Source organism: Jaculus jaculus, chromosome 3, assembly GCF_020740685.1.
Source record: "Jaculus jaculus isolate mJacJac1 chromosome 3, mJacJac1.mat.Y.cur, whole genome shotgun sequence".
In the NCBI taxonomy this organism is placed as follows: domain Eukaryota; kingdom Metazoa; phylum Chordata; class Mammalia; order Rodentia; family Dipodidae; genus Jaculus; species Jaculus jaculus.
The window spans coordinates 96,423,504-96,564,389 of NC_059104.1; the positions used below are offsets into that span (position 1 = coordinate 96,423,504).

Here is a 140,886-nt window from a genome sequence, read left to right on the forward strand (position 1 = left end):
TTTTGTTTATTTATTTCTGGTTTTTCAAGGTAGAGTCTCACTCTGGCCCAGGCTGACCTGGAATTCACTATGTAGTCTTAGGGTGGCCTCGAACCCATGGTGATCCTCCTACCTCTGCCTCCCGAGTGCTGGGATTAAAGGTGTGCACCAACATGCCTGGCTTCCTGGTTTTCATTTTTAATGGCTTTGGGAAATATCAAAGTAATTCTACCCTTGAGAGACTCTTCACACACACACACACACCACTCCTACTAGTTTATTATAAAGATTGCTATGAAAATGCAGAGATGCATAGGGCTTGTGGGTGGGAAGGTCTGGGGAGTTTTTCCACCTTCTGTGGGTGTGCCACCATGTTATGTATTATCCACTTTCACCTGGAACATTTGTGAGGACCAAGTCCACACTCCCTGTATGGGCAGTGACGACATGGCTCAAGCGTCCCAGCCTTTTGGCCTGCTGTTCCTTCCAGTGCTATAAGTCTGAGGGTTTACTGCTGATTTCTGTAGCTGCCACAAACCCATCCATTTTTTCCAATAGGAAAGCTCCATGTCTCCTCTCTCCTTCCAGAATTCCTAGTTCTCATCTAAGGGTCATATTGAATGCCATAAATCTTTCTTTATCTATTCTCGAGACTGTGAATTCCTCCCAGGTAGAAATGCCTTATTCAACTTTGCATGGCTAGCTTAACATATATGAATCATTTAATAGTTTATTTTTTTCCTAGTAGGACATAGCGACAGCAACGTACATAACTTTTGTTTGAGGTAGAGTCTTACTCTAGTCCAGGATGACCTGGTACTCACTCTGTAGTTCCAGGACACACAGTGATCCTCTTACATCTGCCTCCCGAGTTCTGGAATTAAATGTGTGCATTACCATGCCCAGCAATTTCTATAACTTAAAAAAATTATTTACTTTCTTTCAGTTTTTTATTTTGTTTTTGTTTTTCAAGGTAGGGTCTCACTCTGGCCCAGGCTGACCTGGAATTCACTATGTAGTCTCAGGGTGACCTTGAACTCACAGTGATCCTCCTACCTCTGCCTCCTGAGTGCTGGGATTAAAGGCGTGCAGCACCACACCCAGCAATTTTTTTAATATTAAAAAATTTGTTTATTTTGGGCTGGAGAGATGGCTTAGCGGTTAAGCGCTTGCCTGTGAAGCCTAAGGACCCCAGTTCGAGGCTCGGTTCTCCAGGTCCCACGTTAGCCAGATGCACAAGGGGGCGCACGCGTCCGGAGATCGTTTGCAGAGGCTGGAAGCCCTGGCGCGCCCATTCTCTCTCTCTCTCCCTCTATCTGTCTTTCTCTCTCTGTCTGTCACTCTCAAATAAATAAATAAAAAATAAAAAAATTGTTTATTTTTATTTATTAGAGTGCACTAGACAGAGAAAGAAGCAGATAGAGAGAGAGAATGGGTGCACCAGGGCATCCAGCCACTGTAAGTGAACTCCAGAAGTCTGCACCCCCTGTGCATCTGTCTAACGTGGGTCCTGGGGAATTGAGCCTCAAACTGGGGTCATTAGGCTTCACAGGCAAACGTTTAACCTCTAAGCCATCTCTCCAGCCCACTTTTTTTTTTTTTTATTATTATAAGCAATGAGAGAGAGACAGAGTGTAAATAGGTGCACCAGCGCCTTCTGCTACTGCAAACAAACTTCAGATGCCTGCACCACTCTGTGCTTTAAGTGGGCTGTGGGAAATCAAACCGTGGGCCAGAAGGCTCTGCAAGCAAGCACCTCCAACCCCTGAGCCATCTCTCCAGCCCCTTATGTAACTTCTTTATTGACAACTTTCATATACGTACATGATGTATCTTGAGCTCTTCTCTCGTACTCCTTCCTCTAAACCTCTTCCTCTTTCCAACCAGCCCCTCCGCTAATTTGACATCTTTCTTTATTTTCGTTCTGCTTTCCTTCTTCATCTGCGAAGATACATTGATGGGCCCAATATTGTGCAGGACATGAATGTAATGGCCACCCTGTGTCCAGAATACAATGTCCCAAGCACTCCTCCCCACCCTCTCTGGTTCTTACATCCTTTCTGCCATCTCTTCTACAATGTTTCCAGAACCTTGGTGGGTATGATGGAGATATCGCATTTAATACCAAGCATTTAACTGTTGCTTCGTCTCAGCACTTTAAAGAGTTTGAGTCTCCCCAGTTGTCATAACTATCTGTGAAAAGAAGCTTATTTGGTCAAATGTGAGAGCAGTACTACTATATGAGCATCAACATAAGTGTTTAGAGGGCAATTTGATGGGCCAAGCATATTCATTCAGCAAAATAACAGTATTAGCATTCCTCTTAAAACCTATGGCCTTCCCAGCCACAGGCTTTTAAAAAATATTTATTTATTTGAGAGGGAAAATGGACATACCAGGGCCTCTAACCTCTGCAAACAAACTCCAGACACATGTGCCACCCAGTGCATCTGGCTTTATGTGGGTGCTGGGGAATCCAACCTGGGTCCTATGGCTATACCTTAACTGCTAAGCCATCTCTCCAGCCCCATAGGCTTTTGATTAGGTTTTTGGTACCAGGCATGAATTCTCCTCCTGTGGAGAGGGCTTCAAATCCAAATGGAGAGCAGTTGGTTAGCCTCATAACAGTCATGCCACTATTGCACCAGTGGCCACATCCTGCCTGGCTGGCCAGTTGTATAGCTCATAGGATGCCCTGTTTGGTAAGACTTTTGTTGATGTTTCTCCCCAGCAGCCTGCATAGCACATTCCAGCACCGTGGTAGTTAGCCATCAGGGAGGAGGCTTCCAGCTCAGTTCCAGCTTGATTTCTCAGTGTCTGGCAACAGATATAGTACCTGAGTGGTGAAGGACAGCCACTTTGAGTAAACAAATGCTTTATTTGAACTATCCCAAAAGCTAAATCATGCACTATCTTACTTCACAGAATGCTGATCTCATCAAGTGGTAGAAAGAGCCTGGGATGTTGAGCAAGACAAGTTTTACAAATATTGACACAGGGCTGGAGAGATAGCTTAGTGGTTAAGCTCTTGCCTGTGAAGCCTAAGGACCCCGGTTCAAGGCTCGATTCCCCAGGACCCACGTTAGCCAGATGCACAAGGGGGTGGGCGCATCTGGAATTCATCTGCAGTGGCTGGAAGCCCTGGCGCACCCATTCTCTCTCTCGCTCTCTCTCTGCCTCTTTCTCTGTCTGTTGCTCTCAAATAAATAAATAAAACTAAACCAAAAAAATAAAAATAAAAAAAATATTGATACAGGCAAGCTGCCTTTTATGTCTCCTGAGCTTTTCTGTTTGTGTCAGCTGAGAACTGGACAGCCACCAAGGTTATGAGTAGAGGATTGGGACCGACTGAGGTCCTTTCATAACTATGGGTATGTCACATTTTTTTTTTTTTTTCGAGGTAGGGTCTCACTCTGGCTCAGGCTGACCTGGAATTCACTATGCAGTCTCAGGGTGGCCTCGAACTCTCGGCGATCCTCCTACCTCTGCCTCCCGAGTGCTGGGATTAAAGGCATGCGCCACCACGCCTGGTTTATGTCACAATTTTTAATGACAATCTGGCTTTTTTCTCTGAAAGTTTAGAGAAAAAAAAGTGGTGTTTGTGAGAACTTCAGTTCCTTTTAATATTCGGAACTCTCTTTCTTTTTTTCCTCCCATCTGCCTAGACACCAAGCTGTTCCTCTTGGTTTTTTTTTTTTTTTTTTTTTTGAGGCGGGATCTCATTCTAGCCCAGGTTGATCTGGAACTCTTTCTGTATCTTTCTGTAGCCCAGGCTGACATGGAACTTACTCTGTAGCTCAGACTGTCTTTGAATTCATGGTATCTTCCCACCTCTGTCTCCTGAGTGCTGGGATTAAAGGCTTGAGCCATCACACCAGCAAGATGTCTCCAGTTTTGACAAAACTCCTGCTGACTGGCATCTCAGGCATCTTGGGAATTCTGAGTGGTGAAGGTCCTTTCAGTTGTCATTTTTTCATCACAGGTTCAGCCCTTGGCCTTCTTCCTAGCCCAGGGTGGGGAATAGTGAGTGACTCTCCTATTAACCGGAAGGAATGGGTGCTGCTGAACACAAAGCCACGAACTTGAATTGGGCTAAGACTGGGATCTAGGCGGCTGTGCCCCTCTGTGTGGGGCTGGCAGCCAGCTCTCAGGGCATCTGGTGCCTGGGGAGGGATTTTTCTGCTTCCACACAAGCGTTCTATTCTCTTCAGTACCTCCTGCCCTGATTCCTCACCTGCTGTATTTTACTAGGTCTCTCTTTAGCAACTCTACCTCTCACCAAACTTTTGCAATTTGCTATAGACTTCAAAACTCCTATCTCAGCCTCTCCTTTCTCTATAATTCCATTTCTCTGCAAAGTTGAAAGCCAACCAAGAATATCAAGTTTCCTTTAACTCGGTTTCTTCAAGATTCCTAGAGCTGACCTCTGACCTTCACACCAGAGAGGCTGTGTCTTACTTATCATCATTTTAAAAGTCCCTTATCACCCCAGCATTCGCAGTCTGGGTTGCTCAGAATGACCTAGAAGCTGACAATGGAGCCAGACACATTTTTTTTCCCCCCAGAAACACTCATTGCATTGATCCGCTGGTGCTGGCCCACACCTGATCTCCATGTGGGGCAGACTCTGGGCTCCTTGGCTCTCGTGGAGTGGGTTTGTGTTAGGGTGTTTCATGCCTACATCTTTCTCTGGTGTTTTTCTTCTTTCTTCCTTCCTGTTTTCCTTTAAATTTTTATTTATTTATTTATTTGAGAGTGACAGACAGAGAAAGAAAGAGGCAGATAGAGAGAGCATGGGCACGCCAGGGCCTCCAGCCACTGGAAAAGAACTCCAGATGTGTGCGCCCCCTTGTGCATCTGGCTAACGTGGGTCCTGGGGAATCAAGTGAGGAGCCCAGGTCCTAAGGCTTCACAGGCAAGTGCTTAACCGCTAAGCCATCTCTCCAGCCTTTTTTTTTTTTTTTCCCCCGAGGTAGGGTCTCACTCTAGCTCAGGCTGACCTGGAATTCACTATGTAGTCTCAGGGTGGCCTCAAAGTATGGCAATCGTCCTACCCCTGCTTCCGGAGTGTTGAGATTAAAGGTGAGTGTCACCACACCTGGCTTGAGTAGGGCCTCTTGCTGCTGCAAACGAACTCCAGACACAAGCACCATTTTGTGCATTTGGCTTTATGTGGGACCTGGGAAACTGAACTTTAAACCTGGGTCCAGCAGACTTCTCAAACAAGCCCCTTTAACCACTGAGCTATCTCCCTAAGTCTCTTATGTGCTTCCGTCTTCCTTCCTTCCTTCCTTCCTTCCTTCCTTCCTTCCTTCCTTCCTTCCTTCCTCCTTCCTTCCTTCCTTCCTTCCTCCCTCCCTCCCTCCTTCTCTCTCTCTCTTTCTTTTTTTCAAGGTAGGGTCTCACTCTAGCTCAGGCTGACCTGGAATTCACTATGTAGTCTCAGGGTGCCCTCAAACTGACTGCCATCCTCCTACCTCTGCCTCCCCAGTGCTGGGATTAAAGGCGAGCGCCATCACGCCCGGCTTTGCTTTCCTTTTTCTTCATTTCTGTAACTTGCCCCTCTTTGGGTGGAATTCTTCTCTCTTTGTAGTTTACTTTTTTCTCTGGGGACCCACTCATGTTGGGTCCATATGAGAGTTAGCCCTGAGCTGCACCTCAGCCTGGTGGTTTGTTTTTCTACTCAGCCAGCCTTTGCTGTCCCTCTTAGCACCCTTTGTTCCAGGGTTCACTAGAGCACTTTATGAATCATTGCAAGAGACCCAGACAGCTCATCTGGTGATAAAGGCAAGTCCACTGTGCTTTGGGCCTAGCTTACCTCCTAACTGCACACTCGTCCTTCCCAGCTACTGCCAGCTAGCTGCTGTGTCTCTTTCCAGATGACATCCCTTTTCTCATTTCAATCTCTCAACTTTTAGATTTCTCAGACAGATGGTTGTCCTAAAAATGGCAGATGAAAGCTGAGTCCCAGAAAAAGTATTATAAAACCTTGCCCATGAGAGTCTGTTGTCCCTAGCTCCTATGGCTGTTACTTTGTGCAAAGAGAACAACACGTGAGAGTCGGAAAGGTTCTGACATGGTTGAGGTTGTTCCCAGGCGGGGCATTGGCGTTGGCCCAGCAAGCACAAGTTCATGAGTTCAATCCCGAGTGCTGCCAAATCCAGATGTGGTGGCATTGTGAGTTCAAGGCCAGCCTGGGCTACAAGGTGAGACCCTGTCTCACAAAACAAAGCAAAAAAAGATTCTGCTTTCACCACCTACGGTTCTTGGGCAACCACTTGGCCTCCCTGGGATTTTACTGTCCTCATGACTGTGATGATGAAAAAAAAATGAGCAAGAAACTATTTGGAAACTGTCCCGAGATGAGGTGTGGTCCTGACTCTTCCTTAAATCCTCCAAAGCATTATTTGGTTTGTTTCGTGCTGAGTCTCAGAAGCTACAAGCTAGTGAAGGGACAGAAATCCTGGTCATTTGGCTAAGATGGGGTGGGGGTGGGGAGGTGGGACTGTGTCTAGACATGGTCCTAAGGAATTCCTATGCTTTTGCAGGCAGGGTTACAGAGCACAGTTCTGAGGCTCCAGTGGCCTGGGGGTAGGAATCACCGCAAGGCAGTTACAAGGTTCATATCCCAGGCCAGGGGAAAAGCCTGTTTTCAAAGGGTGTGTATGGGCTCAACCCAAAGCAGTCTGGGACTTGGCAGACTAGCACCACCTCTTCTGGCTGCTTCCGAGGGAGGCCGTCGGGAGGCCAGGACCCAGTCAGATGAACGGAAAAGTGGACAGGATTGCAGAGTCCGGGATCTTTGCGCCTAGGGCCGGGCTGGGCTGGGCAGGGCCGGGCTGGGCGGGCCGGGAGGAGGGCTCCGCGAACCGAGGCCCCACCTTTCATTCCAGCGCCCGCAGCGCGGGGCGTGAGTCACGGCTGGCTCGCTCTGCGCACCTTTCCGCAGGTGAGGGGCCCGGGACCGCCGTGCCCGCTCCTCGCAGCCTGCCCTCCATCCTCTAGGCGGGGTGCTGGAGCCCTGGGTCTGCCCGGTCTGGTCTCTGGGGCCAGGTCTGGCTTTCCCTCATGTATGGCCAGAGCCCTGCGCGTGTGGTGCCACTTCTCCTGGGCTTACAGCTCTCAGGTGAGTCTCCAAGATCGCTCTTGGCTTGAAGACATCGCCAGAGCTCCGAGGGCGCCCGAGACCCAGCCAGAGTTCGTTTTCGTTTGGGCTTGACCGAAACTGCAGTCGGTGGGTTGTTTTGGGGCAATCGCTTTGGACAAACAGGTTTAGGTGTGCTTGGCCGCCCGTGATGCGGGCACAGAGAGGGCTTTCTGATCTCAGGTTACGCACCATCTTTGTGTGGCTGCTCTCAGCCTCCGGCGCCTGGCAGGACTTGGCCCTTGGAATTCTGTGCGCAGGGCTTGTCTGGGACTCCCTGCTGCACCCCTGGGAACACCGATTGTTACCGAGACCTACTGTGGTTCTGAAACCGCTCCAACACACACACACACTGGGCTTGTAAATATGCCACGTGGTATGAAGATTCCAGGGGTGCAGGCAAGCGCTATTGCCTGGAGCTGATTAATACCGTTCCTACAAAAGACGAGTAGCAGTCTGAAATCGAGATAACTTGGTACCTTTCTGGAAAACAATCTGCTAGGACACCATTTTACATCTAAAACGTATTTAATCTCGACACGTCGTGCCTAACCAGTCTTACGTGTTTTGTTTCTGCTTTCAATTTTATTTGCTGAAACTTGTAGATTGCTGTAACAGTTCTGAAGTTGGTACCATGAAGGCTATAAAGAAAGAGAAGTAGGCGGTTTTCTGTGTGTTCATCTTTAGTTGGCCCTGGGGTTGGGAGAGTCAGGGTTACATAGGCAGGAGTATGCAGACTCCTGGCGAAGTAAGCTTGAGAGCTGGCATTTCCATTCTGCCCTATGGCCTACCCAGGCATTTATTTTGCAAGTGTCAGCAGCTGTCTCTGTTCTGCATACATCCCTGGTAACTCTTCCTCCTTCCTTTCATTGCAGCTCTTTGTCCTGTAGCCGTGGAAATTTACACCTCCAGGACGCTGGAGGCTGTTAACGGGACCGACGTGCGGTTAAAATGCACTTTTTCCAGCTTTGCCCCCGTGGGTGATGCGCTAACGGTGACTTGGAACTTCCGTCCTCGAGATGGGGGGCCGGAACAGTTTGTAAGTAGATTTCGTGTTATTTTCTAGGGGACCCTTGATCTGGAAAATATCAAGCCGGTGTGTTGCCCTTCCCTTATCAGCAACACTCACAGGGTTGAACCCCAGTTTTGGGGAGACTGATTGAGATTCTGAGTGAGCTGGCCTGCTGAGAAAGACCACCATTTCTCTTCCCTAGGTGTTCTACTACCACATGGACCCCTTCAAACCCATGAGCGGGCGGTTCAAGGACCGGGTGGCCTGGGATGGGAACCCTGAGCGGTATGATGTCTCTATACTCCTTTGGAAGCTGCAGTTTGACGACAATGGGACGTACACCTGCCAGGTGAAGAACCCACCTGATGTCGACGGACTGATAGGGACGATCCGGCTCAGTGTTGTGCACACGGGTAGGTTGAACAGGGGAATAGGGATTAGGGAACTGGGAGAGCTGGTAGAAAAATAAAAACAGACAGGGGTCATCTAGTGTAGTGGGAAGGGAAGAGAGAGGGCCTAGTACTTTGCCTGGGAACTTCTGAGACTGAAGAGTCCTTGAGTAAAAAGAGAAAGGCTTTGTTCGATTGTGAAAAGAAACAAAGTCAAGCAAAGGGATCCAGGGAGTCTGTAACAAAAAATCGCCTTGAGATTGTGAAGGAGAGAGGAAGCGGCTCTGATTAAAAGCTAACAATAGGTCTGTTCATTCTCTCATTTATTCAAGATGTTTACTGAGTACCTGCTCTGTGCCAGGCACTGTCCAAAGTGCTTCACACACACTGTCTCATTTAATCTGGACACCACCCTGGGCATAGCTATTTATAATAGTAGCTAATGTTTACTCAGTACTTACCACATGTCACGGGCTTCACACAATGCATTGCACTTATTATATTTGTTTCTCATTGGTTTGTTGTGTATTTAGTGCCCCCATTTAAATGTTATTATTTATTTATTTGGGAGAGCAAGAGCAAGAGAGTGAGTTTGAACACACCAGGGCCTCCCACCACTGCAAACAAACTCCAGATCCTCACGACACTATGCGTTTGGCTTTATGTGGGTCTGGGGGAATTGAACCCTGGCCATCAGGCTTTGCAAGCATCTTCATCTGCTGGGCCATCTCTCTGGCTCAGTGCCCCCAATTTTTATTAACAAGGAAATTGAGGCTCACAGAGATTAAGTCATATGGTTGGTGAGTGGAGTAACTTCAGAATCAAATCTAAGTGTGCCCTAAACTCAGTGCATTACATTGCCTACAAGGACAATCTAAGATGGGGAGGTAATATGATTGAGAATGGAATTTCAAAGGGGAAAGTGTGGAGGGGGAGGGAGGGTATTACCATGGGATATATTTTATTTAATTATTTTTGTTTATTTTTATTTATCTGAGAGTGACAGACAGAGAGAGAAAGAGGCAGTTAGAGAGAGAGAATGGGCATGCCAGCCACTGCAAACAAACTCCAGACGTGTGTGCCCCCTTGTGCATCTGGCTAACGTGGGTCCTTGGGAATCGAGCCTCTAACCGGGGTCCTTAGGCTTCACAGGCAAGCGCTTAAATGCCAAGCCATCTCTCCAGCCCTACCATGGGATATTTTTTTTATAATCATGGAAAATGTTAATAAAAATTGTGAAAGAAAAAAAAAAAAGGACAATCTAGTAACAATGCCAGACCGACAGGTGACAAAGAACGTAGGCCACAACACTTACAAGTTATAAATCTGAGTTTAAGTCCTGGCTACCATTTACCACTTCTGAAAATTATAATAGCCACCATGTATTGAGTACTTATTATGGGTTGGCACAGCATGGGGTAATTTATAGGGATCTTACCTTTTATAAAAATCTCAGGCTGGAGGTGTAGTTCAGTTGGGAGGATGCTTGCCTAGCCTGCGTGATGCCTTGGTTTTAATCCCCAGCACTGTATAAAATGGGTGTGATGGTGCATGTCTATAATCCCAGAGGTGAAAACAGGAGGATCAGAGACATTCAAGGTCATCTTTGGCTACATGGGAATTGGAGGCTATCCTGGGTTACCTGACACCTTGTCTCTCTCCAAAAAAGAAGAGCAAAGAAAAAAAAGAAATGGGCACTGTTAGCTTGTTGTCTTTGTTTTATATAAGAAGAAACTGAAAAAATTAAGTGCCTCAGGTACATTGATAGTGATAGAGTTGCTATTTTATTTTTTTAAAAATATGTTTAACTAATTTATTTATTTGAAACAGAGAGAAAGAAGCAGAGAGAAAGAGAGAGAGAATGGGCAAGCCAGAGCCCCCAGCCACTGCAAATGAACTCCAGAAGCATGAGCTCCCTTGTGCATCAGGCTTATGTGGGTCTTGGAGAGTTGAACCTGGATCCTTTGGCTTTGCAGGCAAACGCCTTAACCGCTAAGCCAGCTTTCCAGCCCCTAGAGTTGGTATTTTAACTTAGCTTTCTCTGGTGTGTGTGTGTGTTTGAGACAAGGTTTTGCTATTTTAGACAAGCTCTCATTACATAGCTCAGGCTGGACTCAAACTTGGGATCCTGCTCCAGCCTTCCAAAGCTGAGTGGTGTGTGCTTTTAATCAGCACATGATATTATTGTTCCAAATAGCTTATTCTGTGAAGTGGTAGATCCCTTCCTCTCACTCCTAGTACAGTTGACAGCCACCTCTGAAGATCCTACCAACAGTGCTGTGTGATGGCATGTCTTTTTAGTTTTATCCCCTTCCCTCTCTTTTTTCTTTCTTCCTTTTTCTTTTTTGTTAAACAGGTTCAACAAGTTCTCAGGTAGTCCAGGCTGCTCTGGAGCTCCCGATCCTCCTGTTTCTACCTCCCAAGTGCTGGAATTGTAGGTGTGCATGGCCATGCCAGACTTTTTGAGTAATGTAATGTAATGTAATGTCATGTCATGTCATGTCATGTCATGTCATGTCATGTCTTTGGACTTCTGTTTCTTCTGACAGGTTAGCCAAGAAACCTGTGGTTCTTTAACATTAAAATTGCTGTTTTTTTTTTTTTTTTTTTGAGGTAAGGTCTCGCTCTAGCCCAGGCTGACCTGGAGTTCACTATGTAGTCTCAGGCTGGCCTCGAACCCCCAATGATCCTCCTACCTCATCCTCCCGAGTGCTGGGACTAAAGATGTGCACTACCATGCCGGGCTGGCATTGCTACTTTATGAGAATATCAAAGCCATGGCCCCCATTTCACTTAAAAATCAAATCAAAACAAAACAAATTTGAGATATACTCAAGGCAACCTATCTATCTATCTGTATATGTATTTTATTTTATTTTTTTGTTTATTTATTTATTTGACAGCAACAGAGAGAGAGAGAGAGAGAGAGAGAGAGAGAGAGAGAGAGAGAGAGAGAGAGAGAGAATGGGCGCGCCAGGGCTTCCAGCCACTGCAAATGAACTCCAGACGTGTGCGCCCCCTTGTGCATCTGGCTAACGTGGGACCTGGGGACCCGAGCCTCGAACCGGGGTCCTTAGGCTTCACAGGCATGTCCTTAACCACTAAGCCATCTCTCCAGCCATGTATATGTATTTTGATCACTGCCCTAGTCTCCATCCTGGATGGATCCCAGGCTGGAAACTCCTGGGCTAGATATTCTCTAATGTCCTTTCTGACTCTATGGCTTATTGCAGTATGAATCAGAAATCAAGTTAAAGGACAGGAGAACTGGGTTTTACACAGCGACACACAGAGAGCCCTTCGTCAACGCAAGGGAATGCCTGAGTGAGTGGGAAGGGTGAGACAGTCAGGAGGGATGGGCTGGGCTCTAGCTCTGATTAGGTTAGCAGTAGCCTTGCCCTACCAGGCAGCTCAACTGACTCAGTGGTTCCCAGTGCTTGGTGTCATCGTAATGACCTGCACAACGTGTTAAAACACACATTGCTGGGCCTCACCCCTAGTGTGTCTTACTCAGTAGGTCTGGGGTGGGGCCTGAGAGCTTTCATTTCCAAGTCTTCAGGTGATTCTGTTCCTGCTACTCCTAGGATCACACATTGGGAACCACTACTATTGTCTGTGTGGCTTCCCTCCTGCTACTGGGGTCTATGGAATAATATGTATTTTTAATACACAGAGGTTGGAAAAAGGAAAATTTTATTTAATGATGAACTGCATTCTATTCTTCAGATATCATGATTGTTCTATTTTATTTATTTATTTATTTATTTATTTTTAAATTTTTATTAGCATTTTCCATGATTATAAAAAAAATCCCACGGAAATTCCCTCCCTCACCCCCTAAACTTTCCCCTTTGAAATTCCATTCTTCATCATATTACCTCCCCATCTCAATCATTGTACTTACATATATACAATATCAACCTATTAAGTACCATCCTCCCTTCCTTTCTCTTCCCTTTATGTCTCCTTTTTAACTTACTGGCCTCTGCTACTAAGTATTTTCCTTCTCACGCAGAAGCCCAGTCATCTGTAGCTAGGATCCACATATGAGAGAGAACATGTGGCACTTGGCTTTCTGGGCCTGGGTTACCTCACTTAGTATAATCCTTTCCAGGTCCATCCATTTTTCTGCAAATTTCATAACTTCATTTTTCTTTACCACTGAATAGAACTCCATTGTATAAATGTGCCACAGCTTCATTATCCACTCATCAGTTGAGGGACATCTAGGCTGGTTCCATTTCCCAGCTATTATAAATTGAGCAGCAATAAACATGGTTGAGCACGTACTTCTGATAGTTCTATTTTATAGTACTAACTTGATTGCTTGATCTTTTTCTCCTTATAGTACCCTTCTCTGAGATCTACTTCCTGGCCCTGGCCATTGGATGTGCTTGTGCACTGATGATCATAATAGTGATCGTGGTAGTCCTCTTCCAGCATTTCCGGAAGAAGCGATGGGCTGAAAGAGATCAGAAAGTGGTGGCAACAAAATCGTAAGGCTGGGCACTGGTGGGAAAAAGTTCTAACACTCTCAAATGGTGACTTTTGGTATTTTTCAGTGGGACCAAATAATTATTGAATAGATATTCTTCTCTGTGAACAAAATCCCATATAAAAGGTTGCTAATTCATAGAACAGATAAATTAGGTTGTGAATGGCAACTTGACGAAGGGTTTTCTTTCTTTCTTTTTTCTTTTCAAGGAAAGGTCTCACTCTAGCCTAGGCTGAACTGGAATTCACCGTGTAGTGTCAGGGTGGCCTTGAACTCAATTCAGTCCTCCTACCTCTGCCTCCTGAGTGCTGGGATTAAAAGTGTGCGACACCTTGCCTGGCTCTTTTCTTTTCTCCTTCTGGTTCTGGGGATTGAACCTAGGGTCTCACGCATACAAGGCAAGTCTTCTGCCACTGAGCTACATCCACAGCCCTATCAAAGGTTGCTTAATTTTACAAAAGGTTTCATCATAGAATTTCATTACTATATGGGATTTGATGCTATAAGAATCTGCTTATGTGACACATTTTAAAAATCTTCCCTAAAGTGAGGCACACCTCTTAGAGAGTCATTGGGCTAGGCAGTCAGCAGAATCACCATCAACCAGTATATTAGAAAGCTTAATGCACTCACAGTAAGCATTTGATAAACATTTCTTAAAATATTTTATGGGCTGGAGAGATGTCTTAGCGGATAAGGTACTTGCCTGCAAAGCCGTGTTCTACACTCCAGATCCCATGTAAGCCAGAAGCACAAAGGTGAGGCAAACACAAGGTTGTACATGCCCACTAGGTGGCATAAGTGTCTGGAGTTGATTGCAGTGGTTGAGGCCCTGACATGCCAATTCTCTCTTTGTCTTTCTCTAAAAATTTTTAAAAAAATGTTTTATTTATTTTAGAGAGTCAGAGAAGGAGAGAGGGGGAGAAAGAGATAGAATGCATGGGCCAGAGGCTCTTGCTGCTGCAAACGAATTCCAGATGCATGTGCCGTTTTGTGCATCTGGCTTTATGTGGGTTCTAAAGAATCAAACCTGGATCATCAGGCTTTGCAAGCAAGCACCTTTGACTGCTTGTTGAGACATGTCTTCAGCATCCAGTAAACTTTTTTTTTTTTTTTTTTAAGGTAGAGTCTCACTGTATCACTATAGCCCAGGCTAACCTGGAATTCACTGTGTAGTCTCAGGCTGGTCTTGAACTCCCAATGATCTTGCCTCCTGAGTGCTGGGATTAAAGGCATGCACTACCATGCCCAGCTACATTTTTTTAAATTTCAAACTTTTAATCTATTTATTTGAGGGAGAAAGAGACAGAGAGAAAGGGAGAATGGCTGTGCCAGGGCCTTCAGCTGCTGCAAACAAACTCCAGAAGCATGAGCCACTATGTGCATCTGGCTTATGTGGGTGCTGGGTAATAGAACCTGGGTCCTTTGACTTTGTAGGCAAGAGCCTTAACTGCTAAGCCATCCGTCCAGCCCCCTGGATACATTTTTACATTGAGATAACAGTCACAAAATTGTTCAGTAATCACCAATTCCAGAACCTTCTGAATATTTACCCCTGATGAGACTCCAAACCTTTGAACCAGAAATCCCAATTCTCCTCTCATGCCAACTCTTGGCACCTACACATCTACTTCTGTTGATGGATGTGTGCCTATCCTGGACATTTCCTGTAAATGAAATCATAAAGTATGTGGGTATTTTTTTCTTGTTTTTTTTTTTAATTTTTATTAACATTTTCCATGATTATAAAAAAATATCCCATGGTAATTCCCTCCCTCCCTCCCGATGCTTTCCCCTTTGAGATTCCATTCTCCATCATATTACCTCCCCATCTCAATCATTGTACTTACATATATACAATATTAACCTATTAAGTACCCTCCTCCCTTCCATTTTCTTCCCTTTATGTCTCCTTTTTAACTTACTGGCCTCTGCTACTAAGTATTTTCCTTCTCACGCAGAAGCCCAATCATCTGTAGCTAGGATCCACATATGAGAGAGAACATGTGGTGCTTGGCTTTCTGGCTGGTTTTTTTTTTTTTTTTTTTTTTTTTGAGTTAAGGTCTTGCTCTAGCTCAGGCTGACCTCAAATTCACTATATAGTCTCAGGCTGGCCTTGAACTCTCTGCCTCTTGAATGCTGGGATTAAAGGTGTGCACCCAGCAATTTATGGCCACTTTCTTTCACTGAATATCATGTTTTCAAAATTTATCAGTGTAGGCTGGAGAGATGGCTTAGAAGTGAAGGCACTTGCCTGCGAAGCCTATAGACCCAGGTTTGATTTCCCAGTACCCATGTAAAACAGATGCATAAGGTGGCACATGCATCAGGAGTTTGTTTCTAGTGGCCAGAGGCCCTGGCGCACCCATTCTCTGTCTGTGTTTCTGCCTCTCTCTCTCTCTCAAACAAATAATAAAAATATTTAAAAAATTATCAATGTTGTACCATATTTAGTACCCCATTTCCCTTCCTGGCTGTGCAATATTTGACTGTAATGGGCACACAACGTATTATTTATACATTCATCAACTGATGGACATTTAGTGTTTTTTCCTTACTTTTTGGTTATTATGATTAATACAGCTATGCACATTCATCTACAGAAGTCTTTGTGTATACATATTTTCAGTTCTCCTGTGAGTGAAGTGAACTTGCTGAGCTATATGATGACTGTTTATTTTTTGGAGGAATTGCTGGGCTGTTCTCCAAAACAGTTGTATTTTACATTCCTATCAGCAGTGTGTGAGGGTTCTGATATCTTGGCATCCTCACCAGCTCTTGTTCCTGCCCTTTCCATTATAGCCATCTAGTGGACATGAAGGATCTTGCTGAGCTTTTGATTTGCATTTTCAAAATGACTAATGGTGTTGATTATCTTTCTATATGTTTAATGGCCATTTATATTACTTATTTGGAGATATATCTATTCAGATAGTCTGTCTATCTTAAAATTGAGTTGGTTGAGTTTTTGTTATTAAGAGTTCTTTATATAGTGGGATGCAAATCCCTTATCAGTTGTATGGCCTGTAATTACTTTCCTCCATTCTGTGGGCTTTTGTTTTCTTTCTCTTTTCTTGGATATCTTTTCTTACTTTTTTTTTTTGTTTGTTTGTTTGTTTTTTCAAGGTAGGGTTTCTCTCTAGCTCAGGCTGACTTGGAATTCACTATGTAGTCTCAGGGTGGCCTCGAACTCATGGTGATTCTCTTACCTCTGCCTCCCAAGTGCTGGGATTAAAGGCGTGTGCCACCACACCCAGGTCTTTCTTGCATATCTTAAGACAAAGTTTTAAAGTTTGATGAAGTCCAACTCTTCTTTTATTGCTAGTGCTAAGAAATCACTGTCTAATACAAAATCATGAAGATTTATACTTCTATTTTCTTCCAAGTGTTTTGTATTTAGTTTATAGGTTTTTGATCTACTCTGAGTTAATTTTTATATATGGTTGAGGTAGGGGGTCCCAATTATTTAAAAAAGTATTTTATTTATTTATGAATGAGAGAGACAGAGAAACCTCCAGCCACTGCAAATGTATTCCAGACACATGTACCACCTTGTGTATCTGACTTAACGTGGGTATTTGGGAATCGAGCCAGGGCCCTTAGGCTTTGTAGGCAAGTGCCTTAATCACTGAACCATCTCTCAAGTCCCCAGTGAATTTCATTCATTCATTTATTTGTTTCTTAAAAACATTTTTAGAGGGCTGGAGAGATGTCTTAGCTGTTAAGCGCTTGCCTGTTAGGCCTAAGGACCCCGGTTTGAGGCTCGATTCCCCAGGACCCATGTTAGCCAGATGTACAAGGGGTGCACACGTCTGGAGTTCCTTTGCAGTGGCTAGAGGCTCTGGCATGCCCATTCTCTATCTATCTATCTGCCTCTTTCTCTCTCTGTCTGTCACTCTCAAATAAATAAATAAAAAACAAAAAATTAAAAAAAATTAGAAAATGTTATTTTTTATGTATTTACACTTGTGTGTGTGCGCGCATGCGCATGTTTGCATCAGGGTCTCTTGCTGCCAGATGCTTGCACGACTTTTTGCATCTAGCTTTTACATGGTGCTGGAGAATTGAACCTGGATCAGCCAGCTTTGTAAGTGAGAACCTTTAACCACGGAGCCATCTACCCAGCCCCTAATTTTTTTTTAAAGAATTTTGGCATGTGTAGTGTGCATATGAATGTCGTGTATATATGCAGGTTCATATTGGTGTGTATGGAGTTCAGAGGCTGATATTGGGTGTCTTCCTCAATCACTCTCACCTTATTTTCTTTTAATTTTCATTATTTATTTGAGAGCAACAGAAAGAGAGAGAAAGAGGCAGATAGAGGGGGGGGGGTCTCCAGCCACTGCAAACAAACTCCCAATGCATGCGCCACCTTGTGCATCTGGCTTACATGGGTCCTGGGGAATTGAGCCTCGAACCGGGGTCCTTAGGCTTCACAGGCAAGCGCTTAACTACTAAGCCATCTCTCCAGCCTACACTCACCTTATTTTATTTTATTTTATTTTTTTTTTTGAGATGAGATCTCTCACTGAACCTTGAGCTCACCAATTCAGCCAGTGAGCCCTAAGGATCTCCTTGTGCAATCCCCAGCTGTGGAATTAAAGGTGCTACGTGTTTGTGCCCTCTGAGCCATTCCCCCAGTCCCAATTTGTTCTTTTCCGTGTGGATTTATTGCTATTCCAGCACCATCATTCTCAGTAAATACTTTCTGAACTAATGTAATTAGTTTTTAAAGAGTTTAGAAAACCCACTGTTGACATTCTGGTGTGACTAGAATATAGCAATAAAGAAGACTTCTGAACCAACACAAATGTTTTCTTTTTTTTTTTTTGAACAAGAGTAGAAACCAGAAGTAGGATAATAATGGCAAAGTAAGGTGTGTGTGTTTTAAACTTCTGGAATTCCCTTACTTTCAGAAAAGTGTCCAAGCTCAGATTCACAGGATCACAATGAGGCATAGGCACTGAGGGTTTCCATCTCTATCATCTGAGTCTACTCCTGGGTACATGTAATTCTTCCCAATACATGGGGGAGAAAATATCTTACTTAACATTTCTGTAGGATTTTTTTATTGTCTTGTTCATCTGACATTTGGTTTGTTTCTTTGTTACAGAAAAGAAGAAGAAAAGCTACAACAAGAAAACAAGGTCTCTGTTTATCTCGAAGATACAGACTAACATTCCCAGATGGTAAGGTTCACAAGTATTATGGTGGTTAAAGCTGAGAGAATTCTAGGTTTTTGAGGCTTTAGAGTTATATTCACCACTACCAATAAACTTTTGACAGGTAAATAAATTATTATTTTTTTTGGTTTTTCGAGTTAGGGTCTCACTCTGGCTCAGGCTGACCTGGAATTCACTATGTAGTCTCAGGGTGGCCTCGAACTCTCAGCGATCCTCCTACCTCTGCCTCCCGAGTGCTGGGATTAAAGGCGTGCGCCACCACGCCCAGCTAATAAATTATTTTTAAAAATATTTTATTTTTATTTATTTATTTGACAGAGAGAGAGAGAGAGAGAGGGAGGGAGGGAGGGAGGGAATGAATGGGCACGTCAGGGCCTCCAGCCACTACAAACGAACATGTGCCCCCTTGTGCATCTGGCTAATGTGGGTCCTGGAGAATCGAACCTGGGTCCTTTGGCTTTGCAGGCAAGCACCTTAACCATTAAGCCATGCTTCCAGCCCAGTCATTTTTAATGGAAAGACTAAGATCTGATATATATATATATATTTTATAAACCAATTTATATATTTTATAAAAAATATATATATATTTTATAAACCAATCATGGAATGAAGAGAGGAACTTAAAAGATATACCTGACATTTTCAAAAGAGAACTTTTATAAGCTGGAACTTGATTTCAGCTCCTCCTCTCATCTAGTCATTGCACCATATATCAAGTTTTACAAGTATGAAGGTTTGTTTTTCCAGTTTTCATGTTTCTCAGGCTCACTTGTAGAATGATCTTGTATGCCTGAAGTCTCCTATACTCTTAAGTAGGTCCACAATTTGATTTGTATATGTTGTAAATCAACAAATGCAAAGTTATAAGAATATTCTTGGGCTGGGGAGATGACTCAGCAGTTAAAGACACTTGTTTTCAAAGCCTGCTGTCTTGGGTTTCATCCCCAGTACCCATATGTAAAGCCAGGCTCACAAAGTGACTCATGCATCTGGAATTCGCCTGCAGCAGCAAGAGGCCTTTGTGCACCCATGCATGCCCCTCTTCTCTGCTTGAAAATAAATTAATAAAAATATTTTAAAACATTCTTTTTATTTTATTTATTTGAGAGAGAGAGAGAGAGAGAGATAAAATGCCAGGGCATACAGCTGCTGCAAACGAACTCCAGAAGCATGTGCCACCTTGTGCATCTGGCTTATGTGGGTCCTGGGGAATCGAACGTAGGTCCTTTGGCTTTGTAGGTGAGCACCTTATCCGGTAAGCCATCTCTCCAGCCCTAAAATGTTCTTGACATTAATTATGTAATCTGTAAAACTGGTTCTTGTAAATGGAATATTTAAAAAATTTTTTTGTTTATTTTTATTTATTTGATAGTGACAGAGAAAGAGGCAGATAGAGAGAGAAGAGAGAGAATGGGCGCTCCAGGGCCTCCAGCCACTGCAAACAAACTCCAGACACTTGTGCCCTCTTGTGTATCTGGCTAATGTGGGACCTGGGGAATTGAGCCTCGAACCGGGATCCTTAGGCTTCACAGGCAAGCGCTTAACCACTAAGCCATCTCTCCAACCTGTAAATGGAATTTTGATAAATTATTATTTGTAAAGAACAGTAATTGTGCTGTAAAAATAGGAAACTAAATTTGGTATTACCAAAAATTGTTGTCTTTCCAAAAATCAAGCAGGTTCTTGGCTGGGTATAAAGATCAGCTGATAGAGTACTTGCCTAGAACTGCATGAAGATCTGTGTTTTGTCCATCCCTGGCACTGCATACACCAGGTGTGGCAGTGCACACCTGTAATATAAGCACTCAGGAGGTGGGGACAGGAGGATCAGTAGTTCAAGGTCATTCTCAGCTACATAAGGAATTCAAGACCAGCCTGGGCCAGGGAGCCTGTGGCAGAAAACAGAACGGAAGTAAAAACAAAATAAAAATCAAGAACAGCATCATGGAAAATAAAGATGGGACTGTTTAAGAGGAAACTTAAAAGGCTAATACAATCAAGCTCAATGTGTGATCCTTGAGTTTGTGGATACAAGTTTAAACAAACTAAACATAAAACATTGAATATGGATATTAGGGAGATATTGTTAAGTTTTGTTGGGTTATGATGGCTTTGTGGTTATAAAGGAAAAGGTCTTTAAAAAGTGCATAGTGGAGCTGGGCGTGGTGGCACACGCCTTTAATCCCAGCACTCAGGAGGCAGAGGTAGGAGGATCGCCGTGAGTTCGAGGCCACCCTGAGAATGCAGGGTGAATTCCAGGTCAGCCTGAGCTAGAGTGAGATTCTACCTTGAAAAACAAACAAACAAACAAAAATAAATAAATAAATAAATAAATAAATAAATAAAATAAATAAAAAGCATAGTGGGCCTGGAGAGGTGGCTTAGTGGTTAAGGCACTTGTCTGCAAAGCCTAACAATTGGAGTTTGAGTCCCCAGGACCCAGGTTAGTCTGATGCACGAGGTGGCACATGTGTCTAGAGTTCGCTTGCAGTGGCTGGAGGCCCTGGTGAACCCATTCTCTCTCTCCCACTCCTTGAAAACAAATATTTAAAAAAATAAAATAAAAATGCATAGTGGAGTATATAGGGCTAAATGCCAGTAATTTGCTTTAAAAACTACAGCCAGCCATGGGCTGGTGAGGTAGCTCAGTGGGTAAAGCCCTTGGCATTAAGCATGAGGACCTGAGTTCAGATCTTCAAGAGTCCATGTAAAAGCTGGATGCTGTAGTACCAGTGGCTGGTCATCTCAGCACTGCACGAGAAGGAAGGTGGAGACGGGAGGATCTACTGGAAGCTCATGGGCCAGCTGTTCCGACAACTGCAGTAGTGAACAAGAGACTGCTTCATTTGTGACAGGGTCTCTTGTTCCCGACTGTGTTCACCAGGCCAGCTGGCCTGTAAGCTTCCAGACAGTTCTCCTGTCTTTGCCTCCCTGCTTGCCATAGGCACACGGGGATTAAACATGGAAGAAACTTAAAAACAAAAACAAAAACAAAAAAAAAAGAAAAGTCAGGGCTGGAGAGATGGCTTAGTGGTTAAGCGCTTGTCTGTGAAGGCTAAGGACCCCGATTCGAGGCTCGATTCCCCAGGACCCACGTTAGCCAGATGCACAAGGGGGAGTTAGTTTGCAATGGCTGGAGGCCCTAGTGCACCCATTCTCTCTCTGTCTCTCTCTCTCTGCCTCTTTCTCCCTGTCTGTCACTCTCAAATAAATAAATAAAAATAAACAAAGTTTAAAAAAAAAAAAAGGAGCTGGGTGTGATGGCACACGCCTTTAATCCCAGCACTCGGGAGGCAGAGGTAGGAGGATTGCCATAAATTCAAGGCCACCCTGAGATGACAGAGTTAATTCCAGGTCAGCCTGGACCAGAGTGAGACCCTACCTTGAAAAACCAAAAAAAAAAAAAAAAAAAAAAAAAAAAAAAGGAGCCGGAGCCAGGCATGGTGCGGCATGCCTTTAATTCCAGCACTCAGGAGGCTGAGGTAGGAGGATCGCTGTGAGTTCAAGGATAGCCTGAGTAGTAGTCATAGTGAATTCCATCTAGGTCAACCTGTGCTACAGCAAGAGCCTACCTTGAAAAAAAAGTAGTGTTTTTGGCAATTTCATATATGTATTTAATGTATTTTGATCATATTCTCCACTCAATCATTACCTTTTCTTGTCTTATTCCCTCTCCTTCCTTCATTAGTCCCACTTCTACTTTGATGTCTTTTCTTGTTGTTTTGGTGACTCACTGAATTTAATTAAAGTTGCTTGCATGGGCATGGCTCTCAGTGGCTCTACTGCTGAAGAAATTTTCTTTGACCAACAACTATTATCTGCCAATGGCTCCTTGGGGCGGGTGGGGCCTCATGAGCCTGTTTCTCATGGGAATTTTTTTTTAAGGTTGGGTCTTGCTCTAGCCCAGGCCAATCTGGAATTTACTATGTAGTCTCAGGCTGGTCAGGAACTCACAGTGATCCTCCTACCTCTGCCTCCCAAGTTAAAAAAAGAAATAAAATAAAAAAATAAAGATATGTGTCTCCATGCTTGGCAGGAAATTTTTTTTTTAAATTTTTATTAACATTTTCCATGATTATAAAAAAATATCCCATGGTAATTTCCTCCTCCCCCCACCACACTTTTCCCTTTGAAATTCCATTCTCCATCATATTACCTCCCCATCTCAATCATTGTACTTACATATATACAATATCAACCTATTAAGTACCATCCTCCTTTCCTTTCTCTTCCCTTTATGTCTCCTTTCTAACTTACTGGCCTCTGCTACTAAGTATTTTCCTTCTCACGCAGAAGCCCAATCATCTGTAGCTAGGATCCACATATGAGAGAGAACATGTGGCGCTTGGCTTTCTAGGCCTGGGTTACCTCACTTAGTATAATCCTTTCCAGGTCCATCCATTTTTCTGCAAATTCCATAACTTCATTTTTCTTTACCGCTGAGTAGAACTCCATTGTATAAATGTGCCACATCTTCATTATCCACTCATCAGTTGAGGGACATCTAGGCTGGCTCCATTTCCCAGCTATTATAAATTGAGCAGCAATAAACATGGTTGAGCACATACTTCTAAGCAAATGAGATGAGTCTTTAGGATATGTGCCTAGCTGGGTCATATGGTAGATCAATCTTTAGCTGTTTTAGGAACCTCCACACTGATTTCCACAATGGCTGGACCAGATTGCATTCCCACCAGCATTGTAGAAGGGTTCCTCTTTTTCCACATCCCCACCAACATTTATGATCATTTGTTTTCATGATGGTGGCCAATCTGACAGGAGTGAGATGGAATCTCAATGTAGTTTTAATCTGCATTTCCCTGATGACTAGTGACGTAGAACATTTTTTTAGATGCTTATATGCCATTCGTATTTCTTCCTTTGAGAATGCTCTATTTAGCTCCAAAGCCCATTTTTTAAAAATTTATTTATTTATTTATTTGAGAGCAACAGACACAGAGAGAAAGACAGATAGAGGGAGAGAGATAATGGGCGTGCCAGGGCTTCCAGCCTCTGCAAACAAACTCCAGACGCGTGCGCCCCCTTGTGCGTCTGGCTAACGTGGGACCTGGGGAACTGAGCCTGGAACCGGGGTCCTTAGGCTTCACAGGCAAGCGCTTAACCGCTAAGCCATCTCTCCAGCCCCCAAAGCCCATTTTTTGATTGGCTTGTTTGATTCCTTTTTAGTTCTTTGTATATCCTAGATATTAATCCTCTATCAGATATATAGCTGGCGAAGATTTTTTTCCCATTCTGTAGGTTGCCTCTTTGCTTTTTTCACTGTGTCCTTTGCAGTGCAAAATCTTTGTAATTTCATGAGGTCCCAGTGATTAATCTGTGGTTTTATTGCCTGAGCAATTGGGGTTGTATTCAGAAAGTCTTTGCCAAGACCAATATGTTGAAGGGTTTCCCCTACTTTTTCCTTTAGCAGTTTCAGAGTCTCAGGTCTGATGTTAAGGTCTTTAATCCATTTGGACTTAATTCTTGTGCATGGCGAGAGAGAAGAATCTACTTTCATCCTTCTGCAGCTATATATCCAGTTTCCCCAGCACCATTTGCTGAAGAGGATGTCGTTTCTCCAATGAGTATTTTTGGCACTTTTATCAAATATCAGGTGGCTATAGCTACCTGGGCTTACATCTGAGTCCTCTATTTTTAAAATTTTTAAAAATTAACTTCAGGGACTGGAGAGATGACTTGAGTTAAAGGTGCTTGCTTGTAAAGCTTGACAGTCCAGGTTCGAGTTCCCAGTGCCCACATAAAGTCAGATGCACAAAGTGGCAAATGCATCTGGAGTTCATTTGCAATGGCAGAAGGCCCTGGGGCACCCATTCTCACTGTGTCTCAAATAAATAAATGAATTTAAAAAAATTAAATTAGGAAGAGAGTAAGTTCATGAGTTTCCTTTAGAGCTGGTCATGGTGGCACATGCCTTTAATTTTAACCCTTAGGAGGCTGAGGTAAGAGGATCACCATGACTTTGAGGCCAGCCTGGGACTACAGAGTGAGCTCCAGATCAGTCTGGGCTAGAGTGAGGCCCTAACTCAAAACCTCCCCCTCAAAACAACAACAACAACAAAAGAGCATTTTCCTTTAGAAATAGAGAACAGAGTAGGTAATATGTATGTGATTTGTAATGTGAGGTATTCTTATTGTATTCTTCCCAAGAATATTATCCATTTAAACTTTTGGGCTGGAGAGATGGCTTAGCGGTTAAGTGCTTGCCTGTGAAGCCTAAGGACCCTGGTTCGAGGCTCGGTTCCCCAGGTCCCACGTTAGCCAGATGCACAAGGGGGCGCACACGTCTGGAGTTCGTTTGCAGAGGCTGGAAGCCCTGGCGCGCCCATTCTCTCCCCCTCTATCTGTCTTTCTCTCTGTGTCTGTCGCTCTCAAATAAATAAATAAATAATTTAAAAAAAACATTTAAACTTTTGTATTTCAGGAAGCTGAAGATTTCCAAGGACAAGGACTCTAACATTGCTTGAAGACAATGGAAACTTTCTTTTGGCTTGTCCAGTTATAACCTGTCTTCCAGCAAGTTCTGCAGCACATACTCACTGAGATGAACAACGTCCTTCTGTGGGCAGAACAGGCTCTCCCTGAACAGATACCACCAGACTTACACACATTTTCATTATTAAGGTTTTATTTAGCCAGGTGTGGTGGCGCACACCTTTAATCCCAGCACTTGGGAGGCAGAGGTAGGAGGATCACCATGAGTTCAAGGCCAGTTTGAGACTACATAGTGAATTCGTGGTCAGCCTGGGCTAGAGCAAGACCCTACCTCAGGAATAAAAAAAAAGGAAGGAAAATGATTTTATTTAATTTCAGAGTATACATTAGCTTTTGTAAACTAAGAAGCCACATTTCACCCTCCAACATTCCTTATGAAATATGAGTTATAAATGCGTTTATTGGCATCAAAAGGGATAAAAGCCAGCTTGTCTGTTAGAATATTTCCTCTCATATTAGTTTCTTTAGGGAAACACTTTTTTGCTATTACAGTTAATGTTTACTCTCCTTCCTTCTCACACATTAATTAAAAGGTGAGCTAAGTTTCCCAGCCATTTTTGATTAATACTAAACCCCATGTTCTCACTGGTTGGCTTGATTTTTATGATTTGTAGTAAACCCTAAGTTCACATTGGCAGGTTTGATTTTTATGGCTTTCAAGTAATGGTCATATCTCATTTTAGTGAATTTCTTTCAGTATCCTAGGTGATAGGGTTTGTCATTCTTTTGTCAATGAATCCAAGGTTTACATGTGATAGCACAAGTCTCAATTGAACACTAACTATAAAAGGTTACAAAAATGCTAATACATTGCCACCTCAGGATGAACCATTCATCACCTTTTTTTCTGTATTGTGAAAATCATCAGTAGGGAAGGTATTTACTCAAAAGAGATTGAAGAGTTTACTGTGTTCTCACTCATTCTCACCCCTTCAGTTATCTAGAACAGAATGAAGTCTGTGCTCATTTGCAGACTCAAATTATTAAGCAGTTGAATTGAAGCAGTCTGAAATAGTACGTTACAATTAAAAAAAAAATTAAGGCTGGTAAAAAAGGTCAACCCTAAATGATAACAATTTTGTGCAGTATTATATAAAGCTCTGAGAACTGGAAGAAATTATTTAAATTGTTATTGTTTCTGGCTGTAATTAATCTTATTTTAAGAGAGTTTGGTATGGACCAAAGAAATTTAAAAAATACTTTAACTGAATGAAACCAACTTTATTCCCCTTCCCTCATATTTGGTAGAAAAGCAGGTTTTACAAGTGGGTTATGTAAAGAAGAATGCTTGTTAAAAAGTGTCTAGTTACTGGTATGTGTTCAAACTTAAGTCAGAGTACTATTTATTCAAAAGATAGAAAATGTAAAAAATTAGGCTAGAGGTAAATTTTTACAGCTTGATTTTTAGTTTTCATTGGCTAGGCATAAATAGGTATTATTTCTTTTAACAAGGTGGAATTTTCAATAGATTATACTTCAAGATGCTGGACCTTGATATTTTCCAACATTATTTTTTTTAAATTAGCATAATTTACAAGTTAAATCTTGATTCTGAAACTCATTCTATACCTGTCTTATTCTGCCTTTTGTAGTGTCTATGGAAGTCGTTTTAATACCCAGTTTTGAAGCTAAAAATCAGATTTAAAGTCTCTAGCACACATTTTACATTTTATTTATAACTTCTATAAATGTAACTGGATTTTCTTCATATAGTCCAGATGATGTTCTATAAGTGTAATGAAGTAGTTAAAAACTCATGGAGAATTTTTTCGAGTTATTTGTAGAATATGTCTTGTCTTAATTCTCAAGAGGTATTATAGCCTTATTGTTTAGTGTCTCCTTCCTAAAGAGCACTTTTGTATTGTAACTTATTTTTTATTATGCCTTAAACACTATGTAAATAAACCTTTAGTAATAAAGAATTTTAAGTTATACAGTTTGCTTGCATATAAATATGAAAAAATTTATATAGTAGTTAACACAAAGCATGTATATATTTTACCTTCAGTAAAAAGTTGTTTTAGGAGAGACAAGCTGAAAGTCAATAATGGATGGGATTAATTTCTACTAGTGTGGATTTCCATATTGCTTTAGATAGGTGGGAATTGGGCAAAACATTACTTAGTTGGAGGACTGTTAATACAAAGTCTCCTTATGCAGCTCAGGCTCATCTTGAACTTGTGATCCTTCTGCCTCAGTCTTCCAAATGCTGAGATTTCAGGCCTCTGCCATCCTGCTTGTACTAAATTTTAGGACTTTAAAACAGTATTTATTAAGAGAGAGAGAAAGAATGGGTGCACCGGGCCCTCTAGCCACTGGGAACTCCAGATACATAGGCCACATTGTGCATCTGGCTTTACGTGGGTACTGGGGAATCTAACTGGAGTCTTTACGCTTTGCAGGCAAGTGCCTTAACCGCTGAGCCATGTCTCCAGTTCTCATTTGAAGACTTTGAAGCAATGGTTTCAATTTTTCTACTTGGTACTGTTTACTATCTTAATAGAGAATACTACCTGTTTTCTGGTGTAGTAAAGGTATGCCAGTTGAAAAATGCAAGGTTAACAAACATTTCCTAAAGGTGGAGCTTTCCTTCCCCTCCAGCTTTCATTAACTATGGTGGTTCCAGACTGACTAGCCAAACAGGGCCCTGTACCATCTTTTCCAAAGGATGTGACACCATCTCATGTCACCTCAAATATTACACATTTCTTGTCTTTCCAGCCAAAAGATGCACAAGCTGTAGTTCCCCTTCGTTTCTAATAAATGCTGTAATGATTTAATCATCACTGTCATTGTCAACAGTGATTTAATAAGCATCCTATTCTGGATGATGCAATAGCTACATTAAAAGAGGCAGGAACCGCAGGACTTAACATTTGTCTTTCGACTGATCCTGTGTGCTCTCTGGGGTCTCTATGAACGCTTCTGAGAATTGAACTAAAATATCTCCGGGTTACGTCTGGATTGGTCCTGCAGGATTCCATAAAAATAAAATGGTGTCCCCCAAGTCTGTAGTTACTTCAGTTTCAAGCAAGACGGACCAATTAGCTTGCACCTGAGGGTCAAAGAACCGCCGCGCGGCGCCGGCTGGTGAGGTCTGGGGACGGGGCCAAGTCCCGAGGCAGCTCGCCGTCGCCATTCAACGCGCCTCCCGCCCGACGTCACTTCCGGTGGCCCCTGCGTGGGCGCCGAGAGCCGGGAGCCGGGCGCGCCGGGCTGTGCGGCGCCGTCGGGATGCGGCCGCGCCGAGCCGCCGGGGGCCGCGGCCGCGCTCTCCTGCCGCTGCTGGGCGTCCTGTTCGTGCGCGGTGAGTGTCCCGGCCGCGGCGCCCCACTTCCGGCCGGGGGCTTGGGGAAGATGGTCGCTTTTCCGGTTCCGGGTGGGGGCGTCTCAGGAGAGCCCCCGTCGGCGCTTGGGGCGGACGTCGTCTTTTGCGCGGGTCGGCGGCGTCCGCGGCCTCTTGCCCGTCCCTCCGGCCCCGGGGGCCGCCCGGCGTGGCTGCGGCCCGCGGCTGGTGCTGACGGCGGCTCCGGTTCGGGGGCGTCCGCCGCTCTCTAGAGCATCAGCCGGCTGTGGGTTTTGTGCGCTGTAGTTTGCCTTCCGAACTTTGGGAGACAGAATCATGCCTCGTAGTAATTTTACTTTTTGTGATTATCAGGGGCCATGAAATAAAATATTGACCAGACAAGGGCTATGATGTGATTTTTGTTAGACATAGTTTTGGGGGGGTGGAAGCAACTACCTTAGCACTTTTAAAACGTCGTAAAATATAGCAAAGGGCGTGTCGGTTCTTTTGAAGGTTTAACCTTTTAACTGGTATCAGAAGTATTGAGTCCATAACAGTGTACACTGCGGATAGGTTTTGCTTTCGTGCAGTTTTTGCCTAAATTTGCCTGAGATGGCCTAAATTTCAATCCAAACTACCTTTATTTTAGGGTGCAACTATTTCTTGGATTTTTTTTTTTTCTGTGTCTTCTTGGGAAACCAGATATTAGTGTAGCTGGCATTAGAATAAATTGTTATAACATTTTTCTATGAGTAATGGGGATTTCTGAAAAGGATTTTTAATATTATATAAATGTGAAGACGTCAGGTGCCCTAAATCTCATTAGGTAAGGCTGGGGAGGATTTTTTTTTTTTAATCTGGTGACTAATGTGCATGCTGCCAGCACCCTTCCTGATCCCTCCCAGCTCCCTGGGTCATCATATGTGTCCAGTTCTTCATCTTCATCTTAGTTCTTTTTGCAAGTATTTAGACTGGCTTACTGCTACTTAATAGAAACCCAGGTCTTCTCTCTCTCTCTCTTATACACATACTTTCAAATATTGTCCCAGTGAGAAAAAAATTCCAGAAATGGTGGATCTTTTCTTAAAGGTAATGTCATTTCACTTAGAAGAGTATTTCTCAAACCTAGCAGACCAAATAATTCAAATATTGAAAACTAGCTTATGCCTATAATCCCAGCAATGGGGAGGTGGAGGCAGGAGGATCAGAAATACAAGATCATCCTCAGTGACATAGTGAATTTGACATCAGAGCCCAGTCTCAAAAAAAGAAAAGAAAAGAAAAAGTCATCCTTAATTTTATAATCTCTATGTACTTGTTGAATATAGAGCTACATTACCCAGCCATTGCTCTAAGTCTTGCTAAATAGATTTATATTCTGCCCTTTAAAAAGGAACCAATTAATTTATATATTTATATGCTATAGTTACCCATTGAAATGTCCAATTCAATCTTTTTTTAAAACATATTTTATTTATGAGAGAGAGAGAGAATGGGCATGCTGGGGCCTCCAGCCACTCAAACGAACTCCAGATGCATGCAACCCCGTGTTCATCTGGCTTACATGGGTCCTGGAGAATCGAACCAGCATCCTTTGGCTTTGCAGGCAAACACCTTAATCGCTAAGCCATCTCTCCAGCCCAATTCAATCATTTTTAGTATTCAGAGTTATGCACTTATTATTACAACCAATTTTATATCATTTTCCCCCTCATACTAAAAAGAAGTCCCATACTCATTCCTAGCTTTTCCTAGGCCTTTGCAACCACCAATCAACTTTCTACATTTATGGGTATGCTTATTCTGTACATTTCACAGAAAAATAACTGTACAATATGGGCTTTTTGTGATTAGATTCTTTGATTTAGCATGTTTTCAGTGTTTTGTCCTTTTTTGGTCTGTGGCTATGTCACTTTGGAATGTTAGGGGTTAGGTTTTGGTTTCTTAACCAACATTTACTTGCCTTCCCTCTTCAAAGATAGAACCCTTTAAATTATTAGCTTGTTTGATTTTTGCCTTAAGTTATAAGTCTGGTCCTGCCATACCAGTTGTTTAAGTGTATAGAAATGATAGACTAGGGAGCCCAGCTTTGCACTTTTCTCTTTTTCATATAGCTATGCAATTATGTGAATTAAAGATTGGCAGATTAATATTTTGGAAAATTGTGTAAAATTGGGAGCTTTGCTTTGTCTTGTTTAATTCCTTCCAGGTATAAAATGATTTGTGCTAGAATATCATTTCTTGTTTTCTTTCCCATATTAAATGCTTTTTGCTAATTCTCTGTGGGTGTTAATATGATTGACTGTTTTTACTTGGCCAAAATGCTTTTTAAAAAGTAATTATTTTTATTTATTTATGAGAAAGAGAGAGAGAGAATGGACATGCCAATGCCTCTAGCCACTGCAAACAAACTCCAGACGCATGTGCTCCCATGTGCATCTGCTTATGTAGGGTCTGGGAAGTTGAACCTGGGGCCTTAGGCTTCACAGGCAAGCAGCTTAACTGCTAAGCCATCTCTCCAGCTCCAGAATACTTTCTGACTCAGGTGGAAAGATAACTACCAAGGCAAGCATGTTGATCCAAACTCTTAGGAACTCTTGAGAGATGGAGGCAAGAGGATTGGATGTTAGAGGCCAGCCTGGGCCACATAGCCATGATCTTGTCTTAAGAGACCAAGTAATAAAGTCAGATGTGATGTCATTATATTGAGATGGAAAGTACTGAGTGAACGTAACATTGGGTTAGAAAGGAAGATCTTGGGCTGGAGAGATGGCTTAGTGGTTAAGGCACATGCCTGGGAAACATAAGGATACAGGTTTAATTCTCCAGGTCACACATGAGCCAGAGGTACATAGTGGTGCCTACATCTGGAATTCTTTTGCAGTGGCTGGAAGCCCTGGCACCATTCTCTCTTTTTCTCTCTCTCTAATAAATAAATAAAAATAAATATTTTTTTTAAAAAAGACAAGCAACAAAACAAAAAAAGAATTGAATAAAAAAGAAAGGAAGATCTATAAGAAGAAAGGACTTGATAAAGACTGAATGCTGAGAGGGAAGGAAAGAAGGAGGGAGAGAGATGGAAAGCAGGAAGGAAGGAGGGAAGGGGAGAGAGAAATGTCAGTATGGAAAGCTGGTTGGAGGGAGACTACAGAGATTCCAACTTCCAACTAACCCAGTTTTTTGTTTTTTTTTTTTTTGTTCTACACCAGGTATTGACCTTTGCCCATAATGGAACAGAGAGTAAATGTTTTAGGCTTTGCAGGCACATGGTCTCTATTGCAGCTACTTAGCTCTGCCAAATGTGCAAAAACAGCCATAGGCATAAAGAAATGATTATGGCTGCATCCTCATAAAACTTCGTTTACATATAGTTGTTGAAATTTATTTAGTTGTTTATTAGGAGACCACTGGAAGTATTGATTGGTTTGGGCCAGCCTGGGTCACTCACAGAGCCATGGGTAAGGTTGGTTCCCATGAGAGCTGCTTGTTTCTACTTGACCCATGGGCCATAGATCTCTGAATCCTGACCATCTGGCTTTGACATTATCCCTTAGGTATCAAAGATAGCTAAACTTTCTTAGAATCAAACTTATATTTCTTCCAAACCTGGTGCATTCTAGTTTTCCTTTTCTCCATGAATGGCTTTATTAAGTTAGAAACCTGGAAGCCATTGTTGACACCTTCCTTCCCTTGATGTTAATTTCTTTTGGTAATTGTGCACTTGTGTGATTTTTCTCTTTTAGGGTATATTAGTCCAGTCTAGAAATGATGATCGAGAGCCAGGCTTTTCCTGAATGGGTGTAATGGAAAGACAGAAGCATAGGGGAATTCAGAGAATTGTAAATACTGTAATGGAGATGATAAGGAGAGAGTGGGTGACCAATGGCACCTTTTGTTCTTAAACTCGAAATTATGGTGACCAATACACCTCTTTCAGTATCTCTCTCCCTGTTCCTTCACAATTATTACTGTGAAGTTGCTTGCATTTCATGGAGGAAATAGCGTTTATAAACAAGGTGTAACTATGACATGAATTTTAGTAGTATTATGTACTAAGAATTATGAGAGAACATTGAAGAAAGAACAATGATCTTCATCAGGGAAACTGGGAAGGTATCACAAAGGAGGCTGATATTTGAATTGGGTTTTGAAGATATGTGAGGTTTGGGGATGTGGTTGTAGTGGGGAGCAACCAAGTCAGAATTGGTGGGGATGGGAAGCTCCTTCCAGACAAAGCCATAATCAGATAAAGACATCGTTAATAGCAGAGGGACTGGAAAGTGGCTGGAGGTTCTGGGCATTTTAAAAGGGGTACAATGAATAGATGGCAGAAGTTTGGGGCAGATTGTTGATTGTTTAGGTTTTATTCCATAGCCCAGCAGTGAATTCTTAAAGGTTTAATTTTTAAAAATTTATTTGCAAGCACTGAGAGAGAGAGAAGAGAGACAGACAGAGAATGAGCATACCAGGGCCTCTAGCTACTGCAAACAAACTTCAGACACATGTGTCCCTTGTGCATCTGGTTTATGTGGGTCCTAGGGACTCACACTTGGGTCCTTTGGCTTCACAGCCAAATGCCTTAACTGCTAAGCTATCTCTGCAGCCCTATTAAAGGTTTTTTTTTTTAAATTTTTTTTAAAAATTATTTATTTATTTGAGAGTGACAGACACAGAGAGAAAGACAGATAGAGGGAGAGAGAGAGAATGGGCGCGCCAGGGCTTCCAGCCTTTGCAAACGAACTCCAGATGCGTGCGCCCCCTTGTGCATCTGGCTAACGTGGGACCTGGGGAACCGAGCCTCGAACCGGGGTCCTTAGGCTTCAAAGGCAAGCGCTTAACCGCTAAGCCATTCTCCAGCCCTAAATTTTTATTAACATTTTCCATGATTATAAAATATATCCCATGGTAATTCCCTCCCTCCCCACCCCCAACTTTCCCATTTGAAATTCCATTCTCCATCATATTACCTCCCCATTACAATCATTGTAATTACATATATACAATATCAACCTATTAAGTATCCTTCTCCCTTCCTTTCTCTACTTAAAGGTTTTTTTAAATATGTGTGATACCCATTTTCATAATAATGGCTAATGTTTATTGAAAGTTTTTAGGTTAGATGCTATAGTACACAGTTCATGTTTGTTCATTCATTCATATTCATTCTGGTACTGGGGATAGACTGTAGAGTGCCCCCCCCCCCCACCCAGTCTACAGCTGAGCCAAGTCTCCAGCCCCTTTTTTTAAAAAAATTGTACTGGATCTGCACAGTGATCCAATGAAGGTTATTACTCTCATTTACCCAGTGAGGAAACTGAAGGTTAAATAAGCTCACTAACTGTGATCGAGGCTTCACAGCCAGATAACAGATGGGTTAGAACTTGGGTGCAGGTTGGACCAATTCCAAATCCATACTTTATACTTATGTTTTTGCTCAAAAGAATAGGATGAGAGTCCCATAAAGCTTATGCATTTGTTCTCACATTCCAGTTTTTAGGCCTGGATCATGAGTACTGATTAAAGTTTTTTTTTTTTTTTTTTTGCTTTTTTTCATATTGATAGGTCAAGAGTGGGGGTGTAACAGAGAATGGGTACTGAAGGATGAAGGCTTTTCAGGTGGAGTAAAGTGTTTTGTGAAGCACAGAAGGAAAGACAAATTTAGCAGCATAGTGTTGGAAAGGATGCTGTGGGCCAACCAGATGACCATCATGTTGGGATGGGCCAGATTCTTACTAAAGTTCTTATTAGCAAGCATTGTCTTGGTCTCCTCCTTTCAGGAGGAATGTGACCAGACAAGATTGTCTAGAGAAGCGCGAGAAAATGAATCAAAGCAGGCTGAGGTAAAGGCAGTGGGACTGATGACTCAACTGCCTGTGGTAAGAAAGGTCAGGAGAGTGTAGGTGAGGGAAGAGGTGATTAATGGTGCTGATGCTATCAGCATGCATTGGGCATTTGCTCAGGTTAGGTAGGCTTTTTAGTGTAGCATGTATTTTAACTCTTAATCTTCACAGTGACCTTCAGAGGTAAGTCCTGTTATCATTTCCACCATATGAACAAACTGAAGAAGTAACTTGCTAAAGTTGCACAGCTAAGCAAGTGATAAGATTGGAATTTATATTTATTAGAGAGAGAAAGAGGCAGATAAAGAGAATGGGCGCACCAGAGTCTCCAGACACAAGTGCCACCTTGTGCCTCTGGTTTACATGGGTCCTGGGGAATCGTACCTGGGTCCTTGGGCTTTATAGGCAAGCACCTTAACTGCTAAGCCATCTCTCCAGCCCAAGGCTGGGATTTATACAGATCCTTTAGCTTAGGGGCTTTGGTGTCCAATCATTATACCATCCTGCCTACGCCTGAAAGGCCACTGGTTTTGTGTGGGTTTGCTCTTTTCTGCAATCTTGTGGCTCTCTTTAGCTACCAGGAAAAAAAAAAAAAAAAAAAAAAAAATCATTGCTTATTGAGGTAGAAAAGGAAGCAGGAAAAACATAGTGACTTAATTTCCAAAAATAGGGGCTCTTTAATGGAAGATAAATTTCTTCTCAATGTTTTCCAATAGCAGAACTGGCTAGAAGGAAGTACTAGCTATTGGGAGTGGTGAAGTGTTAAAGTTGGAAATGAGTGGCTTGGGAAAGACCACTTTCTAGAGGGTTTAAAAATGCTATTTTATCTTTACACTCAATTCCTTTTTTCTCTCCATGATTTACTTTTAAAAAAAAAATTTAACTTTTTAAAAAAACTTACTTATTTGAGAGAGAGTGGCAGATAGAGAGAGATAGAGAATGGGCATGCAAGGCCTCCAGCCCCTGCACACAAACTCCAGACACATGTGCCACTTTGTGCATCTGTCTTACATGGGTCCTGGGGAAGTAAATCTGTGTCCTTTGGCTTTGCAGGCAAGCACCTTAGCTGCTAAGCCATCTCTCCAGCCTTATATATATATTTTAATATTTTATATTTTTTATTTATTTGAGAGAGAGAGTAAGAGCGAGAGAGAGAGCGAGAGCGAGAGAGCAAGCTAGAGAATGAATATGGGCATGCCAGGGCCACCAGCCACTGCAAATGAACTACAGATGCTACCTTGTGCGTCTGGCTAACGTGGGTCCTGGGAAACTGAACCTAGGTCCTCTGGCTTTGGAGGCAGGTGCCTTAACCATTAAGCCATCTCCCCAGCCCTACTTTCTTTTTTCTTTTTTCTTTTTTTGGTTTTTCAAGGTAGGGTCTCACTCTAGCTCAGGCTGACCTGTAATTCACTACATAGTCTCAGGGTGGCCTCAAACTCACATTGGTTCTCCTACTTCTTCCCCCCAAGTGCTGGGATTAAAGATGTGCATTACCATGCCCAGCTTTTTTGAAAGAATTTTTTTAAAGTTCTATATTTTATTTTTATTTATTAATTTGAGAGAGAGAGAGATACAGAAATAGGCAGGTAGGAAGAGAGAGATTGGGCATGCTAGGGCCTCTAGCTATTACAAATGAACTCCAGATGCATGTGCCCCCTTGTGCATCTGGTTTACGTGGGTCCTGGGGAGTCAAACCTGGGTCCTTTGGCTTTGCAGGCAAGCGCCTTAACCGCTAAGCCATCTCTCCAGCCCCCTCTTTTAATGCTGGGTTGAGAATCCAGGGCCTTCCAAGTACAGAAGAACTGCTTTACACCCAAGCCTTCTATAATATACTTTTAACGTATGTGTGACTTATGAACCTTTAAGAGAGGAATAAAAGCCAGATACGGTAGTAATCCCAGCACTTGGGAGGTTGAAGCAGATGGATTGTGAGTTTGAGGCCATCCTAGGCTACATGAAAAGTTTCAGTTTAGCCTTGGATACATACCAAGATACTGTCTCAAAAAAAAAGAAGGGCTGTAGGGATGGCTTAGTGGTTAAGGCATTTGCCTGCAAAGCCAAAGGACCCAGGTTTGAGTCCCCAGGATCTATGTAAGCCAGATGCACAAGGTGGTGGCGCATGTATCTGGAGTTCAGTTGCAGTGGCTGGAGGCCCTGGTCTGCTCATTCTCTCTATCTGTCTCTATCTCTGTGTGTGTGTCTCAAATAAAAAAAAGAAAAGAAAAACAAAAAGAGAAAGACAAGAAAAGGTCTAGATACAACTCTCTTGGGGGAGTTTGTTTTAAAATCCTGTATACACATTCCTATTTTGTTAGTGATTAAAGATCTGGTAGCGTCATGCTACAAATAAAACATACTTGGGTAATCCCTTATACCCCACCAGAACTGCTGCATTCCTGGAATTTGTGTGGGTGGGTCCATGGGTGGAGGAGGGAAGAGGAAGAGGTGGGTATTACAGCCTTTTGTATTTCAGTTAACCACAATCCTATGTTTGGAAAAATGCTAGTGTGACCAGGTTTTCAATTTTTATGTAAACATTCATTATGATTTAAAATTTCAATATGATCAATATGTTATTTGAGATGAATAAATATTCATGTCCTTTGTGGACTTGCCTGAGAAGATATTGATAGATTTTTGGTGGAGTCCTAAAAATGAACACTAGTATGTCTATATTGTTTACTCACATCTTCATATTCCAACAGAACATATACATTGTAAGTGTTTGGGCTTGCTTTGATTAGGTGTGCAGATTGTCCTGTCCTTGGAGATTCACGTAGATGCTCATGTACGAGGTTATGTTGGAGAAAAGATCAAGTTGAAATGCACCTTCAAGTCGACTTCAGATGTCACTGACAAACTGACCATAGACTGGACATACCGTCCTCCCAGCAGCAGCCGCACAGAATTTGTAAGTGTGGACTTTTTGTTTTTTTTTAAAGCAAGCCCAACAGACTGGCTTTAAATTTTTTTTTTTTTTTTATTAGAGAAAGTAAGAGTGAGAGCAAGAGAGCAAGTGAGAGAGAGAATTGGTGTGCCAGGGCCTCCGGATACTGTAATCAAACTCCAGACATGTGGGTCACCTTGTGTGCATGTGTCCCCTTGTGTGTCTGGCTTACATGGGATCTGGGGAGTTGAACATCTGCAGAGTCCTTAGGCTTTGCAGACAAGCACCTTAACCACTAAGCCATCTCTCCAGCCCAAGTATGGACTTTTAAAGAAAGTTTCTTTCTGTCATGGTGGCACACACCTGTCATCCCAACAGTCAGGTAGTAGAAGCAGAATAATCACGAGTTCAAGGCAATCTCAGCTACATAGTGGGTTTGGAGCTACACATATGTAGCTTAAACTCCATTTAAAAAAAAAAGAGAGAAAAGAAAGAGAAAAAATTAGTTTTTTGAGTCTTTGGAAGGAGATGGACTTCTGCCTTATATGACATTTGTTTGGTCACATAGGACCTTTCATTCTTCCACATATGAATTTTGCATAAAACCTGCAAGGAAAAAGTTATCAAAAACTCAGAGGAAGGGAATTTTAGTAATTTGAGGTAGGGTAGAGTAGAAGAAAGAATGAGCCCCCAAAAAAAAAAAAAAAAAAAAAACCCTCAGAGGAAGGAGGAAGCATGGTTTAATTTTGTTTCCTCCTTGTTTTTTCTTTTGTATGTTGTTATAGCTTCATTTTCAGATCTCATGTCAGAAAAGGGCCTCTCCAGGACTGTCAGCTAGAAACAGCCTATAGGTCCCAGTGGCAGACACCCTTTCTCTTAAAACTGCTTACATCCTGTTTTCTCAGGGGGTGTGCCTGTCTAAATACCTGTGCTCCTGGCTTCTTCTCGCAGTGTATAAACATCTACATCTGCAGTGATTTATATAGCTGCCTTTGAAGGAAATGGTAGCAACTTGTGTTGGTGTCAGAAGTCGGTGACAGATGGTCTTGCAATATTTAAAGCAATATACTTTAGTCACACATATAAAACACATTTATGGTTCAAGTTCCATTGTGGGTATCTCATTGAAGATAACAGCTGTAAAACACTTTTTCTTTATGGTTCCAGCAGTACCCTTAGCTCAGGACAGTTGCTATTCAAGATTGTGAATGTTTTAATCCCAGCACTTGGGAGGCAGAGGTAGGAGGATTGCCACAAGTTCTAGGCCACCCTGCGACTACATAGTGAATTCTAGGTCAGCCTGAGCTAGGGTGAGACCCTACCTCAAAAAAAAAAAAAGAAAAAGAAAAAAGAAAAAAAAAGGTGAATGCCTGAATCTTATGCAAATTGGATTTTAGAAAGTGTTCTTTATTCATTTTCTTTTATTAGAAAACATTTTCCTTTCATTTAATGCCTAAGCTTTGAATCCTGTTTTAGGGGCCATTATTGTGTGCTACATGGAGGATACTGTAGGGAAGGAAACGAAGCTGGAGTCACAGTTCCTATTTCTTTAGACCTAAAATAGTTCACTTCATTCTGAGTACTGAGAATAAAGCCTTATTTGGCTTTGCCACCTTGTTCAAAAGTAGGACAGAGTAAATGATGGGGAGCTTCTTGGGTCAGAAACCTTATATGCAGGCAGCACTTCCCTTAGTAGTCTTTTGTGAGGCTGGTCAGAAAACCAGCAAACTCAACTGAGCTGCACTTTCAGAGCCAATTGCTTAATGCTACAGTTACATGGTTAGCTTGCCAGATTAATCACATAGTAAGGATTTGAGTATCACGAATTTATAAGTTAAATTAACCTTGAAGATCTATAGCAGGCTTAGTTTTCTCAATAAAGAGCTTTAAACCCCTTTATCCTGATAATCAGTGGTAGGTCTTTGTTGTTTGTTTGAGATAGTGCTTTACTTTGTATTTACATCTGGCCTTAAACTCAGCTGTGTAATCCAGGCTGGCCTTGAATTTACAGCAGCCCTTAGGCCTCAGCCTCCGTAGTGCTGAGATAGAGGTATGCACCACCGTGCCTGGATCAGTAGGCCTTCTTTATCTCCCATGTTGGAACACTCATCACACTTGTTTCTTAGAGTCTCGATTTCTTTTTTTAGTCCTTTTTTTTTTTTTTAAAGTTTTTATTTATTTATTTGAGAGCGACAGACAGAGAGAAAGCAGACAAAGAGAGAGAATGGTCACGCCAGGGCTTCCAGCCACTGCAAACGAACTCCAGATGCGTGCACCCCCTTGTGCATCTGGCTAATGTGAGTTCTGGGGAATCGAGCCTCGAACCGGGGTCCTCAGTCTTCACAGGCAAGTACTTAACCACTAAGCCATCTCTCCAGCCCTAGAGTCTCTATTTCTTACTAGTGTAAATTCTGTGAGAGCAGGGACTATTACTGTGTGCTTCCCATAATATCCTCTTGCTTAACACACCTACAACAAGGTATTTATGGAGTGACTGCATGAATAAGTTGATCAATAAGTGATTCAGCATCTTCTGTAAGGGATTGTTCTTCAAAATTGACTAGGTGTGGTGGTGCACGCCTGTAATCCCAGCACTCAGGAGGCTGAGGTAAGAGGATCACAGTGACTTTGAGGTCAGCCTGGAGCTACAGAGGGAGTTTCAGGTCAGCTTGGGCTAACGTGAGACCCAGCCTTGAAAACAACAACAAAATAATAATTGGGTGCTTAGAAATGCCTGATTTTCTCTGTTGGAGGGTGCCAAGTAAACACAGAAATAAGAAAGTGTTGTGTCTTGCACAAGAGAGCAAAGTCATATTGTTATATAGCACCTTCTGGCCCACCTCCAGGCACAAATATGTGCTTTTGGTGCTGAAGAGTCCAGTTGATGGACCACCAGTCCAAAGCAATGTTGTTTTAACTCAGGATATATTCATCCAATACTTAACAGGCATTTGACTGGGGCTTGGATTAACCCCGGTAGATATGTGAGAGACTGGACTATATTACACTCCTCCAGTATTTTGAGAGTAAACAAAATCTCCCTTTGTTACTTGCTAATTGTGCACCTTTGGGCAGCTCATTTTGCTTTTCGGTTTTGGTCTTGTTTCCCTTTCTATAAACTTGGAACAGTTATACCTGCCTCACATAGTGTGGCAATGGTGGTGGAAGAATCAAGAGAATAGATATGAAGAAGTCATTTGTAAACTATAAAGTGATGCACAAATATTAAGTGCTACTTTAGAACAAAGCTTTCAACTGAGGCGTTTTGAGCTGGGTGATTCTTTGGAGGGACTGTCATGCATTGTGGGAGTTTAGCAGTACCCTTGATCTCTCCCTACTAGGTACCTGTAACTCATCTCCTCAGTTGTGACAACCAAAAAGATGTCAAGGAAACAACTCTATTAAAGCTGGGCATTGCAATTTATACCTGTGATTACAGCTGAAGCAGGATTGCCACACATTCAAGGCTAGTCTGGGCTATACACTGAGTTCCAGGCCAGCCTTGGTTACTGGGTGAGACCCTGTATTGAATAGTAAATACAAAAGCAACAACAACCAAACCAAATCACATCAAAACAAAAAACCCTTGGGTGTGTTGCTGCACACTTTTAACCCCAGCACTGTGGAGGCAGAAGTAAGAGGATCTTGGTGAGTTCAGGGCCACCCTGAGACTACATAGTGAATTCTGCGTCAGCCTGGGCTAGAGCAGAAACACTACCTTGAAAAACCAAAAACATATAAACAAATTAAAAACCAATTAAAATTAAACAGCCTGATTAAAAAATGGTCAAAGACTACGAACAGATACTTCTCAAAAGAAATGATGTTAACGGTCAACAGATACACAAAAATGCTCAACAGTGCTCAACAGCTCTAATCACCAGAGAAAACAAACTACATCACAATGAGCTGTCACTGCACACCTGTCAAATGACTATTATCAAAAGGACAAGTGGACACTGGTGTAGAGCCATGCTCTGCTAAATCACCCCTTACCCAGCATCCTGTGGGCAGCCCCAGAGAAACTCAATGGGACAACCCTCCCCAACAAAAAGACTTGGAAGTATAAGGGGGAAGGGTTGGGAAGAGGGAGGGGAGAAGCAGGAGTGGGAGTAGAACAGGAAAGGGTAATGGGGGTGAATATGATAAAAATACATGTGGCCGGGTGTGGTGGCGCATGCCTTTAATCCCAGCACTTGGGAGGCAGAAGTAGGAGGATTGCTGAGAGTTCGAGGCCACCCTGACAATACAGAGTGAATTCCAGGTCAGCCTGAGCTAGAGTGAGAACCCACCTTGAAAAACAAAACAAAACAAAAATATACTGTGTATATGTCATGATGAAATCTATTCTTATGTTTAATTAACATATGCTAATAAAATATAAAGACAAATTCTAACAAGTGTTGGCAGGGATTGGAGAAAAGGGAAAGTTATTCATGTAACTTAGCACAGCCATTTTGGAAAATATGTGGCAGTTCCTAAAAAACATAAAAATAACATCTGGAGATTATTTGCAATGGCAAGAGGCCCTGGTACGTCCATTCCCTCCCTCTGTCTTGGTCTTATTCTCTCTGCTTGCAACTAAATACATAAAATATTATTTATTTATTATAGAGAGAGAGAGGGAGGGAGAGAATGGGCGGTCTAGCCACTGTGAACGAACTCCAGATGTATGTGCCATCATATGCATCTAGCTTATGTGTGTTCTGGGGAATTGAACCTGGGTCCTTAGGCTTCGCAGGCAAGTGCCTTAACCACTAAAACATCTCTCCAGCCCTTAAAGTATTTTAAAAAATAAATAAATGTTTTAAACTGGGGGGGAAAAGCCTGTATATATTGTCAGATATTTTATGGAGTCTGAACTTACTGTAGCTATGACGATTTTACTTGAGGGCTTGAGGGAGAATTTAGGAGAGATTTAAGAGTTAGGATCCCAGTACTTGCTCATCAGCTCATCAGTCCTCTTTCTCTTTTCTGATAAGGTTTTTTTTTTTTTTTTTTTTTTTTTTTGGTTGGTTGGTTTTTCGAGATAGGGTCTCACTCTAGCCCAGGAATTCACTAAGTAGTCTCAGGGTGGCCTGGAACTCATAGTGATTTTCCTATCTCTGCCTCCCAAGTGCTGGAATTAAAGGCATGCACCACCATGCCTGGCCTGGTCATTTAAAAAATTATTTACTTATGGCCGGGCATGGTGGCGCATGCCTTTAATCCCAGCACTCGGGAGGCCGAGGTAGGAGGATCGCCGTGAGTTCGAGGCCACCCTGAAACTCCATAGTGAATTCCAGGTCAGCCTGGGCTAGAGTGAGACCCTTACCTCAAAAAAAACCAAAAAAAAATTTAAAAAATTAAAAAATTATTTATTTATATTCAAGAGAAAGAGAATATGTATATTGGTGCACCTTGGCCTGTTGTTACTGTAAACAAACTCCAGATGCATGTGTCACTTTGTACATCTGGCTTTATGTACTTACTGGGGAATTGATCCTGTGCTGGCAGTCTGCAAGCAGGTGCCTTTCGCTGCTGAACCATCTCCCCAGATCCTCTGATCAGTTTTATTCATCTCTTTTTACATGTAGGAGGGAGGTTGGTAAAAAACATCAAGGGCTTGGGAGATAGCTTAGTGATTAAGGCACTTACCTGTGAAGCCTAAGTACTCAGGTTTGATTCCCCAGAACCCATGTAAGCCAGCTGCACATGGTGGTGCATGTGTCAGGAGTTCATTTGCAGTAGTTAGAGACCCTGGCACACCCATTTTTTTCTCTTTCTCTTTCTCATAAATATAATAAATAAATAAAAATAAAATATTTTAAAAAGCATTAAAAGAGCCTGGCATGGTGGGGCATGCCTTTAATCCTAGCACTTGGGAGGCAGAGGTAGGAGGATCATTGTGAGTTTGAGGCTACCCTGAGACTACATAGTGAATTCCAGGTCAGCCTGAGCCAGGGTGAGACCCTACCTTGAAAAACCAAAAAAAAAAACAACAACAAAAAACCCCCAAAACAAAACAAAACAACAACAACAAAAAAACCCAAATAATAACCCTATACAAGTATTTGTACTTTGGATAAATGAGCTTTACAGTTCATTGCATTTTCCAAATTAACATTTTCTCCCATGGTGTTGCTTTCTTAGATTTTTCATTATCAGTCCTTCCAGTACCCAACAACAGCAGGCACATTTCGGGATCGGATTTCCTGGGCTGGAAATGTATACAAAGGTGATGCATCCATAAGCATAAGCAACCCTACCCTACAGGACAATGGGACATTCAGCTGTGCTGTGAAGAATCCCCCAGATGTGTATCATAATATCCCCCTGACAGAGCTGACGGTCACAGAAAGGGGTAAGCTACTGCCACTGCCACTGGCTTTCTTCCCATTCATAAGCAGAGCTGTCTGTTTGGTGCTCTGGTTGGGTCATTGTGTCAAAGTGATTTTTCTCTATCTTGATATTCTTTTTTTTTTTGTATATTTATTTATTTGAGAGTGATAGAGAGAGAAAGAGGGGGAGCGAGAGAGAGAAAGAGAGAGAGAGTGTGTGTGTATGGGTGTGCCAGGGCCTCCAGCCATTGCGAACGAACTCCAGACGCGTGCGCCCCCTTGTGCATCTGGCTAACGTGGGTCCTGGGGAATCGAGCCTTGATCCAGGGTCCTTAGGTTTCACAGGCAAGCGCTTAACCAGTAAGCCATGTCTCCAGCCCCTGATATTCTTTTTTTGGGATGAGGCAAGAGCTCAACAGACTGGCCATTTTTATGTGCAAGAGAGAGAGAGAGAGAGAGAGGAAGAGAGCAGGGGAGAGAATTGGCACACCAGGGCTTCCAGCTTCTGTAATTGAACTCCAGATGTGTGAGCCACAACCTTGCATACTTGTGTCACCTTGTTTGGGCTTACATGGGATCTGAAGAGTTGAACATGAGTCATTAGGCTTTGCAGGCATGTGCCTTAACTGCTAAGCCATCTCTCCAGCCCCTGATATAGTCTTTAAGAGAATTTAAAAAAGTTTTTATTTATTCATTTATTTCAGAGTGATGGAAAGGGAAAGAGGGAGAGAGAGAGAGAGAAAGAGAGAGAAGGGGCATGCCAGGGCTTCCAGCCATTGCAAGCAAACTCCATATGTGTGCGCCCCCTTGTGGGGGCTGGCTAAAGTGGGTCCTAGGGAATCAAGCCTCCAACTGGGGTCCTTAGGCTTCACAGGCAAGCACTTAACCGCTAAGCTATCTCTCTTTAGTGGTTAAGGCACTTGCCTGCAAAGCCTAAAGACCCAGGTTCGATTCCCCAGTATATATGTAAGCCAGATGTACAAAGTGGCACATGCATCTGGAATTCATTTGCAATGGCTGGAGGCCCTGACATGCCTATTCTCTCTCTCTCTTTCTCTATGCCTTTATTTTTTTCTCTCTCAAATAAATAAAATATTTTTTTAAAAAGAAAAGTGAATTTTCTCTTCAAATGTTGTTGTAGTTCTGCAGTGTCACTTTTTCATTTGAACTTCAGGTGACAAACTATCTTGTGGAATGCCAGGTGAACCATTCCATAAGAGTGAATGAGGGATGTTATCTCTGTGACATAGAAGTCACTCCAGTTTCCCTGTTATATCCACACCCTCAGTCTTGAGACAGCATGCTTGCCTGGGTCTAATGATGGGAGGTTCTTTTGTGCTGTAGAGAGCCACAGCAAGACAGGCGGAGATGAGCAAGGATTGACTTCTTCAGCATATTAAGTGGTCATTCTAGCTTGTAACTGGATTTCAACCAAAGACTTAGAGATGCACTGTGAGTCACGACAGTTGCCTTACTGTTTTGGGGATCTTTTCTCCTTCCTCACTTTTCTGTTTCCCTCCCTTCATTCATCTCCTCTGTTTCTTTGTCCTCTAATCATTTTCATTTACTTTGACAGTGATTGATAGGCTTCAAATACATGTGCCCAGTCATACTGCTATTAGGAAAGAGGAACTGATACTGTTTTTTTCTGGAAGGCAGTTTGGTAGTAGGAATCACATTTCTTAAAAGCATGTGCTCTTTGATCTTCTAATTCCATTTGGAAATTTTACCTCAAGGACATAGAGGTAAGTATGAAGATGTATCTACAAGGATGGTTATCCAATTATGACTTATAGATTCAAATAATTTAAAATGTCTAGAATTAAAGAATTGATTCAGTAAATGATTCAATATAATAGAATACTATGGAGCTGTCAAACATCATATTTGGAAGAAAGTTTTAATGGCAAGAAAGCATATTTGTTATACCCAATGTAAAAATATTAAAATAAGATATAAATATGATTATACTTCTAGTATGCACTTCTTCCCCATATACTTATCTCTTAAAAGAAGATTGAATTGGCAGATATTAATGTTTTACTTCTGTATGTAAAATTATGAATACATGGTTATCCTCTTGTAGTTTTGTGTTGTACTACTTTTTCCATGATCAGAAATATAAAAGCAAAAATATAGAAGCGGGGTTGGAGAGATGGCTCATCAGTTAAGGCACTTACCTGCAATGCCTAATGACCTGGGTTTGGTGCCCCAGGATCCATGTGAAGCCAGATGTGCAAAATGGTACACGCATCTGGACTTCTTTGCAGTGGCTAGAGGCCCTGGTGCTTCCATATTCTCTCTCTCTCTTTCCTTGCAAATACATAAATAAATAATTTTTAAAATAGAGAAACAAAAGAATACGAGACATGTCTCATGTCAAAGAAAGGACTTTTACATCCTTCTCTTTTGTTGTCCCTCTAGGTTTTGGCACCATGCTGTCCTCTGTGGCCCTCCTTTCCATTCTTGTCTTCATTCCCTCAGCTGTGGTGGTTGTTCTGCTGCTGGTGAGAATGGGGAGGAAGGCAGCAGGGATGAAGAAGAGGAGCAAGTCTGGCTATAAGAAGTCCTCCATTGAAGTTTCAGATGAGTAAGTCCCACAGTGAGCCTCTAGCTCATTTCCTCTTCAGGTCCCTGCTTGTGGGGCAGGTCCATCACCCCCACATCCTCACACCTTTTCTTCTAGGCTGAGGTTAGTTCTGCTGGTGAAACTTCCTCTCAGAATAATTCTGCTAAAGAGGACCAGAAGAAAGGTTGAAAAGGAAATGTGTAGATAATTGATTTGGAGAGAGGTGTGTGGGGGGGATGAGAGTATGGTCCTAGTCTTCTTTAGAAATCACAGTCATGGGGCTGGTGAGATGGCTTAGCAGTTAAGGTGTTTGCCTACAAAGCCTAAGGACCCTGGTTCAATTCTCCAGGTCCCATGTAAGCCAGATGCATAGGGTGGCACATGCATCTAGAGTTGGTTTGCAGTGGCTAGCTGCCCTAGTGTGCCCATTTACTCTCTCTCTCTCTCTTTCCCTCTCTCTGTCTCTAATAAATAAATAAATATCTTAAAAAAAAAAAAAGAAATGAGAGTCATGTTCTCTCTCCCATCTCTTCCTCACCTCTCTCCCACCACCAACAGAAAATGCATGAGCAATGCGGGAGGCTTTACCAATAGCTATGGACAGCAATTTAAAGACAATTTAAATAAACAGAAACTATTTTTGGTCAGCAGATGCTATGAAAGGGCCAAATGGGTTGTGGATATTAGAAGCATTCTGCCAAAGATCAAGCATGACACAGTGTTTTCCCTAAAAAAGAAATTCATTTTAAAAAAAGTAGCAAAGATCTGCATTAAAGTTCTCTGACTTATTTATTGTCCACAATAGAAGTTCTTAACCTGACAGTGGGGGGAGTCTTGACCCTGAGAGGTTCTAGAGTTTTCTTTCTGTGTGCATAATATTTTATATTGCTTTATTTTTTGACAATTTCACATATGCAAAAATGTATTTTCATCATATTCCTCCTCTTTATGTTATCTAGTCCTACTTCCCGTTCACTGAATCCCTTTTCCTCCCTCCCTTCTTTCCTTCTTTATTTCCTTCCTTTCTCCTTCTTTCCCTCTCTTCTTCCTTCTGTTCCCTCCCTCCCTCCATACTTCCTTTCCTTTCTCCCTTCCTTCCTTATTTGCATATACGTTTGTGTGTGTGTGTGTGTGTGTGTGTGTGTGTGCGCGCGCGCGCACGTATGCCAGGGCTTCTTGCTGTTGCAAACAATCACCAGAAACTTGCACTATTTTTTTAAAAATACTGATTTATTTATTTGAGAGAAGGAGGCAGATAGAGAGAATGGGCATGCCAGGGCTCCTAGCCACTGCAAATAAACTCCCGACACATGTGCCAAATTGTACATCTGGCTTACATGGGTTCTGGGGAATTAAACCTGAGTCCTTTGGCTTTGCAGGAAGCACATTAACTGCTAAGGCATCTCTCCAGCTCTGCATCAGTTTTTGTATCCAGCTTATGTAGATGGCTTGGGAATTAAACCTGGGCTGACAAGCTTTACAAGCAAGCTCCATTGACTGCTTGAGCCATCTTCCCAGCACCCCAAGGTCTGTTTCTAAGCATAGTATATAAAATCCTTTATGATACGATCCCAAGTCATTGTTTCGTATCACTTGTTCTCACTTAACCCATAGCCTAGCTACCCCCCACTCAGGTATATATGAATATGTTTGAGTATATGTAGACACATACACACGTGCATGCACATACACACACACACACACATACTCACATACTCTTCATTCATCAAATATCCGTCTTTTCTCTCATTTACTTGGAAGCACTTTCTTATGGCCTTTAATCCAGCTGAATCATCCTCTTCTCTTGTTACTCCTTGAGTCCCAAAGAGGTAAACAGTCACTCTCTGCCCTTTACTGCCATAGTATTTGCACCCTCACTCTGTTAAAACATATGTCAGGGCTAGAAAGATGGCTTAACAGCTAGGCACTTGCCTATGAAATGTAAGGACCCAGGTTTGATTTCCTAGTGCCCATGTGAGCCAGATGCACAAGGTGGCACATGTGTCTAGAGTTCATTTGCAGTGACTGGAGACCCTAGTATGCCCATTCTCTCTCTGCCTCTTTCTCACTCTCTCACAAATAAAAAAATTATAAAAAAACCCATTTATCACATTATTTTATGGCGTATTTAACAAGTGTATATTCCATGTGAGATTGTGAGTTCTTTCACACACCAGGTTGCTCTCTTATGTTCTTCCTAACTTGATGTTTGAGACATTGTCAGTACTCAGTACCTTTCTGAATGAATGATTATGACTCTCTGCTGTTTATTGACCATATGCTGGGCACTGTGATGCATATTTCACAGTGGTTATTTTTTACTTTTTTTGGGGGGGGGTTTCGAGGTGGGGTCTCACTCTGGCTCAGGCTGACCTGGAATTCACTCTGTATTGTCAGGGTGGCCTCGAACTCACGGCGATCCTCCTACCTCTGCCTCCCGAGTGCTGGGATTAAAGGCATGTGCCACCATGCCCGGCACTATTTTTTACTTATTATAATTTAATTCCATTTTACTTATTTTAATTTTTAAAAATTTAAAAAAAAGAGTCTGTGGTGGATTGGAAAGATACCTCAGTGGTTGAGAGCATTTCCTATATAATCCTGAGGATGTGAGGAGGCCTGAGAGACTACTTGAGTTTGAACCCCAGGACCCACAAAAATAACTAGTTGTAGCCACATACATCTGTAATCCCAGATCTGTGTGGAGCAGAGACTGGGTAATCACCAAGGCTTGCAGGAAAAAAATGGCAAGATCCAGGATCAGTAACAAACTCTGGCTCAAGTGAGAATGGGCAGAAGACAATGAAGGGGGACACCTGATGTTCCCCTCTGGCTACTGCAGGGGCATAGATGGGGTATTGCATGGGCATACACATGTGCATATGACATATCACGTGATGTTTGCACGTGTGCACACGCACACATGTACACATACACAGTATGTGGTAATGCCTACATTTTTGTAGATTAGTAAGCAGGATTGTGAAGTTAAGGTAATCTGTCCACACATCTAACTAATAAGTGGCAGAACTGAGATCTTAAACCCATGTCATTTCTATACGTGAGTTTTGAACTGTCCCCTATACTGAGCACAGTGACAACTGGGATTTGGTTTGTACTCTTTCCACAGCACTGATCAGGAGGAGAAAGATGACTGCATGGCGAGGCTTTGTGTCCGCTGTGCGGAGTGTCTGGTAAGTCCCTGGGCTCTTCTGTTTTCTGCTGGCTTCTCTCTTGCTGCCTGTCTGAATGTGTCTTTTCTCTCAGTGGAAGCAGAGGGTGTGTAGATCGGCACAGGGAAAGTGTGAGCTAGCATCTTTCTCCAGAGCACTTGGCTTCTGGGGCCAACAAATAATTCTCAGCATGATTTTTGTCTTCTGTCTTATGGAATTGGAACAATATTCTTACAGGGAAGGGGGTGGTGTAGAGAGGGTCTCTGCTGACTGATACAAAGTCTTCACTGAATGGATATTAGGGGCTTTGATTTACTGTACTCAGAACCCCAAACTTAACTTTTCTGCCAAGCCTTCATATTTTTCATGGAATCTGAGCGATATTGTTATTCTCAGATCATGGAGTCACCAGATACCACTAAGAGAGTTTGACACATATGCAATAGCAAAGAGCTTTATTTTGGGCTTAAGCTTGGGCTCCAGACTTTACCAATGCAGTGGGTCCATCCAAGAGCCCGAATGGCATTTGGGAGGAGCTTTTATTAGGTCCAAACAAAGAAAAGGAAAATTTCTAACATAGCAGTTACAGGATTGGTTGGCATTTAGCAAGAGTATACATGTTACAAGCTGATTGGTTATATAGTAGGTGAGGAACATTAAGCAAACTTATCTGTAGTCACAAGAGCCACAGGAATGTATAACATCTACTTGGTCCTTTTTGATTGGCCCATTACAGGGGTTATTTTGGGTACTGGGCAGTTTGTGGTTGTTTTCCCCAGTAACTGCAAAGTGTTGCATCAGTAATTTGGGCCTTGCAGGGAAACAGGAACTTATGCCTATTAAAGCCTGTCATGGCATTACTTTGGTTTGGGCTCTTCATTCCCCCCTCTGCTTGTAACTTAAGAGGACCCAATCTTGGGTCCTTATTAGGGGAGAGGTTGTAAGGGATGGTACTGTGTCGTAAGCACCATGAGTTGCACTGTGTTGATTTGTTCCCTGACAAAGGAGATTAATTTATTGATTATGCAGGGTCCGAGGGTTAGTAATAATAATAGTAAAACTAGGGGTCCAGCCAGGGCTGAAAGCAAGGTTGTTAACCAAGGAGACCAATCGAACATATATTTATACCAATTTTGATTCTGTTGTATAGCCTTAACCCTTTCCAGTGAGGTTTGAGGGTCTTGCAACAGTGGTGATATACAAAGACCCAGTCCCCTGGTTGGTAGTTTTGGGGTGTTGGTGGTGGTCCAGTTTCATAAATGGCCTGCAAGCGTGGCCACACTTTTTTTGTGCACATAGGCCATGAGAAAGTTTATTGTCTCTGGAGAGATTTGAGGCTGTTGGTCCCTGGAGGCACCCAGAGACAGTGTCACATGAAGGCCTACCAGCAGAGGGATGAAGATCTCCTTTAGTTGGTGCAGGTAGTTGGCGCAGGTGGAATTTGTAGATTTTTTGTAGAGATATACCTGTGAAGCAATCAAGACTGGGAAACAATAAGTGGAAGAGGAATTATTTATGTATAGGGTGATTACTCTAGACATAACTGGTCCTGGTTATGGAAATATTGAACAGGCATTCAGCTCTGGTTGGTTTAGAGCTGGACGGGCAGAGAGACATGACCTGCATCAAAGAGGGCGAGGCCTGTCCTTTGTTGAGCCAGGGACTCAGAGCACACATGGAAAACACAGTTCTTTGCAACTGGGCAAGAGATACATTTTTTTCTTGTCCTTTTTACCTTCAGGGGTCCAGTCACCCTAATTTTATTCCCCTTTTTTTCTCCCTCTCATGAGAAGACACTCTAACTGCTTTTAGGGAACTGGGACGAAGACATCAGATCATTTACTATTTTCTGCTGAATGGGACGTGAAGTGGGGACTTGTTGCAGTTAGATAGTCTCTTCCAGAGAGGGGAACTATTCTAATGGACCCCAGACTATAAGAAGATAGTCTTGGAAGAGAACATTGGGGAGAAAGAATGAAAGTAAGGAGTTAATGAGAAGTCAGCACACAGTAAACTGGTCCTTTTTGAGGTTGAGGCAATCTACGTAGACAGGCTTGGATTGTCTCAGGACCATCTGAGGATGAGCTGGCTGAGATTTTCTTTGAGAACTATTCATTAAATGGCACAGTAGTATTTGACATGGCTTGTAAAACAGATGAGATATTAGCAGAGTTATCAGAAACATATACATAACATTTAACCTTGATGATAGAGAGCTACTGGGTGCCATTAAAGGCTGTACAAATATATTTTTGGTCTCAAAACTTATTTATATATTTTAAATTTGAAAATAACCCTTTTGACATCTATAGATTTTTAAATTATATAATTAGAACTATGGGGAAAAGATGTCTTAATATTTGTTTGTTTCTCCTCTTAGAAAGTTCTTGTTGTATTACTTAATAGGCCATTTATATTTAATGTATTTTTATATTTGGTTATATATTTTTCTCTGAGTGTTTAAGACCATGCAGATAGCCAAAATTAATTAAGGATTAATTTTGGAGGTCACTAATGGCTCTCCAAAGAGACTTTAGGGACCCAGGAGTAGCCCTATAGCTTACTGTTTTTTTTTTTTTTGTCTGTTAGGTTGAGTCAGGGCTGTGCTGGCCAACTAGTTTTCCCTTCTTTGGAAAGACAGGAGGACTGATTGTTCCTCAATTGTGACTCTCCTGTTTCCGACTGTACACCAATTTTGTTTGGTTCTCCGTATCCTCCTTGCTCAGGAAGACAGGTGACTTACCAGGGGGCCTGTGTAGGAATGTCCCATCATCTCCAGTGGCCTCATGACCTGGGAGCACAAACCAAAATATTGGTGCTTTTTGCTCCAATGATTCCAATTGGCTTTGGCTTCTACATAGGTAATTGTCACACTTAGGAAGTTACACCAGCCTGGATGTATGTACATATAGAGCACATTTGATTACTGAAATAGATTTAGTTAAAGAATGGCACAAGGGCTTCTAAAATCATTTTGTCCAATCTTTTAAATTTTTGTTGTACTGTGGCAGCATAAGTCATATATCTGAGGCATAGAAAATAGGTATATCTTATATTTAAATATTGAACATTTATAAATACAGGCAGAACCCAGCCTTGAAAATAATACTAATTAATTTACAAATTAATTAATTTAACCCAGAAATTGTTAGAAAAGGACAACAAATAATAAAATAATATAAAGTCTTAACACTTGTGTTTGAAAACATCTTTGATTAGTTCAGATACCTGTGTGGGTACCAGTTACCCAGAGAACACTGGAAACAGAACCATGGAGCTTGAAATTATTTTTGTCAGATGAGGACCATTGTTTCAGCATGAGGCTATACCCTAAAGTAGGGAATATATCTTAAAAGTTAATTTTGCTATAAGCACTTAAGATGCCAAAAATGAGACATTTACTTACATACAATAGAGCAGAATCTGGTCTTTTGTGAGCCAAAAAAGCTAGATAAATTCTAATATAAACCTTCATAAATGTTTTTTTAATTTGAATTTATTAGTTTTCTTTTCAGTAAATACAGGCAGTTTGGTACCATTGTTTAGGCTCATCTGTGATCTACCCCCTCCCACTGGACCCTCCTTGTTGATGTAAATGGGTCGTGCATTGTGGAGTTAGCCCCCAGTTATTGGTATGATAAATGTCTCTGCAAATCATGACCCAATATATGACTCTGACATCCTTTCCGCCCCCTCTTCCGCAAAATTTCCCTGAGCCATGTTGGGTTCATTTTTGGTCTGCTTGAGTGCTGAGGTGTTGGGGGCCTCTGAGGCTCTGGCTCTCCATAAATGTTTTTTTTTTTTGTTTGTTCATTTTTATTTATTTATTTGAGTGTGACAGAGAGAGAAAGAGACAGAGAGAGAGAGAGAATGGGCACGCCAGGGCTTCTAGCCACAGCTAACGAACTCCAGACGCGTGTGCCCCCTTGTGCATCTGGCTAACATGGGACCTGGGGAACCGAGCCTAGAACCAGGGTCCTTAGGCTTCACAGGCAAGCGCTTAACCGCTAAGCCATCTCTCCAGCCCCATACACACATCTTTATCCACATACTTTACTATTCTGATCTAAGTACCACTCAAAAAGCATTTTTAACGAGCATTCTATGTCCCAACATTGAAAAATTCCTTCCCAGTTCCTTCAATCAATTCATCTCGCCCAGTTATTAACCATCTTTCTTATAAGGCTATTTAAAAAAAAATGACACCAAATTGATTAGTCCTACTACTCACTAACAAACAAGTAGTTTAAAGACTTTTATGTCATTAAAGCCAATAAGACTCGGGAATGTTTTCATTTGGAGAAACTAAGGCAAATTTTGTTACTATCTTGAGGTAGGCTGGCCTAGAAGTCAGATTGGTTGCCTCCTCCTTTTAAGTAACAGGACATTACAATCTTTTTTTTTTTTTAATTTTTTTAAAAAATTTATTTATTTGAGAGCGACAGACACAGAGAGAAAGACAGATAGAGGGAGAGAGAAAGAGAATGGGCGCGCCAGGGCTTCCAGCCTCTGCAAACAAACTCCAGACGCGTGCGCCCCCTTGTGCATCTGGCTAACGTGGGACCTGGGGAACCGAGCCTTGAACCGGGGTCCTTAGGCTTCACAGGCAAGCGCTTAACCGCTAAGCCATCTCTCCAGCTCCCCCCCCTTTTTTTTTAAACACCTGACAAATTATAAGTTATCTCTTCAGAGGGAATTCTGTTGTTTTCAGTAATCCTCTATGTAAGTTGAAGTTGACTTAGAACATCTGGCAAATGGTCAGTAGGTTGAAAGTGCTTTCAGTCAGCCACCCAACATTGAAGGTCGGCCATTTGCTTCTGCAAAAGACATTTAACTTTCCCTTTTTTAATTTCTACACTCAGGTTATGAGTGTGGTCTTTGATTTCCTTGAAATGATTCTCTAGAAGAGAAAGGGGCATCACCTGCATCTGTTTCATCTCTTTAGTTACAGTCACAAACACAACACAGCTAACAAGCACAATGAATACACACAGAAAAAGAATAAATCCTCTTGGCCACTGGAGGCAAAACTGAAAGTGAGACTGTGGTCTCTCGCCGAGTCACAGGTGTGACCTGCTTTGTCTCTGCAAATCCACTAAGGGGATTGAATCCCTGTCAGGTGGTCCTGGGTGCCCCAGGCTGGCAGGGTGGTCACCAGTGGTGTATCCGCCACACCATGGGGGCAAAATCAGAATTACAGGGTGAGCTCGCTTCTATAGTGACTGAAAGAAAGACAAAACATAGGCACTTACCAGCCGGCAGTTCAGCTGAATGTGTCGGGGTTCTGGGGGGGGGGGGTTGTGGATCCCAGACAATCCCCCAAATGTTATGCCCAGATCACGGAGTCCCCAAAGACCACCAAGAGAGTTGGACAGATATGAAACAGCAAAGAGCTTTATTTTGGGCTTAAGCTTGGGCTCCAGACTTTACCAATGCAGTGAGTCTGTCCAAGAGCCCTGAATGGCATTTGGGAGGAGCTTTTATTAGGTTCAAACAAAGAAAAGGGGAATTTCTAATGTAGCAGTTATAGGATTGGTTGACATTTAGCAAGAGAATATATGTTGCAAGCTGATTGATTACATAGTAGCTGTGGAACCTTAAGCAAACTTATCTAGTCATAAGAGCCACAGGAATGTATAACATTTGCTTGGTCCTTTTTGATTGGTCTGTTACAGTGTTTATTTTGGGTACTGTGCAGTTTTGTGGATGTTTTTACCAGTAACTGCAAAGTGCTGTATTAGTAATTTGGGCCCTGTAGGGAAACAAAAGCCTAGGCCTATTTCTTTGGTTTGGGCTCTTCAATATAACCTCTCAAGTGACTTGATGTCTTTTATCACCAAAAAACACCATGTTGGAAGGCCTTTATTTTGATTTAAACCTCAAAAGTTGATGTCCCTGTCGACTTGAGCACTTGCAGTGACTACTAAGCTTGTGTGCCTGTCTTTGGACCTAAAATTCTTGGGAGGAAAACTCTGATGTGGTGCAGCTGGAGACAGTTCAAAATCAAGTTGTGATCTAATGTGAAGCAAACCTTTTATTGAGCCCTCTTTGTTCCTGTTGCCAAGCTCAGCACTTGGCCGGTGAGAAGTACTGATGTTTGTTTCAAACTAAAACTCTGGCTTTTATGGTGAGGATGTGGGCTGAAGGAACATGATGGAATCAGAAAACCCAGTTAGGTGGCATTAGCAATAATTCAGATGTGCCCCAAACATGTGGTCTTCATCTAAATCTGACTGTGCCATTACATTTCACCTCTATCACACATCATTCTTTCCCCTTCAGGATTCAGACTACGAAGACACATACTGATGAAAGTCTACATGATGTAACAAAGGTTACCTGCTGACAGGAAGTCTCCCGTTCCCTTGGCTGGGAGTGCAGCTGGCTGGGGCAGCAGTGACAGAGGATCCCGGAGGTCATCAGTAGTGACTGCAGGAGCCATTTATTTATTGAAGAAATGTTCTTTTTTTGTATTTATAAACTGTTTAGAAACTCTCAGAAGAGACTCATGACTATACCTCTTAACAAGTAATGCTCTAATTGAATGGAGACATCCTTTTCTTGAAGAGAAAGATGCTTCTTGGTCTGCCTTCACTCGTGAATGCGTTCTGTGTTTTCTTCCAACCATTTGAGAGCTTGCTTGTTTGGAGGATCTAGCAGGGGTGTGCAGCTACTTGTGTACCCTTGACTGAAGACTAGTCCTCTATTCAGAGAAGGTCATCCTCTTTGACGGCGTGTGCAGCTTCGGGAGGGACACACATGGAGTGGTGAGGGAGGAAGGGGACACCCGCCTAGCCAGCCAGATCAGCCAATCAGCCCTGGTGATCAACGGGGTGACAGATGTTGCAGCCAGATCACCCTCACATCCCTTCCAACCATTTGAAGAAGGAGCCTAGGTGCTTGTCTACTGCTGGTGCCAACTCCGCACATTTTCATTAAGTGGAGCCTGTGGCTTCTTGATGACATGCTGCTGGACATGTGCTTGTTTGGGACAAACAACATTTGTGCTTTGTGCCACGAAACTTTTCAGTTGTGAGGATTCATCAGGGGTTCTTGCTTTCATGGTGCTTGGGTGGCTTGGCATTATCACCCGGATTTCTTTAAAGTTAGGCTTGCTTTGAGTGGGTTTTAAAGTATTAAACAAAGTATCATCAGTTTAAAACTGAGGAAAGGAATGGTGAGCTAAAAGAATTCTTTTCCTTGGCCTTGCTAGGTAGAATTTGGGCTAAGGGGTCTTTGTTATTTTATGTTGCTATAGCTGACTAATTTGTGGTTTCCTTCTTGACTTTTCAGGTTAGAGACAAGAAAAACCTCTCAAGAAGGTTTTTAGTGGGGACTTACAAAACATTTTTAGCAGTTCTTTGAATTTTTTTAAACATATATTGTTCTTTTGAGCTTCTTTTTCTAAAATGCACTAGTTATGGCACACTATTGGATTGGTAAACTATTTTTGCTTATGCTGGAGATGAGGAAGTGAGGATGTGCATAATATCTCCTTTCTCTTTACTTAATACCTTATAACACATGCCTTCACTCTCTTACAGCAACCTATTTCAGATTTTAATTTATGTTGACTTTCTTTAAGCCACTAAGACATATCTAACATCACTGTCTTAGGGGGTTCCCTTCTTAATTATGAGAGGAAAAAAAATTGACCTTCCTCTGCTTTTGTTGTTTCACTAAAGCAGTCTATTTCCATGGATCATCCTTAAGTGACTTGAAGTGGTTCCATATTGTGTCATTATATACTGTGTATGTTACAAAAAAAAAAAAAAAATCTCTTCAGCCAGGTATGGTGGTTCACCACTTAGGGTGGCCAAGATCAGTGAAATGCTATGACTTTGAGGCTAGCCTGGGCTACAGTGAAACCCTGCCTCAAAAAAAAAAATCTCTTCTCTATTTTCTACCAAGATCTTATTTTTGAAATTTAGGTCATTAGTTCTATCTCATAGATCTGTCCTGGCCACTTATGTGTAATCTAGTCCACTGATCAGAGAATTTAGGTCATTGTTAGATATTGTGTTTTACCTCTAGTCAGGTAAACCTAGGAAGAAATTAATAAAAAGATGGACAGCTTACATTTTCAGTGGATAAACTAGATAATTCTTGGAGTATATGGTAAGTTTGTAGTTGTTTGTGGCCACTTTATCAAGACCATGTCTGATATTTTGACAGAGCATTTGAGCAGCAAGCAGGAATAATTTGGGCTCTTGCAGATTTGAAGATAAGAGATGCAGTTGTGAGGGGGACATTTTGTGGGTCTCATTTCTGTCACAGAAATTATAGGAACCCATTTGAAACCACATCCCATTAAACAAGGAACTAGTTTTGGTGACATCTTGCAACTATCTTGCAAATATTGTAAGGATTAAGCCAGCTTAGATGTTGGTCACTTCAGGTAATGGTGCTCCGTGACAACTCAGACATATCTTATAGCCTCAAACCTTATTTGAACTGGTCCTTTCTTTTTTAATGGTAAGAGAATAAATTGGTAACTTAGCTTATTCCATTAGTTTGTGGTTACATCACCTTATAAGCTGCTTCAGCCCTTAGACTGAGATTTGAGGTACAGCTTTTGTCAAGGTTGGAAGTAAGATAAAGGTTTTTGTGTATTAGTTTTAACTACTCTTTTAATATCTTTTAAGGTGCTTCTCTATCTATCTCACTCCCTCCCTCGTTCTTTCTTTGTTTCTTTTGCTGCTCTATGAGCTCTTGCCAGACCCTGTGAAATTGTACTATTGTTTAGAAAAAGAATTTGAATATTTTCTCATGGTTATATTACCTTATGAGTTTTATGCATCTGGCTCTTAAAACTTATAAAATGTGAATTTTAAAAAACTTTGTTTTCTCCTGTAACCTGTCACTTTGGGCCACTTTGGGCCACTTGGAGGGGTGTCATAGTGTCTGCAGCTCCTGAATCAGGCACTGGTGCTTCCGGAGGGAAAATTGGCACACATGTAGGTTTGTTTGTATGGGTGTGTGTGTGTTTGTGTGTGTGTGTGTGTTTGTGTGTGTGTGTGTGTGTTTGTGATTTTAATCTGGAGGCCAAATCCTGAACTTGAATGCTCTACTGTGTCACTTGCTCAGTTGTGGTTCTAAAGAGGAGCTCTCAGACGACCCGCAGGGATAGGCGAGACAGTCACTGAATTGCACATCTTGGAAGAGTCAGCACCACTTCCATGACTATGAACTGCTGCTTCTCATTGCCTTTTTTGTTTTTGTTTGCCAGGGGAGATGTTCTGTTTGGTCATGTACACAGGCCTTGTAACCATGGTATCTTTACCCCATCATAACTAATAAACTCCTTTGCACCTTTCATCTGTCTTTTGGTTTATATCTACATATAAGATGAAAAGCATAGTGTAAAAAGGGAGGTGTGTGGCTTTCAGCATTGAGCAAACTGAGCTGGACCCCAGCAAGAACCCACATAGGTTCAATTGTGTGCTGGAGCCAGCTCACACAGCAAGAGCTGATGATTACGTTTCTAGAAATTTTGTTAGACAATTGGTAAGCTGTTGGTAGCATAAAATAGGCTGTGGTGGGAATAGTTACAAGGCGGACACACAGCATGGTTTAAAAAATATTTTATTTATTTGTTGGAGAGAGATGGGCCGGAGGGGCGGGGGAGAACAGGCAGATAGAATGGGAGTGCCAGGGCCTCCAGCCATTGCAAATGAACTCCAGATGCATGGGCCACTTTGTGCATCTGGCTTATATGGGTCCTGGGGAATTGAACCTGGGTCCTTAGGCTTCGCAGGCAAGTGTCTCAACTGCTAAGCCATCTCTCCAGCCCCAGCATGGTTTTTGAAGGGAGCAAGCATCCAAAAGTCTTTGGTATAGGACAAATTCTATAAGATGAACATTGCCCAGGCGTGGGTGGATCCAGTCAAGCCCAGGATGAAGGTACACATATGAAAATGCTTATTTTGATGTGATGGTTTAAGACCAAGAAATATCTTGGAGTGAAGAATCCTTGAGTTGTTATCTCAGATGGCCGAGTTATCCAGGGGGTTCTTCAGGAGAATAACCTGCCGCTTGTATGCTGGGGACACTCATAAACCCACCGTCAGAGGACAGCGACTGGCAAGCTGGTGAGCTGCAGCACTTGGCAGGCAGATCCCGAGAAGCTGAGGTGGAGGGCTGACTGCCTGCACTGCCTGTCTATGGTGAGAAAAAAACTTACGTGAGGGCTTTCTGTGTCTTCGATATAGGCAAATGTTTTTGGCCCAGCTTTAATTTATTTAGTTTGTGTACATAAAGTCAGTTACTTTCTCAGCAAATGTTTGCCTAAGGTCATTAAGAGTGAGTTGTGTGTGTGTGTGTGTGTGTGTGTGTGTGTGTGTGTGTGTCAGAGTCTTGCCTTATTCCAGGCTGGCCTTGAACTTATAACCCTGTTGCCCGAGCCTCCTGAGAACTGGGATGATAGGTGTGTGCCATGACACCTGGCTCATTCAAAATCTTGTCTGGAGAGGGAGATGCCACCTTTAGGGTTCTGGCATGTGAGGCTCACTTCAGTAAGCTGAATGCAGTACTTCCTTTTAGAATGAAAGTATGAATACAAATTGGGTAATGTGCCTGATGAGAGAAAGGAGAGCTTTGCTTGGGAGGTTCTTATTTGTGTCACCACAGCCACCTCAGAAGACACGTGCTTGCTTGACTTGCTTTGAACCTGACCTACTGTGCTGATAGAAGTCCCTTCAGTAGTGTGGGAGCTGCAGCTGGGGGAGATCTCAGTACGTTGTCTCCTGTGGGTGCTGTCATCTTGGGTAAGTAATGCCTTTGTGTGTTGTTAGCCAGTGTTTGAACTTTTCTCCAAAGGCCAGTTCTCATTCAAAGGAACACTGATTTGATGGCTACACTGTGGGATTATGAGACTCATCATAGAATTCTCAGTCTCTGGTGGGGGATTACCACGAGGTAGACCAGTGGGCCAGTTTGCTTTGTTTTCTGTAGTCAAGGGTAAGCCTCAGAGAAAAGAGGACTAAGGTTTGCTTGTAATAAGAGTAAATGAGGTTGACAGTAAGGCATATGGCTTTAAACAGAGCTGTGACTATTGTCCTTGAGCTTGTGGCAGAACTCTTCCTTCACTGTTTTTCTTCTATCCATTCTGGATAAATCATTGTTTGACCTTTCCAAAACCATAGCTCAAACCTATCAAGAGAGCTAGGCTGTTGTGCTTACTCATCACACGCTTGCATAGCCCTGACCTTGGTAAAGACTGGTGTAGGGATATTCTTGTCTTGATGGAACAGGAGAATATAATGATTTCTACCATCCCATTTGAGTAGAGAGCATTGGCTGATATAACCTAAACTGTTACAGAGGCCATGTATCTCCCAGTGTGTATTGTATAGTCCCAGAGGGAATAACAAGAGTTATACTTGAGAAGGTTTGTGTCACAGAGTGGTTTCACAGACATCTAAAAGCCTGGAAGTACCCAGGAATGGGTAAGGGAAGTTGAGGGGACTTAGCATCACAGTGGAGTGGGCCATGAGTGAGGGAAAAGTTGTGTAAGTTTCCTTGTCCCAGTACTTCTTACTAGAGGTGAACACAGTGACTGTAAGATAGATCGTCTCTTCTTTTGTCTTATAATCTTGTGCATGTATATATTTCATTTTTCAAGGTAGGTTCTCACTCTGGCCTAGGCTGACCTGGAATTTACTCTGTAGTCCCAGGGTGGCCTTGAACTCATGGTGATCCTCCTACCTCTGCCTCCCAAGTGCTGGGATTAGAGGTGTGCACTACCATACCTGGCCAATCTTGTATTTGAGAGTCACTTTTGCTTTCTGTGTAGTGGTCTTATTGTCATCAGTCTCTCTCTCTTTTGTTTTTTTTTTCGTCATCAGTCTCTTTTATGAGCTTTTTTCTGTCAAAGTTATGCCAAGAATAATTTCTCTGTATTATTCATAATAGGAAATCCTGATAGTGACACAATCCCAGAAGTAATGGAGGTATTTGCCAGAAGTTACTATGAAAGAGCCATAAATTCAGGTCAGAGTGTCTGGCCCACATGTGAGATAACTGATTGTGTAGCATTATCTCAGTAATACCTGCTAAGAGATAAACTAGCATCTGGAAAAAGAAGAAAGCAAGATGTGAGAGTTTACATAGGTTCTATTATCAAAGATCTTATGGTGCTTCTGAATGCTTTTGTTGGAATTTTAAAAACTGAGATTCATCATATATATATTCTGAATTTTATATATATATATATACATATATATATATATATATATAAAATTCAGAATTTTGCTATTCGCACACACACACATATATAATTCAAAATGTGTGTGTGCATTTTTAGTCATGTACTGAATGCTATTTCATTCAGTGAAGATGTTTAACAGTTGTCCCCTAAGATTATAGTACTTAGTGATGTAGCTATCATAGTTTGCCTAAGTATACTCTATGATGCTCACACAACAGTGAAGTCACTCAGTGACATGTTTATCAGAATGTATCCCTATCCTTAAGTGATGTGTATGTATTTGTATATATGTATATGCAAAAGAATATCTGACTGTTTGTCAACTAACTAGGCAATTTAAATTTGACTAGAGTGTTCTTGGTAAATGCCCAAGGTGTTAGAAGTTCATACCAGAAACAGGAACTGAGTGTTTCCTGCACCTTACACCACAGTAGCTCTGGAGTTGCAGTGGCACACAGGCATCCCCTCGGCCTCTTGGAGTTTAAAGTCTTGGGGAGTGAGGAGGAGAATGAGACTTGAATCAGGAGCTGGAGAGATGGCTTAGTAGTTAAGGCACTTGCCTGTGAAGCCCAAGCATCCAGGTTTGATTCCCCAGTACCCACGTAAGCCAGATGCACAAGGTGGTGCATGCATCTGCAGTTCATTTGCAGTAGTTGGAGTCCCAGACATGCCCATTCTCTCTCTCTTTCTATCTGGAACTTTATCTCTCCCTTCCCCCCTCTCCCTTAAATAAAGAAATATTAAAAAGACGTTAATTAGCTGAGAACACAAATATGTAATTAGAAGCTGTGACAATGCCCTAACATAAAGACTACATAGTATGATGAAGACATGTGGGTAGGCCTGACCTAGCATGGATGGCTGAGGAGCTTCCCTGAGGAAATGGCATTAAATTGAAAGCTTCACAGGAGTTAAGGGGTGATGGTATGAACAGTGAGGTGGAAGATCACTCAGCCAGGGGGAGCAGATTAACCTTGTTTTCACAAATAAAGGTCAGGGAGTCTTCACCTGAAGGTGTGGGTTATTTTCACCAATGTGGAGAAGCTATAAAGTATGACAATGATACAGATAGGTTTGAATGATCCAGAATGCTTGGGTTTGAATCCTGGCTCTGTCCTCTCCTATATATGTTCTTAGGTAAGTCACACAACTCATATGTGCCTCTGTTTCTCCATGTGCAAGGGTCTCAGGGTTGTGGTGAGGATTACGTGAGTTAACATGCAAATTACTCAGACAGTCCCTGGCATGTAACCTTTGCTGGTTTATTGCTTATTAACTCCTGATTTCTAGTATAGCTCTGTACTAACTAGGGGAATGATCTGATCATTTAATGTTAAAGTTGAAGCCCAGTGGTGTGTGGGGACACTGAGTGACTTTCACAAACATCTAAAAGTGAGTTAATAGATCTGAACCCAGAAAATAAAATTTTTAAACTTAATTCAGTGCTCTTTCTGCTACAATTATTGCTCTTCTCCCCAATCACACAAAACTTTGTTGGTACATTGGAGTATTTAGGGCTGAAAATTAGGTAGCTTTTACTTAATCACATTGTACATTCCTTAGAATTGGTTTGAAAGTGGCTGGCTGGGTGTGGCTCTGAGTGAGGAAGGTCTGGTGACTGGATTCAGGCAAGTTTCTTAACCCCTGAGCCATCTCTCCAGCTCTGGTGACTGGATTCAATCTTTTTTTTTCTTTTCTTCCCCGGGTTGCTTATTTCCTCCTAGAATAATATCAGCAGGTGGCAGAACTTCTTGAATCCCATTTTAATGTCATGGTCACATTGTTAGCAATGAACATTTATCCTGTACATGCCTGGCACTTTCTAGGTCCTGTAACACAGTGATAGAGTAAAAATATAAAGAAGGCCCACTGCTCTGTCCTTGAGAGTGTATAGGCTTGAACTGGCCTTGGTGACAGCCATGTAAATTAGATATTACCCTCCCTGCAAATGGTGCTGGGTGGAGAAAGTGCTTGAGAGCTGGGCACAGAAGAGAGCACGGTCAATTGCCTGGGAAAGGTGACAGGGATCTTGGATGTCCCAATGTTGTGATCCATTATCCATGTTTAGGGGAACTCAGTGTAATTCCTAGCATAACTGCATTAGTGTAATAATTATCTATATCATTCCAGTGAGGCTCAAAATGGAAACTTCAAAGCTCCTTATGAAGGTAGAAATTTAGAACTTTATATCTCCTGTAAGGTACAAATTGCTTTCAGTGGGGCTCTTGAGTTATGGAAAATGGGATCTTAGGCTGGAGAGATGGTTCAGCAGTCAAAGATGCTTGTTTGCAAACCCTGACAGCCCAGGTTCAGTTCCCCAGTACCCAGATGCAGAAAGTGGCACATGCATCTGGAATTTGTTTACAGTGGTAGGAGGCCCTGGAGTGCCCATACTCACTTGCGGTGTCTGCTTCTTTCTCTCTGTCTCAAATAAAGGAAAAAAAAAAAAAAGAACATGGGATCTTGCATGATAATGCTTCCTCTTTTTCAAAGCACTGTTATTTACACAATCATGTTTGATTCTTGAGTTATTGTCCTGTGTTATAGGCAATGGAGCTGAGGCTTGGTAAGGCCAAGTGAGACCAAAGGGAGGAACTCCTTCAAAAGTCTGACTCTGATTTTCCATGTGGAGGATTTTACTGGTTGGAATGCAGGTAAGGAATCTTGTAAGCAGCCACGCTGTAGAAAGGAGAGGAGAGACCTTTCATCCTAGCAGTACTTCCAGTTTTGCAGGGTGACCATGGGTATAGGGATCACACCTGAGCCAGGCACAGCACTACAGTACTAGGTAGGTTCTCAAGACTGGTATTAGAGTTCTTCAGTTAAGCTAAGAAAATTTGGGGGAACATTTTATAGAACACTGAGTCATTTTCCAATAGCTGGTGGATGTAATGGTGGATTTACATGTTCATCCCATTTTTGTTTGTTTGTTTGTTTTTTGGTTTTTTGAGGTAGGGACTCAATCTAGCCCAGGCTGACCTGGAATTCACTACAGTCTCAGGCTGGCCTGGAACTCATAGTGATCCTCTTATCTCAGCTTCCTGAGTCCTAGGATTAAAGGCGTGTGCCACCACATCCAGCCTCATCCCAATTCTTAATTGTACCTGCACTGCCCTGCCTTTAAAATGTTGAGCAACAGCAGCAAATGGGTCATACTGACTTTTCATATGGCTTTTTTTTTTTTTTTTTTTTTGTGAGTGTGTGTCCTAAATTTGGTCAATAATATCTTAAGCTTAAAATTTCCCTTTCTTGGGCTGGCAATCTGGCTTAGTAGTAGAGCCCTTGCCTAGCATATGAAAGGCTCTGGCTTTAATCCCTAACACCATAATAGAAATAAATACATAGATGAATAATTAATTTTTCTTCTTTGTATATTTCTTCTTTCACATGGGCTGAACATTCCTCTTAGGCATAAAATTGGAGAGAGAGAATTGGAAAGTTTAGGCGGGGAGTGGGAGAGGGGCTGTAATTTTTTTGTTCTGTGAAATGCCCAGGTTGTGGAATGTCTCAGGTGGTCATCTCAAGACTATCTTGTGATTATTTGCTGTTTTTCTTTTTTCTTTTTTTGGTTTTTTGAGGTAGGGTCTCACTCTAGCCCAGGCTGACCTGGAATTCACTATGTAGTCTCAGGGTGGCCTCGAACTCACGGCGATCCTCCTACCTCTGCCTCCCAAGTGCTGGGATTAAAGGCGTGCGCCACCACGCCCGGCTTTGCTGTTTTTCTTTGGAAAAACAACTTCCATTTAATTTTCCCTTAAGGCCTGAAACAAATCCCAAGCAACTCTCCAAACATCACTCTGTTTTGTTTCACCATAGCACTTATCAGTATCTGGTGTTTTCTTAACATTCATACGCTTGCTTCATTTTGGCCGCCCTCCTCCTTGTGTATTTCCAGTGCAAGAGGCAGAAGCTGGCTTTTGTGGGCAGGCAATATGGATTTGTTCAACTAATGAACTTCTCTTGACGTGATTTTCTGAGATTTTTCTTTTATCTTAAGGTTGTAAACAGCATGTTTTACCTACTGAAACTCCTTCTGGCTTCAATGTTACTAGGTAAGTAGAGGCAAGGGACTAAGGGCAGTATTTGAGTTCTTATAAGCCCCATGCATTTTTAAAGCTAGTGGTATGTATTTCATTTCCCTTTGATTTGTGGGAAGCAGAAACTCTCAGCTTCCTGAGAAAAGCTGTTTTAGAAGCAGGTAGCTGATGCTTTCTTGGAGAATTAAGCCTTCTTATGTTTCTGTCAGAAGGCTTCTACACAGAATGTCTTTGGGTCCCTATTGAGCCTTCTAGAACCTTCTTCTGTGATTTGAGGAAAGTTTCTGTATAGCATTGCTGTACTTTAAGTTGTTATCTGTAAACCACAACTAGTCTTGTATCTGAAACTGAAATTACCAAGGAGAAGCCCGGGATTCCCTTCCTTTGTTTTTAGGCCTCGCTCAGCCAAGCCAGCTTTCTTGTGGTTTCTGCACACTGGCAGCTCTTTCCCAGTGTTGTAGTGGTTTCCTTTCCTTGGAACTACCCGCCTGTCTCTCCTAGGCCCTCAGCCCAGCAAGCCTGCCCAAGCCGTTGTAGCCTTCAGGGTTCACATTTTTCTGTGAAGCCTGCTCTGGATTGCTCAGACCTTGTCCAGGCTTTGGGGAGGTTCTTGTTGCTTCTGTATCCGCTTCTTTTTGTTTGTTTGTTTTTGTTCGTTTTTCGAGGTAGGTCTTACTCTAGCCCAGGCTGACCTGGAATTCACTATGTAGTCTCAGGCTGGCCTTGAACTCACAGCGCTCCTCCTACGTCTGCCTCCCGAGTGCTGAGATTGAAGGCGTGTGCCACCACACCCGGCTATATCCACTTCTTTCGAATATTAAAAAAAGAAAAGCTGTCTTGTTCTTCATTTCATGGAAATAGTTCTATAGGAAGAAGAAATTAATTAGGTACTTTGCTCTCATTTATTTTTTTAAATTTTTATTTCTTGTTTTATTTATTTGAAAGAGAGAGATAATGGGCATGCCAGGGACTCCAGCCACTGCAAATGGACTCCAGATGCATATGCCACCTTGTGCATCTAGTTTAAGTGGGTCCTGAGGAATCAAACCAGGGTTCTTTGGTTTTGCAGGCAAATGCCTTAACTGCTAAGCCATCCCTTCAACCCTCTCATATTTATTTATTTAATTTACAGAGTCTCTCTATGTAACTCAGGGTGGCCCTGAACTCAACATCCTTTTTGCCTCCTAAATTCTGGGTATTACAGGAATGTACTACCACACCCAACTCTTTATTATTGTCGTTTTGCTTTTTTAAAAAGTTTACTTATTTGAAAGAGAGAAAGAGGCAGAGAGAAGGAGAGGGGTTCTTCTCAGAATGTCTCATTTTCTTCAGCCCTTTCTTGACAAAGGGAGCTCATCCTTGACAACTCAGGCTGACCCGGAATTCACTATGTAGTCTCAGGGTGGCATTGAATTCATGACAATCCTCCTACCTCTGCCTCCCAAGCATTGGGGTTAGTGTGCACCACCACACCCAGCTACAGTGCTCTTAATAATAAATTCAATTTACTTCTTATCCCTTTAACCACACACACCATTCATTGCTCAGCCCTTCCTCACAGAAAAATTCCAAGTAGTTGTTGGAGCTAGTTTTGGTTATTATTTTTTTTCCAAAATATCTCTGTCCAAAGGGTTTAGAGTTTATGTGTTCTTTTCTGTCTTCCCTACCGTGGGAGCCTGCTGTTGGGCAGGAAGTTAGCTCTCTTCTCTCAGGAGGAAAAAGCTTGAATAAAAAGACTGGCACATTTTCCCTTCATTCCCATATGCGTTCACTTGGCTCTTCTTTGCTATGAACTGGGAAGCATCTAAATTTGTCTCTGTTGGTTTTGTTGTCTCTTTGCCTGGAGCATATCTTAGGAAGACACAAATGTCCATATCATGGTTGTCTGTTTCAGTGACCTCTTGGGCAACTTGCAGATAATGGGGTGGGTAGTGGGTGTGTCCATGCCTGCAAATGCCTAGAAACTGGAAAACCAGTGCTGATGGCAGTGCTGGGGCGAGGCCGGGAGAGGGCACACACAAAAGAAATCCAAGGGGAAGGATAGGCTGTGCTCTGGCCCACTTTCTGTAGCCAGACTCAAGCAGCAAGCACAGAGATAAGCTTTTATTTGCTTGGTTTGTTGTGTTTTGTTTTTCGAGGTAAGGCCTCCCTGTAGCCCAGGCTGATCTGGAATTCACTATGTAGTCTCAGGGTGGACTCCAACTCACGGTGATCCTCCTACCTCTGCCTCTCAAAGGCATGCCCACGCCACCACACCACACCGGCTGGCATAAGCTTTTGTGAAGGAGTTTAAGAAAAGGAAAGAGGAAGAAAACAAACCAAAAAAACAAACACCAGTGAGTTGGCCTTTTTGATAGGGAACTGGTGAGAAATTTAAGAACAAGAAATACCCTATTTCCTTTTTAGGGGAAGTGGATGTGGATATCTAACTTGACAGTTTTTAAGGAGGAACTTTGGGATTCTCTTTCATTGGAAAGGTGGCTAGACTAGCTCTTACTGTGGTTTGAAGATTGCAGAGCACTTCTGACTTTACCTATGCAGATAATGAGAGGCTGTTTCTCTTCTTCCACAGTAGTTACTGAGTGAGGGACCTCTGGGGGCTTCTTTGTGTTGAGTCATCATCAGGGAGGGGAGGTAAATAGTATCTGGAGGTTGATACTTTTTTTTGGGTGGTTGAGGTTATTTGTCTAAATGAGTGCCCTCTTGTAGATTATTCGCGGAGTGGGAATGACTTCACTGTTTCCATCCCTGAGCTAAGAGTCCCTGTGGGCGATTCAGCTCTGTTGGGGTGCGTTTTTCAGAACCTGGAAGAGAAACGTGTGGTCAAGGTAGACTGGATCCTCTCCCCACAGGTAAGGATGAGGAAATCTCACTGTGTAGCACAAACTTCCGGCCCCGGGGAGGGTGAGTGAGTCATCAGGTACAGTGAAGTGGTGTTATTGTAACTGGGCCTCTTCCTCTCTCAGCCATTTGGTAATCAGCAGGTTAGATGATCCTACCTTGCTGGGCTTCAGCTTCCTAAACTGTGAAGGGGATGAGATCCTAATGATGCCAAAGCTTAACTTTTGGGGGCGTGGGTTGAGGGGTTGATAGGAGACATGCATATGAAGTTCCCTCCGTTTCCTTCCTCTACCTCCTACCCTTTATAGAATGCTACAGATGGATGTGAGAGGTCATTCCTGCTCAAACAGAAGAGCTTTGAGCTAAGCATAAGATCCACGTCACAGTATCTTTTGTAGGGGGCAGGCATGCAGATACTGTTAGCCCTGAGGAGCCACACACTGTCCTGTCATCTGCTGAAAGTCTCAGGACTAGCGGCCATGCGGTGGGCAGAGTGGCTCTCCTCCAGGAGCTTGTCTGTGGAGAGGCTGTGGGTTGTGATCATTTGTGGCGTATGTCCCAAGTAGCTTGCTGCTAGCAATAAAATGCCAATGCTTGTAAATAAAATACTGCTTTTGTAGCTCAGGGCGTATCCTCTGTTATCCCTGTAATGCTACTCTCACTGAAAATTTTTATCATGATTTCTTATTATAAAAGAGATAACAGGCCTGGTGAAGTAGAAATAAGAATTCCCAAGCCTCGCCTCCCAGCCTGTATCCATTTCCTGTTGATGACTTCTTTTGTAACACTGTCTCTCTGGGAGGGCCGACTGCAGGCCAGGAATTCCAGTTGCAGCACCAGAGGGTTTAGATGGGACATTTGAATGACATCTAACTGGGGGTGGTGGAGGAAGACAGAGTGACAAATGAGAGATGGTTTCAAAAGGTGAGTTGGAATCCCCAGGGTATTCTTCGAAGGGGATGTTGTGTTGTTTCCATAATTGTAAGATATAAAAATGTGGTCACCATATTTTTCCATTTGCTTATGTAGGAAATGAGTCATAGAACCTGTGAAAGCTACAATGTTGCTTGGCACATTACTAGTTGTATTATTACCCGAGTACTAAGGACTTCCAGGTCATAATGATGAAGATGATAACTAGGCTGTCTCCTCACAACGGGATCTTTTCAACTGGACTCCTAGGTGGGGCTTCTCTTGATTTTCTTCAATGTTTTGTTACTTCCAGAACGAATATGTGTTATATTATTATGCCAACTTTAGCGTGCCTTTGAAGCGCTTCCAGAACCGTGCACACTTGGTAGGGGACCTCTTACACAATGATGGTTCTCTGTTCATCCAAAACCTGCAAGAGGCGGACCAGGGGAACTACACGTGTGAAATCCGCCGTGAAGGCGAGAGCAGAGTGTTGAAAAAGTCAGTGGTGCTACATGTGCTCCCAGAGGAGCCTAAAGGTATGGACGCTTCCTTAGACAGGGGCTAAGGGACGAGAGACTGCTGGGGAGAGGCAGGAACTGAGCATGTTGAGTGAATGCCAGCCTGTGGCCTGAGTACTTACCATAGGGCGAGTCTACAGTGAATCATCATTATAAATAAAGGCCATGATAATTAATTACTACTTAGAATATATTTTCTCCTCACAGAGTCCTGTAAATTTTATATTGTTCTATTTTATAAAGGTGGTAACTGAGGCTTGGCGCTTGCCTAAGACACAGATTTATTTATTTATTTTTTAAATATTTTTTGTTCATTTTTTATTTATTTATTTGAGAGCGACAGACACAGGGAGAAAGACACATAGAGGGAGAGAGAGAGAATGGGCGCACCAGGGCTTCCAGCCGCTGCAAACGAGCTCCAGACGTGTGCGCCCCCTTGTGCATCTGGCTAACGTGGGACCTAGGGAACCGAGCCTTGAACCGGGGTCCTTAGGCTTCACAGGCAAGCGCTTAACCGCTAAGCCATCTCTCCAGCCCAGATTTATTTATTTATTTATTTTTGTGTGTGACTGACCTGGAACTTACTCTGTAGTCTCAGGCTGGCCTCGAACTCATGACGATCCTCTTACCTCTGCCTCCCAAGTGCTGGGATTAAAGATGTGCACCACCATGCCTAGCTATATTTATTTATTTTTATTTTGTTTAAACTTCTTAGATTTTTCTAGCTAGCTGGGTATTCTTAGCTGTATCAATTGATTTGATGTTATATATCTTTGGGGTAAGAGCTTACGGTGTTAGTTGTGGCTCTTAAGACTCTCAGAGTATCTACAAAGGTGTTCCTAGGGATGGAGTTTCCCTGCTATGGGAGTATTCAAGTAGGCTGAGTGGAATAAAATACAGGTAGATTCTAAAATTTAACTAAACACTGTACACATTCAATCAAAAACAGCACCAAGTATTTATGCAAGAGTAGTTATTATAACAACCAGATCCTCTATCAACAAAGAGATTAAGATTTCTGGTCAGTTGAGGGATCCAAGTCAGTTTGTGACCAAGTGAGACCCTTCCCTGGTACAATCCTAGTTACCTTTTTGGTTGGTTTTGGTCTCAGTCAAGTTGCTGGCTGGGTCGTTGGGCTGCTGTTCTGATTTCTGGAGCTGGGTACTGGCTTTTCCTGCAGGGTAAACCGAGCCTGGCAACTGTGGCCCTGCAGATCAGCACCCCCGCTGCTGGAACTGCTACTGCTGTTGCTGAAGCTGCTGCTGCTGGATCCACTGCTACTGCTGCTGCTGTAGCTGCCACTGCTGGAACCACCGCTGCTACCGCTGAAGCTGCTGCTGCTGGATCTGCTGCTGCTGCCGCTGCTGGATCTGCTGCCGCTGGGGTCGCTGTTGCCGGTGCCGGAGCCACTGATGTTGCTGCTGGACTATGCTCCTGCTTGGGTCCTGCTGTCGGCTCAAGTTGGCATGGCCGGTCCCGGGACCACTGCTGTTTGCTGGAGCTGGGCACAGGCGGTGGGGGAGGGGAGGGAGCCACAGCTGCTCTGGTTCTCTCATTGTTCCATGTATTCTTCTACCTTGTGGTCTGCTCCTCAGTTGTTCACTGCCACTCTCCCTTCACGTTTCTTGAGTTTGTGGAGAGCTCCAGTGTGAGTAGAAGCTCCCCTCACCTGGCTTTTCCTGTGGCTCGAGCCTGCTGCTTTTGCTGGCCTGTGCGGGCTCTGGATGCTCTGGATCTCTTCTACTTCTCCGCTGCCGTTTCAATTTCCTATACACCTCACTTTTTAGTAAAAGTGTGTATTTTGCTGAGTTTTTTGGTCTTTTTCCCTCCAGGCTGCTTTGGCGTGGTACCTACGCCACCATCTTAACCCTGTTTAAACTTCTTATTAGCAAATTCCATATATATATATATATATATATATATATGTGTGTGTGTGTGTGTGTGTGTGTGTGTATGTATATATATATATATATGTGTGTGTATATGTGTGTGTGTGTGTATATATATATATATATATATATACATATATATATTTATTTATTTATTTATTTCATGTGTACTGATCATTTCCCACTGCTTTCCTTTGTCCTCCCTTTTGTATCTATCTCCCTCTACTGAATTCCTTGTTTGCCCTCACGTTATGCAGGTTTTGCGTAGGTAGCATCAGTCACCGTAAAGTCATGAGTATCATGACCACTTTGTGTGGAAGACAGCATCCAAAACATTCCTCCCCATGCTTGGGCTCTTACATTCTTTCTGCCTCCCCTTCCACAGTGGTCCCTGAGACTTGAGGTATGATAGAGATTTTCTTGATTTATTAAATGACAGAATTGATACTTGAGAGGGCTGGAGAGATGGCTCATTGGCACTTGCCTGCAAAGCTGAAGGACCCAGGTTTGATTCCCTAGTACTCACATAAAGCCAGTGTGGTGGAAAAGGAGCTAAAAGTTGAACTGACTCATTGAGTTACTGTCAGAATTAACTGCTGAGGAGCTAAAACTTATCTCTGTCAGCAGATGGAAAAATCCTAAAGAAGGAACTGTCCAGAAAAGGCCCAAAGAAGGAAAGACAGTTTAGGCTAAAACAAAGTAAAATGGAGTTCATTGTTAGGGTGGCCTGACTACAGAAATGATTGATATGCAAATCGCCACGTCTTGTTTGTTCCCTTACCCTCCCCTTGACGATGAAAACTAGGTAATAAACTGCTCTACTTTCACCCATACTGGCATTGGAGTGATCTTGCTAGAGAATTTCCACAACACCAGATGCACTAGGTGGTGCATGGGTCTGGAGATTGTCTGCCGTGGCAGGAGACCCTGGTGTGCCCATTCTCTCTCTCTCTGTCCCTTTCTCTCTCCAGAAGGAAGGAAGGAAGGAAGGAAGGATGGAAAGGAGGAAGAAAGAAAGAGAAAAGAAAGAGTTGATACTTGAACTCTGGAGCCTCTGGCCACAAAGTTCATGTTCTTTTACTGTACCCTGGCACTTCCCATCAGTTCCCCACATTGACACCACCCCCAAGTTTTGTAGGTGTCATGTTAGATGTTCTTAAGGGGCATCAGAAAAGAAGTGAGCAGATCTCTAACTTTGTTGCATTTAATCTTTCCATTTGTAAATGGAGGAATGGCTTTGTTAATTTTTTTTTTTCAGTACTGGGGCTTGAACAAGGGGCCTCATGTATGCTGCACAAGTACTCTCCACTAAGCTATGTCCCAGCCTTTGGTTGGTGGTTTTAAACTTTTTTTAAAAAAAATTATTTATTTGATAGAGAGAACGGGCATACCAGGGCCTCTAACCACTGCAAATGAACTCCAGAAGCAGGCACCATCTTGTGCTTCTGGCTTTACATGGGTACTGGAGAATCGAACGTGGGTCCTTAGGTTTCACAGGCCAGCGCCTTAAGTGTTAAGCCATCTCTCCAGCTCATATCTCTCTTTTCTAAAACACTAATGCTCTAACAACTATTCTTATCCAGGGTCTCTAAAATTCACTAAAGTTCACTGCATTGATATAAGCAATTCCGAAAAAAACTTATGTAAGTGAAAAATAGTAGAATGGGATAAACTTTTATTTTTAGCCAGGTATTTCAGTGCACACCTGTAATCCCAGCACTTGGAAGGTGGGGGCAGGAGGATCACAAGTTCACAGTCAATCTTGGATACCTAGGAAGGTGAAGGCCAGCCTGGGCTACTTGAAACCCTTTCTCAAAAAAAAAAAATCAAATCAGGGCTGGAGAGATGGTTTAGAGGTTAAACGCTTGGCTGTGAAGCCTAAGGACCCCGTTTTGAGACTTGATTTTCCAGGACCCATGTTAGCCAGATGCACAGGGGGTGCATGCATCTGGAGTTCGTTTGCAGTGGTTGGAGGCCCTGGCGTGCCCATTCTCTTTCTCTGTGTCTGTCTCTCTGTGCTTCTTTCTCTCTCTATCACTCTCAAATAAACAAAAATAAAATAAGGCTGAAGGGATGGCTTAGCGGTTACGGCGTTTGCCTGCAAAGCCAAAAGGACCCAGGTTTGATTCCCCCGGACCTGCATTAGCCAGATGCACAAGGCAGTGTACGTGTCTGAGGTTTATCTGCAGTGGCTGGAGGCCCTGGTGCTCCTGTTCTCTTTCTCTCTACCTACCTCTTTCTCTGTCAAATAAATAAATATTAAAAAAATCAAACCAAACAAACACAAATATATGCATTATTTGAGAGTATGAGTTAGAGGGAATAGTGCATAGCCCAAGAAAAGCTTTCCTGTATTAGATAGCAGAATCTGGGTCCTCCACTGTACCTTGCTAGCCTAAGTCCTTGCTTACTTCTTTTTAAAAATACTTTTATTTATTTATTTGCAAGTAGAGAGAAATGGAGATTGGGGGGGGGGGGAGAGAGAGAGAGAGACAGACAGACAGACAGAGAATGAATATAGGCATACTAGGGTCTCCAGCAACTTCTACCAGCATATGACTTTGTGCTCTTTTCACTGACCTCCTCAATAAAATGGGAGACTAATTTAGCAAGTATCTCATGTTACTGTAGTGACTCAGGTTAGGGATGTAGTTACACGGTAGAGTGTGTCCTTAACATGGTTAAGGCCTAGGTGAGTTCCAGTCCTAGGGATAGAGTATATAAATTAGAATGACCACTGATATGCAATGTGTAAGGTGTCTAGCCCATGTCTGGTCCATAAAACTGGATTCAGAATATTCAGATATTATTATTGGCTTAAAAATAGAGGGTCTATGGGCTGATAAGATGGCTCAGCAGTTAAGGCGCTTGCCTATAAAGCTTAACAACCTGAGTTTGATTTCCCAGTACCTACACAAAACCAGATGCAGAAAGTGATGCATTCATCTGGAATTCATTTGCAGTGGCTAGAGGCCCTGGCATGCCTATTCTCTCTCTCTCTCTCTCTTTCTCCTTTCAAATAAATAAAATACATATTTTAAAATTGAGGAAATATTTAGATATTATTGATTTAAAAAATATAAGGCAGGGCTGGGGAGAAGGCTTAGGGGTTCAAAGCACTTGTTTATAAAGCCTGACAGCTAGGGCTCAATTCCCCAGTACCCATGTATAACCACATGCCCAAATTGATGCATTCATCTGGAATTCATTCACAGCAGCAACAAGCCCTAGCATACTCATATTCTCTCTCTCTTTTTCTGGCCAGAAATAAATAAAAATATTAAAACTATCTATGGTAGTTCTAATGTATTGATGAATTCAGAGAGAGTTTCCTTTCCTATTGATACTCATTGGAGTAAATTTTCATTGCTTTCAAAATAATTCTCTCCTTTGAGTTTAGAGTCTATAATATTTTCTTTCCTTTCTTTCATTGTATAGCTCTCCTGCTGGGCAGGAAGTTCATGTTCTCCTTGGGAGACAGTTTGGATGAAGGGTTGGCAAATGTACCACACTTGTTCACGTGTGAGTTCTGTTTGAAGGAACGCTGTCTAGTTAAGATGTAGGCTTGTGTCTTTCTGGATAGTCCCTTACCTTTCATCTCTTTTCTTTCTTTTTTTTTTGTGGGGAGGGGGCGGCGTTTGAGGTAGGGTCTTGCTCTAGCCCAGGCTGACCTGAAATTCACTACATAGTCTCAGGATGGTCTGGAACTCACAGCAATCCTCCTACCTCTGCCTCCTGAGTGCTGGGATTAAAGGTGTGCGCCACCATGCCTGGCTTGCCTTTCATTTCTTAATTAAGTTCATGGTTGATTTGCATAGGACATTTAGAAAAAATTAGAAACATCATTCTATTTGTTTCCTTTTCAGTGGTCTCTTGGAGTGACTTATGAAATTGCATATGGTGGGGTCAGTTGTTTATACAAACAGGCAGAAGGAAGAGCCTAAGAGTCGGAAGGCCAGAATGGTAGAAGGGGGCAGAGTGGGGAGGTGTGGGGGCAGTCTAGGACATGACTGAAACAGAAAGAGAAGTCAAGGGGAAAGCTGTGTACTTTCTTGGCCAGATTCATAAGATGTCCTGTGACCTGTACTGAAGCCAGAACTAAGATAACTTGTAAGAATAATAAAAGAATTTGAAGAAAATTACTTATGATTCTTTGTTTTCAGTTTAAAAAATCAGAAGGTTGAAACTAAGAATGAGGGTTTTGTAACTTTCCACTTCCTGTTTATGCCAAGCAGATGTGGGTATCTAACAACAGAAAGTGGGGGGTTTTGAGACTTTCTGGACTTTGTTTAGTACAGACTCAGAGTGGACTTGGAGCTTATGAGAAGAGTTCTGGGAAAGGGGAAAGAGAAAGGAGTTAGAAATGACCAGTAGGAAGACAGTACAGACCTCAGACTTGGTGTCTGGGTGAAGTGAGAGGGTACACTCCTGTCCTAGGGAATGCCATGTTGCTTTGAGTACTTTGTCCACATAGAATCATCTGGATCATCAATGGAGGGAATATGTGTAGTATTTGATGATGACAGAGTATCATTACCTACTCATTACTTTCTAGAAATCCTATTATACTTTAGGTCTGACCTGATTACTATTTTATCCCCAGAGCTCACAATCCATGTGGGTGATTCGACTATGATGGGATGTGTTTTCCAGAGCACAGAAAAAAAACAGATGACCAAGGTGGACTGGATGTTCTCTTCAGCAGAGAATGCCAAGGTAAGGAGGAAAAGACCTCCCTGTGTACAAGAAGCCCCTAGCAGTGGCAGGGCAGGTATGGGAGAGGAAAATCAGGGATCCAATGCTGTGTGGTACGTGGCATTGCAGAAGTTTGGCCTTTGGAGCTTGTAAGAGCCTGGATCCCAGCTCATCCGCTTAGCTGGGCAACTTTCGCTTCCTGATGGGAAACATGACTAGTGAAGCAGGGGAAGGAAAGAAAGAGAGGAAGGAGGAGAAGGGGGAAGGAGGTAATAATGGTGATGGCTGAACTTTTAGGTTTGCCAAGACACTGATGTGTGATCCTATATGTGAAATATTTTGTACATGATATACCCACCACATTTTAGATTATTTTTAAAAAATATTTTTAAAATATTTAAAATTTATTTCAAAGAGAAAAGGGGGGAGAGAGAGGGGGGAGAGAGAGAGAGAGAGAGAGAGAGAGAGAGAGAAAGAGAGAGAGAGAAAGGGTGGGAGGGAGGGAGGGGGAGAGAGAGGATGGGCACACCAGGGCCTTTAGCCACTGTAAACAAACTCCAGACATATGTGTCACCTTGTGCATCTGGCTTACATGGGTTCTCAGGAATTGAACCTGTGTCCTTTGGCTTCACAGGCAAATGCCTTAACCACCAATCCATCTCTCTAGCCCTTAAAAATGTTTTTATTTATGAGAGGGAGAGAAAGTGAAAAAAAACAGGTGTGCTAGGGCCTCTTGCCACTGCAAACAAACTCCAGATGCATGCACCACTTTGTGTGTTTGGGTTTATATGGGTCCTAGGGAACTGAACCAGGGCCATCAGGATTTGCAAGAACCTGCCTTTAACTGCTGAGCTATCTCCTAGCCCCATAGATGGTTTTTATCTTTTCCTCTTTGTACAGTCTATGTGAAGATGAGGTGAGTGGTTTTTTTGTGGTGTAATAAGATAGCTAGGCAATAGGAATATGATTACATTCTGACTTCTATGGCTATGCTCATTTGTAGTGGCCGGAGTGGAAAGTCAGTCTTGGTTCATCACTTTTATTTAATTTTTAATTTATTTAATTTGTTTTTATTTAAGAGAGAGGAAGAGAGAGGGAATTGGCATGCAAGGGTCTCAGCTACTATAATTGAACTCCAGATGCTTGTGCCACCTAGTGGGCATGTGCAACCTTGTGCTTGCCTTACCTTTGTGAGTCTGGCTAAGTTGGGATCTGGAGAGTGGAACATGGGTCCTTAGGCTTTACAGGCAAAGCCATCTATCCAGCCCTGTTCATCTTTAGTAACATTTGTTTTCCTCTGAGAAAAAGAGGGAATATGGGCACACCAGGGCCTTCTGCCACTGCAAACATAAACTCCCGATACATGTGCCACTTTGTGCATCAGGCTTTACATAGGACCTGGGGAATCTAACCTGGCCAATCAGGATTTTCAAGCAAGTGCCTTTAGCCACTGAATCATCTTTCCAGTTCCAGTCCTACCTTTTAAAAACATTTTTATATTTTATATTTGTTTTTGAGGCAAGCCCCACAGACTGCTCCCCACTTTTTTACAAGAGGGAGAGAGAGAGAATTGGCACACCAGGGCGTTCAGTCACTCTAATCGAACTCCAAATGCATGTGCCACCTTGTGCATATGAACGACCTTTTGTGCTTGCATCACTTTATGTGTCTGGCTTATGTGGGACCCAGAGAAGCAAACATGGGGCCTCAGGCTTCGCAGGCAAGCACCTTAACCACTAAGCCATCTCTCCAGCCCCATTTTTTTCTTTTTCTTCTTCTTTTTTTTTTTTAAAGCCAGGTGTGCTAGCATACGCCTTTTTTTAAAAAAATTATTTATTTATTTATTTGAGAGCAACAGACACAGAGAGAAAGACGGATAGAGGGAGAGAGAGGGAATGGGCGCACCAGGGCTTCCAGCCTCTGCAAACGAACTCCAGATGCGTGCACCCCCTTGTGCATTTGGTTAACGTGGGACCTGGGGAACCGAGCCTTGAACCGGAGTCCTTAGGCTTCACAGGCAAGCGCTTAACCGCTAAGCCATCTCTCCATCCCTTCTTTTTCTTCTTGAGAGATGGGGGAGGGGGAGGGAAAGAGGCAGGGAGGGAGAGAATGGACAGGCCAGGTCCTCAGCTTTTGCAAACAAACTCCAGATGCACTTGTCCCCTTGTGGGCATGCATGGCATTGCATGCATGCGTTAATGTTACAGCTGGCTATATGTGGGATTTGGAGGATTCAAACAGGAATTTGTAGACTTAGCAGGCAAGTGCTTTAACCGCTAACCCATCTCTCCAGCCTTATATATTTTTTTTCATTTATTTGTGCATGTATGTATGTATGTATGTATGTATGTATGTATGTGAGAGAGAAAGACACAGGGAAAGAGAGAGAGTATAGGCACACCAAGGCCTCCTGAAAATGAACTCCAGATGCATGTACCACTTTGTGCATCTGGCTTTACTTAGGTACTGGGGACTTTAACCCCAGCCATCAGGCTTTACAAGCAAGTGCCTTCAATCATTGAGCTATCTCAGGCTGGAGAGATAGCTCAGTGATTGAAGGTACTTGCTTGTAAAGCACAATGTTGTGGAGCACTCCACTGTCTCTCAGCGCATGGTGAGTCTTGAGTCTCCCCTGTGGCACTGCCATGTGAAAAAAGAAACTTTTCTAACTAAACATGAGAGTAGCTTTAATATGTGTTACCCATTTTTCTTCTTTTGAGCCAGAGTTTCTTACTGATCCTGGAGCTTGACATTTTTCTGTGAGCTCTGGCTATTCTCAGGTCTCTGCGCCCCACAGAGTTGGGGTTACAGATGTGCATGGCCATGCCCAGCTGCGTACGTGGATCCTGAGGAGCAAATGAGCATTTCACGAGTCTCCTCAGGCCTTCGTGCTTGCATAGGAAGTGCCCTTAACTGCCGAGCCATCTCTCCAGTCCTAATGTTTCATGACCGGCTGTTCCTGTCCTTCATAGCAGGACCTGGGCAGTCCTGAGAGCTTATCGCCTCTCCCCCACCTCCCTCTCTGCCAGTCATCCTAACCACAGGCGTCTTGCCTTTCACTTTAGGAAGAGATTGTATTCTACTATGACATCCACTCCAGCGGGTTTAGAGGGTACCCCCGGAAGCACAGCCGCTTCTGGAACCGTGTAAACCTGTTGGGAGACATTTCCCATAACAATGGCTCCATCATGCTTCGTGGAGTGAAGAGGTCTGACCAAGGAGACTATACCTGCAGTATCCACCTGGGGAACCTGGTGTTCAGGAAAACCTTTGTGCTCCATGTAATCCATGCAGAAGTTTCAGAAACCCCAGGTATCTGTGATTGGCTGGGGAGGCGTGAGGAACCTCAGCTGGTAGCCAGGCCTTGTCTGGAGTGAGTCACCAGACATGCACAGCAGAAGTGGGCATTACACTTAGGGACTGGCCTTGGACTCACACCACCTTGAGAGTGGCACTTCCTTTGCCCTGGCTCCCGGATGCCTGGCTTGCCTTGCCCCCGTCCTGGCACTGATGCTAGGCGTGGAAAAGGGAGTGAGTGGAACACCCAGCCTTTGTCCATGCCCATTCAAGGCCAATGCAGTGCAACACTGTGAAGAGCTGAGAGGTGGGTGGGAGTCAAGAGTCTCAATGGTTCCAAGCAGCTTGCCCTGAAGGAAAATGTCCCTGAGCTGGTGAAAGACAGCAAGCAACGGAGAGAGAAAAGGAGGGCGCCATAATGAGGAATGGGAGGGACTTTCGTATGAAAGGTCCTATATTCTGACAAATGCTGTACTATATTCAGGCCAGTGGTGTGTAGGGTGAGGACAGTCATTTATTTTGTCTGAAAGAGGTGGTGAGGGGTAAAAGTGAAACCATAACTCAGTGAGCAGTTAGTTAGTCAGGATGTGGCCTGTGGACTCTGTCTCCCACTAGAGCTTTCAGGAGTTGGCTGTGGTTGGAGGTGGGGGGGGGGTAGATCACTGGGGGGAAGTGCCTCAGCTTCAGGTCTGAGACCTGCCTCTGCAGGGACACCTACTCCTTTGTAGCAGAGGGTCTCAGCTGAAGAGGGAAGCAGGCAGGTGGATTTTTTTTTTAAATATTTTTATTTGCAAGAGAGAAAGGATGGGGGGAGTAGAGAATGGGTGTTCCAGGGCCTCTAGTCACTGCAAACCAATTCCAGATACATGTACCACCTTATGCATCTGGCTTACGTGGGTCCTGGGGAGTCAAACCTGGGTCCTTTGGCTTTGCAGGCAAGCACGTTGACTACTAAGCCATCTGAGGCAGATGTGCTCCCTCCTGCCCTGGGCACATCTGGCCCTGAGCTCAGAAGTCATCCTCTCCTGAGGAACCTCATATCATGGCTCTTTGGACCTTTACTCTCAGCTGGTCTTTACCATTCAATGTGTAAATGTGCTTGCCCTGTGCCTCCTCCTTTTGTCCCATTCTGTGCTCATCCTGAATCCTGTTTTTCTAACAGCACCTTTGAGCTACAATTCTCATAACATTCACTGAATGTCCACCTCAGTAGTTTCTATGTATCTAGAATTGTGCAGCCATCACCACAATCGGTTGTATCTTTCTTCCTTAGCATAGCCAAAGAGCCTAAGAAGTGACACTTTATGTCTCACTGGCTTATCTCCCATTAGCTCCTCACTGCGGTGCACTCCGGCGTCCACTCTTGTGTCTGCTGCACCTTATGTCACCAGTGGCACTTTGATCGCCATTAGCCTTTTTTGAGGTAGAGTTTCACTCTAGTTCAATCTGACCTGGTTCAATCACTATGTAGTCTCAGGGTGGCCTCCTATCTCTGCCTCCCAAATGGTGGGATTAAAGGCATGCACCACCACACCTGGCTAATCCACAGCCTTTTTTTTTTTTTTTTTTTTTTTTTACTGCAATGGTGGTAAATATTACGTATTATATGCCTTCTGTGCTGGACACAATTATATATGGACAAGCTTGTATACACAATCATTCATATATGTTTCTAGGGAGAGATTGGTTCCAAGATCTTTCCAGAGATACCAAAATCTGTGCATGTTCAAGATTCTTATATAAAATGTCATAGTATTTACATATAATCTATACATACCTTCCCATGTACTTTAAGATTTTTTTTTTTTTGAGGTAGGGTCTCACTTTGGCCCAAGCTGACCTAAAATTTACTATGTATTTTCAGGTGACCTCCACTCACAGTGATCCTCCTGCCTCTGCCTCCCAAGTGTTGGGATTAAAGGTGTGTGCCACTCTCCTGGCTTCCCATGTACTAAAGTCATCTAATCCCATGTACTAAAATCATCTCTTAATTACCTGTAATACCTCATATAATACAAATAGCTGTAGTTCTATACTGTGTAGGGATAATGGTGAAAAAGTCTTGGGAGGCATCCTCTGTGTCTGGAGATTTCTGGCACCAAAGAAGTGTTTGTTACATGTATATTTAGAGTGAGCGGAGCTGAGTGAAGGTTACATATGGTGGCTGTGGCACTAAAATCCTCTTGGCATTATGACTAAATGCCTGGATACCATACCGTATATTCTTTCTAAAACAATCCATAGAAAAACCATCAGGCTCTAAAATGGCTATTATTTCTAGTGATTTGGTAAACCAAATTTTGAAATAAAAGTGTTGATGCAAGGCTGGGCCTTTAATCCCAGAAGTCTTGAGGCTGAAGTAGGAGGATTACTGTGAGTTTGAGGCCAACCTGAGACTACACAGTGACTTCCAAGTCAGCTGGGGCAAGAGAGAGGCCCTACCTTGAAACACAAGACAAAAAGAAAGGTCTGGAGAGATGGCTCAGTAAGGTGCTTGCCTAGAAAGCCTAACGACCCAGGTTTGATTCCTCAGTACTCATGTAAAGCCAGATGCACAAAGTGGCACATGCATCTGGAGTTCATTTGCAACAGTTGGAGGCCCTGGTGTGCCCATTCTCTTTCTCTGTGTCTCTGTCTATCTGTCTCTCTCTCTCTCTCTCTGTTTGCAAATAGTTAAATAAAATCAATTTTTTAAAAGTGTTAATGCCAAAGAGGGCTTTACTACAGGTAAATTGTTAGCTCCTTCTACTGCCCACCTTAATTTATACTTTAGAGATAGGCAGGAGGGTTAGACTTGAGGTTTTAATGTCATGGGGACAGTGTCCCCATATGGGATAGAGCCTGAGCCACTCCCTCTGCTCCCTAACTTGGCTACTGCTACTTGGTCTAGGACTGATGGGACTCTTGACTCTTTTCTGATTGCTTTCTCCCTTTCCCAAGCAATTGAGGTTCCAGAAACCGTTAGACCTGAGGTCCTAAATGGAAATCAGGTGGTGATCATTGTGGGGATTGTCTGCTCCAGTCTCGTGCTGCTACCTGTTTTGATACTGATTGTGAAGAGGACCTCCTGGAATAAGAGGTACAGAGCTCTACCCGTCCCTTCAGCTGGGAGGCTGGGAGTGCAGAACTGCCTGTAGTTCAAAGTGGAAGAGAATGATGGGGCCCTAACTGTAGCATTCTTATAGTGGGGGAATATTTGGAACCACCTTGAGGAGCTTTAGAATGCTTGCCACATGAGGGCCTCAGTTTGGATCCCTAGCACCCACATAAAAGCCTGATGCGGTGCCATGTGCTTATAATCCTGACACTGGGGAGGAGGAGACAGGAGGATCCCTATGGTTTGCTGAATAGTCTAACTGGATCACTATAGGTCCAATGTGAGATCCTGTCTCAATGATCAAGGAGAAGAGCAACTGTGGAAGACACCTAACATTGACCTCTGGCCTCCACACACATGCACATGTGCACATGCACCCACACACATATGAGCACACATACATGCTACCTCCCCCCACAAATTTATCACTTTGATTGTTGCATTGGGTACTAGTATAGGTAGCTCTGTCCTCCTTGCTCACCACACCCCTGAAAAAACTTGGGCGTTCTTGCATCATCCTCATTCATTTTGTTATTATGCAAAGGTTACCAGCTCCCTTACAAATAGGGGGCTAAGCAGAACATAATTAACAATATAAGTTACACGCAAACACTGTAATAGTACCATCATCACCTGAGAGAAATGATTAATTGGAAATGTGTGTTGAGACAAGGTGTCCCATTGTAGCCCACGCTCGACTTGAACTCATGACCCTTGAGCCCCAGCCTCTCGACTGCTGGAATTATAGTCTTAGGTCACCATACCTGACTTGAAATGTTTTTTAGAATTTTTTTTTTTCTGAGGTAGGGTCTGTTGCAGTCCGGTTTGCATTGCTGGTAGAAATCACCCAACAAAGAGCAGCTTCTGGGAAAAAGAGATTTATTTTGGCTTATAGGTTCAAGGGGAAGCTCCACGATGGCAGGGGAAAACGATGGCATGAGCAGAGGGTGGACATCACCCCCTGGCCAACAGAAGGTGGACCATAGCAACAGGAGGGTGTGCCAAACACTGGCATGGGGAAACTGGCTATAAAGCCCATAAGCCCGCCCCCAACAATACACTCCCTCCAGGAGGTATTAATTCCCAAATATCCATAAGCTGGGAACCTAGCATTCACAACACCTGAGTTTATGGGGGACACCTGAATCAAACCACCACAGGGTCTCACTCTGGTCCAGGCTGACCTGGAATTAACTCTGTCATCTCAGGGTGGCCTTGAACTCATGGTGATCCTCCTACCTCTGCCTCCCGAGTGCTGGGTTAAAGGCATGCGCCACCATGCCCGGCTCTAAAATTTTTTTTGTTTATTTTTATTGATTTATTTGAGAGTGACAGACAGAGAGAGAAAGAGGCAGATAGAGAGAGAGAATGGGCACACCAGGGCCTCCAGCCACTGCAAACGAACCCCAGACGCATGCACCCCTTGTGCATTTGGCTTACGTGGGACCTGGGGAATTGAGCCTCTAACCAGGGTCCTTAGGCTTCATAGGCAAGCCCTTAACCACTAAGCCATCTCTCCAGCCCTGAAATGTTTTTAAAGGGCTGATTTTCAGCAATAGCTCTCCCAGTGTCTTAGAAATGTCCAGATGGTGGGACATGGATGCTAAATTTCACTGGCTGTTCACAGATCTTGCACATTCTAGACAAGCTTACCTCTAGCTCCACAATGCTGGCTTTTGAGTGACTTTTCCCAGAGGAATATAGATTCTATAGTCAGCACCTGAACCTTCTAGCTTCACACCTCCAATCTGCAGAGCTTTATGATTTGGCTTTGAGCTTTGTTGGCCTCTCCCAGGGTAACTGCTGTGGACATGCTAAGAATATAGAACTGAGAGTCAGGTTGCGTGAGCTCTACTGCCAGCTTACTTCCCCTCTCGGGGCCTCAGTGTCCTCATGTCAGGAGTCTGTGTTCCAAGTCTGTTTTGTGTGAGTTGACTTGTGCTTGCAGTGAGAAAGGTTTGGCAGGATAACTCTAAGGTATAGGAACAATATGATATATAAGATAAAGATCTTATGAGAGTAAAGAGTTTACCAGGAACTTCAGGTTCCCTCTGCCTACATTCTGAATTGTTTTGGAGACAGCACCACAAGTCTCTTAGGCTGGTCTTGAACTCACCCTCCTACCTCTGCCTCCTGAGTGCTGGGATTAAAAGCGTGTGCCAACAAGCCCGGCTCCTTTTTTGCTCTTTAAAAAAACTGCTTTAGGGCTGGAGAGATGGCTTAGTGGTCAAGTGCTTGCCTGTGAGTCCAAAGCACTCCGGTTTGAGGCTGGGTTCCCCAGGACCCATGTAAGCCAGATGCACAAGGGGGCGCACGTGTCTGGAGTTCATTTGCAGTGGCTGGAGGCCCTGGTGTGCCCATTCTATTTCTCTCTATCTGCCTCTTTCTCTGTGTGTTGCTGTGAAATAAATAAAAATAAGGAAATAAAATCAAAAAACTTGACATGAGGAAAAATTTTTAAAAAACTATCAGTATGTGATTCAAACATTAAAAAAAAAAACAAACTGCTTTAGACCAAAAAAGTACATTTAGTGACAAATGAATGAGGCTAATGGCCAAAGAGCTCAAGAGCAAAGAGCATTGGCAGGCAGGGGTGGGGCAACCACACGGATGGGTGCTGTGGGGATCACTCGGCCAGAAGTCCTTGGACGGGGGCCTGCTGAGTGCGTGCTGCTTGCAGCTGGCTCAGATGCATCGTACAGTCCTCAGAAGTGTCAAAAGCATGATCAAGTTGAACCTCACAGCCCCTCTTCATTCATTCACTTAAAATTACACTTCCTACTACGCCCACTACTATTTTTTTTCTTTCTTTTAATAAAATATGTCTCAACATGTTGCTCAGGCTGGCCTCGGACTCCTGGGTTCATGGCTCAGGAGTAACTGGAACTTCAGGTGTATGCCAGGGTGTCCAGCCATACTGTATCTCCCATTATGGGACAGGAATTTGCTAGTGATAATAGACAAGTTGAAGTAGTGTTTCATCCTGCACTACCCCTCGCTGTTTCCTGTTCCCCATCAACAGAGCTGCCTTGGACCTTAAGAGATGGCCCAGTGGCTGGGTGCACTTCCTGTGCAAACATGAGGGCCTGAGAGGTTCGAATCTCTAGAGCCCACATGAGCAGTTTGGCGTGGCCACATGTGCATGTAAGCCCAGTCCTGCAAAGGGGAGTGGAGACCAGGGAATAGCCGGGGCTTGTGAAAAACAGCAAGCTCTGGGCTGGAGGGATGGCTTAACGGTTAAGGCATTTGCCTGCAAAGCCAAAGGACCCAGGTTCGACTCCCCAGGACCCACATTAGCCAGATGCACAAGAGGGTGCACGCATCTGGAGTCGGTTCTGCAGTGGCTGGAGGCCCTGGCATGTCCATTCTTTCTCTCTCTCTCTCCCCCTCCCTCTTTGTCAAATAAATACATAAGTTAAAAAAACAACAACAACAACAACAAAAAACCCCAGCAAGTTCCATTCTCACTAAGAGACTGGCTCAAACAAGAACCGTGGAAGAGCGATGGAGTGGGACACCTAGCATTCTGCATCAGCTGTGGTAGATAGGTACCTGCGGCCACAGGCAACACGAGGGGCACTGCAGAAGGGCACATACATGTGCACACACGTCTTATCATATACACAAATACACACAAGCTGCAAATCAAGCTCTCTGGGCTGCAAGAGTCTAGCACTTCTCCCACAGGATGTGGACCCCATGCGATGCCAGCAGGCTAATTCCATATGCTTTTCATGTCTCACAGCTCAGTAAATTCTACAGCCATAGTGAAGAGCCTGGAGAACACAAAGAAAGTGAACCCAGAGGTAAGAGAAGAACTGGCCTTTTAATGGCTGCCTGACCTCTGGGGAGGAGGTGGGTGGACATGCGTGCTCCCGCACGAAGCACTGGGGAGACACAGGGCAGCGGTTGTCATAACCCTTGGGTACCCTGTCTCAGCTTTCAGGCTAGGGCCTGGCACAAGGCCAACTCATGGAGCCTTTATCACTGCAATAAGGGTTTCTGAGGATGGCTGGGACAGGATGGCCCGGACCAAATTGATCTTGGGGAGTGGATCTTGGGAGTCGGTGCAGGAAAGAACTCTGGACTTGAAAATTAAGATGGGATATAGAATCGTCAGGGAAAGCCAAGTCCTTGCATCCCTTATAGTTTGAAATGAAGTAATAAATAGGGTCTGAGAAATAAATTAATTTCCCCGAACTCCTATATTCTCTTTTTTCCCTTTCTTCCCTCCTCCCATTCTCTGTTTAACTTTTAAGAACTTTCCCTCTTTCTCTCTCTCTCTCTTATTTTTTAAGGTAGGTTCTTACTCTAGCTCAGGCTGACCTCAAACTATACATGGTGTAGTTCCAGGCTAGCTTTGAACTCACAGCAATTGTCCTACCTCTGCCTCCCCAGTGTTGGGATTGAAGGGGTACGCCACCATACCTAGTCCTTTAAGAATGTTTCTTTGAATAGTTGCCTTTCTGTCACTTGGACTGCTTTTGTCCCCAGCACATTTTCTCACCATGGTGTAGTCACCTCTAGCGGCCTCATTGCTGGATGATGCCATTTTCTCAAAGAGTGACTGAACTATGGACCACCAAGCCCTTGGACCTCACACATGTGAGAGTCAGGGGAGGCTGTCCCTCACATTCCAATCCTCTTGGGAGAGGACGACAGCTGCTAATTAATTGCCATGACTCTAATTAGAAGGGAGTATCCACAGAATACAAGTAATTTAGCCAGATAAAGGTTCCCTGCTGCTAATTCAGTGCCCAGAAATACAAAGGTATTTGGCTTTGGAAAGAAACAGTTGGATTCTTAAGACAGTGTGCTTTACTGGTGAGTTAATTTCAGGGGGCCTGTGGACTGAATTATCATCACTGATCATTTCTAACTCTCAGTAACCCTTGGAATTACACTTTAGTGGCTGATCCCAAGAGAAGAGGAATAGATGGCCTTGTTAATGGCTGACTTTAGGAACTTTTGTACTGTTTTCTCCCCCTCTAGAAACATGTGTACTCTTCCATAACTACACGGGAGGTGATGGAGGAAGAGCCAAGAGGACAGTCAGAGGCCACATACATGACCATGGTGAGGACTGTTCTGGGCCTCCGCTGGGTCAGGTGTTTGGAGTGGGAGAAGGAGCGGGGAGGGGTACTTCGAGCTCTGGGGGGTGGACATGTCTAGGCCGCCTGGAGAGAGTGTAGAGGGCAGAGATTTCCCCATGTAGTAAGAAACTGGGAGACTAAGCTTTTCTTAGGATTAAGCACCATCCCTGCAGAGTACTGAGTACAGTACAGAGTAGTGCTGAAGAGATGGAACATGCCCTTGTCAGCCCAGCCCTGATGAAACTAGACTTGACAAAGGATGTTAGGGTACTTGGACAGCTCTTGTACTGCAAGACATTATTTTGTCTGCCTTCTTCCCTTCTTCCCTCCCTTCCCTCCTTTTTCTTTGTTTCTCTCTTCTTTTAAATGTTTTTATTTTTTAATATTTCATTCATTTATTTACTTATGAGAGAGAAAAAGAGAGACAGATAGAGAGAGAATGAGCACGCCAAAGCCTCTAGCCACGACAAACAAACTCCAGAAGCATGCACCACCATGCGCAGCTGGCTTACGTGGGTTCTGGGGAATCAAACCTACAGGCCAGTGTCTTTTTTTTTTTTGGTTTTTCGAGGTAGGGTCTCACTCTGTTCCAGGAATTCACTATGTAGTCTCAGGGTGGCCTTGAACTCACTGTGATCCCCTATCTCTGCCTCCCGAGTGCTGGGATTAAAGGCGTGCGCCACCATGCCCGGCCAGCGTCTTAACAGCTAAACCATCTCTCCAGCCCTCTCTTTACTTTTTTGAGGTAAGGCCTCATTCTAGTTGAGGCTGACCTGGAATTCACTCTGTAACTCTAGGCTGGCCTTGAACTCATGATGATCCTCCAACCTCTGCCTCCTGAGTGCTGGGATTAAAGACGTATGCCACTAGACCTGGCAGGGATTGTTTTCTATTAAAAGGTCAAAGTAAGTCTCTTTTGAGTATTAGATTTTTTTATAAAGATCTTGATTACTGCCTTTGCATAATCTAACTGCCATGCATGCTGCATGCTGAATTTCAGTCTGAATTTCAGAGTCATGGAGTCTGATTCCTACTGGATTTTCGTGACTCTCCAGGAAGTATAACACCCAGAGAAGACACCTTGTGCAGTGATTTGGGGCAGGGACAAAAGAGTCAGCTGGCAATAGGCCGATACTATTTATAGACTAATTATGGGCTCCCAGCCCATGCGGAGTGGTGCTCTGTGAGTTAAGGAAGGCTGGCCTCCTGTGCTTGTGGAATGACAGGCTGCGTTTGTCCCTGTCATCCTGCACGGAAGACGCGTGACCCCCAGCTGACTGCAGAGGAGAGCGGCCAGCTAGGCAGTGTCAGGTCATCAAGAGAAGCATTAGCCCCTCCGAAGTTGAATAGAATTGTTTTCCAGATGTTCTTCTTCCACTGTTGCCCGTGTGATGGTCCAGCAACTGGCCCAGCCTCATCCTGGATCTTTGAGACCTGCTACTTGTTTGTAGAAAGTCTTGAGGTGGGGATGGTGTACCCCCACCCCCACTTACATACAATGTGAGGAAAATAGTGCCTCTATTCTCTTGAAAGAGATCTGCCAGAGTGTGTGCGAGGTGACACCTGAGGCACAAACCCAGGTGTCTTCAGGGCTGGCAAAGTTATTTTAGAAACACTCAGTGCCAGCCGGGCGTGGTGACTCACATCTTCAATCCCAGCACTCAGGTGGCAGAGGTAGGAGGAGCGCTGTGAGTTCGAGGCCACTCTGAGACTACATAATTAATTCCAGGTCTGCCTGGGATAGAGTGTGATATTCAAACTTGAAAACCTAAAACAAAAGAAAAAGAAAAAAGGAAAAAAAGAAAAGAAAGAAACACTGTGTCTCTGGGTCACAGGCCACTTGTTTGAAGTCTCAAGTGCAGGAGTGAGGAAGTGGGCATCTTTGATTTTTATTTTTTGTTGTTGATTTGATTCTATTTATTTTACAAATGTACAGTTGGCCCTGTACGTCCGTAAACTCAACCAACCATGGATTGAGACAGAGTGAAACTATCTGGGAAAAAAATGGTCTATTAGCCAGGTGTGGGGCACATGCTTTTAACCCCAGCACTTGGGAGGCAGAAGTAGGAGGATCTTGTGAGTTCCAGGTCACCCTGAGACTACATAGTGAATTCCAGGTCAGCCTGGGCTAGAGTGAAACATTACCTCAAAAACAAACAAAAAGGTCTATAATAAACATTTACAGACTTTTTCTTGTTATTATTCCCTAGGTAACAGCAAAACACCGATTTACTTAGCATTTACATTGTGTTAAGTATTATAAGAAATCTGGAGACAATTTAAAGTATATAGGAGGTGTGGGTTATATGCAAATACAGTGCTGATTTATATAAGAAACTTGAATATTGGTGGATTTTGATATTTGTAGGCTTCCTGTGAGAGGGGGGAAGAGTTAGGGTGACTGGACCTCTGAAGGTGAAAAGCGCAGGAAAGTTTGCACTTGCCAGAAATCAAAGATCATCTGATTTCTTATCTCTTGCCTAGTTTTATAGACCTGTTTTTTCACAAACAACCAGGTCCCCTCCTGGGAGGGAGGTCTTTCATAGGATTTAAACATTGTGGTTGGTCAAGTTCAGACCCTGGAACTTGGTGTCAGGGCTAGTCTCTTTCTGAGACAGCCCCTAGCCCTAACCAACCAGCTGTCCCTCTGGTTCACCTGAGCCAGAAGACAGCCAACCACCAAAAGAACATAAATACCTTTGCAAGGGGAAGGCAGGCTCTTTGACCACTTGGGAACTTTAGCAGGGAGGACTCCCTACCCCTTATTCTCTACATGGGCTCCTTTATCCTCTCCAGCTCCCTACAATGCAGAGCTCCTTGAACTTTCTTTTCTCTTTTCTTTCCATGCTTTTTTCCAGGTCGTCCATGTGGGATCTCTAGCCATGTGGGAGTCTTTCCTTGGCTCTGTACATCCCTCAATAAATATTATAATTTAATAATTATCCTTCTCAGTCTTCTTTTTTATTTAATTCTTTGACTAAAATTAGAAACGAATCTAGGGTTTGGGGTGCAAGGGCTTTCATGGACCCCTAGCACCCTGTTATACCTGGACCCAGTCTCCCATTGATACCAAGGGATAGTCAGTTACTCTTTCTTAGGCTTTACACAGTGGTTAAGATTACAGAATCTGGTGTTAGCCAGAGCTATGTCAAAATCCTGCTTCTATAACTTAGTAGCTAGATGATAATTAGAGGCAAGTAATTTAGCCTCTGTGAGCCTCATTTTCCTTATCTTAAAATGGAAAATTTCTAGTATGGTGGTACATGTCTATAATCCCAGATTTTGGGAGGTAGAGACAGGAGGGTCAGGAGTTCAAGATCATCCTTAGGGCTGGAGATATGGCTTAGTGGTTAAAGTCAATTGCTTGCAAAGCCTAATGGCCTGGCAATCTGGGTTTGATTCCCCAATGCCCATGCAAAGTCAGACATGCAAAGTGGTGCATGCATCTAGAGTTTGTTTGCAGTGGCAGGAGGCCCTGGTGTGCTCATTCATTCACTTTCTCTTTCTCTCTTTCTCAAATAAATAAATGAATTGTTTTGTTTTGTTTTTTCGAGGTGGGATTTCACTCTAGTCTAGGCTGACCTGGAATTCACTCTGTATTCTCAGGGTGGCCTCAAACTCACGGTGATCCTCCTACCTCTGCCTCCCCAGTGCTGGGATTAAAGGCATGCAGCACCATGCCTGGCTAAATGATTATTTTTAAAAAGAGATCGTCCTTAGTTACATAGAGAATTGGAGGCCACCCTGGGCTACATGAGACTGTCTAAACAAATAAATAGAAATAATTCTTACCTCTCTGAGGTTGAAAACCAAGTATGGTAATGCATGAAGAACTCAGAATTGCACCAAGTACATGAAAAAAAAAACACTCAATGACTATCAGCTTCTATTATTATTGAGTTAACTTTTTCAGTGCTGGGAATTGAACCCAAGGCTTTGCACATGTTAGGCAAGCACTCCACCTCTGAGATACAGCCCCCATCCTGAATACTTACAAATATTTGTTTTTTTTCTTTTCTCTTCCCCATAGCATCCAGTTCGGCCCTCCCTGCGGTCAGATCCAAACAACCTTCTTGAAAAAGTGACCACTTGTAGAACTCCCCAAACAGAGCAGACTTTCTGAGAAGAAAGGGTACTTCGACTTAGTCATGGCAGGGACTTTGTTCTTGGTGGGTCCTGAGGCACTATACCAGTTTCGTCAGACACCCCTGCCTCCCAGCTGGCCTCAGCCTCCTTCAAAGAACCCAAGATACTTTAGGCATGCCCTTAATCTCCGCAGAGATAGGAGGATTGCTGAGTTCAAGGCCAGCCTGAGACTACATGGTGAATTCCAGGTCAGGCTGGGCCCAAGAGAGACCTTACCTCTGAGGGGAAAAAACGAAACCTCAAGACAAAACAAACAAACTAAAAAGAAAAAAAAAAAAAAAAAGGAAGATGGAAGAGTCAGAGCCTGGCAGGAAGACTAGACAACTTCAAACCAACAAGCCTTGATGAGAGGTGGGACAGCATGGACTTGGCCTCTGGAATGGGGCCCTGCAGTGGGGCGCTGGCCCTTGGGGAACCAGAGGAGACACCTTGTGGCATCAAGCACTCCACTGGACCAGCATTCTTTGTGGATGAGCTACTGGAAAGACTCACATACACCCTAATCTGAATGATTCTTCTGATGAGTTATACCCAAATTAAATGTGGCTTATAGAGCTCATCTGTTGTGATGTCCTGGATGAGAGGCAGTTCAGTGTGGGAACCCACGGGAGCCTGACATCTCTGGATGAGGTCCACACACTGACTCCTACATGGAAGCGGGCTCAGTCCCCAGAGAGGCTTAAGGGTGACATGTTGGAAGCGGGGCATGGGTACGGCTGTGGGATTTCATTCAGCTGGTTCTTCCCTGAGGCTGGGTACAAGTGTCGCTGGTGGCTCTCTGCTAGGTCTCGCCTCAGCCCTTCCGGGTCTCTGTTTGAGACAGGCTCTTGCTCTGTAGCCCAGGTTGGCCTTGAACCCTTGGGCACTCCACCTGCCTCAGCCTTCCCAGTGTTGTGTTAGGGTTACAAACATAAGCCACCTTGCCCAGCTTGGGTCTCTCGCATTTCTGAATGATTTCCCAAACTCTCCAAACACGATATGCCCATGAAGGGTTTATTGTGTGTTTACCAGCTGCTCAGGGTTAGCCACAGAGAAGACTCTCTTCTTGTTCATGCTTAGACACAGAGCATCTGTTAGTTCTGCATAACAAATATGTAGCTGTGTATTGAAAGCAATGTCCTCTCCAGGACATGCCAGGGATACATACTGGCACGAGAAGTTGGGGGTGAAGTGTTCATGGCAAGGAAGTGGCTTTGTTTCTGGCCAAAAAGTAAAATTCTTTCCTAGACAATGGGCCCTTTTCTACTTCCTCAAACAGGATTGGAAGATGGCTTTCAGAGTACAGAATCCTCTGGACAGATGGTGGTTTCACATCTATTGGTCTAGGTCCATGAGCCTAACTGGGTTAAGAACTTGAGAATGAGCTGGACAGCTTCTCTTCAAAGGGCCTTGTGGGGGCGGCGGGGGGGAGACATCTTGAGTGTGGACAGATGGCTATGTAGATATGTAGAAAGTTAGAGGTAAGGTTTTATTTTGACAGCTGTCAAATACTTATTTTGCCTAAAATCAAAACAGCACTTCAGGGGACCATAAAGACTTATTGGAGGCTGGAGAGATGGCTTAGTGCTTAAGGTGCTTGTTTGTGAAGCCTAAGGACCCAGGTTCGATTCCCCAAAACCCATGTAAGCCAGAAGCACATGGTGACACACACACATGATGGTGCATGCAAACAATGTGGTGTACACGTATGGAGTTTGCAGTGGCTAAGGCCCTGGCATGCCACATCTCTCTAATAAATTAAAAAAAAACAACACTTATTGTTCTCACACATCTTTCTCCTAGAGGGACTGTTTACTAAACACAGCAACGTGCAGATGTACAGTGTCAGGAAAGAGCTTCGGGATCAAGTGGCTTGGCTCAAGCCCTAGCTTTGGTTCTTACTCTTCAATATTAAAAAGTTTCCTTGGATTCTTTGTGGCTGCTTTCCCACACAAATGCTCTTGGAGTTCAGACTTAGGGTTCTAGCCATCGTGAAGCAGCGATGCCATAAGTTGAAGATGCACTGAACACAGCTAGCCTGCATGAGTCATAGCTTATGGCACTCTGCATGTCAGAGGGTCACGTGTCCCCCTTTGGTTAGGCTCATGTGGCTGAGTGCGGACTCACTGCTGGTGCTCAGCACTGAGGGAGAGGATCTAATGACCCATCACTAGTCTGCGGAAAGACCAAATTAAAAACTCAAAGTGGGGCCGGAGAGTTGGCTTAGCGGTTAAGGCACTTGACTGTGAAGCCTAAGGATGTAGGTTTGATTCTCTAGGTCCCATGTAAGCCAGGTACACAAGATGGCACATGTGTCTGGAGTTCGTTTGCAGTGGCTGGAGGCCCTGGTGTGCCCACTTTCTCTCATCTCTCTCTGTCTCAAAAAAACACAAAACAAAACCCTCAACGTATAGCTTCGTATCATCATGAAGTAGAAAAGTCCTAAGTCAAACCATGTTAAGTTGGGGATAATCTATATAAAATGGAGATTTGTAGGTTTTTCAAAAATAAAATGTTTGCAAATGTGTGTGTTGCGGGGGGGCGGGGGTGTCGTGCGCATGCAGATACATGTAGCACATGCACACAGGCCAGAGGAGGATGTTGGGTGTCCTTCCTCTATTCCTCCTCTGCTTGCTTTCTTGAGATGGCAGCTGAATCTGGAGCTTTTGTCCAGCCAGCCTGACTGACCAGGGAGCCCAGTGATTGTCCTGTCTCCACTGCTCACAGGACTGGGCTTACAGGCATGTGTGGCCATTTGGGTGTCCTGTGTAGGTCTGTGTGCAGGCAGGTGCAGTGGTGTGGAGTGAGTGGGTCAGACCTGTGTTTCTGGGATCCTCTCACCTCCCTAGTCTGGGTTCTGTGCCCATATGAGTTCTAGGTTCTGTTCATGTTAGTGCTGGGGAATTAACTTGGGGTGAATTAGGCCCTCAGGCCCTCATGCTTGCACTGAGCCATTACCCTAGCGTCCCATAATTTATTTATTTAGGAATGACAGAAAGAGACAGAGAGAGAAAGAGAGGGAAAATGGGTACTTCAGGGCCTCCAGCCACTGCAAACAAACTCCAAATGCACAGATGCATGTGCCCCCTTGTGCATCTGGCTTACATGGGTACTGGGGAATCAAGCCTTGAACCAGGATCCTTAGGCTTCACAGGCAAGTGCTTAACCATTAAGCCATCTCTCCAGCCCCCCCCTTTTTTTTTTCAATGACTAAATACCATAGCTTGGGCAATGGTGCTTGATGTGAGCCCTCAAGTGTGTTTTCCCAGTTAGATTTATCTGTCCAACTCTGGCCATTCAGAAACTTGTCCTTTTGTCTATGCCATTCCATCTTTTTTTTTTTTTTTTTTTTTTTTTGAGGTGGGGTCTCTTTCTCGCCCAGGCTGACATAGAATTTACTATGTAGTCTCAAACTGGCCTTGAACTCACCATAATCCTCCTACCCCTGCCTCCTGAGTGCTTGGATTAAAGGCGAGCATCACCATGCCTGTCAATTCTGTCTTAATAATAACAGTGGGCAGTACAGATGACAATGTTTCCTGGAGAGTCAGCCCCATCATTGTTCATTTTGATTTTTATGAGCATAAAGCCTCTTAACCAAAACTCCAAATTTTCTCTTCCCATCTGTTGCAGTCAGGTTCACATTACTGGCAGAAAATACCTGACCAAGCAGCTTGTGGGAAAAAGAGTTTATTTTGGCTTACAGACTCTAGGGGAAGCTCCATGATGGCAGGGGAAAACGATGGCATTAGCAGAGGGTGGACATCACCCCCTGGCCAACATCAGGTGGACAACAGCAACAGAAGAGTGTGCCAAACATTGGCAAGGGGAAACTGGCTGTAATGCCCAAAAGCCTGCCCTCAACAACACACTCCCTCCAGGAGGCGTTAATTCCCAGATCCCCAACAGCTGGGAACCTAGCAGTCAGAACACCTAAATTTATGGGGGGACACCTGAATCAAACCGCCACACAACCCAAAGAAAGCAGATTAGGAAGCTGAGCTTAAGCAAGGGCTCTGTGAAGCTTTGAGGGAGAGCATTCTGAATGGCAGGAAAGCTGGCTGGGTGTCCTTGTAGGAGATTCTTTAGCAAGCAGTTTTATGACTTGAATTGTCAGGATTTTAGGTTCCTAGAATGCCAAAAGTTCCCATACATTCCAGAAGCACACGAGCAGCCCCAGGGGCATAGGGAGTGGGGCTGCCAACAAACAATGGAGAATTTGTCCATTGGAAATGGAGCCACCAGCTCATTTCTTGGAGCCCGTGGGCAAGACTCTTCTCAAAGACTGCCAGCCCTTTGCTGTTTTGCTCCTCATCCCACCCACTGCCCTCCCTTGAAAGTGTGCTCACATGTCTACATTGGCGATTTTCTTTCACAAAGCACTAGATCTCTCCATCTCCATCTCTGTCTCTCTGTCCTCTCTTTCCCTGTATGTGTGTGTCTGTCCATTTTGGGGCTCTTGCTCACACTTCAGTTTTTTAGGGCCAAAGAGCCTTTGTTTTTAAGTACATTCTGTTCCAACCCAGACCAGTGGCCCTCCTGCCAAGCACGAAGTTTCTCAGGACCACTGACTGACCTCACCAGCTAGCCTGCAGATGTGGTCTAAACTCCTTCAAGGGAGGTCAGGCAATCTATAACCACTTCTGTAAAACCAGAGTCAGGAAACATTTCTTCATCAAGAAATAAAGGAACTTGGAGTTTTCCCACAAAGCCAAGCCCTCTCTCATAATGATAAAAGTAATAGTGATTTAACCTGTTTCCGAAGAACAGAAAGTTCTGGAATTTTCTTTTTAATTTTAATTTTATGCTATTTTATTTATTTCACACACACACACACACACACACACACACACACACAGAATGGGTGTGCCAGGGCCTCCATCCACTGCAAATGAATTCCAGGTGCATAATTAACCTCTTGCATCTGGCTAACATGGGTCCTAGGGAATCAAACCTAGGTCCTTTGGCTTTGCAGGCAAACGTCTTAACCACTAAGCCATCCCTCCAGCCCTGAAATTTTTTTAAATGCATGTGTGAGGGAGGGGTGGGGTGCACATGTATATGTGTGTGTGTGCATACATGTGTAGGCCAGAGGACAACCTTGGGTCCGCCTTTTTTTTTGGAGGAAGGTCTCACTCTAGTCCAGGATGACCTGGAACTCACTAAGTAGCCCAGGCTGGCCTTGTGCTCACAGTGATGATCCACTTACCTTTTTCTCCCAGGTACTGGAATTATAGGCATGTGCCACCATGCCCAGCCCCTCCACTTAAACAATTTTCTGCAAATGAACTCTAGACACATGAGTCCCCTGTGCATCTGGCTTATGTGGGCCCTGGGGAATGAAACCTGGGTCCTTTGGCTTTGCAGGCAAATACCTTAACCACTAAGCCAGCCCTCCTGCATCTTTTTAGCAAGCGAGTGAACCAGCGAGTTTATTGGGGTGGCTTACAGAACATGAGTGAGCAGTTGCGTACAGGAGTACGGCTAGCTTGAAGGCAGCTGCACCCCAGAAAAGCCCACCCTGGCACAGGTGACAGTCAGGGAAGCTGTCTCTGCTGCTCCGAGCATCCCCGGAGGGTCCTCTCCCCGCATAGGTCACTAAAGCTGGAAGTTCCCAAATCATCAGTGTCTCCCTCCTGCATCTTCATGGAGATCTAAGTCTTCCCAGGACTCCAGTCACAAGCAGCTACTCTGTGCTCTGCGGATCAGCCAAGGCTTGTTCCCTCGGGTACAGTTTCCCTTTCACCAAACCAAGCCTGGCTTCTCATTGCCCCTTGCGAATCTGTGAAGTTGAAGGCAGTGTTTCCCAAACCTTAATGTGCTCACTAGAGTCACCTGGAAATCTGGTTAAACTGCAGATTCCAGTTTCTTGGGCATGGGGTAGGTAGGGCTGTGACTCCTGTCTTTATAACCAGTTTCCAGGTGACACCAAAAATGCTGGCCAGGACGAGGAACATGCTTGGAGAAATTAAGCTCTTCTAGGGCAAATATCTACCTGTAACCTCCACAAGACATTCCAAAAGCAAAGGGAATTGCCTTCCTTTGGATTATTTCTCTTTTCCCAATAGGGCAGGTAATTGAGTGTTGTCCAATAAAATCTTCAGTGATAAATGACGCCAGGCAGAAATGCCAAAACCTCATGGTTTCACTCACTCCCCAAATAGCCCATATTTGATTACTTGTGCCATCCTTCTGCAGAACACTGCTGTGACTTTCTGCTTTCCAGATTCCTTTGCCTAGGGCCACTTCTCCCCCAAATTCTATTCGAAAAGAGACCTGCATCATGATGTTGCCACCTAGTTTGAAACATTCATGGTATTGTCTACAAAATAGAGATGTGGGTATCACCTGCATCTCTATTTTGTTTTCTTGCAATATTAAAAAAATATTTATTTATTTATTTATTACTTATGTGAGAGAGAGAGAGAGAGAGAGAGAGAGAGAGAGAGAGAGAGAGAGATTGAGAGAGAGTCAGGGCCTCTATCCACTGCAAAGGAACTCCAGATGCTTACTCCACCTCATGCATTTATCTTTCCGTGGATACTGGGGAGTCAAACCTGGGTCTTTAGGTTTTGCAAGCAAGTGTTTTAACTGCTAAGCCATCTTTCCAGCCCTTTCTTGGACTATTTTAAAGTATATTCTAGTCATCACATCATTTCACCTATAACAGCCCAGTATGTATGTCCCATTGGCTCCTAGGAAAGGGTTACCTCTTGAAGCAGAGGGGCATGGGGACCCCTCAGTAGGCTATGTAAGGTTCTGAGATAACTCTCATCTTCTGGCTCCTGACATGATTCCTACTGACTCTTGATCCTGAGGTCTGAGTTGAACCAAAGCTATTCAAAGTTTTATTTAGTGACTCTTAGCCAAATTCAACAGAGAAATGTAAGAACTTCTGGACCTGTTTCTTGACTCAATGAACTACAAAACAAAAGCTTCTGGACCTAGCATGAGATCAAGTTGGGGCAGGAAAGCAGTTTTCTTCAGTTTTCGAGCCTCACAGGCATCCCTGGCAGCATTAAGAAAAAGGAGGAGGCCGGCTACGTCAAACGAAAAATCTCTGGCAATGGGACTGGGCTGAAAAGTGTCTGCGGCAGCCTGCATGGTGAGCTGCGGACAGGGACTTGGCCGGTTGGGCCAGAGCTGAGCAGGAGGCTGGACTGGCGCCAGGCTAACCCTCTGGGCACACCTGTGAGCTGCACCTTGTGGAAGGGACCACAGGGATGTGAGGGTGGGGCCCAGCAAGGCACAGAAGGAGGCTTTTCTCTTTCCCCACGTGCCTTTCCCTGGGCTGTCTCCAGACCATATTGGAGTGACATTGGCAGGGAGAGCATGAAGACCTTTGTCCTCTGCCTCCTGACCATCCTGCCTGGATGCTCCGGGCCCTGTGCTCCTGATCTGCCTAGAGCCATTCCAGAAACCTGCCTGGGCTGATTTCATGTCCTTCAGTATTTTGCCATGCCCTCTCCAAATGTGCTGGCTCCTTCAGGGGTACCTGTCAGTCCAGTCACCATGGGGTTAGTGAGCATCTACCCTAGGCACTTTGCTCTGCATCCAGAACACTTTTCTTGACTGTCTGAACCTCAGGGGGTCTCCCTGCCTCCTCTCCTGGGTGACAAGCCACGTGGAATGCTGGAACATGGAGCATTTCACAAAGTCCTGGGTTTGAATCCTGACCCTGAGTTATCATGTGTCAACTGGACTCTGGGTTAGAATCAAGCTGGAATAGCGTTTGTTAGTGCCCCCTCACTAGTACATGAATGACCACGCAGGGGATGGCACCCAAGAACCTGTGCTCTGCTGGACTCTGTCCCCTCCTTTGCCTGAGGCCACTTCTACCTCAAGTTCTCCTGCTTATGACAGCAAACACCCCCCTTCTTCAAAGAACATATATAGGCTGGAGAGATGACTTAGCAGTTAAGGTGCTTGCCTGGGAGGCCTAAGGACCCAGGTTTGATTCCCTAATACCCACATAAGCCAGATGCACAAGGTGGTGCATGTGTGTGGAGTTCATTTGTAGTGGTTGGAGCCCCCGATGCTCCCATTCCCCCACCCCTCAAACACAGAACATATACAAGTGGAAAGGGACCTATAGACCTATATCATGACATGGCCAGTTAATTTGTACCCTCAATGATACTGCTTACTCTGGTAACACCCACTCCCCGACTTCTCTGATTTTTCTTGGAATATTTTAAAGGACATTCATGTCACCTACAAACACTCCAGTGTGTATGTCTAAGGGGCAAAGACATTAAGGAACATTGTTACAACGTTTTTATGACACATTAAGAATTACTCATTCATATCATCTAATGTCCAGTCCATATTTATTTTCCCCCAATTGTCACAAGAATGTCTTTTTCTTGTTTTGTTCTCCAAAGTTTCATGGTACATCCGACTTTAAAAACTCTTAGGTGTTTTTGCACCAGTCTTCTTTGATATGTTCTGTTTTCTGTGGAAATGCTAGAACAATGAGGAAGTCATTACTTCTTGAAAGTCTCCATCTCACTTCCCTGCACCTTCCCCTCCCCAAATAGCACTTTCTATTTGGGGGTGGGTTTTTTTTCTGAGGTAGGGTCTCATTCTAGTCCAGGCTGATCTGGAATTCACTTTGGAGTCTCAGGGCAGCCTCGAACCCATGGTGATCTTCCCTCCTCTGCCTCCCAAGTGCTGGCTCTTTAATACCAATCTTGACCACCACCTATTCTGCTCTGAGGGTGTTTTTAAATGATGAAGAGAGCTCTATTTTTTTATAGCAGCTTTGGATTAGATAATTTAATTCAACAGTTTTCCCCCTTCCTTCCTTTCTTTCTTTGTTTCAAGAAGCAGGTCTTGTTATGTAGTCTAGGCTGGCCTCAAACTCATGACAACCCTCCTGCTTCAGTCTCCCCAGTACTGGGAATACAGGCCTGTGTCACCATACTCAGCGCCCTTTAACAGTTGCAAAATTCAGAAATCATTCCAAGTGAAATAGAAAGGCAATATTTGAATTAGTTCTTTGTTTTAGAGGGTACAGTTTCTGGCAACATTTTTTTTTTTTCCAAAAAGACTTTTTTATGCCCTCCCACCTGCATTTTGAAATCCACCAACCACAATATTTACTCCATCCCCCTTTTTTTTTCTCTCTTTCCCTTACACACCACCCCCCCTCTCCTTTTAGCAGCCACATACAAGTCGGCCATATTAGAGAGATGGAAATAAAGCTTCCTTAATGTTGTATATGTCTTTGAAGTACATCCGTGCATTTTCTTTTTTAGCATCTAACCATTCCTCCCTTGCGGTCCCTGGTCCCTCAATCACCCACTCCCCTAGGTCACCCGCCTCACATCTCAGTCTCTGAAAATGCACAGGGATGCCTGGCTACCTCGCCCTGCCTTCAGCCTCACGGGGCTGAGTCTCTTTTTCACTTTGGGTAAGTTAGATTCACATCTGCATGCTCCGGTGGGTTTAGAAGTGCAGGTGCCACCGCAGGAGGAGGGGGCGGGGGCAGGCGAGAAGGAGACCTCCTCAGTGTTGCCCTGCGTCCTTGGGAAGGGACTGCTGGGCTGGGTGGGGGGACATTGCTGGGACTGCCTCATGCTGGGACGGCTTGGTGACAGAAATGTTGGATTAGGAGATTCAGTATTGCTTGGCCATGAAAATTCTCAAAATTATGGAGAGCTGTTTTTTTTTCTTCCTTTAGATTTTCCTCAAGTGGACCTATGTGGGGGTGGGGCAAAGCGCAGCCTGCTCTGTAGACTCTTTAAGGATTTTTATTGTATTTTTTTTTCTTAGCTGCTGTGGATGGGGGGGGGGGGTGTCCTGGGACTTGTTGGCTTCTTTGAAGGGCATCCTTTGTGAACCTTGATCTCTGCAGTCAGTAGATTTCAAGTATTAGAAGAGAGTGTTCTGGAGAGCTGGGGGCAGAAAGTTGAGTGTGGGTCTGGCTTTCCGAAAGTCTGTCCTACTGACAGACTTGGAATGTGTGTGTGGGAGTATGTGGAGAGCAGCCTTGAGGATGGGCGCAGGGAGGAGAGCTGCCGCCGCCGGAGCAGAACAGGTGCCGAGGGAGAAGGCAGCCCTGGCTCGGGCCAGATGGAGGAGAGGAGAGGGTCAGGTGAAGGGATGGGGTGCTAAGAGAGGAGCATGAATGGAACCCATTTCTGAGTAGGGTGTGGCTCTTTAAAACCAATCTTGAACTGTCCAACCCAGCTTTGCAGGCCACCTCGTGAGGGGTGTCAGTGTGCGTCTCATTTCTGAACCCTCATAGACTACCTGGTAGGCTATTTTGTGGAGGAGGGTGTTCTAGACACGGGTTCACTGTGTGGTTCTGGCTGGCATGGAACTCCCAAGTAGACCGGGCTGGCCTAAAACTAGAGCAGCTGTCCTGCCTCTGCCTCTTGAGTGCTAGGATAACAGGTGAACACCCACCAGGCAGGGATGAAGCCTGCTTTGTACATAGTTCCACTGTTGCTCCTAAACTTCCTCCTCGTTAAGACAGTGGCTGGGGATCAAGTTCAAGGACTATATGTGGGAAAACTTCCCACCACAAGTCTGTCTCTCTGGTGTCATGTGCTGGGTATTGGGCAAGAATGTTAAACAGAGACACACAGAGCCTCTGGCAGTCTGCATGATAAGGCTCCAACTGTATTTTTTTTTCTTTTTTTCTTGTGGAAGCTTGGACTTGGACCTGGGTTTAAAGCCACCTTTGCTCTTTAATGACTCTGGTTGGGTGAGATGCTGAACACCTTTGAATGTCAGTTCTGCCATGGGTGACCAGGAGACTGTCTCCTGCATAGTGTGCTTGTGGCCTGGCACATAGCAAGGCCAGTGATGGTTAACCATCTCTCAAGAACTTTCCATAAGCCCAGGTATGGAGTATCTTGTTTAGTCCTCACCACAGTCATTCGGGGCAGGTTCTATGATTTTATATTCATGTTTCTGGGAGGAAACAGAGGCACCCAGAGAAATTAAGTTATGTACTCAATAAGGTCACACGATTAGCATAGCAGAGCTGAGACTTGAACTCACACTCTTAAATATTGGACTCTACTGCCCCCAAGTCTTAGGAAACGACACTACTCTATGAACAGTAGCTGATGGAAGTACAAGCTAGAAAGCAGGTGAGGTGAATGTAAGAAGTCAGAGCTGCTAAGCAGACCCTTTTGCTCAGGAATTAGGCACAGCTTTGTGCATGCAGGAAGCTGCCTGTAACAGCCATGTCTAAGTGAAGGGAGTAAAGGGCTCTGTAATCAGGCTCAGAAGACAGGCTCGGGGGAGACAGAGTCTGGGATGAGCAGATCTGGGCATAGGGGCTGTAAGGGGTTGTAGGAGGAAGACAAAGTCAGAAGACCTGTACCAATGAAGACCTTGGACTTGAAGCTGTGATGGGGTGTGCCCCTGGCCACTTCACTACTCAGGACAATGGAACTTAGGTGGCTGTACTATCATTGATCACCAGGATGGAGGGCTGCCACAGATGTTGGTAGGAGCAGGGTGTCACACACAAGCAGGGCAATGGGGATACCTATAGAGCTGGCAAAGAGAAATGCCAGGCCAGAGGTACTCATGACACAAGCGCAAGAGCCAGTTTGTAGTGGAAAATGTTCTGAGTGATTTGATTCCCTGGAGTTTTTCTACAGTCATTGGCCTGGCCGTCAAAGTCTGGGCTGTGTTAGAGGAAGTTTAGGAGGAGCAGTCCTCCCTCAACCCCACTGCGCTATTGCTGCTGGGGCCTGGCACCTAGATATAAGGGGGAAATTGTCTTTCTGTCAGTAGGACTTTATTGAGCACTTATGAGGTGCCACCTGCCATTCTGGGTGCCAGGGATGCCAGGATGAATACGAAGACGTTCACAAAAAACAAAAACAAAACAAAACAAACCAGGTGGGGTGTGGTGGCACATGCCTTTAATCCCAGCACTTGGGTGGCAGAGGTAGGAGGATCACTGTGAGTTCGAGACAATCCTGAAACTACAGGTTAGCTTGAACTAGAGTGGGACCCTACCTAAAAAAATAAAAGGGGGTTTGGAGGGATGGCTTAGCGGTTAAGGCATTTGCCTGCAAAGCCCAAGGACCCAGGTTCGATTTCCCAGGATCCATGTTAGCCAGTTGTACAAGGACAAGGTGGAGCATGCATCTGGAGTTCTTTTGCAGTGGCTGGAGGCCCTGGTGCACCCATTCTCTCTCTCTTTCTCTGTCAAATAAATACATAAATAAAATAAAATAAAAAGTAGTTCATCAGAGGTGAAGGACAAGCAATAGCAGTGCAACACTGTACGTGCCCTATCAATAGGAGTAATAATGATAATCCTAGAAGCCACTTTTTGTCCAGGGCTGGGTGTCAGGCACTGTGCTGAGCTGGATACATGAAGCAGGTCATTTGGTGCTCACAACCACCCTAGGACTTGAGTCCTACGCTTGTCCCCTATATTACAAACTAGGAGAGTGAAGTACCAGGAGGTTAACAATCTTGTCACAGGTCACTGATGGGGGCACTAGAGCCTCAGTCAGTCTGCCTCCAAGTCATGTGGAAGAGACAGGACCAGGGCTGGAGATAGGACCAGATGTGGAGAAAGCCACCACCCACGCTGTGCCTTATGAGTTGGCCCAGGAAAGAGGCAAAAACATATGCAAGGTAAAGGGAAGGAAGGGCTTATGGGAAATCAGAACTCTGGGGTGACTGGAGTAGAGGGTTCATGGAAAGACCGAGGCTGGAAGGAGTTAAGGCTCCAGATGGCAAAGAGCACCCAGAAACCATAACGAGAAGCTGCAGAGAGACAGTCAGTGGAGGCTTGGAGATGAGAAACATGAAGACAGCTTGCTCCTGGCCACCCAGGTGACCCTGAACAGAGAGGCTCTGAGCCGAAAGGCAGTGCAAGGGAGGAGGTAGGGCTTGAGGCATAAGGTTGCCCCACAGGCGATTGCTCCGCTTACTCTTTCTTTCTTTCCTCTTCCTTCTCTCTCTCTTTCTCCACCCTTCCCTTCTTTCTCCTCCCTGTTCTTCAGCAAGAATAAAACAAATCTACCTTATAGATTGCTGTAGGGCTGGAGAAAGAAGTAAAGGAGCTCACTTCCAGCCAGATAGCATTTGACAGGTGAGCCTCATTTCAGAATCTGCGTGATGGGCCAGTGAGAACTGTGGTCGAGCAGGGCCCAAGGTGCCTAGTGGTGTCTTGCAGAGGCGTGCCCAACACCCGTGGTGTTGTGGCAGTAAAGCAGAAGCCACAGTCTTACTGTATACCTTTGCCCATCATTTCCTTCCCATGAGTTGGGAATGAGGAGACACAGACCTCAGACCCAGCCCCAAGTGGGAGTTTAGGAAGGTCATGAGTTCCTCCTCATTGCGGGCCTTTTGGGGAGCCTGCTTGGAGCCACAGCCTGGTCCTGCCAAGTCGAAGTGAGGAGGCATGTTCCCAGGGATGCCTTGAAATGACAATACATCCCCAGCCAGCTTTAGCCCCTCGATCCTGACCAGAGCCAGGCAGTACGGGTTCCAGTTCTAGTTTTGTCACTTCCTGGCCGTGAACTTGAACTCCTTGTTCAATTTCTTTGTGCAGCTTTCCTCTTCTGGAAAGGAGGGCAGGGTGGTGATAATGGCCGCCGTGTGTACAGATGGCAGCGATGTGTAGACCGTGCTTTGCTAGTGGTTACCATGAAGGCCCGCCTGTGGGCATGGAAGTCCCCTACTTCCCGAAGAGGCAGAATTAACCAGGAAACCAGGATCTTGCTTGAACTTGAAGAGCCTAGGCTGGTGGAAGGCTGTGGCTTCAACCCCGGTCTCTGGGATTCCTGGGAGGCCTTGGGCTGAATCTTGGGGGTGTAGGACGAGCCCTGTTTTTGGTCTCAGCTTCTCTGCTCTCCTCTGGTCTCAATGTTTCTCTATTCTCAACGTGTGTCTCTAGGCACATCTCTTTCCTCGCGGGAAATGATGGCGCTGGCTCTAGGCCGCCCCCCCCCCCCACGCAGGTTCCCCAGCTGCGGACGGTGACCTCTAACCTCGCTGCAGATGGCATTTGACGTTTGGTCTCTACGACCACTAGAGGGCGCACGCCCCTCACCTGCTGCCGCCTGCAGTGAAGGGGGTGGGGGCGGACCTGCGCTGCATCGTTACCCCTGACCTGGTGCCTGGTCCTTCTAGATGAGATGAAGGGAGCTGTTGTTGGACGGGGTGGGGCTCAAGTTCAAACTGCTGGGATGAGACAGGGCCTGGGGAGGGTGGAATTCCCTGGGCCAGCCTCATAGGGTTATTTCCTATTTTCAGCCCTTTCAGGGGAAGGGGAGGCAGAGGCCAGGCATGGCTGGGATGGGAGGTGAACTCGGGACAAGCCTCCATCAATTTCTTCCCTCAGATTTTTCCACCTCTGCAGCGCGAGGGGAGAGTGCTGGTGTTTTCTGCACACCTCCTCCTTGTCTGGCTCTGTGCCCGGTGCTTTCAGACTGGGTATGGAAGTGCAGGAGCCGGGAACTGGGCTTGGGTCCTCCTGGGGGGTCCCTCGGCGTCCCTAGTTGGTGCAGCCTCAGTTGTCATTTAGAGGCACTTTCGGGATCTTTGGCCCTGCGGGTGAATTCCGCATGCTCCTCCCTCCACCCAGGGCTCAGGCGTGACCTTCTGGACTAGTGGCTCCGAGAACTTTCTGTCCTTAAGTCGTGTAGCGTGCCCCCGCCCCTCACCCTTGAGGATGAGCTGAGCGAAGGATGCTCTGAGCTTGGGATCTTTGCTTGTCACCGCAGCGCTGCTGCCTCTGGGGTGAGGTCATCGGCTCTGAGCATCCAAACAGTTTGGAAACTAGGATCCCTGCAGCCTGGCTCCTTCTGGGGGAAGGCCAAGCGCTGGTTCAAGGATTTAGTTTCCAAGGTCCAGAGACTCCCTTACCCCATCTCTGAGGCCCTCCCTGTTCCAGAAGCAGGATACTAGCCGCTGCTCTTTGCTGAGCCCTTAGCCCCTCTTTTATTGATAATAACCACTGGGTGATGGCAAAGGAGGTTGAGGCATGCAGAGGTAAAAGGAGCCTGTCCACATCCTCCCAGCTGACTGGGGCGAGAGCTGGGGTGGAACTTAAATCCAACTGGGTCCCCTTGTTTATGCAGTCCCCATGTCGGGGGCCATCCTTCTCATGTAGCCAGGATCTCAGCTGCCCTCGCCCCTCCCCAGCCCTTTCCTCACTTTCTGTCTCTCTCAGTGGACCCCCAGTTCCTTGCTCTGGCTCTTGTGGCCTGGGCCCTGCTCCACTCTGACCTCACGTCTTACCAGTCCTCCTTGATCACTCTGCTTGTTCTAGTGCAGATGTGGAAGGTCACTCCAGCTGTGGGGACACTGCCTTGATGTGTCTGCCTTGGAACTTGTTCTCCTCAAGACCTCAAAAGGCTTCTTCCCTCCCCTGGGTCTGGTGCTGCCTGCACATTCTTCTCTTAGAGCTGTGTGCCCTGACCACCCTGTATATGACAACTCCCCTCGGCCTCACTTGAACGCTTTTAGCCCATGGCAGTTCTCACTTCTGACAATCGCATCGTCATTTTGTTGGTGTCGCTATCTGTCCCTTCACCAGAACATGACGCGGTGACTGCCCTGTGGTGACACCCAGCCCCGGACACACAAATGATTTTATAAGTACTTGGTAAATGAATGAATGGATGATGCTGGGTGTTACTGCTGGGGCTTGAACCTTAGGCTTTGTACACCCAGGTCATTGCTGTACTCCTGAGCTAAGTTCATCTTCTGGAATGAGGTATTGATGGTCTTTGCAGAGAACCTTGGCATTAAGGCCAGGGTTAGGGCAAGGAGGAAGGTCCTAGGTATAACACTGAAGGAGGTATTTTTGTGTCCCTGAAAGTGGATGGCTCCCTAAATGCCGGGTCCCATACGACTTACTTACCTCCCTAGATTCCCCCACGCCCCCCCCGTTTTAGAAGATCTGAGTAGCACAGGCCTTTTTTTTTTTTTTTCCCAGCCACAGCACCAGCCTCTAGCCTGAGTCTGGTGCCTCATATAGAACTCCACAGAACCTGTGGTTCCCACCGTGCCCTCCCTCTCAACCTGTACCAGCTCTTCGCTGTAGTGTTTCCAGGCCGACATCTCCCCATTGCACTCCTGTCCCCATAGAACCATCAGCCTCCTCTTCCTGCCCAGTGGCCGCCTGCCTGCCCTCTTTCTTGCCTGTCAGAGCCAGCGGGGAGCGGGGTGGGGGCTGGGCTGGTCTAAAGAAAGGAAGAGCAGGGTTTTCCAGACTCCATCTGAGCTCGGCTACCTGTCCCATTGTGGCGGGGGTGGGAGGTGGGGTGGGCACTGCCGTTTCCCCCTGGAAGGGCTTTGGCCCAGCAAAGGTGGTTGGAAATGGTTGGAGAAAGGGAACCAGAGGCAAACATGCTGAGGCTCCTTTGTAGCAGGCAAGTTGCATCAGCAGGACTGGGACAGGGGACGGGATGCTCTCTGAAGAGGCTAGGGCTCACTGGGCTGTCCACAGCCTAAAAATTTGTTTGCTCTGCTTTTCCCTTGATTCCGAGGACCACATCTGGTGTCCTCATAGACTTTGCGTTCCATTGTGTCAACCTGACTAACAGCTGCTGTCAAGCACCAGCTCCCCCTCTCCCTCCACCCACTTCTGTCTCACTCCCTCTACCTCCGCTGGCTAGAGAAGTCTTCCTCCTTCTCCCTAATCCTGTCAGTCAGCATCCTGATCAGCTCCTGGCTTTGTCTACAGTGCCACCGGGGCGAAGCATGGAAGTCACAGTCCCTGCCACCCTAAATATCCTCAATGGCTCTGATGCCCGCCTGCCCTGCACCTTCAACTCCTGCTACACAGTGAACCACAAACAGTTTTCCCTGAACTGGACTTACCAGGAATGCAGTAATTGCTCCGAGGAGATGGTGAGTCCCAGGGTAGAGATGGGGTTAGGGGACACAGAGAACTCTGCAGCATGAATACTACCTCTCCCACACATGCTCCTGCTCCAGATCAGAGCCCCAGAAGATTCTGAGTGGGCCATATGGGGCTTTGACATAAGACCAGCTTCCATATCTGGATTACATTCTGGGGATGACTGCCTCTCCCCTCGTGTAAAAGGGTGCATGGTAAGAGGGTGTATTCCCATTGCCTTTGAAACCTCTGGACTCCATAGTGTCCCACTGTCTACTCCCCTCCCCCCCAGTTCCTCCAGTTCCGCATGAAGATCATTAACCTGAAGCTGGAGCGGTTCCGAGACCGTGTGGAGTTTTCTGGAAACCCCAGCAAGTATGATGTATCAGTGACACTGAAAAATGTGCAACTGGAGGATGAGGGCATCTACAACTGCTACATCACGAATCCACCTGACCGCCACCGTGGCCATGGCAAGATCTACCTGCAGGTCCTTCTGGAAGGTGAGGGCTAGGGACTGGGCTGCGGGGGTTGGGAGTAGTGGGGAGGAGAGGGCATGACCCTTCTCCATTGCATTATCTCAGGACACTTTGGGGGGGCTGTGGTCCGCATAAGAGCAGGAGTGGCAGCTCATGCTGGTGGAAGTCATCTAGGCCTTCCCTCTGATCACCGAGGGGCACGTTGATCATACAGCTGTCATTGGCTGGGTAGTTCCACAGGCTTGATCTCATTTCATCTTCATAGAACCAACTGAGGGAGGCATTATCATAATTATATTATAATCCCTACTGTATGGATAAGGAAACATATTAGAATAAATTACCTAAGATCACACAATTTAAAGCTGGGCGTGGTGGTGCATGCCTTTAATCACAGCACTCAGGGGACTGAGTTAGGAGGATCACTGTGAAGGCCACCCTGAGACTACAGAGTGAATTCCAGGTTTTCCTGAACTAGAGTGAGACCCTATCTCAAAAAACAAACAAACAAAAACAAAAATAAAGAGCACACAATTTGGAGTAAGGTGATGCCTCAGTTAGTAAAGTATCTGCCCTATAAGTAGGAAGAACAGAATTTAGATTCCCCAACACCCATGTAACCCCAGTGCTTGAGAGGCAAGGACAGGAGGATTCCTGGGGCTTTCTGGCTAGCTTGTCTAGCCCAACTGATGAGTTCCATGTTCAGTGAGAAACCTTCCCTCAAAACAATAACAATAATAATAATAAAGCCAGGCATGGTGGTGCATGCCTTTAATCCCAGCACTTGGGAGGCAAAGGTAGGAGGATCGCCGTGAGTTCAAGGCCACCTTGAGACTAGATAGTGAATTCCAGGTCAGTCTGGGCTAGAGTGAGACCCTACCTCAGAAAACAAACAAGACAAAAAAGCTCACACGTCATAGTTCCTGTAATTAGGTCTTAGAATTGGTTCTGTCTGATCTCAAAGTTCCTGCTCTTAAATATTCCATTCTATGGGGAAAGGGAACACAATGGGGTCCTGCGATTTGGAAATGGGGGTGCTTAGTGGTCAGTTGGCTGGGTTGCTTGGGCTTTGAATCAAGTCCTGTCCTTGGAGGACAGTCCAGTCAGGGGGTCTTCATACTTCGAGGAGCAAGGGGGGGTGGCGGAAGTCTCTCTTCTAGGCTCAAGTGCTCAGTGGCCCTCCTTCCTTTCCTTTAGAGCCTCCCGAGCGAGACTCCACAGTGGCAGTGATTGTGGGTGCCTCAGTGGGGGGCTTCCTGGCCGTGGTCATCTTGGTGCTGATGGTGGTCAAGTGTGTGAGGAGGAAAAAAGAGCAGAAGCTGAGCACGGATGACCTCAAGACTGAGGAGGAGGGCAAGACGGACGGCGAGGGGAACGCGGACGATGGCGCCAAGTAACGGGTGGCCCGCCCTGCAGCCCCTTCCTTGTGTACTGTCTCCTTCCACTCTCTGCCCTGTGTAGTATGACCCCGCCTGCCCTCTCTTGGTGTGCTTCTCTCAAACAGGACCCTGGGGTTGACCTGGGGCTCTCATGAACCCCTCACTTCCCTTCTCCCACCCTGCACCAAGAGTGACCCACCTCTCTTCCATCTGAGAACTGCCATGGCACCTGGGATGTGTGGCCCTGGAGAGAGCGGAGAAGGGGCCTTGGCCCTCCAGTCCTCGAGGAGGTGGGGGGCACGTGTGGGGTTCCCAGAGCGAGGATGAGGAAGGGCAGGCAGTGTGTGTGTGTGTGTGTGTGTGTTTGGGGAGGGGTCAGCTGCCCAGTTTGCCCAGAGTTTGATCTGGTGGTGACTTCAGATGGAGCTGGGGGTGAGGAGGTCCTGTGCTGTCCAGAGCCACCTTAGGAAGGTCTTATGGTGGTTCTGCTGTGCTCTTTAGGGGTGCTCCCAGCCCAGGGCAGCCGCCAGGGCAGGGGTGAGGGTAGGGTCCCCTCAGTTGTGAAGGTGTGGTAAAGGGATGACTCTGTGTTTCTGGGGTACTCAAGGGAAGCTAGGGATGAGGTGAACCTGCGCACGGGCCTTGACCCAGGAAGCTCTGCACCGGCTCATTTCCATCGCTAGCTGCTTCCTCAGGAGGCTCTGGTTTGCGGTTGGCTACTGACCCCTTGAGGATGCCAATGGGCACAGACTGGGAAAGCAGCTCCAGGTAGGGTCCTGGCCCTGGGGACCCACCAACAGGAGACCTGCAACAAAGTCAGCTGAAGGACTGAGGGGAAGGGATTTCATGCCCCCAGACTGCTTTCTCCAACAGGGTGACCACCTTCCCCTCGGCCGGCCAGGTGAAGCCAAAGCTCAGAACTGAGGAGGCGCTAACTGTAGAGGGCAGCTTCCCTCAGGCCTTTGTTTGGGCACTTCCATTTGCCCTCAGCAGGGCTTCCATCTGGCTTTTGGCAAAAGGAAGGAAATGAGAGAGGAGGCTCTGAGCCTCAAAGCCCAGCCTTGCAGTTTGCTTTGTAGGGAAGAAAGCAGGTGCCGTGGGGAAGCCAACTTTCACTGCCATTTTCCTGTCATTATAAGGAAGGTGTTTAAACCTGGAGAAAATGAGAAAGGCAGGGCAGACACTGTCAACTCGAAGAATACAATGTTGGAAGACCCTCCGAGGTTATTTAGCCCAGGCCCTCTATCACAGATGGGAAAACAAGGGTGGGGAGGGTGCTCCAAGTGACAGCAATCGAAGGTCTTTCCCACTTTCTGGCTCCTTCACCACGGGTTTGAGTAAACAGGGATTCCTGGTGGGAAGGCCTCTTGGGCCCTGGGAGCTGTGTATGCTGCGTGAGGGTGTTTCTCAAGCCCTGCTTTCCTCCTGGGAGCTCAGCCCCTTACAGGCTCAGGGAGTAAGTTGTCCAGGGTAGGGCATGATTGTGGTGGAGACAGGACCATGAAAGTCTCAGGGACCAATCCTTGTCTCTGCCCATCAGATGGCCAATTGGGGGAGAGAATGACAGCAGATGGGAGGGTCAGCTCAACTCACTGCAACTCAACAATCATGTCTTGAGCATCTTTCTGTGTCAGGCACCATGCTGGGTCCCAGGGGTGCACACACAAAGCCATAACAGAGTTGGGACTGCCAGGTCAGCACCACAGGACAAAGTCTTTTTTTTTTTTTTTTTTTTTGTGCCTCTACTTCCATTGCAGCCACTGCTTCCAGGATGAGTGTTAGGGGAAAAGGAAAGGACTACTGTAGAGTCTGGGGCTTGGGAAAGTAGGAAAGGAAGGGAGGAGAGAAGGTACCACAGGAGAGGTGTGGAAGCCAGGTAGGGTGGACACCGATTTGGGGATGGGCAACCAGTCCGAGAACTCACGGGTGAGTCCAACCCTTCTGGATAGTCTAAACTCTTTGACTCAGTACCTAACTGCCAATCAACACACTGCCAATGGGGGTGGACACCAGGATGTCTGGAGCAGTTGGATACTGGCCTATCCTTCAGGCCGACCGGCTGGGATTGGCGTGGTAGGTTGTAGGCACCTCAAGCCAGCTAAGACTTGAGATGATGGCAAATTTTGCAGCTTGTGAGTGTCATTGTTGGTCACCCTATATGTGCCCTCCTCTCTCAGGGTGAGCAAGGATCTACACTCACGTGGGGAACTTTTCTTTTTCTAGGACTTAGAACATTTAGGTGAGTTACCCACAAGAGTCCCTTGGATCACTCTAAGAAGTTCTAAGTCTCCTTCAAGAAGCTAAAGACGTTTGGGGTCTTTTCCTTCTCTGGCCTGATGGAGGGCTCAGAAAAAGCAATGTCTAGCCATAGGCCCTGGGCACCAGAGCAGACGGGGCTGAGTCAGGAGCCATGTCTGCCCAGGTGCTCACCGGTCCTAACACGCACTTTCTTCTCAAGCCTCTGAGGCCCTCCTCTGGGGTCCCCAAGCTGCCTCTCTCCCAGGGTAGTGAGGCTGGGAACAAAATGGGGCTTCTGTGAGTCGAGGTGGGAAACTGTGAGATGTTTCCACAATAGCCATTGCTCCTGTTTGCTTCCTACTTTATGCCAGCAAGCTGCTCTGTCACTGCAGTGTGGGCACTGGGCTCCCTTCCGGCTGCATGCTTCTACCACTGTGCCCTGCTGGTTTCAGTCTGCCTCTCTCTCAACCACTTGGGCCGTTCCTGCTCGCTCAGAATCCCCTCACCCCATCTGTCTCTTTCTCCTAATTAAAAGCCACTGCAAAGAGAGATGGGCTGGCTAACCCATGGGATTTAGCTTATAAGAACAAAGCACAATTTTTTTTCAGGACTGAAATGCCTTGAGGTGCCTTGGAACTGGCTTTGGAAATAGCTATCTGCCCTTTTCGCTATGGACTCGTCAGCTATTCCCCCTTTATAAAAAGGAAAAGCTGATGGTATCTATGTTTCTCTGAGTCTCCTTGGGGGAAGTTGGGCTGGTAAATATTTACAAAGTTAGGTTAAGCAGGTAGACAGTTGGAAATGCTGGCCAGATCCAAAAAGACAGTCCCAGGCCATAGAAATGGCTTGGTGCAATTGGAACGGGTGATTAATCAAGAAATCTTTCTCCTATTTATGTCTTAAGGATAGACAGCCTGTGTCCCTTGCTGTGCCTCTTGCTGATGTCTTCCTGTATTAAGGCTTTGCTGATGCATTTGTACATAGCTTCTTTGTATAGGTATAGATATATTATATATACAAATATAAAACATCTCATTATACAACCCAAAAGTTACACTGTGGTGGGGAGGTTATAATTACATCTCAGTTTCTCAAATTGATTCACCAAAGGCACTTTATGGGATGTTCTTTCTGCTCTTTCGGGGAAACCCAGCTACATAACAAGCACTTATACCCTGTCTAGGTTTTACATAGTGTGTGGGGGTTGGAAGGAAGGGTTGGAAGGAGAGAGAAGCTTAAATAAATGGTCCTCTGTGACCCTACTGCTAGGCTGTATGTGTTTCTGGGAGCAGACTGAATTTCTTTTGCCATTTTTCCAATTGCTTGAAATCTGTTGGCTACAATAAACACACTGTCTCCCCTGAACATCTCTCTAGTGTGGCTTTTTTCCAGGGTGTAGAGGAGGTTAGGGGAGACTTTACCAGGAGCCTGATGGTGACCCCTGATGCTCCTTTCTGGGTGACCTCATGCATGCTGCCAGATGATCTATTATTTGAGGACTCAGAGCCCTTGCTTTGTAAGGAAGGATGACGTTAACCTAAGGGGCTCCTGCCCATTTCTTTCTTTCCTCCCTCTCTCCCTCCTTCCTTCCTTCATTCTTTTCTTTCTTTTAAAAAATATTTTATTTATTTACTTATTGGAGGGAGAGAGGGGGAGAGAGAGAGGGAGATAGAGGCAAACAGAGAGAATGGGCATGCCAGGGCCTCCAGCCTCTGCAAACAAACTTCAGGCATATGTGCCGCCTTGTGCATCTGTCTTACATGGGTGCTGGGGAATTGAACCTGGGTCCTTAGGCTTCACAGGCAAGTACCTTAACTGATAAGCCATTTCTCCAGCCCTCTTTTTTGTTTTCTTCCCGGTAAGGTCTTCCTTTAGCCCAGGCCAACCTGGAATTAGTCTCAGGCTGGTCTCAAACTCATAGTGATCCTCCTACTTCTGCCTCCCAAGTGCTGGAATAAAGGCATTAAAGGTGCACGGCTCTCTCGCTCTCTCGCTCGCTCCCTCCCTCCCTCCCTCTCTCTCTCTCTCTCTCTCTCTCTCTCTCTCTCTCTTTCCTTACCCTTTTGGACTCCTGAGCTCTGTGGCCTTCCAGGGAGGCACCTTGGAACAGGTGGCTGAGCTACCACTTCTGGGAGGCTCTGGTTACTTCTGGATTAAGATAACCCTTAAGCACCCGAGGCTAAATGTTCTGTGGATGTTGCCTATTCTTTCCATGACAGATGGGCCCTCCTTACTGCTCATTCTCAGCCATATCTGACTAGGTAGACAGCTCCTCCACTTGCTCTGGATTCTGGAAGAATCAGTGACAGCTGGTCAAAGTCTGCTCTCTGCAGCTTCACAGAGGAGGGCAGCTGTTGGGAAGAGTCGGGTTGCTCCTGTCCCATCTGCATATATATATATTGCTTTATCCTAGTCACATAGTGCTGAATCAGCCATAAGAAGTTCGAAATCAAAGCCAGCCTTCTGTCTAGGGGCTCCAATGTTCTGGCTTAAACTTGCTGAGTGGCAAGGAAATCCATAAGCAATTCATGACTTCTGTCTGGCATTACTATCTGTTCTCTGGAGATATAGAGACCCATCCCAGTGGTTAGTGGTCAGGAATATTCCAGGAGGACCTCAGGATTGGTAGCCCCAATGCTTCCAGTGAGACACCAGAAAGGAGGCAGCAGTGTAAAGGTGACTGGTGTTTAACAAAACCAAAGGACTTTGGTTTAGGAGGTTGTCTGCTCTCTGAAGACACTGGTAGGATGTCAAGGAGGGTGCTTCTCTATTCAACAGGAGAAGAAACCAAGACAAAGGACATGAGCTGAGGTGCTGGGAGTCTGTCTGGTTCCTTCCATACCAAAACAGGCCCCTGATACCTGGGTCAGGTCACCATCTGCTTCCTCATTTTTTTTCTCTAAGATTGCTTGGAGGACCTGTGATGGGCTTGGCTTTGGAGAGTTTGGGGTTCAAGCATTTGTCCTAAATTGATACTTTTGGCCTGCTTAGGGCCAGGTAGGGTATTTTTTTTTTGTTTGTTTATTTGAGAGCGACAGACAGACAGAAAGAGAGAATGGGTGTGCCAGGGCCTCCAGCCACTGCAAATGAACTCCAGACACATGCGCCTCCTTGTGCATCTGGCTAACGTGGGTCCTTAGGCTTCACAGGCAAGTGCTTAACCACTAAGCCATCTCTCCAGCCCAAAGTAGGGTAATTTTGATGCAGCACTTGTGGAGCTGTCTTGTGGAGGGGAGAGCAGCTTGGCTCAGAATTACTCATTGGCTTCTCGAGTCCCTCAGCTGAGGTGGAGATATTAAGTAATCTCTGTTGTCCTTCACTATCCTAATGGAATGGCCACTTGTGGGATAAAAATCTGGGTCACAAGGAACGTGGCAAGCAAGTAGATAGTTACAAGCTCAGTGACGGATGGGTCCTGGGGAATATATTGGCAAAGTCTCTTCAATGTTTGAAGGGAAAACTGAAGACAAGAACTTGCTTAAGGCTGTAGTCTGACATAAGCACAAGGGTAGCCTCAGAGCAGACTCCAGGGCTGGTATTCTTCCTTTCCACGTCCCTCATCTAGAGGGCTGGCATTTGGCACAGCTCAGCACAGTAGCCCACAGCAGTTCAGCACCTGCCCTGTCCACTCCTAGCTGATCTACATCAACCTAGAAGAGGCTTGTGCTTCCTTAAAGGACTGTTTCCAAAGCCGAGGTTCAGGAAGGGAAAATCACATGGCTGGTGATGATTCAGGTGGGATAGAGCCCAGGCCTGGACTCCCAGGTAAAGACTCTAGCCAGGTTGACCTGATATTCACAGGCAACAGACTCCTGTCCTTTAGCTCCACTACTCAGTCTCATTTCTACACTCATTAGTATGACTTGCCTCATGCTGGTTTGTATGCAGGCTCCTTTTAGGCTACCCATCTTCCTCTCATCTTACAGGTGAAGGGTGGCATCTATATCCTGTAGGTGAGATAAATCCCAAGCAGGCCTGGTGGGATCCAGACTGGGAATCTGGGTGCAGGATGCAGACTGAGCTGCCACTGGGTCTTTTGGCCTTTGCCATTGACCAGTTGGAGGCTAGGAGGTCCTTGCTACAGGAACTCTCCTCAGAGACTCTCTATAGAAGCTACCAGAACTCATCTCAGAGACGCTCTATAGAAGCTACAGGAACTCTCCTCAGAGACTCTCTATAGAAGCTACCAGAACTCTCCTCAGAGACTCTCTATAGAAGCTACCAGAACTCATCTCAGAGACGCTCTATAGAAGCTACAGGAACTCTCCTCAGAGACTCTCTCTAGAAGCTACAGGAACTCTCCTCAGAGACTCTCTCTAGAAGCTACAGGAACTCTCCTCAGAGACTCTCTATAGAAGCTACAGGAACTCTCCACAGAGACTCTATTGAACCTATAGGAACTTTCCTCAGAGACTCTCTATAGAACCTATAGGAACTATCCTCAGAGACTCTCTCTAGAAGCTACAGGAACTTTCCTCAGAGACTTTCTCTAGAAGCTACAGGAACTCTCCTCAGAGACTCTCTCTAGAAGCTACAGGAACTCTCCATAGAGACTCTCTATAGTATCTGTAGGAACTCTCCTCAGAGACTCTATAGAACCTATAGGAACTTTCCTCAGAGACTCTCTATAGAACCTATAGGAACTATCCTCAGAGACTCTCTCTAGAAGCTATAGGAACTCTCCTCAGAGACTCTATATAGAACCTATAGGAACTCTCCTCAGAGACTCTATGTAGAACCTATAGGAACTATCCTCAGAGACTCTCTCTAGAAGCAATAGGAACTCTCCTCAGAGACCCTCTATAGAAGCTACAGGAACTCTCCTCAGAGACTCTCTATTGAACCTATAGGAACTCTCCTCAGAGAGCCCTTCATACAGATGTTTACCCCAAAGCCTCTGAGTTCCATTCACTCATGCTGATGGTCAGCATGCCAACCACCTCCAGGAGCTGCTCCCGGTGGATACCCCACTGGGACTCATCTAGAAATCTGACATGGCATGCAGGTTTGGAGGAGAGGTCAGAGGAGTCAGCCTAGCAGCTCCCTCTCCTACAAGACTGCAGAGATCCCTGATAAGAGAGGGGAGAGCCCGGGGGTGGAAGAGTCAGGCCAACAGATGAACTGAGACTTCATGAACCAGAGGTCTGATGATGTAGCCTTTCTTTTCATCTGGCAATAATGACCTTGAGAGTCCAGGAGGTGCTGTGGAAGGAAGCAAGCAGACCCCAGGCCTTTGGCTTGGTTACTTGGGATACTTTTGGGGGGGTGGGAGGGACTTTTCTTTATATCCCTGGCAAAGTCACTTTATCCAAGCACAGCTGCCTCCTCTTCTCAGCTGGGACTACAAAGTGTTTTCTTCAGTAAACTGAAAGACTCTTTCATGCGCAAAAGGGCAGAAGAAGAAGGTGGACTTGGACAGTAGGGGAAATGTGCATCCCAGATATTGGCCAACCCAGTGGCCTGTCCCATTCTGCCCATGGTGAGACATTAGGACTGGCTGGTAGAGGTGGCTACTGATCCAGTGTAAGTCACAACTCTGCACAGGGCTATTTCCTGTAATGAGACCCTTATTCCGGAAGGTATTCAAGCATAGCTTGGAGGTGTTGTCAAGAAGATCCAAATATCAGAGTATACCTGTAACCAGCCTTTAAGTCTTCCAACAAAGACCCTTGCAGTCCTCACTTCAGGACTGAAATAATAGAAGCAGGATGAACTCTTGTTTGCTTGGAGAGGAGTATGACTCATGTCTGTCCTTTGTCCTTCTATTCAGCAGTGGTCTTCCTCAGGCCTCCTCAGTGCTCTTGCCCCCCTTTACCAGAAGCCTCCTCTACGTGATTTAACAGAGGTGGAGTGTGCAGTGTTGACGTACCCACACATGTAGTGAGAACTAGGCCGAGAGAGGGTGGGAAATTTGATACTAGGTGTCCTTGGGGAGCGTCTCTTTAAAGATCAAGCCGAATCTAAATTTCCCTCCTTGGCCCGCCAGCCAGAGCTGAGCCTCCTGTCTTTCCAGGCAAGACTATATATAAAATATGAAAGTCTTCTCTCTCTGCCATCTCCTTCCTCCCGCAGCCTTCCCAGCTTTGCGTCTGCCACATCCCTGCACCTGCCCCATACAATGCCTGTTCTGTGCAGCTCCCAAGGGATGGTTTTCACATACATCCCACTGGACCTGGATCAAATGACAGTTGGCTAGACCGATAGGCACAGCCACTATTTATGATGTGTTCACATGTGCCTGGCACTGAGGTAGGTTCTCTGTGGCTATCAGTTTACCCACTGCTCGGGGCAACTCCCTACTGCTCATCCTTTCTTGTTTCTTCAGATGAGGAAACTGAGGTTCTGCTGTAGTAAGCATATGTACCAACTAGGTGATGTGGCTAAGAAATTGCAGAGCCAAAATCAAGGCCAAGGCCATGTGAGGCCAAAGCCATCACAGCACCTCCTGAGAAAGGATAGTGAACTGGCTTCCTGCAATCCAAAGACTTAGGAGTAGGTGGAAGAAGAGAGATCTGAACTGACCACGAAGTGACCCTGGGCAGCAGAGGCCATACAGTAAGTCCCCTTGACTCCCCAGCTCCCTGCAGAGAGCCGCAGCCTCTCTGCTGGCCGCCTTCCTGCCTGATGTCTAGTTCCTCTCAGTCACTGAAAGTCTATGAGCTCTTTGCTCACTGTCCAGTTCTCTCCCTGTCCCTACTCCTCCTTAGCCTGTCACACTCCAACTTCCTAAAGTTGTCTTCCACCCGGGAATTCGCCCTTCTGCTCCCAAGCCTCACCTCCTCTTCCATCCCAACTTCTCCCCCCGCCCCCTGCCCCTATCACTTTTCCTTTCCTAGCTCCCCTCCCCACGGATCCCACATGACAGTGTTCACAGAAAGGATGAGACTAGAATACTTAGGGAGTCCTGGTTGGTCTATACCGTTTTGCGCTTCCACCTCACGGGCCCATTTTCGAGGCAGGACCAGGAGCACGTCTGGTCATTTAGCTGACAAGGCAGTCACATAGACAGCAAACGTTCTACTGCTTCCAGCCCTTGGTCCTCCTGAGCCCCCATCCTCTCCTGGTAAGAAGGTAGGCAGGCATGGCAAGCCAGGAAGTAGAGTTAAACATAGACTGGAGAGCTGGTTGGCTGCCCACAGGGGCTTCAGACCCCACCCCAATTTGGCCCCAAATAAAAACATGTCCAGGACTCACCCCATCTCTGAGCTGCGGAAGGAAAGTAAAACCTGCTTCTGGAAGTGGGCACACACCCCTCTCCAGCTTGGGACCGTCCGGTGAACACATCTCTGCTCAGGACGGCTCAGCTTCCTCCTCTCTCTGCCCTCCTCCTTCCAATGAGCTCATCTGTCTGGGGCTCCCCATCCCCCTTTGCCAGAAAGGATGTTTGGACAGAACCTGGCAGGAAAAAAAAAAAAGAAGGAAGAAGAAGGAGGGATAGAGAAGGTAATTGTCTATCTCCTTCCTGAGCCCAGAACCCTTAGGAAGTGGGGACAGGTGAGAAGAAATGAAGCACTCTCCCTGGCAAGAGGGTTTGAGAGAGTTTGGTTTTATACAAACTCACTGATGCCCTCAGGGGCCCTGGGGAGCCAAGGCTGAGTCAAGGTGGCCATGCAGTATCCTTTGCTGGACTGTTGAAACGCCTGTGCCTGGAGCCTGCGGCTTGGTTTGGTGCATGCTGTTCTGTTAACCCCCTAAGCACCTGCCAAACTTCAGTGGATGCCAGCAGCGTGGCTGGAGGGATGGGAGATGCTCTGAGCTGGAGAAGGCTGAGAACACGCTCAGGTGTGCTGGAAAGAAGATCCTAAACATGGGTCCGGATAGCATGTGCTCAACCCTTCACCCAAGTGGCGGAGAAATTGTGGGGGTTTAACTTGAATACAGAGAGAATCCAGTGCCTGCTGTTGCACAATCTTGAGGTAGGAGCCCTGCTTGCAAGTGGAGGATCGTTGCCAAGGCAGGCAAGGAGCAGAGGAGCTGTAAGGTGGGGGTGTCCCGCAAGCCCCCTGCAGAACCCACATCCCTCTAGGCTCCTGCAGCCTAGTCAGCACCAAGAAGCTGAGCCGCCTGCATTACCTGCAGTGCCCTCACCGGGGCATAGCGCAAGGGTTTCTGGGGGAGGAGGCGGGAGAGAGAGGTAGCAGGCAAGGGCAATAGGGGAGCTGGAGGGGGAGGAGGCTCTCTGCCAGGCTCCTACTACTCAGGAAAAGCTCCTCTTAAAAATAGCTCTGGGGCTGGAGAGATGGCTTAGCGGTTAAGCGCTTGCCTGTGAAGCCTAAGGACCCCGGTTCGAGGCTTGGTTCCCCAGGTCCCACGTTAGCCAGATGCACAAGGGGGCGCACGCGTCTGGAGTTCGTTTGCAGAGGCTGGAAGCCCTGGCGTGCCCATTCTCTCTCTCTCTCCCTCTATCCTCTCTCCCTCTATCTGTCTTTCTCTCTGTGTCTGTCGCTCTCAAATAAGTAAATTTAAAAAAAAATTAAAAAAAAATAGCTCTGGAGACCTCATGTTTCCCTTCCTCCCCGCCCTGGGTCTTAGCTGGCTTGCTGGGAAGTGACAGGGGAGGCAGCCTCATGGGTCACCTGTAGAAGGTGATCCCTCTGCATGAGAGAGTGCTTTCTGGTGTCAGGGCAGCTCTGAGGCTGGCAGTGGGTGTTCTGGCTCTCAATACTCTTGTCCTGTCTCTCCCTTTCACTAACTCCTCAAGGTACCCCTCCTGGCAAACAAGGACCCCTCTCCTCCCTAGTTCCAGTCCAGCCTCCAGGAGGGCAGGAATATAGGCTTCGTGTTGCCTGGTCTGACAGGATTGTGAGGCTAACTCCTTCAGAGAGAACCCTAAGTGAATCCCCAAGGAATTATCTCCCACTTAAGTATAGATAGGCACTGTCTTCACCAGCTTGGAAATGGACAGTTTGTTCTGACAGCTCCTTTGCTGGCTCTGGCCCAACCCATCTCAGACGCCCTGGAAACTTCAAGGTAAGCCAGGCTACCCAGACTTTTATGCATTATCTGGCCTGTCCCAGCCACTGCTGGAGCGGTGTCTTCAGGAAGTACTTACCTCCTGGAGAGGCTTCTAGTAAGAGGAAGAGAAGACGCCAAGGGCTGTCCATTTCTTCCCACCCCCTAGTGACCAGGAAATCCCTTAGTGGGAAGAAGAGCTGACCAGGTGGGGACAAACGGGCACTGAACTCTAATCACTGGGCTTGGGATCTGAGATTTCCTGAGGGAAGTGCGCTATAAATGAGCAACTCCTTAAGCCTGCTAATGCTCAGCATTCCCCATGTCCTGGTTCTGTCCAGAGAGGCCTCCTGGTGTTCTTCGGGAGAAAGCTGGAAGTGTGGGGTGAGGAAACTAAATAGCCAACCTTGGCTTTACCAGTAACTTTGTAGGTGACCTTGGCCTACACATTCTCCCTGTCTGTGCCCATCTCTTCATCTCCCTTCCAGCTCAAAGAATCTGTCTCAAACAATGAGACAGCAGGGAAGGTGGAGGAGAAGGCACCTGAAGGGACGGGCCACCTTCCTCTGTCACCAGGGTCTAAAGATAGCTCCAGAGTTCTGTCCTGGCCTCCTCCCTCCCCCTTCTCCGGGCAGGGGTCACTTTCCTTCCCTTTGGCTTACCTCCTTTCACCTCAGCCTAACACTCCAAGAAACATGACCCTGCTACAAAAATAACACGGGCAGTGTGGATGCATGGCCTTGTTAGCACACAGAGGAGGGATCTTCTGGAGCAAGCAGAGGGAAAGCCCACAGGTCTAGAGATGGCTTTGCCTTGGGGGCTACAGGTCACTTTGTGTCCAAGTTGTGTTGACTATTCACCCTGTGTCTGGCACTCTGGGATGCGCTTTGACATGCACTAATGTCTCATTGGTCCTCACAGCCGCCTCCACTTCTGGTGCTTTCAAGGTCGGGGGGTGGGGGACGGTTAATAAGTGAGAATGACACATGGGTCTAAAGGTGTTATAACTCAGGATAATAAATCGTTGACATTTATTTGGTATTCTTTGCCTTTGATTGATTTTCCTTTATGATAATCTAGAGGATCAGGTCCAAAATGAGATTTTCGGGCACTCCCTGGTCCATTCTTCAGGGGTCCTGCAACAACAGGGTTCCAGTGAAAGTCCAGGAGTGTTCCACCTGGTGCACATCAAGTTCTTCCATCCTCAGCTGCCTGCAAATAGCTGCCCTGGGCCACTTCCTGGGTCTCAGCTTTCAGAGGATAAACTGGGAAAGAGGTCTGCTCTGACACCCTGGGGAGAGAATTTCAATGTCCTGGATCTCCAGTACAAGTTAGACTGGGAGGTGGTGTACCCTTCCCCTCCTCAACATCTTGGTCCCAAGAATTCCTTGTCTAGGAGAAGAGGTAGGGCCAGAGAAGGGTCAATGTGAGGTTCTCTAAAATCAAGAGTCCAAGGCTGGAGAGATGGCTTAGTGGTTAAGGCGCTTGCCTGCGAAGCCTGAGGATGCAGGATTGATTCTCCAGGACAAGGTGGCTCGTGCATCTGGAGGTCATCTGCAGTGGCTAGAGTCCCTGGTGCGTACATTCTCTCTCTGTGTTGGTCTCTAATAAGTGAATAAAATAAAAATAAACCTTTAATAAAATATAATAAAATGAAGAGTCCAGGGCTGAGTCCGTATTGCCCATGATTAAGGATGATAATTGCCTTTGAAGGCCTTAGAAGGTAAATAAATATGCGTTCATCACCTGACAGATGAGACACCGAGACTTCTCTCGAAGGCCGTGTGGCCTGCTCAGTGTCTTGCCAAAGCAAGTTTTGGGGCACACAGCGCTTGTACCACCATAATCAAGACACAGAAAATGGCAGACTTCTCTCACAAAAATCACACATTTAGCTTTCTGCACACAGGCTCAGGGTCCCTCGTGGCACCGAATCCTACCAGGAAGGAATCAAAGTCCAGCGTGGTGGTCAGGCTGGAAGGAGGGCACATTTCCAAGCTTTAAACAGTGTCCCCACACAGAAGAGGATGTGCACTGGGGCGGGGCGGGGGGCTTGGGTGGTTGGGAAGAGAGCGTTGAGAGAGAGCATCCCTAAAATTTCCAAACGCCCACCCCAAAGGAGCACTGGGAAAAAATCTCCCTGCTTCCAAGTATCTGTCCCTCAGCCTCTGACCTGGTTGGGACGCTGGAATTCTCCAGCGATGGAATGTCTGTGAGGGCTGAATTCCAAGGAACTGGGAAGTTTGTTTTGGGGGTACAGTGGGGGAGTGACTGAGGGGGCGGCTTAAGTAGGAAAAAAATGCGACGCAGGGATGCAGCGGGAGCATGAAGTGGGGCATGGGCCCCAGGCACAGATGCGGATTGGCAGCATGTGGTCAACCTGTCTCCCTGGGACCACAGTGATTTGTCGAAAGTCAATGAAGAAATGAGAGAGGCCGATGGGTGGTGGGCATGGGCAGTTTGCCTCGGGATGCTCCGTTCATCCCACGGAGCGGGGGCATGGGGGGGGGGATGCCCGGGAGGCGCTGCGGGCTGCAGTGGGCAAGCCGGCCCACGCCTACCCGCTGCAGCAGAGCGGGCTGCGGATGTCCCTGGGCGGTCCGGGGAGAGTGGCTCGCGGCCCTCCTCGTGTACGGCGAGCAGAACCGAACAGCACCTCCAACCACCGAGAACCCTGGACTCCGGGGTGAGCCGAGCTCCTAATGGGACGCTGCGGGCCGGCGCTGCAGTGCCCAGTGGCAGCATCCCGGTCGGAGTGGAGATGGAGAGAGGGAGGAGGGTGCCCAGGCTGCTCCGGGGCACCGGGAGCGCGAGCTGCTGCGGGCGAGGGCGCCCGGGGCTTGGCCGTGGCCACCGCCCCTCCTGCGGCTGGAGCGCTTCCAGAGCCCAGGCGCAGCGTCCTCCCTTCCTCGGCTCCTCCTCCTCCTCCTCCTCCCTCCAGCCGCGGCTCCCGCAGCCGGCTCCGGGAGGCGGGAGGACGCGCCTCCCCCCGCTCGCCCTCCCCCGTTCTCCGCTAACTTTCCCGAGCCCCGACCCGCGGCGCGCCGCTCTCCCCCGGCCGCTGCGGGCACGACTGCAGGCCGACCTCGGGCGCAGAGGGCGGCGGTGCCCAGGTCCCACCCCTCAGCCCTCCGCGCGCCTGGGAGAGATCAGGACCATGTCCCGGGCAGGGAAGCCGGGCAAAGCCCGGGCGACGTGGCTGGGCATTGGGCTTTTGGGTAAGGCAGCCCCAGCTTTCTCTTCCTCTCTCTTCTTTTCCTTCCCTCACCTCACCCCAAAGGAGGGGACGGTTAGAGAAGAGGGGCGCTTTAGGGTGCTGCCCGGAATGAGCTCCTGGATCCCTGTCTTCCGACTGGACCCTCGCCCCCGTCCTGAGGTGGTGCTTGCACTCCCTAGGGACCGTGGGTGTCTCTCTCTCTCCCCCCCCCCCACTCCCCACCTAACCTCGCGATGAGTTTTCTGGTCTCTTTGGGGCTTTTGAGGCTGGGTTTGGGGCTGCAGCGCGCGCGCGGGGGGGGGGGGGTTCCTGGGAGTTCCGGAGTTCTGGAGTTCAGACACGCTGGGGGAGGGGCTGAAACCTGGGTGTAGCAGGGGATGCCAGGTGGGCTGCCCGGGGGATGGAGTCTGCCACTCTTACCCACAGCTGTTTGGTTGCTTGCCAGGCAACAGGAATGCACCAAGGTGGGAAACCGGCTTCCTCTTTCTCTTGGGCCTTCTCTGGTGCCTTGCAGGCAGTTCCACATCCCGTACTGGAAGGGCTTGGAGGGACCTGGAGGGCTAGTCCAAAGCCAACTTTCAAGGGCTTTGTCCCTCTTCCTGTAAAGGGATTCCTTGGGGACGATCTGCTTGGCCTGATCCTGGCTCTTCATTTTTGGGACAACGATGAAGACTGAGGAGACACGTCCAGAGGACACAGAGGGAACCGAGTGTTATTATAATATTTCTATTAATATGCGCATGATAGTTTTCAGTGTCAAACTCCAAGAGATTAGGCAATGCCTAATACTAGTAAAGGAATGCATCCTCGTAAATCCCGGCCTGCCTTCAATGAAAGCTGACTCCATCTCTGGCACTGGTGCCTCTTCCTGCTTAAATCTGTCAGCTCTGGGTTTTGCAGCTCCCTTCTTTGGGAGGAAGTATTTGTGCTGGAGGCAGGGGACAGAGGTCTCCAGAGAAGCCACCGGTCTTTCTGCACCTATAAACGCACTGACCTGTGTCTGAGCACTGGAAGGCATCGGGGGTAGGGCTTTCCTCTGCTTCAGATTTGCCAGTTTACTTACCTCCTGTGGCTCAGTGGAAGACACTGGTGTTTCCTTCTGTGCCTTGGGCACACATGTAACTTGGATTCCGCACAGCGACCCTGTATAGGGATCCACTGGAGCCGGTCATAATAGATTGCCCGGCTACTCTCTGGGCGCCTCAGAGGTTGCAGTGATTTGGAGGTAGAAAGAAGGCTGGAATAGGGCCCAGAACTGGCCCCACTTGCTCTGCCCTGGCCCGTCTGAGCCTTGCCCAGGCAACCACTGATGGAGCCCTCTTAGGGCCAAGGCTTTGAGCTTGGGACATAGTTGACAGCCATGCTGATGGTCTGGTGGGGCAGGTGCAGGAGCACAGTCTGAGCTGTTTCCAGGGAGCATCAGTGTGGGCAGGGACGTTGGAAACTATAGTAAAGAGCTTTCCTAAGGACGAGGATGCTGTGGTCGGGACAGGGACTATGACTCGATCAAGGCTGCATGACCAGTAATTGATGGTCAAGTGGGACAGAATCCAGGCTCTCTGGTGGGGGAGACAGCTACTAGGGTTTGTGTTTAGGCCTGGAGAAGGAGTGAGGCTCGTGGGCATGGAAGGAAGAATATAGGATGCACCTTGGTGAGTGGGGGAGCATATCTGTTTTCTAGCTGGGGAGGCTGTGTTCCAGGACACTTTTTCCCCTCTCACCATATCAAGCTCAGTCTTTAGATTGATAATCAAACAAGATAACCTTTTCTCAAACCGAGAAGCACTGTGCAAGCCCTTTCACTGCAACCGAGGTTTCTGTGGGTTCCAGTCTCTTCCTATGCATGTAACTGGTAATATGTCATTTCTGCCCACCCCTCCTTGTTCTCTGATTTGCTTAATTGCTGTGATCTGTGTTTAATTATCACTTGTGAGGGTGCTGTGTTGTACAACCCTCTCTCCCTTAGTATGTATTTATTAAGGGCTTGTTTAATGAGCTCACAATTAAGGAGAGTGTGTTCAGCTCCACTCAGAGGAGGAGAGCAGCAAGACTGAGTGAGCCAGGAGATCGTGGAGGAGAGGCGAGGCATGGGGTGAGGGTGGGGTACGGTCAGTGGATGGAGCTTGCCAGTTTGCATATGGAATGGATTAGCTCTCTTGCTGAATTTGCAGGAGGCAGGCTTGTGGGGACCAAGAAAGCTGGTCCCTATGACCTTATGACTGGTGCCTACTACCTGGTTGGATTGGCATGGTTGGGTGAAGGAACCACCTTGCCCTGTGTCTGGTCTCTGAGGGTGGATAGGAATATCCCACAAGCCATGGATGGCTGGGCCTGTAGCACTGTCCAGACACCTATAAGGAGGGACAGGTGCGCTGCATGGACTTGTTTGCCATGCTGGTTTCACTGGGCGTCTCGTGCTGTTGCTGTCTCAGGGGCAGGTTTCTATCCTGGCAAAGCTCCTGGGGGTGAGGAGGAAGCAGGCAGGCAGGTTGCCTAGGGTGAGGGCACAGAAATCTTTCCTTTGCCATCAGGCCCAAGGGCTTTGCCTGGCCCAGCCTGTCCTCCCACGGCCCTCAGCGTGTCCGCCCCAGGAGGGGTCTGGTTTTGCTGCCCCCAGCCCACTCTCTGCCTCCCAGTTCTAACTCTGAGCCTTTCTGTCACACTGGGGCCACAGCATTGGAGCGTTGCAGCTGAATTTTTCCTCGCCTTGCATGGCAAATCTTTGGGCCGAACTTAGGGGAGGCACCATCCTTCCCTGTTTGTATTTCCTTCCTCAGAGTGGGTGCGATGGATCTCTGGATGTGGGAAAAGGTGGTGGAATGTTTCCAGTCTTGTATTGACCTTGAAATGTATGATAGTGGCCATCAGATTCCTGCTGGTGTGAAAGTTTGATAATATGTCCTGAATACCTTTAAAAAAAAAAAAAACTTTTGTACAATTTGAGAATCCTGAGCCTATTTTTCTTAGTTGAAGTCCCTGCTAGGTGACCACAGCTGAGGATTTCAAAGGATAGCAAGGACAAATGGCAGCTGAGAGTGGCTCAATGACTAGGAAAAGCAAGGCTGTGGGGCTCAGGATGGAATTCCACAGCCTCATGACCAGGGAGAATTCATCATCAATCCCCCAGGACCAGAAAAAGGCCCCACTCCCAAACACCCCCCCCCACACCCATGCTGATATTCTAAAGAGGTGTTTTTTTGTTTGTTTGTTTGTTTGTTTGTTTTTCAAGGTAGAGTCTTATTCTAGCTCAGGCTGACCTGGAATTCATTATGTAGTCTCAGGGTGGCCTCGAACTCACGCCTACCTCTGCCTCCCAAGTGCTGGGATTAAAGGCACGTGCCGCCACACCCAGCTTTAAGAGGTAAATTTAAAGGAAAGAAAAAGTCCTTTATTTAGGGAAATAGACATATGGAAATAATCCAAGATGTGGTCAAGGGTGAAGGTGTAAATCAATATGTGAGTGGCCTGGAGACATTCTTGGCTGACACTGGTCATTAAAGGAAGGGAGTGGCGCCCTGGGTACATTCAAACCTGGGATGGGGACAGCCCTGTCGCCCCCCCCCCCCCCCCCCCCGCTGTCTGACACCAGACTCCTCCACCTGCAGGATGCTCACTCACAGAAGCCCCTGTGTTTGACAATGCTGTCGTTAGGGCTTCCCCTCCATCTCGGGAGGCAGGAAAGTGTGCAGCCATCCCAAAAATGGCTGGGGATGTGCATCAGAATGAGAACCTCTGACTTTCTCAAGGTCAGCAGGCAGGGTGGAGCCTGCCTGGTGCCTGCTGACCAGTCCATTCCTGGCTTACTATCCTGCTGGATCAGCCCTCCAGGGGCATGTGCCTTCCTAAGTGCAACCTCCCAGGTGAAATCTCTGGTTCTTTGGGCGTTCATGGGTATCAACCTCACACCTGGCTGTGGCGGGAGACTGTGCTGTGCTGTGCAGAAGCCAGGTTTACCCACCCACTCGGATTCATCTACCTGGGAAAGGGTGACTCAGGATGCAGGGTCCTGAGTGTATTCAGTCATCCCATGTACTAGAGTGAAGTCATCCGCATGAGGCAGAAACACACACCATGCAGTGATCCAGAACTTAAAGAAATAGTTTTTCGTTCTGGATGCTTTTTTCTTGCTTCTGTCTATTTAAAGCAATCAAAAACATTTCTTAAAACTGGACACGATGTCACATGCTTGTAATCCCAGCAGAACTCAGGAGGTGGAGGGAAGAGAATCCAAAGCTCAAGGTTATCCCTGGCTACCTGGGATGTATGAGACCCTGTCTCAAAAAAAGTTTTCGAGCCGGGCGTGGTGGCGCACGCCTTTAATCCCAGCACTCGGGAGGCAGAGGTAGGAGGATTGCCGTGAGTTCGAGGCCACCCTGAGACTCCATAGTGAATTCCAGGTCAGCCTGGGCTGGAGTAAGACCCTACCTCGAAAAACCAAAAAAAAAAAAAAAAAAAGTTTTCCCCCTTTTGCTGTTCATCTTTTGTGTTTTTTTTCTTAAAATTTATTTCATTTTATTTATTTTGAGAGAGAGAGGGGGAGAGAGAAAGTGAGAGAGAGAGAGAAAAGGAATAAGCACACCAGGGCCTCTAACTACTGCAAATGCATTCCAGATGCATGCGCCCCCTTGTGCATCTGGCTTATGTGGGTACTGGGGAATTGAACATTGGTCCTGAGGCTTCACAGGCAAACACCTTAACCACTAAGCCATCTCTCCAGGCCATCTTTTGTGTTCTTGAATAGCTCATTTGGGCTGGTATATGGAATAAGAATGTGGCCCTTGGAGAGTCCCCCATCTTTCCCAGAACCCTGGCTCCTGGGCTCGGGTGTCAGCAAGCTCTGGAAGGGGAGCTGCTGAGCTCCTTAGAGCCCTGTAGCACGTGACCAGGAACCACCCTCCATCCTGCCCTCACCCCTTCTGCATTTTTGAGCCAGTGTCTCACACTGTAGCCCAGGATGGTCTTGCACTCATTACTATCCTCCTGCCTCAGCTTTGAAGTGCTGGGATTAAAGAATGTGTTGCCATGCCTGGCTTAGGAAGCTGCCTTTCTTGAATGTTCGTGTTTTCTGCTCTGCACCCTGCATCCTTGATTTGAGGGCCTTTGGGAGCTAAGGGAAGCAAAACTGCAGGCTGCAAAGTGAACTCCTGTGACTGGCTCCTGTCTCTAGTCCTCTGGGGGAAGTTGGGTTAGAGGAGAGCAGAGGCCAAAAAAAGCCAGGGGAGGCCAACTAGCAATAAACCGAGACAGAATGATCCCTTTGGAGAGGTGAAAACAGACATGTTTCTCAGGGCTGTGTATCTGCTTACTGGGTGTGTACTCTTAGCAAGTTAATTTCAAGTCCCTTTCTTTCATTTTGTTTTTCTTTTTGGTTTAAAACTTGATTGTAGCCAGGCGTAGTGGCATATGTTTTTAATCCCAGCACTCGGGAAGCAGAGGTAGGAGGATTGCCATTGAGTTCGAGGCCAACCTGAGACTGCATAGTGAATTCCAGGTCAGCCTGGGCCAGAGTGAGACCCTACCTTGAAAAACCAAAAAACAAACAAGCAAACAAACAAAAAAACTTGATTGTAATGGTTGAGACTGAAAGAGAAGGGAGAGAGAGATAGAAGAGGGAAATAATGCCAGAGGGGAGAGAAGGGAGTTGTGTACACCAGGAAGACAGCAGAAGGCCTAAGAGAGGGAGAGAGAGAGAGAACGAGGCAGATAGATAGGGAAAGGGAGAGAGAGAGAAGTGGGGATGCACACACTTGCATCTGGAAAGCCCTGAAGCTGAATTTGTTTCTTCTATTTATTGGGATGACAAAGAATAATGACTTATAGGATCAGTATGAGGACCAAATAACACAGCTGACACAAACGACCTGTCCTATCATACAGGAAGTGCTCACTTCCAAAGCTGCCATTCTCCTGTAGGAAGATCACTTCATCTCTTTGAGTTTCAGTTTTATTAGTAAGAGAAAACAAAATCATATCTACTTTTTGGTAACTTAATGAAAGTCGGGGTTAATGTATGTAAGACCCCAACATTGTGGCTCTCCAAGTGTGGTCTCTGCATTCCTTCAGAGAGGCCAGCTCTCTGGCACTGGGGAAGACCCGGGCAGCTCAATTTCCTGTACCTGTTCCCAGGTCATTCTCATGGGCTCTTGGGTTTGAAAACCATGGCTCTTCAGTAGCTCCTGACATACAGAAGTTGATTAAAAAACAAAACAAGGGGGCTGGAGAGATGGCTTAGCAGTTAAGCGCTTGCTGTGAAGCCTAAGGACCCTTTGAGGCTCAATTCCCCAGGACCTACGTTAGCCAGATGCACAAGGGGGCTCATGCATCTGGAATTCGTCTGCAGTGGCTGGAAGCCCTGGCGTGCCCATTCTCTCTCTCTCTGCCTCTTTCTCTGTCTGTTGCTCTCAAATAAATTAAAAAAAAAAATTTAAACCCAAAAACAAAACAAGGGTTTGGGCAGATGTCTCAATGGTTAAATGCACTTGTAAAGACTGACAGCCCTGGCTTGATTCTTCACTACCCATGTAAAGCCAGATGCACAAAGTGGAACATGTGTCTGGAGTTTGTTTGCAGTGGTACAAGGCCCTGGTGTGAGCACATTCCTCCCTCCTCCCTCATAAATAAATAGAAATAGAAAACAAAGTCCCAAACCTAGGGCTAATTGCAATACTCCACCCCCAACCAGAGCTGGAGCTGTGATGGGCAAGTCCAGCTATTTTAGCGTGTGAGGAGAGTCGTTCTGAATTAAGGACTGCAGGGCGCTGGGAATCATCTTAGGCACATCGCCTGACTTCTCCAGGCTCCGCTGTTTGATTTCTAGTGTGATTAGGCCATCCTGGGATAGGAGCGGGCATTTCAATGCGTCAAGAACATGGCTTTACTTTACAGCTGCGATGGACGTTGGCAGGGGTCATGACTGGGTCACTGGGCCATAGGGTGTGATTCTGAGCTGGTTGGAGGAAAACCGGCCTGCTGCAGTCACAAGCAAAGGGGGCACAAAGAAGGCGAGGGGCCCTTGGAGCTCCTCCTCGGTCGTTTGGAAGCACTGCCCCAACCAGGCGTCATTATTATCGCTTGTGGGCAAAACAAGAGGAAACTGATTTATGACACAGCACAGAGAATTAAGTTAGAAAACAAGAGCTTTCCTGAGAATTCAGATGCGAGCAGGCGCTCCTTTCCCCAGGGGTAAGGCGAGGTGAGCATCCAATTCTGAGTCGCCTTTCCACCAACGACCTTGAGGCTAGTGGCATTTCCTTGAAGGCTGTGCAGACCACGGGAGGGCCAGATCCCATTTCAAGGGCTTAGGGCGAGGCGGGCCCGAGCGTGGCGGTGGGCGTGATGGAGAGGCGGGCCGGGCTTCGTGCGATCCGGAAGGCACGGGGGTGCCCCGCAGGGCCCCGCACCCTGCGTGCGCCCCCAGCAGCTCGTGGGCACGGGCTCTGCAGCGGCTCTGCGCTTTGCCCTCCACCCGGCGTCCTAGCCGCTTCCAGCCCCAAGCAGCGCTCCCAGGCCGGCCGGGCAGCTGTCCTTCTCTACCTCGGGTGGGGGTCGGTGGTCAGACGCTCTGGCCGAAGGGATCCCTCTGCCCCCCACCCCTTGGTCTGCCAGGAGCTGCGGGGACCGTGTCTGCGGCTGTCGCGCTTTTTCCTCCTCCACCTTACAGGACCCTCTCTTCCTTTTCTCCCCCAACCTCACGAACAAGGAGGCGCCCGTGGTCCTAGGGGAAGTCCCCGTTCGTGCACGTAGAGGGGAACCCCCGCACTTTCCCTGCAACCCGTGCAAGCCACCACAGCCCAGGCTCTGCTCCGGTGCGTCCCCAGGTGGGGAGGAGGGGCCGCGGGCTCCTTGCAAACCGCTGGCCTTCCTTTCCTTAGGCTTGGCTGACCCCTGGTGGTCATCCGGAGCACCGCAAGGGCTACTAAGAAGCCCAGGCAGGATTCTGTTCATCCAAGGGAAGACCACCTCCCCCCAAACCCGACCGAAATGTTGGGCCAGGCGCCAGAGGTTATAAAAGAGAACTATTCTGAGGGTGGCCTTGAGGGTGACAAAGCCTCCTTGCTTGGCTCAGCCACTTTGCCCTGCCCTCGCGTTCCCTCCCAAAGCTCCCCGTGTGGTTTCATTAAGGGAGGCTGCACCTGCACCCTCACACAGGTCTCTTCCTGCTCCCCACGTCCCTGTCGCTGGAGGTGTCGGTGGGAAAGGCCACCACCATCTATGCTGTAAACGGCACGGCGATCCTGCTGCCCTGCACCTTCTCCAGCTGCTTCGGCTTCGAGAATCTTCGCTTCTGGTGGTCCTACAACAGCAGCGATACATACAGGATTGTAAGTTAGGGCAAGTGCTCTTGCTACCTTCCTGCCTGCGCTGCTCCTTACCTGGGAATGCCTCCCACCCTAGGCTCCGGTCCCCCTTCGGGGCTGAGCCCCACTGAGCTATGACCCTCCCAACCTACCTTTTGTTACCTGTTCTCCTTCCAGATAGCCTCTGGGGTACAGATAGTATGGCTAGAAAGTGGGGTGTGTTGGAATTCTTGGCTGCTGTCTGGTCTTCAGGAAAACCCGGAACTTGGATTGCTTGCATTAAAATTAATAGTTTAACAATTAGGAGAGAGAAATACTTTTCCAAGGCTCAGAGAAAGGGAATGAGAAAGGACTGGGGCCTGGGCTTGGAGGAAAGGAGAGTGGAAGGTGCGGAAGAACACTGTCTGACGGGTGGGTGGATGGAGTGAGTCAGTCAACAAGTGTTTGCAGAGTTCTCTTCAATCTGGCTGGGGAATCCACTCCCTGAGTAATCAGTGTTCCCCAAGTTTAACCCAGGAGGGTTCCTATGAGCCCAACTGTTGATCCAGCTCACGATGAAAAGGCAGGATTTCGTGGGGCAAGAGGGCACTGAGGGCAAAGGCTACCTTGGCAAGTAGAAGGGAACTGCTCCTGGTTATGAGCAGAGCTGTTGTGCTTTAAAAGGCTTTCATGAGGAGAGCAATCAGGGAGGCCTTAGAAAAAGTAGCGGGCTTAGCCAGAAGCAGGCAGAATGCAGGTAAGCCAGGTGGAGCTATAGGAGGAAGTGCCTGTCACTTCCTGGGCCTGGTCAGGGCTGGTACCCGCCAAGGCCCTTGGATAATATTGTGATGCCTGGCTCTGATTCTTCTCTCGCCCAGCTCATAGATGGCATTGTGAAGAATGAGAAGTCTGACCCCAAGGTGAGGTTGAAGGACGATGACCGCATCACTCTGGAGGGCACTACTAAGGAGAAGATGAACAACATTTCCATTCAGCTGAGCAACGTGGAGTTTAGCGACACAGGCAAATACAGCTGTTACGTGAGGAACCCCAAGGAGAAGGACCTGCAGCACCACGCCACCATCTTCCTCCAAGTGGTTGATAAACGTACGCGGTGGCTTGGGGATAGGGATGGAGACAGGGGAGTGGACGGGCTTGGAGGTGCCTGCCTCATATTTGGGTGAAATGGCAGAATATATATCCTGGATATATATATTTTCCTCTTTACACTTGCAAGAGTTACTGGAGTTCCATTTGGAAGCTAGAAAAAATCAGCCACTGAGTGGCTTGTGAATTGCTCTAAGCAGTTGCCCTGTAAAATGGGCGCAAGGCTGCCTTCTGCGGGGCAGTTGTGGGGGTCGGAGGAGCTAGCTGGCAGTGTTTGGTGGAAGCTCTCTCCATGTGGGCTGATTGTTGCTACCATTGCACATTCTGTCGACTGCCGAGTATTAAACTAAAAGGTGCTCTTCCTTGGCTGATGTGCAGTTCACGGTAGGACAGAAGACAGATATCTGAACCAGGGCAGCATGATGCATAGCATGAAAGAGGGAGACGGCATGAGTTGTAGTCCCTCCCCCTGCAGGCACACATAGGGGAGCCAAGGTACCTGTGAGAAGGAGCCTGGTGGTTACCTAAGTCCAGCCAGGGCAGTTGGTTGGAGGGCAGGAGGTGATCAGCCTGTGAGCACTGGGGCTGGGCCCTTGCAGGTGAGGAGCCTGGAGGGCTAGGGAGTGTCGGACAGAGGCAATTGAAGGGTGCTGCCCGAGGTTCTGATGCCGCAGCTTCTGGGTGCCCTCTGGTATGGTATGCCACGGAGCTCCTGGAGAGGTCACACCAGGAGGTCGATTTCAGTAGTTGAGCCTGAGGCCCCGTAGGCAGACTTCCCTGAGATAGGGTCATGGCTATATAAGGGGTCACCTCTTACTCCAAGTTTGGGTTCCTGCCACTCTGCTCTTATGCTCAGCCTTCACAGAAGGGAAAAGAAGCAGACTGGAGAGGTGGCTCAGCGGTTCAGGTGCTTGCTGGCAAAGCCTGACAGCCTGAGTGTGATTACCCAGTACCCACATAGAGCCAGATGCACAAAGCGGTGCATGCCTCAGGAATTCATTTGCAGCAGTAACAGGCCCTTGCATGCCATTCTTTTTTTCTCTCTTCCCCCCTTGCAGATAAATAAATAAATATTTTAAAAATATAAAAAAAGAAAGGATGGGCATCAACACTGATCAAACATTTCTGGGGGCCAGGCACTCCATGGTGCCTCATGTGGTCCCTGTGAGGTGTGTAAAATTTTCAAAAAACTGTTTAAATTCATTTATTTTTTATTTATCTGACAGAGGCAGGGAGAGTGGGGAGGTGAGAATGGGTGTGCCAGGGCCTTTGGCTGTTGCAAATGAACTCCATACACATGCACCACCTTGTACATCTGGCTTACATGGGTTCTGGGGAATCATGGGTCCTTTGGCTTTGCAGGCAAGCACCTTAACTGCTAAGCTGTCTCTTAATCCCTCCTATGAGGTGTCTTTAAAATATGTTTTATTCATTTATTTGCAAGCAGAGATAGAAAGATAAAGATACAGAGATGTGGGGGGCACGCCAGAGTCTTCAGCCACCACAAACAAACTCCAGATGCATGTGCCACTATGCATCCAGCTTTATGTGGGTTCTGGGCAATCGAATCTGGGTCATTAGACTTTTCAGGCAAGCGCCCTAACCACTAAACCATCTCTCCAACTCCCTGTGAGGTGGTTCTAAGTGCTGGGGCTCCAGCATGGTCAGGACTGGAGATTAATTTACTCCCTGTTTAGTTGTAATTAAACAAATTAAACAGATTTAAGTCCAGGGTGAGAACATGAGTAGTAATTTGTAGAAAAGATAAAGCAGGTGGGAGAGATAGCTTAGTTGTTAAGGCATTTGCCTGCGAAGCATAAGAACTCATGTTCCAATCTCCAGGTCCCACATAGCCAGATGCACAGTGATGCAAGCATGCAATGTCGCACATGCACACAAGGGGGCGCACACATCTGGAGCTTGTTAGCAGGCTGAAGGTCCTGGCATCCCATTCTCTCCCTCCCTCCCTCTTTCTCTCCCCCTCAAAATAAAAAAAGAAAGAAAAGATAAAGCAGCAAAGGAAGGAAGATGCGGCACGGGGGTGGGGGGATGTTCCAGGATGGTCAGAGAAGACCTGGCTGGAAAAGGCCATGTAGAACGGGGACATCTGAAGGAAGTGAGAGAAGAAGCTGTGAGGATGTCTTTTGCCTAGAAATTGCTGATGGGATTCTCATGCGGAGGTTTGCAGGCCAAGTTGTGAGTCAAAGCTGGGAGTTGTAGGCCTCCATAGTGATTGATTCCTGACCGTGTGTGAGCCTGTGGGAGGAGGTGGGGGATGAGAGGGAAGGCACCATGTTCCAGGTTCTCTTGTATCTTTAGGTCCAGGAGGACCTTGGCCAGGGGTTGGGGTTGCCAGCCTTGGACTGTCCTGTGCAGGCCCCACATGAACCCCGCTCCCCCTCCCCCCTCCTCACCTTGTTTTGACCCCCCCCCCCAGTGGAGGAAGTGGACAACACGGTGACCTTGATCATCCTGTCTGTGGTGGGCGGGGTCATCGGGCTCCTGATCTGCATCCTGCTGTTGAAGAAGTTGATCACCTTCATCCTGAAGAAGACCCGGGAGAAGAAGTGAGCAGACAACCCCCACTCCATGCCTGAGCGCTATAAGCTCACCATCCCTCCTCTCGTGCTTCCCTGGACCCACTACCATGTGCCCTTGCCAGTCTGTGATGTCCCCTCTTTTTTTTTTCTCTGCCCCTTCCCAGTCCCACCGCTGCCCTTGCTAGTCCTGCAACCCTTGTCCTCAGCCCTCTCCCAATCTCCTTTCCTCCCCTCCCCTCATGTTTATTTACTTACTGAATATGTTGAGTTCACTGAGCACATACATACAGTTTGCCTGTACTTCTTTGTTTGGCTGTCTTCCTTCCCATGCCTTTAGCCTCTCGCTTCCTGCTTATACTGCCTGTCCTAAAGCTTACCACAGGATTTAGGAAGTCTGCTTTCTTCATCTTTTCTTTTTCTTTCTGTTCTTGCAAGGTAGGGTCTCCCTCTAGCTCAGGCTGACCTGGAATTAGTCTCAGGCTGGTCTACTACTCACGGCGATCCTCCTGCCTCTGCCTCCCAAGTGCTGGGATTAAAGGTGTGAGCCACTCACCCTGCCCTCTCCTCTTGTTTTTAACAGAGAAAAATATGAGTCCAGGTATAGTAACTCTAAAATGGGAAGAGCTGAGTTTCCTACTATGAAATTCTGAGAATTCAAATGGGAGAGATTGAAAATAAAGTCTGAAAGCCTGCCGTGGTGGTTCATGCCTGTAATCACAGCATAAGAAGTCTGAGATGGGGCTGGAGAGATAACATAGTGGTTAAGGTGCTTGCTTGCCTGTGAAGCCAAAGGACCCAGGTTCGATGCCCCAGGACCTACATAATCCAGATGCACAAGGGTGGCGCATGTATCTGGAGTTCGTTTACAGCAGCTGAAGGCCCTTCACACCCATTTCTCTCTCTCTCTCTCTCTCTCTGCCTCTTTCTCTCAAAATTAATAAAATAAATAAAAAATATAAAGAAATCTGAGACAGAAAGATAAGGGTTGCTTTGAGTTTGAGGCTAGCCTGGGCTATATAGTGAGTTCCAGGCCAGGCTGGACTATAGAATGAGAGCCTGTCTCATAAGTAAGGACAATAAAAACAGCAAGAAGTCAGAAAAGGCTGATGTGGCCTCCCAGAAAGCTTCCCTGAAAGGTCAAGTTTGAAAATAGACATCTAGGGGCCTGGGAAATAGTTCAGTGGTGCTGCGCTTGCCTAGCATGTGCAAGAAGCCCTGGAAGAAGAAAATGAGCAGGACCAGCGGTGCAAAGCCAGGCCAGGCTGCCTCCAAAGCAGCCCACGGAGAATCTTGCAGAGCCAGAGCAGGGAAAAGACACTTGAAAGTTGTGTTCTGAGCAAGACAGATGATGAGGTGGGACCTGTGTCTGGCTCATAACCTTGAGCTGTGGAATAGCTCCGGCTGCTGCTTCTGCCCTGCTTGAAAGGTTAGAAAGTGCACGGATAAGAAGGGCAGGAAGCTGAGGCAAGGAGGGGAAGCTATGGGGCAGCATTGGAGTGGGGTAGTGGGGTGCAGGACAGGCACTGGCTGGGTTGAGCCCCCAGGAATGTCAGCCTGCTTTGTGGCTGGAGGTTGTGAGAGTTTTGGTAGTCCTGAGCGGGACTTGACCAGATTCTTTTTTTTTTTTTCAAGGTAGGGTCTCAGTCTAGCCCAGGTTGACCTGGAATTCACTATGCTGTCTCAGGGTGGCCTCGAACTCTTGGCGATCCTCCTACCTCTGCCTCCTGAATGCTGGGATTAAAGGTGTGCATCACCATGCCTGGCCAGATTCTGTTTTTAATAACCAGCCTTACTGCCAGCGAGAGCAAAACTAAAGGACACAGTTTGCAATATATGGATAAAAAACATTTAGAAAAGACAGCAGCAGTCTGTTGGGTTTGCCATGGGTTCTTCAAAAGCAAGTGGGTGGCTCAGTGGTGGCACACCTGCCTAGTATGGCTTTCATCCCTGGCACTTCCAAACAAAAACAAACTGAGAACCAAATCAAGCCAAACCAAACTAAGGCATGCTTAACATTTTCTTGCTAGGACCCTGGTATATCAGGAGATTGCCTACAGATAAGAATTCTCTCTGTCACCCATCAAATGGCTACCATACTTTAGGTACTACACCAGGCATTTTTACCCCATATCCATCATTTATATCTTTTAAAAAATACTTTTATTTATTTATTTATTTGAGAGAAAAAGAGGGAGAAGAAGAAAGAGAAAAGAGGGAGGGGGAGAGAGGGAGAAAATGGGCGTGCCAGGGCCTCCAGCCACTGCAACCGAACTCCAGATGCATGCACTACCTTGTGCATCTGGCTTGTAAGACTGTAAGATGGCTTGGGTCCTGGGGAATTGAACCTGGGTCCTTTGGCTTTGTAGGCAAACACCTTAACCACTAAGCCATCTCTCCAGCCCATCATTTTTATCTTACAATTGAGCAAAGTAAGATTCAGAGGGCTAGGTGGTTTGCCCAATGCCACATAACTAGGCAGTGGTGGAGTTAGGATTTGAAGTCTGTCTTAAACCCTAAACCCTAAACTATTGTCACCATATCCTACTGACTCATTGGACTCATCTGCAGTTCATTCAGTCATTCTTATTATTGCTATTATTTTTTTTTGAGGTAGTTCTCATTCTAGTCCAGGCTGGACTTTCATGTTCACAGTGATCCTCCTATCTCTATCTCCCTAGAGCTGGAATTAAAGGTGTGTTACCACACCCTCATTCAGTCTTTTTAAAAAAATATTTTTTCTTATTTTATTTTTATTTATTTATTTGAGAGAGAAAAGAGGCAGGATGGGAGAGAGAGAGAGGGAGATTGAGAGAGAGAGAGAGAATGAGAATGGGTGCACCAGGGCTTCCAGCCACTGCAAACAAACTCCAGATGCATGCGCCACCTTGTGCAGCTGGCTTATGTGGGTCCTGGGGAATTGAACCGAGGCCATTTGGCTTTGCAGGCAAGCACCTTAACTACTAAGCCATCTCTCCAGCCCCTATTTTTTTAATGTATTTTATTTGAGAGAGCGAGAGCTAGAGAGAGAAAGAGGCAGATAGAGGGAGAATGGGAGTGTCAGGGCCACCAGCCCCTTCAAATGAACTCCAGATGCATGCACCACCTTGTGCATGTGGCTTTATGTGGGTCCTGGGGAGTTGAACCTGGGTCTTTTGGCTTTGTAGGCAAGCTCCTTAACCGCTAAGCCATCTCTCCAACCCTCATTCATTCTTTTATTTGATGGCTATGTTTGTGTGTGCATGGGGGTGGGGGAAGGGGCTTGTGCATGGCTTGGCACGCATCTGGAGGTCAGAGGACAGCCTCAGGCATCAGTCCTTGCTTTCTACCTTGTTTCTTGTGGCTTGCAGCTGATACACCTAGCTGGTCCATGAGCCTCTGGAGGTTCTCTTGTCTCTGGAGGTGCAGATGCAGCCTTGGAGCTTTATGTGGGTTCTGGGGATCCAAACTTAGGTCCTCATGCTTGCATGACAAACACTTTGCCTACTGGGCTATTTCCCCAGCCCTCCTGATAGCTATTTGAGATATAGTGCCAGGTGCTGTAGAACATGCTGAAAGGAAGGGTGAGATTCTGCCCTTCTGTAAAGAAGGCATTTGCAGGGATCAGTGTAATGCAAAGTACCCACAGAAGGGCACGGTAAAATGCTGCCGCAGAGTTCAGAAGAGGGGGTGATGCTAGGTTCAGTGGTTATAATGTCACCCCTGGGAAGAGTGATGGGATGGCATTGAGGGAAGGAATCTTAGACTAAAAGCTGAGACAGAGCCTGGGCTGTGGGTGTGTGCCTTCTGACAAGGTCTTGTCACTGATGGTGGAGGAATGAGGCAGGAAGCACAATGTAGAAAGTTTGGAGCTCTAGGAGCCTTGGCTGCAGGTGAGTGGGTGAGGGTTGGCAATGCCCTGGTAGGACTAGGTGAGAAGAGGCTGCGGGCAGGAGAGTCCAAGGAAGGGTCCCCTGGGCACTGGGGCGTGGGGGAGGATGCTTTGCATGTCACACGATCTCTGTCCCCCAGCCTGGGTGCTGCTGTGGAGGAGGGACAGACTTAAACTGGAGCCTGGGCACCTAGGCAGGCAGCAATCTGTGGCTCTTGAGAGGTGTATTTCCCACCTGATGTCTCTTCTTCCTTCTCCTGTCCTGTCTGTCCCCTCACCTTCCCAGACCTGTCATCCTTGAGGCTGGAACTGATGCCAGCCCTATCTTCCATGACCCTCACCTTCCCATCTCTGGTACTAGAGCTGAGTTCTGTGGGGAGGAACTCTGTGTCCCCAGAGCTTTTCTTGCTGGTTTGTACCTTACCCCTGGAATGGCACAGTGTGACTATGACCTCTGAGGATGGTGCCTGGTACCCCTTGACCTG

At 45.8% G+C, this 140,886-nt stretch overlaps 5 protein-coding genes across 11 annotated transcripts in view; all 5 read left to right on the plus strand.

Annotated features, from left to right (window-relative positions):
• The first annotated feature begins 6,885 nt into the window (after window positions 1-6,885).
• Mpzl2 (myelin protein zero like 2) lies at window positions 6,886-27,498 on the plus strand. Of its 2 annotated transcripts, none has more exons than XM_045146425.1 (6): window positions 6,886-7,105; window positions 7,999-8,162; window positions 8,338-8,548; window positions 12,873-13,020; window positions 18,133-18,208; window positions 27,320-27,498. In XM_045146425.1, the coding sequence occupies exons 1-5, from the start codon at window positions 7,048-7,050 to the stop codon at window positions 18,194-18,196; spliced, it is 645 nt and encodes a 214-aa protein (XP_045002360.1). In that variant the 5' UTR covers window positions 6,886-7,047; the 3' UTR covers window positions 18,197-18,208; window positions 27,320-27,498. The 2 variants fall into 2 exon arrangements, with proteins under 2 accessions (XP_045002360.1, XP_045002359.1); XM_045146424.1 differs by lacking the exon at window positions 27,320-27,498 and adding an exon at window positions 24,648-26,619.
• Window positions 27,499-27,952: 454 nt separating this feature from the next.
• Mpzl3 (myelin protein zero like 3) lies at window positions 27,953-58,109 on the plus strand. 5 transcript variants are annotated; one of them, XM_045146164.1, is made up of 6 exons: window positions 27,953-28,025; window positions 36,589-36,755; window positions 42,864-43,074; window positions 45,476-45,641; window positions 48,751-48,814; window positions 55,076-58,109. In XM_045146164.1, exons 1-6 carry the CDS (start codon window positions 27,953-27,955, stop codon window positions 55,100-55,102), a joined length of 708 nt encoding a protein of 235 aa, XP_045002099.1. In that variant the 3' UTR covers window positions 55,103-58,109. The 5 variants fall into 5 exon arrangements, with proteins under 5 accessions (XP_045002099.1, XP_045002100.1, XP_045002102.1 ...); XM_045146165.1 differs by having other exon boundaries at window positions 45,536-45,641; XM_045146167.1 differs by having other exon boundaries at window positions 42,987-43,074.
• Window positions 58,110-58,863: 754 nt separating this feature from the next.
• Window positions 58,864-91,774, plus strand: Jaml (junction adhesion molecule like). The gene is made up of 12 exons (XM_045145979.1): window positions 58,864-58,959; window positions 59,423-59,559; window positions 63,549-63,655; window positions 64,999-65,053; window positions 67,748-67,890; window positions 69,105-69,330; window positions 75,805-75,917; window positions 78,962-79,208; window positions 82,134-82,272; window positions 86,036-86,096; window positions 87,283-87,366; window positions 91,414-91,774. Exons 3-12 carry the CDS (start codon window positions 63,626-63,628, stop codon window positions 91,504-91,506), a joined length of 1,191 nt encoding a protein of 396 aa, XP_045001914.1. The 5' UTR covers window positions 58,864-58,959; window positions 59,423-59,559; window positions 63,549-63,625; the 3' UTR covers window positions 91,507-91,774.
• Window positions 91,775-100,670: 8,896 nt separating this feature from the next.
• Window positions 100,671-113,806, plus strand: Scn2b (sodium voltage-gated channel beta subunit 2). Its single transcript, XM_004667405.2, has 4 exons — window positions 100,671-100,923; window positions 108,190-108,356; window positions 108,638-108,848; window positions 110,022-113,806. Exons 1-4 carry the CDS (start codon window positions 100,854-100,856, stop codon window positions 110,219-110,221), a joined length of 648 nt encoding a protein of 215 aa, XP_004667462.1. The 5' UTR covers window positions 100,671-100,853; the 3' UTR covers window positions 110,222-113,806.
• A 10,625-nt stretch (window positions 113,807-124,431) lies between these two features.
• Window positions 124,432-140,886, plus strand: part of Scn4b (sodium voltage-gated channel beta subunit 4) — a 20,260-nt gene continuing 3,805 nt past the window's right edge. The window contains exons 1-4 of one of the 2 annotated variants that reach the window (XM_004667406.2): window positions 124,432-124,611; window positions 132,759-132,931; window positions 133,765-133,993; window positions 136,431-136,560. In XM_004667406.2, coding sequence (XP_004667463.1) covers window positions 124,551-124,611; window positions 132,759-132,931; window positions 133,765-133,993; window positions 136,431-136,560 — 593 coding nt within the window. In that variant the 5' untranslated portion in view covers window positions 124,432-124,550. The remainder of the gene's footprint in view (window positions 124,612-132,758; window positions 132,932-133,764; window positions 133,994-136,430; window positions 136,561-140,886) is intronic. The other variant, XM_045145990.1, reaches the window with a different exon arrangement.

What these genes read in the sequence shown, in the direction of transcription:
- Jaml (XM_045145979.1), top strand. Translation starts at nt 63,626, where the DNA reads ATGTGGAGGATTTTACTGGTTGGAATGCAG. An exon ending in GCTCCCAGAGGAGCCTAAAG is followed by an intron (nt 69,331 to 75,804) that starts GTATGGACGCTT and finishes TTTTATCCCCAG; the next exon opens with AGCTCACAATCCATGTGGGT. An exon ending in AGGACCTCCTGGAATAAGAG is followed by an intron (nt 82,273 to 86,035) that starts GTACAGAGCTCT and finishes CATGTCTCACAG; the next exon opens with CTCAGTAAATTCTACAGCCA.
- Scn2b (XM_004667405.2), top strand. Translation starts at nt 100,854, where the DNA reads ATGCACAGGGATGCCTGGCTACCTCGCCCTGCCTTCAGCCTCACGGGG. An exon ending in GTAATTGCTCCGAGGAGATG is followed by an intron (nt 108,357 to 108,637) that starts GTGAGTCCCAGG and finishes CCTCCCCCCCAG; the next exon opens with TTCCTCCAGTTCCGCATGAA. An exon ending in CCTGCAGGTCCTTCTGGAAG is followed by an intron (nt 108,849 to 110,021) that starts GTGAGGGCTAGG and finishes CCTTTCCTTTAG; the next exon opens with AGCCTCCCGAGCGAGACTCC.
- Mpzl2 (XM_045146425.1), top strand. Translation starts at nt 7,048, where the DNA reads ATGTATGGCCAGAGCCCTGCGCGTGTGGTGCCACTTCTCCTGGGCTTA. An exon ending in GCTCAGTGTTGTGCACACGG is followed by an intron (nt 8,549 to 12,872) that starts GTAGGTTGAACA and finishes TTCTCCTTATAG; the next exon opens with TACCCTTCTCTGAGATCTAC. An exon ending in AAAGTGGTGGCAACAAAATC is followed by an intron (nt 13,021 to 18,132) that starts GTAAGGCTGGGC and finishes TCTTTGTTACAG; the next exon opens with AAAAGAAGAAGAAAAGCTAC.
- Mpzl3 (XM_045146164.1), top strand. Translation starts at nt 27,953, where the DNA reads ATGCGGCCGCGCCGAGCCGCCGGGGGCCGCGGCCGCGCTCTCCTGCCG. An exon ending in GCAGCAGCCGCACAGAATTT is followed by an intron (nt 36,756 to 42,863) that starts GTAAGTGTGGAC and finishes TTGCTTTCTTAG; the next exon opens with ATTTTTCATTATCAGTCCTT. An exon ending in TCCGCTGTGCGGAGTGTCTG is followed by an intron (nt 48,815 to 55,075) that starts GTAAGTCCCTGG and finishes TTTCCCCTTCAG; the next exon opens with GATTCAGACTACGAAGACAC.